Genomic DNA, 137,230 nt, shown 5'->3' with positions numbered 1-137,230 from the left:
TTAATTCGAACCAATTCGAAACGTATCAAATCCCATCACTAATTATATGTGATTTCATTGAACTGTATTAGTATTTGGCGGGAAAACGAAAATATTAGAGGTTATAAACTATTCAAATCTTACATTTTTGTTGTCACTTGATAAATGGCAAACAATGTCTGCTGAATTCTAATATCTACGTCAGATTCTTTCGACATCATGTTTACACAAACGAATCGAATTTAGAAACCGATGTTTACAGCAACAGGTGCATTACGTATATCTGTATTTACATGATTCGAAAGCATAAAAAATTACAGAGTACTTTCTGCAGAAAACACCATGGCGGCAGTGATGGGCATACGCGGGAATTTGGTCATGCGCAGAAAGGAATCCCATGAGGGAAAATTCCAGTGCGCATGACCAAAATTCCCACGATGTCCGTGGTGCAATGTTACTAGAAGTACATTCATATATAGCGTCCATCGGAAGATGATTTGAATGCTTATATTTTGTATAAAATTTTATATCAAATCATGCTGCACAGATATTTATTTGAAATGTATCCCATTTCATCGAAATAAATAGTGATTTTTAACCTATTTACGATCCAACGATTCTTAATAAAGAAGGCGTACAAAATCATTAACCGCTATTTATTACAGTGATCGAAAAATTACAATCATGTTTGCGAATAAAATTGAACCAAGATCATACAAGTTGAGGATACATTTGCATTTAAACTGACAATTCTAACGACGCTTGGAAAAAGCAGTTATGCTTTTTTCACTAAACAAAAGCGATCATGAAAAATCACTAATCGCCGAGAAAAGTTACCGCGATTGAGAACGAATGTGATCGATTCACAAGTAACAGTTCTATTTCTAGTACGACTACGAATGGAGGTAGTTTTTAACGGTTAAATTCGTACGCTATTCATCGATACAATTTCTAACGCGCAAAGCTGCACGATTGAATAATATAAATACGATAAAATATCATCGTAATATGCAGATATAAATGATTATAAGATAGCCAGAAATCGGGACATTATTTGTTCTGGCCAGTTATTGGTACATTTGCTTTATTGGTTGCTAGAAATAATAACGTTCTACCAATCACGAGATGTGGAAACTGTTGACTGTCGTTTCGCCAATGCATGCAGCTGACGTCACCTAAAATCGTGCCGCATGAAATAGAACCTTGAAACTGTAAATTATCGTTAAAAAAGTCATGACATCGAAAACATCGTGCATTACACGGAGAGACCAGACAAAACGTGATGTGATGATAATGAACAGAAGCCCATAAACTGTCGGCCGTGGACGCTTGAGGTTAAATAATTCTCTGTATCACGCTCCAAATGCTAGCGCAGTTTCATTGCAATTTCTCTCGAGTGCCTGACTTTTTTATCAGCTGATGAATTCAGTGTTGTTCCGTAGTGCCGCGTGACTAAACAATTGTTCGAGGGATATCTAGTCGGTTTGACACGTGTATTGTCATGGCAGAATTCGCATTAAACGAACTTAACGGCGAGCAGACATTGAAGATCCTGCAGTTCCAGGTGATCCGTTGTTTTTTCACGTGCCATATCGTTTTTTTTTTGTTCCCTTCTGTTCCGTGCTTGGTCTCCGAGCCCGTTATAAAGTACTATTAATGTTGTTACTTTTAGGAATTAACAGGCATTGAAGACCTGTCAATCTGCAGGGATGTTTTACAGAGGCATAATTGGAATTTAGAAGTTGCTGTACAGGTAAAGCTTTCCTCCGGCGTATTCGAAGATTTCCAACTATTTACATTCCGTTTATAAATGATACTTGTACATTCCTAGAATCGTTAAAAACATTCGATGCACTGGCGTAATTATTTTACGAGGATATTGAATAACTACGAGTTTGTAACGCATACTTGTAATACTTTATTTGATTTTACAACAATGAAAAAATAGTCTGAAAATTCAATTTATATTTGGGGATGTTTCTTGTGTTTGTCGCATTTCTATTAACCAATTCGTCGTTTCCTTTGTGTTCAGGAACAGTTAAATTTATACGAAGGACGGCCATCAATGTTTGCACAAGACTCGCGGTTAAGGCCGCCACAAGTTGTTGACGATAGTAATTCTAGAATATATTTTCATTATTCTGGAAGTTCTGGCGGCAGCGGTAGTTATTTATGGTATATATTCTCCCTGTGTTACGAAAGAGTGATCAGTATCATACAGCTAGTTCTTTCAATATTTAGAGGAAATGCTAGACCCGGTAAGTCTAAATTCCATTCAAGTTAGGTTAGGATATCCTCGTAAGAAGTTTAGAAAAGTAACTTACGTACTATTAATTGTATTTAAAGTGTCCTCCGATCCTGTCGAAGATGTAATGAACTTCATTCGATCGTACGAAGAACGTTATGGTAATAGTCATCCTGTTTTTTACCAAGGCTCTTACAGCCAGGCTCTTTCCGACGCAAAACAAGAATTAAGATTTTTGTTGGTGTATTTGCATAAAGACGAAACCCAAGATATCGATCAGTGGTGCAGGTAACGTTCAACACGTTTGTATAAGGTTTTAATAAATTTTTATGTAAATAAGTAACTCGAGCTGATGTTTATGTATATATAGGAAAACGTTAGGCGATTCCGAAGTTGTCAGATTCATAAATACGCGCACTCTATTTTGGGCATGTAATGTACAATCCGGCGAAGGCTATAAGGTAGCAGAAGCTCTCAGACCTGGATCTTATCCTATCCTGGCTACGTTCGTTTTAAGAGATAACAAAATGTCCATAGTCGACAGGTACGTAACATTATTTTTACGCTTACCAATTGCCTACTAATTTCGTTGCTTCTTTCTTAAACCGACGGGGGCGATATAAGTTAAACGATTTATTTATCTGCACTATAGGATCGAAGGAAGACCATCTCCTTCCGATCTAATATCACGTTTGCAAACAATTATAGACTACAACGAAATTAATTTAATACAAGCACGCCAAGAGAGGTAAATTATTTTCAGTTTAAAAATTAATTCTCGTTTATAAAAAGAAATAAACTAATATTTTGTAATACAGAGCGGAACGTAGCGCTGCGCAATCTTTGCGCCAGCAACAGGATCAAGCGTACGAGGAGTCGTTACGCGCCGATCAAGAAAAAGATCGCAGAAGAGAGGAGGAACGAAAAGCGCTGGAGGAGCAAGAGGCTAGAGAGAAAGAGAAATTGAATGCACAAGAGCTAGAGATCCAACGTATTCGTCGCGAGAAAGAGCTTACCATTCGTAAAGTACCTTACGAACCAGAGCCTAGTAACCCTAACGCCTGTCATTTACAAATTAAACTCGGGGAGAGGACAATGATACGACGTTTTCTGATGTCGGACACAGTAGAGGTAATTGACATAAAAATTTATGCTTTTTTATTCTGGTCTAGTATCGTTTCGATAAATCGATTGTTTTCCCTTCGTAGGATGTGTATAATTGGATATTTAGTCAACCGGATTCCCCAGCATGTTTCGAAATAACAACAAGTTATCCGAAGAGAATTTTGTATCCGTGCAGAGAAATCTCGACGTTATCGAAAGCTGGATTAACTCACAGAGAGGTTCTTCATATTAACGACTTAGACGATTAACCTCTATTGATCTTTCAATACTGCATTCTTTGTGTTTAAGTATCATTCCACAGAAAAAAATGATACTGTCGCAAGAGACATTTATCAAAAAATAATATGTATATGTATATACATAAACAAAATATATATATATATATATATATATATACATATATTTGATACATTCGAATATTTAATGCGAAGCGTAGTTCAACGATGGGAGTGCAGTTATAAAATAGGTCCACGAAGTACACCAGAGAAAAAAAAGAAAAAGGAATCAAAAACTGTCTGTTACATTGCATCTTCTGTATAGAACTATCGTATCAGCTACTATTAGTACATTTATCATGTACTGTGAATAATACGCTCATTAAAGTACATATTGAATAGAAAAAGAGCAGATTTCGTTTTAGAAACTAAAAAGGAAACTTATTATATATGGATGTATGTATATATATACATATATAATACAAACTACACAAAAGCTGTACACCAAACATTTATTATACTCGTCTTAATACGTTTTAGCTTAAAAGGATCGTGTAATAAACTGACTAAGAAGCGTAGGTAATTTATAAGATTAAGCAAACGAGATGCAGCGGTTATGATCGAGGCATAGATTTTAATATGCACACTTGGCAGTTTTCGAAAAAATTTGAAACTACGCTGCGTCGATTTGAATCTGTACTTTGGATGTAAACCCGAGGAAATGTTTCTGGCAAATGTGGTTCCTTGTGCATTTTACCGTATATGCAGTTCTGGTCAGTCTTATTGGGAATACTGTTAGATATAATGAAAAAAAAAAACGAAGTCGCAATAGATCCATCTGGACACGTTTGAAAATTATACCGGGTGCAAATTTCTGTATCAGAAAGCAGAACGAAATTATGCGATAACGGTTTATCCTAGAAGATAATCTGATTATTTTTGCGTATCACACGAACGTTTCGCCGTGCGTGGTATTTCGATTTTTCGTTGGTAAACGCTTGAATTTAAATATATTTTTAAAGTTTATCGTCTTGGACGAATAAAGAGCGACGAACCCATTGTTCGAGTAATATTTGTTGCTTTGTTTGTGGTATACAAGGAAATCATCGTCGTTTGGTATGTACGTTAATTAAGAGTTTAATTGGTTTTTTAAAGTTGGGATTTTAACGATCGTTTATATTATTTTCTGAATATTTGCTTGAAACGTTCGCGAATCGATGTTTCTTTCGATGCTATATTTTTTCCCTGTTCAAAAACGAAAAAGAAACGCAAAAAAAAGAAAAGATAAGAAAACCGAACAACAAAGTAAGCGACGCTTACGAATTCGTATTGCTCCATCTAAATGTTCTATAGAATAATAAAAAAAAAATATTCAAGAGCAATCCGTAGCATTTATATATACATATATACATATGCATATATAAATCGTTTGATAAAACACGGTCTGTGCGATGCATCAGATTTGTTAACCATTAAATGTAAACTTTTGTACACACATTTTGTGATCTAGTTTTGATACATCTTTATTTTTCCTTTGGATACTCTCTTCTGTACATACGTAAATGCTCAGATATTTAATGCCAGCTGGTGTCTGATGCTGGATATTGCTAATCTTTTGTTATCATTTAATGCTTAAATAAACATATTTCAGAATATATATATATATTGTATGTATGTCTTATTGTGCATTTAACGTGTGTATCGTTGACAAAATTTTCTAATTTCTACATTGCTAATGCCAAGCATCAGATGCAAGCACGTCTTCCGGGTAAATTGCAACCAAGAAATTATCTAAAGAAATTATCTCAACAATCGATGAACACGTTTACGATCGGTTCTGCACGCATGCAGTGGCGGATTTAAACTCATATTTTTTTATAAGTTTATATTCTAAAAATTACTGTTATCGATTACGAGGTAATCATTATCCCTAAATTGGTCAGTGCAGTAACCTACAATTGGTCGCACATCGTTAAAAATTTACAGATACTCTTTTTCAATTCGCTAAATCGTTTTTGTTTCGCGTTTACGCGAACGATCGTAGCAGGCTGAACCCGATGGTCGTTTGTCAACGAGCTTTAGTCAATTGACGAAATGATTCACTGATGGGCCATACATGCTCATAAACATATTAAAAATGTTTATTTATTTGGTAGCTGTGGTGGCTACGTTATTTATTATTTTTGGACTCGTACACGCTAGGTGTTTGTAAGTAAATAATTCTTTAAACGGTTTTTGTAAATCGAGCGTACGCGATCCAGTAAATTTCATTCCGTGATTCTAGAAAAAGTTGGATAGGATCGTCGGTCCCCTCCTCTTTCTGCGATCAGCTGACTCGTAGACCCCAAACCGAGGCGTCGTTGGATAACGAAGATCTCGAATCTACGTTCGCTACCGGAAGATCTCTAGCGATGACCGACGAGATAAGAGAGTTTGAGGATCTCGCGCCTCAAGGATTTGTGTTCGGCACCAAAGAAAGATCATCGGACGTGTTTATAGCAGAGACTGGAAGCAAATCGAGAAATTTGAATCCCCCGCGGTATTCCTTCGAGAATTTACTTTCAGGCGAGAGGGATATAGATCTTGGATTGCCTGGTAAAAACACATGTTGCTGTTTTTGACGATTATGTATTTAAGAGCAAAAAAGCAACGTAAATTTCTATATAAAATTAACTATTTCTTTTTATTTGATCTCAAGAAATTGATTTTCCCGCCATTTTTTTATTGTCAAACGTGGGCGTATGCCCAATTTGACGAGCGAATGTAGATAATTTTAATACGTAGAAAAAGAAAAAAGAATTGGTTTCGCGTTTTGTAGCCACGAGGAATTTGCAACTTGGAACGACGAAGGACGACGAGGCTATCAAAACCACGAAGCAGGAGGGGAAGGAAAACTTATTTGAATCGTTGAAGAACTCGTTAGAAAAGGGTGCTTTTCCGCCCTCTCGATTGAACACCAGCCAGATATACAATCTAATCGTAAAGGAAACGCTCAAGGACAACGCGGCGAAACGGAAGCTCTTAGAGATCGAGAGGATCAAATTTAACGAATCGTTGCCGATCAAATTGTACGACGAATGCACCAACGTGTAATAGTTACAAATTAATATGGTATGATTCCTTTAAATTTATCTTACCCTTGATTACAGAGTGGAACAGCTTCCTTCTTCGTCCGAGAACGAACCCGAACAGGATACTGACATCAATGGTGCAGAAAAATCTGACGATTAAATGTAATGAACATAACTAATAAAACTGTGTACTAATACCTAAAATTATAAGACGCTGGTTCGTTTGAATTCGCTCCGAATTTTAATGGAGTTACATGATCGCGCACTCGATGATTATTAATCGAGTTTCCATAAATTCCCGTCGCGGCGCTGTATGTACTAAACCTATATTCACGCGGTAGCGTAACAAGATATTTTTGAAACATCGATACATCGTTACAATCCGGTAGTCCAGTGACTGACATCGTGGGAATTTTGGTCATGCGCACTGGAATTTTCCCTCGTGGGATTCCTTTCTGCGCATGCGTAAGCTGACGTCACAGCTACATGGCGACATGGCGTTCGCTACCGTAGATGTATCTTTAGCGCGAAAAGAGGTGCATGTTAAAATTAACTTATCGAAGATCCCCTACGTATTTCTCTAGCTATACTCATGCAGATTAAGAGGAAATTTGTTGTTTTTGTCTCGTTCCCTGTAACTTCCTTAAATTTTCTTCCTTACTGGGATCCACGGTACCCTAAATTTTAGTTAAGTGTAATACGCTTCAGTGCGCATGACCAAAATTCCCACGAATGTCCATCACTGCCGTAGTCCTGCGGTTCTTTAATTTCCATTTAGTTTGTTGCTTGAAATTACTAGATACATTTACTTCGAAGTCTTTGAACCGCATTATAAACAAAAGTACATTCAAAATTGATGTACAATTAAAGAGAAACGGAAATGCATAAAAATCGTATCGACGGTCGCCGACTGGCGCAAAATATTGGAGAGCAAGTGATTCTACTTGGAACCGTTGGAAAAGTAAGTTACATCGTCTTGCGGCGGTTCTTAACCTTTTATTTACCAACGACTCCCATTAATCAACCCTTTCAAGTTCACATATTTTAGTTTTACTCGCCAAAAATGATCGATTTTCTTTATTGGATTTGCATAATAACCTGTTTTTTATTAACTACAATATTGTATCTTGCATTTCTAACGTACTAAAGTGAACACCGAAATGTAGAATTGCGAAGGAAAACAATTACTTTCGTTCCTTGAATTGTCAATTTAAATAGAGATCAAGACTCAAACGTAAGCGTCAAGGGGTTAAATCATTTTTTTATCGTCGCAGACCTTCAAAATTCGATTAAAGATTTAAATCTGTAAGGAATTTTTAGACACCCAAGTCATTGGTTGGATCATAGATTAAGAACCGCTATAATATTACATTGATGCAATTAGAAAAAAGAAACATCTGAAATACATTTATAACTTTCATTGACTATGTATTAGAAAAGTTCTAACGGTAAGAATATAGAATTGAAAACAACAGATGGCGTACAAGTTAACGTAACTTTACCAGAACCTATCGACGGCAATGCCGACGGTTACATAGAAGTTCACGGGACTGTGCATTCAAAGTCCACGATGGCTTGTAGTAACTATATATTGTTCCCGGCCAGCATGACAGAAAATTTCGGTAAACATAAATATATTTCGATAAACATATTCACGTTTTTCTCCTTGTCGCGAGGCGTATAAAAACACAGAGGACGTTACAGATCCCGAACAGTATAACGAAATGATGGTTATATTGAACGTATTAGGACCAAAAAAATGGAGAATGTACGAAGGCGACGAAGGAGTATAAATCACAGCGAAGATAACTTGCAAAATCTTTTTACAAGAGCACTGTTATTATTATGTACACGTCTAATAGTAAATTATTTTTGTCATAATAAACTTCTGTAACACCGCGTAAATGCACAGTTAATTATCCTTTTTTTTCGGGAAGTACAAAAAAAATGATATCCTAAAACTATAAAAAGAAAAGAAACACCGTCGGTGCTGTATAAATTTCTTGGGATGCCATGGTTTCTGTTTACGCGATACCCACTCCGATTTTGCACGACGCGTCCAAGGAGAAGCATCTACAAGTGCACGATGTTACCGGACACTCGGAATGTTGCCTATTTAAAAATGATGATAAATTACAAGGACAAGTTAAAACGAGTACTGTATATACATTATTGAAACATATTACCGAAACCAATGCGTAATGTGATCAGCATGACCACCGTGTCTGCACGTTTGACACCACGTGAACCAGTTACTGAATTCTGTCAGCTTGTTGTCGCACTCTTCGTTCCTACTAACGCCAGACGTAGTCATTTGCAATCCGCTCACGGTACCCATGTGCATCAAACAGATGGCGCATCGCGGTAACGGTTTTCGACAATTTGGACACGAAGACATCTAAACAAGACCAATCAATTTCATATTAATTCGTTCCACGAGTCATTTGAAATTCCCCAAAAAATGTACCTTTAATTTATTCGGCGTACTTCCCAATCTACCGAAGGGTCCCCTAGCTCTGCTTAAACCTTGCATAAGCGCCGATATACTTTTACCACAAAAGTTGCAAGAAACGTATATTTGTTGCGGAGGTTTCTCGTTTGTCGCAGATCGCATTGCAATGTCAAAATGTGCTCTTTGAGTCCACATTTTCCATGCGTTCAAAAGGTTCCTGTAACTACATATAAATGGGACTCCTTAATCTATTCCGTATCGATAACTCTTTCAACTATCATTACCAATCTCAATACCTAGTAATCCATACTTGTACTTGGTTTTCTTGCAGCAATTTCGGAGTGAACGCCCTAATAGCTATGAGGCTGCAACTTTGAACGTCGCCGGTGATCTCTAAATATCGATTTAATAATTGTATACCTTCGAAGCTTGCACCTAAAATATACCAACGCGTAGCGAGAAAAATTATTATAAATACTGCTTATCGATTAACTAAATACGAGAAAATTGAACCTGTTAAAAGAAACCCAGACAAATTTCCCTCGTCGGTTAGATTTTGAGTTAACCTTTTTAAGTATTCGTTCAATTTATTGTCCGATAAAAACATAAGCGCGAACGCAACTCTATCCTCGACCGCCATACCATTTTCGTTCTACAAAAACCCAGGTGATAAGTCGCGATAAATTCGTTGATAGAACGACGGTGAAATGATTTGCTCGACTTTAACATAGAAAATTAATATTTTACTTACTAAAACATTTTCGTACGAATCGTCCGACGTGAGAAAAGCAAAAGTCGCTCTCAAATATGGATCTGAAAGTTGGGATCTACATTTCAAACAGGATTCTCTCCACATGCTATTTCTATCTTCGGAGAATCCCGACAAAGCCATGGCGACAATATTCAAGTTTGCGGACATTGACATTTTACTCGCTCCCCGGTTTAATATTTCTATGGCTTGTCGTAAACATAAATTAAATACTGCTATCGCCGCCGCTCTCGGGTACGCCCCCTCTCTTTCTAACCTCTCTAAAAATAAATTATCATAAAGAGTGTTTGTATCCTTGTCAAATCTCCAACCGCATAAAAGCAGTCCTTTATCTCTATCTGGAGATCTACAATACAAAATATAATGCTTTACACGAACTTCGACTTACATCGAACAAATAATATAAATCATAAAAATTTATCCTCTTTGTTCTTAGCCTTGCTAAAGGTTTTGAACTGATCTTCGTTTCCCATTCGTACCTGTAAATTTTCGCGGTATGATTCGATCCTATATCCGACCAGGGACGATGCATCAGTTCCGATTTCAAGAAACCATTGGATCCTTGTTGACCGTCCAACTTCAAAACTGTTCTATGTAATGTCCACGAACATTAACTCGCGTATACTTTAAAGGGGAATTAATCAAGAAAATCTTTCATTTACCTGACGCCTGGATGTTTATTATCCGGACTGGATATAGTGCCATCTTCTACCAAATAACGACTTAAATATAACCATTGCCACAGGTTCTTGAGTGTATCGTTTTCAGCCAGTTCGCCATTCTGAGTCAGTTCTGGCTATAAACGTACATGCGTGAGCCTTTGAACAAGGTAAATTATAGACTTCCTCAACTTACAAGTAATCCATATTCCGAAGCTGCGCGTGTTTTAGTCAAAATAGAAATGTCGTCCAGAGCCTTGTATATGTTATCATTGCTGCATATGTATTTAAAAGATTTGGAAGCATGATTCCATGCAAGGTGAGATCGCGTAGACCAATTTACCGTAATCCTTTCGCAGACCGTATAATCCGTGAGTTCTTTAAAAATAATAAACAGGAATAAAACAAATCTGATTGTTTTTATATCTTGGTAGCATAATATAAACAAACCTTGTTGCGATATTGCCAATAGCCTGTTCACGTGTGTCGGATGCCATGAAAAGCTTACGGGGCTATGCCAAGGTGGTGCAACCGTTCTTTCCAAGGCTCCAGGTTCAGTATCTTCTCCTCCGCCAGTTCCACAGTGTTGAATATCATACAAATGTAATGTCACTGGAAAAAAATAATACCAAGGTTAGTTTATTATGTTGTTATTATTATTACAGTAGCTCGCAGTTACACGGTTAAATTAAAACTGTATTTTACCCGAGTCTTTTTGTAAAGCACCCAAGAGGTTGTGTCTGGTAGGGCACCAGAGAACTTTAGTAATTTGTCTACCTTGCGACAGGGTCAAAACAGGCTTTTCGAAACAGCGCGTATCCCAAATTGTTATCTGATTATCGACACTGGAGACTAAATGATGATTATTGTGCGGGTTGACCGACACGTTATAAACTGCTTTAGTCGCAGCTGTGTTCACTACCTTTGCGGAATCTATTAAAAGACAAATCGATGTATCGTATATCGATATACGTTTTAGTTCATTTTATTACCTCTAAAATCAATAATTTTCAGCTGCTTGTTATTTGCACCAACCACCATACATTTCTGTTCGTTCTTGAACCAAGCGATAGAATGTATAATTTCAGAAACACCGACCTCAGCGATAGGTCTTACAGAATCCGTTTGAACAGCAGTGTGGTGATGCACTCTTTCCGAACCTTGCAAGCCTTTATTTATATCCCACAATAAAATGGAATGATCTTTACTATGCTTATCTAAACCAGATACAATTAAATTTGTATCTATGGGATTCCAAGCGACGGTGTTACATTGCCTTGCATATTTTGGAACTGCAATAACAATCGAAGCAAGGAGTTTATCTATAACGTCTTTGATGCTAATTTGTCTCGCGCGATTGGTACAAAGTCTGAGTACTGAAATAATTTACCTAATTCTTTTCCACTGAGACCTTGAGAATCGAACACCGTCGGACCGAAAGTGGTCAAAACGACTTTTCCATTTGCTTGTCCGACCGCTAACAAAATATCTGGTTCCAATTGCGGATATATATCTATACACTTAACGTAATGATGATTTGTATTTGTAGCAAGTAAATGAGCTACCGTAGAGTCGGAAATCTTTATATCTGTGCGAAAGAAACATAGAACGATACTTTTCTACCTTTAACGAATGAATCACGCGTAAAACACGTTGTACGAGCAACGTATACTCACATAATTGCCTAATACTGTCTTTTACTTGTGTCACTTCGTACAGACAGATTTCCGTACCCCATGTAATAAATTTATTTGCATGGATAGGTGACCACAGTACATCGAGTTTAACACTACTCATTTTGTCGCGTTTTTCATAGAATCTCGCCAATAAAAATAATATCCATTACTTTATATTTTTTATCTAAAATATGAGAAATATTACGTTTCGTGTTACAAAAACATCGCCGGTCAGCATTTCTTTACGAAAATGACAGTTAACCTCAAACATAATTGCCCATTCGTTGAACGTTTCCATTGAAATGTAATACATTCAATGTTTAATTCCTTTTCCCACTGCTTCGGAAACGTTTGATAACATATTTTTATATTAGCAAGCTATATAACAACAAAGATTTTCTTTATACATGAGTTTGATTGGTCGTTTGAAAAACTTGCCCGACACATTGTGTATTATACACAGCAATATACAGGGTGGTCTACGCGACTTGAATTCTTTAAATAACTTTCAAAGCAGGGTTGGGTAAATTTTGAACGAATGAAAATTTTCGATTCATTTCTAAACTAACTCGAGTTTGCGTTTCATTCGTAAATCACAATATTTTTTAATTAACATCCAGACGAATGAAACCGTTAACGAAGACTAATTTACTTTGTATTAATTATTGAATAAAATTTGCATAATTCTGTTCCAAGGTATACAATGCACAAAGAAACATTTTATACGAAAGTAGCATAATTCGAATGTCATATTATATGTATATTGCATATGTTTTTTTCATAGGGGAAAGCGTTTTAGAGATTTCAAGGTCACCTTTGTTTTCATAACGAATGAATATATTTTTTGTATCAAAATATGGAAGAATTTTTAGTAAAAAAGTAATGATGCTCATTAGCCTTAAACCTAATAATTTTTGTATATATACAGTGTGTTTAAAAATTATGGACCAATGTAAATTCTTCTTACATAGAAATTGTTTTTAATTGATAAGTGATATTCGTTTAATTTTGGCATCCAAAATCCATATGCAATTTGCACAAAATATTATTCCTATTGTAATCGAAAAAGGAAAAATTAAAAATTATGATCCTCCATTTAGTTGCAAGCACTAGTATTTTCTACGTTTATTAAATTTTGTGCAGTGGGTGAAATAATAGAATATAACATTGTATTAACATGATTGACAAATATTTTCGTACAGTATTTTCGTTCATTTATAAACTAGTAATACATTTTTAATACTTTCAAACGCATAATATAAAATTCATATACAACATATATTTTTTCTTTTGTCTAATTTGTATAAAATACGTTTTATTAAAAAGTAACTATAGACATGTGGTTGAATAACAGATGATAGCGCGCAAAGATTATATAAATATGATTTAATTTATGTCTGAATGATAACTCGAATATACATAATTGCAAATATAATGTGATGAGTAATGGGCATGCAAATGTTTATAGGATGAGATACGGTTTCAACCATACGCGGTGGTAAAACGCTTTTAAAGAATTCTATCATAATATTAATCTCAATTCGTTAACAGTGAACACTTAAAAGGCACAATTAATCGCAATAGTACAAAAATATGAAAACTCAAATGCACAAAATGATATTACTTATTCTATAAAAAGCTATTACTAACAAATATGCTTCCAAACCATAATCATCCCGTAAAATTTGAATGCTTCGATAATACATAAACATATACATATACATATACATACATAGTCGTAAAACTGCAGATACAATATTAAGATTTTCTTATTATATTTTTTTGCATAAATAAATGCACCTCGTGGAGGTTCAAGTCTTTTCAAACACGTTGATTTACCATGCATTCAGTCTATCGAAGTTTATTAATTCACAAACGCAATATTTTGTGTAGAATTGTATCATCGATCCATTTTAGCAACGTTATAACGTTTGCGCTATCAGTTGAGCTTTCAAATGTATATGCAGGATATACAGGGTGTTCGGCTACCTCTAGCAAAAATTTTAATGAGCGATAGTAGAGGCCAAAATAAGACGAAAATCAAGAATACTAATTTGTTGATGGAAGCTTCGTTAAAAAGTTATTAACAATTAAATTCAAAAATTTCAAATCGTTCTGGAAAAATTATTTTCGGTTGCGGGGGTCAACTACAATCATTTTTGCTGAGTACACATACCTCCGAAATCCTATCTACTTTCGAGAAAAAAAATCGAGTAGGTGCTGAAATTTTTCGGCGAAAAAAAATTTTTCAAATCATTCTAAAAAAATTATTTTCGGTTGCGGGGATCAATTACAATCATTTTTTATCATTACACATACCTCCGAAATTGTACGCACTTTCGAGAAAAAAATTCCTTACTGAAAATCCAATTAGGTGCCTAAATTTTTCAACGGAGAAAAAAAATTGCAAATCGTTGTGGAAAAATTATTTTCGGTTGCGGGGGTCAATTACAATCAGTTTTTGTCATTAGACATACCCACGAAATCCTGCCCACCTTCGAGAAAAAAAATAGAGAAGGTGTGAAATTATTCGAGAAAATTAAAAAATTGCAAATCGTTGTGGAAAAATTATTTTCGGTTGTAGGGTTCAATTACAGTCATTTTTGGTGAATAGACATACCCCCGAAATCTTGCGCATTTTCGATAAAAAAATTCAGTAAGGGCGGCACTTTAAACGTTAATAACTTTTTAACGAAGCTTCCATCAACAAATTGGTATTCTTGATTTTCGTCTTATTTTGGCCTCTACTATCGCTCATTAAAATTTTTGCTAGAGGTGGCCGAACACCCTGTATAAAGAAAAAAAAAAAAGACAAATTTTTCTTCATTTTCGGGTTAGTTTTCACATATTTTAGCCATAATTGCGTAGACATAGATTGAATTTTCAAACTCAATTATTTCGACAACTAATCCGAAAATGATAAAATTTTCTTTTTATAATCATCTCTCGTTTGCTTCTGAACAAGCTGTTTAAATCGAAGATCAAGTAGGAATTTAGTAAAACAGTTAATGCAAAATATGCAAGATTCTAAAATACTTAAATTTCTATTATCATTATTGTTACACGTTATGTGATTGTAAAGTCTGTATTTTTTATACGTTTACCGCTGATGCAACAGAAAAGTTAAAAAACTTTCATCTTTGTTTTTTTTCGAATCACGTTTTAAAATCACAGATGATAAACGTCTAAGCAATTACTAATCGCACGCCCGCAACATAAAGCCATCTTAATGTAAAATTATCAAAGTCTCTTACACTTGTACAATAATTGCATTTAACGAACTAGAATTGCATAATACCACAAAGAATAAGCAAAATTGTGAATTACCACACGTCTTCATTACTTTACAGTGTCGTGACTGTCACGTTAAGAAATAAATAATCCGAAAGGAAAAATCGTTAGAACCTTTATTAGCGAATGCGGAATTGAAGCGAGAGTGCTGAAATCATTCGAGGATACAAATAAATGTACAAGATATGTCAATGAAGATACAATAATTTTATTTGCAAATAGAGTCAGTTACATAGTAAAGATTTGTAAGCATCTAATCGATCGTCTTCAGTGACCATGGAACATTGTGCATAATGTATATATATATATTGTATATTTTTTTTTTTTATCCTTCGACAAATCAAATCTTCACTTTTATCAAACGTTAGCTTAAATGTATATATTTCAGCACTCTGAGAATAAGTGGAAAATTAAAAAATAATTTCATTAATGTATAAGGTACTTTTGTGCTCTATTACAATTTTTATAGATTCTATATTACAGTAAAAAGTATGACGCGAATCATTGGTAATAGACGTGAGTTATGATTGTATGTACTTGGTGCAGTTCGACCGAATCAATTAGCAATTGTATGAAAAAGGGGGGGGGGGGGGGGGGGGGGGTTAGAAATTTTGGAATTCTTAACGGAATAATTATTGAACGATTTGTAAACTGTATGTTTTCTCAACGTAAATATTTATAATTTACTTAGTGTCATTTCACTGTAAAGTGTTAGAAAACTTTTTATGTATATATAACATATATGTATATACGTATATAAATACACTTTTCTCTTACTCAGGTTTTTGCAATTAGGAGCCGAACGTTCCGTTATAGAAGCTATACGCATTGTTTTGTTTGTTAGAGCAAAATGCAGCAATTTCTTTTCTTCTTACGTTCGTTCCCGTCCCCTTGATTTTCCTGTGCTTTGCGCGCAGCTATTGCGCACATTAAGTCAAAGAATACCTGGAAATGGAATACACAGAAATCGTCGATTTTCAATACATGCTTTTATCCACCTATTAAATAAGGGATAACCAAACATTATTTTAATCGCTGAATATAGAATTAAAATATTCTCCTGTATCTTTAGCTACCAATATTTAGATTTGAAATTTGAAATTTCTGCCTCCGTCCGTAGTCTTTGTCTGTGCCCCGTATTGACACACCCAATGCACGATGGAAATTACGTGTTCGATCAAATAAAGAGATAACAAAAGTAACGTGTAGATATTTGTATTACCAAAATAAACATGCGGAACAGCAAGCTATATTTACTATTTTATGTTACAGTTCGCTGAATCATTCCCAATGTTTCAATTACCAAAGTAAATGCTTTGAAAACAATAACGGAAAGTCACTCTTTACCTTTGTAACTTGGAACATTAAACCAAAGTAATACATGCATATGCAGTATTTCAGGCATAAGCGAGTGTCAACATGACAAGCAAAATATATGTATATATAAGAATTCCTCTTTTGTAGTTGCCCGTGTGACCGAGTCGGTCATTGATCAACTGACTTTAATCAACGATTGCGCGATTCGATTGGAAATTTAGTCGCCAAAATTAATTGCAATCAACATTATTCAAATTAATTTGATTAAACAAAAATTAGATCGATCTGATGAGTCATCGAACGATTAACGATTATCCATTTCAATTGTAATCGTTAATTACTTTAAATAAATTTTGTCTGGCGCTGTTTCGTGACACTTTTAGAAAAGAATTGATACTTCCGGTGAATCTGTTACCTGTCGATAGCTGTACGTGTTCGTAATTATTTTAAATTTTTGAAAAAAAAAAAAAAAAAGTGGAAAAAGTGCTACAATTTATGATTCGTTTATGATACCAAAATATCGTCGATTTCCCCGAAATAAAAAATTAAATCAGTGCTAAAGAACAGCAAACCTATAGAATAATGCACTTCTTTTTCTTCCTCTTGCCACGGTCCTTTCCACGACCATTACTCGCGGATTTGTCCTCGATCTTGCGTGACCTTATTTCACGCATCAAGTCGAAAAAAACCTGGAAATGTGCAATTTGATGCTGTCTGAAAGCTTCGAGGCTTGAAAAAAGGTGCTTTACGAATTAAAAGATATATGCAATATATAAATATATATATATATATTTATCGTGTGCTTGTACAAATATGTTTTCGTTACAAAGAAATATATGTGCGTAAGCTACGAGACGTATGTATAGCAAAGAAAACAGAAGAATATATGATAAATTGCAAATTAAGCTAAACATATATTTCATGCGATTCCTTCATGTTCTAAAGTCTACGGTACAATTTAAATAGTATATTAACAGAAATATCAAGGATGCATGTGCATAATACAATTTTTTTACATACAACTATAAATAAATAAATATTGCTACCGTGAATAAAATACTGTTAAAAACATGAATTACTGTACCAAATAAGATTGTCTTCTATGGAATGCTTTCACGTTGTTATTTCAATACCTTATTAAGTAGAAAACGGAAGAGTAAAGCTTAATTTTATCATTAATTACCTTGTCAACATTTTCCTTTGTCTTTGCACTTGTTTCTACGTAAGGTACGCCCCATTGTTGTGACCTGGCTTGAGCTTCGGCTAAACTGACTTTTCTCTTTTCTTGTAAATCACTTTTATTTCCCACTAATAGGAATGGAATGTTCTCATCGTTTTTTACCCTGAGAATCTGTTCTCTGTAAATAGAAGAACAACTAGCAGGATTGTTTTCTTGTAAATTAATACAATTACCAAATAATAGGAGATATAAGAAAAACATAAGATGATATATTCTTCGTCATTTTCTTATGTGCAATCCGATAGCAGAAAAGAAAAGATCGATTTATATATAAATTGCTCACCTAAATTCCTGAGTAGCTTGAAAACTATCATCCTCCGTTATAGAAAAAACACAAAGAAATCCTTCTCCGCTTCGAAAATAATTATCACGAATCGCTGCATAATCTTCCTGACCTGCAGTATCTAAAATATCTATTTGTACTTCTTCTCCGTCTAATACAACTTTTTTTCTATAGGAATCTGCTTTTGTAGGTTCATAGTCCTCTACAAACTGATATAAATATAAAAATATATATATGCAGGGTGTTCGGCCACCCCTGGGAAAAATTTTAATGGGGGACTCTAGACGCCATAATAAGACGAAAATCTAGAATACCAATTTGTCAATGGAGGCTTCGTTAAAAAGTTATTAACAATTAAATTCAAAAATTTAAAATCATTCTGGAAAAAATATATTTAGTCACAGGGGTCAATTACAAGCATTTTTCGTGAACAGACATACCCTCGAAATCCGACCCACTTTCGATAAAAAAATTCTAGAAGATATGAAATTTTTCGACAAAATTAAAAAATTTCAAATCGATCTGGAAAAATTATTTTCGGTTGCGGGAGTCAATTATAATCAGTTTTGGTCATTAGACATATCCTCGAAATCCTGCTCACTTTCGAGAAAAAAATTCGAGGAGGTATGAAATTTTTTGGCGAAAAAAAAAAATTTCAAATCGTTTTGGAAAAATTATTTTCGATTGCAGGGGTCAATTATAATAATTTTTGGTCATTAGACATATCCCCGAAATCCTACGCATTTTCGAGAAAAAAATTCCTTACCGAAAAAAGGTGCCTAAATTTTTGGACGAAAAAGAAAAATTTCAAATCGTTTTGGAAAAATTATTTTCGATTGCAGGGGTCAATTACAATAATTTTTGGTCATTAGACATATCCCCGAAATCCTACGCATTTTCGAGAAAAAAATTCCTTACCGAAAAAAGGTGCCTAAATTTTTGGACGAAGAAGAAAAATTTCAAATCGTTTTGGAAAAATTGTTTTCGATTGCAGGGGTCAATTACAATAATTTTTGGTCATTAGACATATCCCCGAAATCCGACGCATTTTCGAGAAAAAAATTCCTTACCGAAAAAAGGTGCCTAAATTTTTGGACGAAGAAGAAAAATTTCAAATCGTTTTGGAAAAAATTGTTTTCGATTGCAGGGGTCAATTACAATAATTTTTGGTCATTAGACATACCCCCGAAATTCTGCGCATTTTCGAGAAAAAAATTCAGTACGAGCGGAGCTTTAAGCTTCGATTTTCGTCTTATTTTGGCCCCTAGAATCTCCCATTAAAATTTTTTCCAGGGGTGACCGAACACCCTGTATAATAATCTTATACGAAATTTAATTTAAAGTATACTTTTTTTAATGCATTTGACATACCTCATCATACATAAATTGTAACGTGAGGGCAGACTTTCCAACACCTCCACTCCCAACCATTATAACTTTATGCATTGCTGGGGTAGTGCCTGGCTTTTTCGACATGTTGCTGTAACTACCTGGAACCGAATAGAAAAATTTGGAGACTCAAAACCTATTCAAAGTAAAACATTTAAATATTATAATCAAGAAATATTAAATGATATATGAAATGATACATTTGTATAAATATTGCACTACATTTTGTAAACTGATGTTAGAATTGAAACAGGCAGGATGTGAAACTACTATTGTCAGCATGAGAAATCTAAGAACAGGGTCAGCAGTACATATTTACCTATGTTGCATTGTTATTTATCTCATACTCTGGTGAAATTGTACATATTAATATAGTACATTAATTTGTCATAATAAGTTATTCTCTTCAAGGTAACTATCGACATGTATACTTATACATATACGTACGTCATATGCGCGTGTGCGTATATATATATATATATGCATGCTGAATAAACTTATCATTTAATCTTTAGATAGTATAAGGCCAAAATTATAATTATCGATAAAAAAAATCGCGATTGAACAATACAAATATCGGAAACCAATCGATCGGTCGTTTCCGATTAGAAGTGTATCGTAATGCAATATAATCACTCTTCATTTTGCAAAGAACCTCGTCGAGAAGAGGTGGAAGTGACATGTAAGCAAAGTAGAAAAGGGTTAACGATCACAAAGTTAAATATTGTGATTGGTTAAAACTGAGAAAAGGACACGAGTGAAAAGAAACTGAACAGTTCTGGTATACACAAGTGACACATTTTGACTCTGTCTCGTGTTTATACGTTGCACATTTGGAGATACGAGAATAGGAGACGTTGTAACGAAATGTACAGGACCCGTACGCCGTCGCAACGAAAATCAAACTGACGTTTCCTATTATATTACACTTATCTGTACGGAGAAATAAAACCATTAAAAAACACCTAAATGTATACTAGCGACGATTAATGAAAAAGGCGGTGCCACACGACCAATTTCAGGAAACGTCCCTTTCGATATCGAAGCTCACTTTTTCCGTAATATATCGGATCATGTATGCATTAACACAGTTTCTGTCCTCAACGATGGCAAACATGGATCGAGTAAATACCTTCGAGCATCGCCTCGACCGAAAAATCTTCGATGTTTTTCCTGCGAGCTCAGTCGTCGCGCTTTACTTCGCTATACCGCGACTGATAGTACTAATAATTAACTACAGAGGTGTCTACCGCCACAGATGACATACAGAATAGTTCCGTCACCTTAAAAAAGTTTGTGTTGCATGAACTGGGGGGCTGGTCAGTCGAGCTAGAAAATTGTTCCAGCGTGCCGCCATGTTGATAAGTCCCTAACCATAGAAGACACTAGTCCTTACTTAAAGAGATGCGATTTCAGGCGGCATCTTTGAAATCCTTATTTGACTTCGTCAATTAAACTATTTGAATCAACTGAATCTAATACCTCCTTTCATTTCTATTTATGATAACTTTAAACATATTGTCTTCTTACATATCTAATCTTTTTAGTACAAAAGGACCTTTCGGTTAATAAATTGTTAAATATATAAATAAAATTACTTGAATACGTGTTCAAATTGTGCCGCGTTTCAGACAGATGGCGCCATTAGGAGACCATAGTAAGATGGCTGAAAGATATATTAGAGGTTATTTCCTCCTGCATTTTAGGCTTTATATCTCTTGTCTATGATCCTACTCTCTGCACCGTCCATCAGGTCTGTGGTCTGCTGATCAATTTTAACGTTTTGTGCTGAATTTTTGACAGAAATCTACTGAACCAAATTCACAATGGTAATTAAGTGTGTTTAAATGATAATTACTTGTAGCTCTATAGGATAACCAATTAAAGTATCGTAACACGTGTGTTGTTTGTTTTTATACGATTTTTACCTGAAAAAAAAAAAAAAACATTTACTTTATGCGGTTGTAATTGTTAAAACAATTTATGATGTCGATAAAAGAAATCTTTTTTCCGATCGAATACATGTTCTCTTTTTTTTTCTCATTTTTTCCTTTAGGGTAATGAAAGCTCGCTGCCCGTGGAACTATGTTCGACCTGTAAGTCAATATCGGACATTATTTTTGGTGCATTAAAATAACCTATTCCCTTTCATCAAGTTTTTTTTTTTTGATTTGAAAAATATAATTGTACTCGCTTTGTAAACGCACTACAACATTATTTTGAATAACATTCGATACGAACGATATTTTTGGATTTCCATTGAAAGTGACCGTCTTTGTTATTTAGTTCTTGTATTGCTTCTGATTTATTTTTATCACTAACTAAACATAGCACCTATAACGTATTAGGCACCATGACTGTTTTTTATTGTATCATAGATACTACGTTTTATTTATGTACCTTGTCACGATGTATCAATAAAATTTAAAGATATTATCAATGTTATTGCTGTTTCTGTCACATAAAATTTATTTTTTAACGTTGAAATATCAATATCCCAGTTGATGTTGATGAAATTAGAAGACTGGGAAAACGGTTTCGAAAGTTAGATCTGGATAACAGCGGTGCTTTAAGCATCGATGAGTTTATGTCATTGCCGGAGCTACAACAAAATCCTTTGGTTCAACGTGTAATAGATATATTTGACGCCGATGGTAACGGAGAAGTGGATTTTAAAGAGTTTATTCACGGTGTTTCGCAATTCAGCGTTAAGGTATACAAACATGATCGTAACCGACTAAAAAGAATATTGAATAATGCATTTTGAAAATTTCTCTTTGTATCGTAGGGTGATAAAGAGAGCAAATTAAGATTTGCTTTTAGAATTTACGATATGGATAACGACGGCTTTATAAGCAACGGAGAGTTGTTTCAAGTATTGAAAATGATGGTAGGCAATAATTTGAAAGACACGCAACTTCAACAGATCGTTGATAAAACAATATTGTTCGCGGATAAAGACGAAGATGGCAAAATTAGTTTCGTGGAATTCTGTTCCGTAAGTACTAACTTTGGGAGAATTATTATTGCAATTATTTAATATGTTTCGAAATGTATGGTTTCAGGTTGTTGGTAATACAGATATTCATAAGAAGATGGTGGTTGATGTTTAAATAATTGAAGTCTGTAAAAACTATTCAATACCAATATATGGTAATATTAATTTGAATTTATAAATTCCTTACTAACAAAGAGATTTATTGGATAATTATAAATAACTAAACTTTCTGTGTAGGGTGATATCATGATTGTTAATATGCCTTCGATCAAGCCAATTTACACATAAGCTTGTCAGTTAAAATTTTTTTATAGTATAACATATATTAGAGTTTATTGACCACCAACTTTATAAAATTGTGCACGTCCGCTAACTGCTGTACAATTTTAATGTTACATACGTGCATCTTCCGTTATACTAAATATTTATTTTTAGCCGATGTTATAATTAATGTTATAATTTTATTATTATTTTTTAATTTATAATTTTGTTTAATTAATGTAAAAAAACAATTTGTAAAGTTGTTTCAAATTAACTCTGGGAATACAGTTTGACGCATGTAAGTTATACGAAAGGATATATTTTCTAATTGCGTTCGATTCAATTAGAATTCAATGTACATCTCTCGATCAATACCGTATAACGTGTTCCAATAATTTGCAATATGTATAGTAAAAAAAAAAAGTTACATTTTTCTCAAACTGTGTTTCTTTAGTTTTGCAATGAAATACCATTAGAATTAGAATCGCAGGAACATTCTATTTATATTGTATCATGAAATTTATTGTGTTAGATGCTAAATAATGAATCTCTATGAAACTTCTAATCAGTTCCAAGATGAATTTTGTATCATATACTTTATTTTTTTCTTTGATTACTGTTAGTTGTGCATTCGTAAGAGACACAACTTTTGGACGTTATTCAGTTGATGAACATTAACATTGGAGAAGTTTTTCACATTAAAACGATAAATTTTGTCGTAGAGGTCTGTTTTTACTACAATTGCGAATAAGACTGAAACACAAACGGAACTTCTGTAACTTCCGGGTGCACAATTATCTCGTATATTTATGCCTTGTATCATTATGAAAGAGATAGCATATTATAAAACACAAAAATTAATACAACATATATATATATATCGATTTATTATATCATTATAATTATTTCTACGTGTAAATGTTATAAAATCTTAATGTCCAAAGTTCAAAATCGTAAGTTATGTTTTAATAAAAATCTATGTAACATCTATAAGATCTGATGTTTAAAGATATATGTATGTATTTATTTCCTAACCTCTGTTCAATACTCGACTTAACACGATATTAATTACCACCTAATATTATCATTTAATATTATATAAATTTATTTCTTTTACCTTGCTATTAAATTTAACGGGATTTGAAAGCATTTTGAGTTGCAAGGGCAATTCATCGATCAGTTTAAAAATAATTGTCGCAACTTCAAATTATTAATATCATTATATAAATAAATATGCTAAAAAACCTTGTCCCTTTAAACTAACACCGACAAACATAAATTACGATTATTCTCTTTATTTACCGCAATATATAGTTTGAACGTTATCGAATAGTTTCTCCGAATAGACACAAAATATTTCTAGAAGAAACCCGCGACATCATTTTTTATCGATGCAAATTTTGCACGGTTAGATGCATTCCATGTCTTGATATCATATTGTTTTGAAAATCGTTCACGAACCGAAATGCATTATGAAAATTTAACGTTCGATCCATATAAATTAAAAATCATTTTCAACTATCGCGTAACCGAATAAATATCACGAGAGCTAACCAAACGCTGTCATGATGACATATTTTTCGAGTGATTGGTACCCCTGCTTCGTCCCCCATCCTCTTCATTGTTGCTGTTTAGTACCCGGTGTGTTTGCGTTTTTCGTTGTTTCTCGCGTATAAAGTTTCGCCGCAGCAAGTCCCGGCAGTTTCACGGAAAAGTGTCGACAGATACTCTTTCTGTGAACGAAGGAGGCAGAGGGGGTAGCAGGCGGAGAAGATGGAAAATTTGGAGGAGGTATTGCAGGCGCTGGACGAGTTTCAGAAAATGCGTCCGAGTGAGATACCCCGTGAACTCGAAGACTATTTGTGTTGGGTCGCGAAAACCGGTGATCCCGTTTATCATTGGTCATTGATAAAAACGCTCTTCAGGGAGAAACTGACACGCGTGATGACCGACTTCTACGAAAATTGCCCGACTTTGGAACTCGCGCCTTGTCCGAACGTCGAGCATTTCAATTACGACACTATGAAAAGCAATCTTCTGGACCGTTTGGAGTCATTCGCGAACGCACCGTTCACCGTTCAGCGGATTTGCGAATTATTGACAGCGCCACGTAAAGAATACAATAGGGTCGACAAATTTATGCGTGCTATAGAAAAGAACATCTTGGTTGTTTCCACCAGAGAGCCAGGACCGATAGCTAGGAGGAACGAAAATGGAGACAGCATGGTCAATGGATCCGTAGACGAAGATACTTCTGTAACCCAACCTCCCCAAGACGTAGAAATGGAGTATTGGGAAAAGGACTGCCCTTCTACCGTTACGATTAGCGTTCACACCGTTGAAAACGAAACACCTTTATTGCACACTGTTATACCCACTACCACTGTAGTAAAAAATGTGTTTGGTGCCGAGGAAACTTCTCACGAGAAGGTCGAGTCAACCTCTTCCAAATCCGATATCGTGGGATCTAATTTTATACCGACTACCTCAGAGTTTTCCGGCGTTTCGAATTTAACTTCGCCGGCGCAAACTCAGGACACGCAGATAGGTTCTACGATACAAAATTTGTCGACCATTGTTCCCGAACCTTCCGGAATTGTCGGCGATGTTCCAGAAGCTATAATGAACGAAGACACCAGTTCTCAACCTAGTTTAGATTTGGAGAACGAAGAAGGAGATACGGACTCCACGCGAAAATTGCAAACTACCTTCCAGACAAAAGATTTTGGCTCGAGCGAAAATAAGTCTTCAAAATTCTATGTAGATAATTCTAAGGTTAACGAAAAAGCAGAAGGAGGAGCAATACAGATGCATATACAGGAAGGACCAACTAAAACTAATAACGTATCGGAGAAATCGGTTATTGAATCTAAAATGCCGTTAGAGAACAAAGAATTTGCTAATCCGGTGGTCGAAAATCTTATAAATACTTCTAATAAAAACTTGGAGGATAGAACAAAATTAGATACAGAGGTGAAAGACACGCAAATAATCAACGATACGCCCGGTACCAATACAGAGGAAAAAGAAACACTGCCTCTAGATAATGCTAGTATAGAAAATACATCTTCGACGTGTAATTCAAATAAATCTGGAGATACTCTGCTCTTATCTGCCGGTGATGTAAGTTCAGAAGACGATGCGTCCGTAAATGTATCCGAAGACATGGCTTTGGATGTGGAGGATTTAAAAGATCAAAGTAGAAAAACGGAGTTAACGGAAGATCCAAAACCTATAGTGGAAGAACCGTGTTCTAAAAATAACACGATAGAAAATTTCAGTCATAGCAAAGATGAGGACAATTTGACGATAACGGAAGCAATAGAAGACGAGGCCAGAGTAATAAAGTCTATAGTACCTGATCCAATTCCTATTGTGGAAGAACCAAAAGATGCGGAAGCTGTTAACATAGAGGCTGAAAATACTACCCCGATCGTTGAAATATCAGAAGATTCTGAAAATCAAAATCCTATGGTTATTTGTCATACAGATTGCGATGATAAAATGTCTATCGACAGTAGTGATATAACGGAATTGCAAGGTAACGATGTAACTGCCAGCACACCTAAAGTGGAAGATAATGACACTGTAGTGGAAAACGTCGCAAACAAAAAGGAGGAAAATACAGTAGAATTAATGGACGTAGACGACGAAGAAACATTGTCTGTGTTTCAGCAAGACGACGAACCAATGGAACAAGAAACAGCACATATGTCTCAAAGTTAATAATGTGTAAGAAAGTCCTATTACTTTTAATGCTTGAATTTTTATTTTAACAGGAAACAAAAGAATACGCAGGAATGAACAAAACTTGTCTATATAAGAAAATCCTCATTATAATTAAAGTACGATTTGTACGATTTTTCCTAAATGATTTGACATGTAAGACGGAAGAGAATACTGTAAGATTTCGAGAAAATTCTACAATCATGTATCATTTAACGCTTCATTGACTTTACAATTGCAATTAAATCAGGAAAATTTTGGTATTTACTTGTACAAAGACTTGTTTATATGAATTTCTAAGCTCCCCGTAGAACACAAAACACTGTTTATTCCCCGAACGTTATACTACTAATGACCAGTTTTGACCATGATTTGAGTTTTAACTCGGATCAGTTTGTAAAAAGTTACGCCATGGATTTATACAAATAAAGTTTCTATTTAGGGTACAGTCGGGCTTGTAACCGGAGCGTACGAAATTCTAATGCGGCTCCTTACAAATGTGACGTGTGATAGCTATGTAAACAAAGAAGCACTTGAAACATGCATCCTGTTGTTTTAAATTACTTATTATTGGCAAATAGGAACTAATTGTGAGTACAACTTCAGACTTTGATCGTGTTCTATAATTCCATTTTTCAATGTTGAACTGGCTACAGAAATAATTGGTGAATTAATTCGATGATCTTGAAATTATCAAATTTGTTGATGTATCAGCTTTGGAAGCTTAACGAATATTAGACACAGATTTCCACAGTGATGATTGAAAACTACAAATGTTCCAATTATATAGGATCAGAGCATAGATTTCGTTTTCTGATTTGGGATTCGGTCAATACACGAATGTTTTTGTTAACGCGTATTCTCTACATAAAGAAGTAAAACATAGCAAGGGAGAGTATGTCCTAGTTCATTTTTCCGATTAGAGAAACAAATACTACTATTTCATTTGTACCTTGCTACGTTTTCTAATAGAAAAATGATAATTGAATACTTATCGAATAACGAAGACAATGCCCTTTCTTTCTCACAAAAGGAAACGTATTAAACGGACTCGTGTAACGGTACGAAAATTCGGCTATTTAATTAAAACAATTTTGCTTCTTATCATGTGATCAGATATTTTTATGCAGGCACGAGTCTAGTGGTAGATTACCCAGATGTAATTGTAGTAATGGGATATTAATTTAAAGATGATATAGATCGACGATATAAGATACATTGATAACTTAAAAAAAAAAGCAGTGTACATTATTTTATAGGAAAATACATTAAAATTATTACCAAAGTGGAATTATTTATAATACCTGCCTTACACCTTAGATCAGAGAAAAAAACAAATATATATATAGCTTTGTGATTTTTATATCGAATCACAACTTGTATAAGTGCTTTGTGTGTTACACAAATTATTTTAGTACATTAAATGAAAACGCATTGAACATATTTCATTCCACGCTCCGAATTTATCTCTTAACAGCGAGTTTATATATTTCCTGGTGGTGAAAAATGGATGACAGAATAATGAAGTCAGTGATTGTAAAAGTTATTTAAATATACACCTTTATATCGCTACTTAAAGGTTTCGTAAGAGCCGATATGTGGTGTAAAGGAATTATTAATAACTAAAACATTATAGATTACAGAATAACACATTGTATTTCTGAGATTAGATTAATAAATTTACTAATTATTTATTACAATTTTTATGTGATTTTTAATGACCTTTATACATAACTTTTATCTAGTTACTGCTACGAATTTCTTTTTTACATTTGTTTATTTTAACATTATTAAAATGATTAAAGTATTTCCGATTGAAATTATAATATACACACGTATCTATGGATAACTTTACAACTACCAAACCTTGATTGCTTTTAAAACGTATTAAAATTCAAAATCTAGCCGAAAGTTTGATGTTGAACCAATTTATTGAAGCAACCATTGTTTATATTCATAAGTTCTTTGTATGTTCCAGATTCTACTACGCGTCCTTCGTTTAAAACTATGATCTTATCAGCATTTTTTATTGTACTCAGCCTATGGGCAATAGTTAACACTGTTCGACCTTCAACAGCCTTTTCCATTGCTTTCTGTACAAAGTGTTCACTTTCCGCGTCTAACGCGCTCGTCGCTTCGTCCAGAATTAAGATTTTTGGTTCCTGAATTAAAATAATTTTAAAACATTATTTTTCTATATATTTTATGTGTACATATATAATAATTATTTCCTGAGTATTCGTACCTTTATTAACGCCCTGGCAATAGCAACTCTTTGTCTTTGTCCACCACTGAGAGTAACACCTCTTTCTCCAATGATAGTGTCCAAACCATCGGGCATATCTTTTGTAAATTCCAAAACATGCGCCCGTTTTGCAGCATCCTCTACGTCGTATTTTGTTGGATCATCAATTCCGTACAATATATTTTCTTTTATCGTACCACCAAAGAGTACTGGCTCCTGAGATACAATACTGATCTGTGACTTGACCCACAGAGGATCGAGAGATCTGAGATCATGATTGTCCAAAAGTATGCATCCTGAATCGGGATCATAAAATCTCAATAATAGCGAGGCTATCGTAGATTTTCCAGAACCTGATGATCCAACAATAGCAATTACCATACATTTAGAGATTTTTAAACTGAAATTTTCCAAAACCTGTACGCTCTCTCTTGTAGGGTAAGCGAAACTGACATTTTGAAATTCGATATCACCAGATAGCTCCTTTTCCAGAATTCTACCACCCTGAATGGGTATCGCTGGTTGTCTTTCGATCAACTCAACTAAACGTACATTTGCACCCATCGCTTTATTGAATTCACTATAAAACGAAGACAGTCCGCTTAAAGAAATTCCTACGTACGCAGCGTATATTAAGAAAGCACTTAAACTCCCAATCGTAATAGCGGAATTAGAAACCATGACTCCGCCGTAATACAATACAGAGAGAATAATCACATTTCCCGATAGTCCGGTTAATCCAAAAAATATGCCTCTGTATAAACTTTCCTTGTTACAAATTTTTAGCACATCTTCTAATTGAGAATTATAATAAGCGATCTCAGACATTTCCTTCGCAAATGCTTTTACCGTTCGTATATTACAGATCTTTTCTTCTGCTGTTGTATTCAGCACTGCTAAGCTACTTTGTATTTCTTTGGAGACTTTCTTAAGATAACGGCCATAAATTATGGCCAAACCAGCAATCGGTGGAACAATACTCAGACCAAGTACAGCTAATTTTGGCGAAGCGTAAAACATCATCGATACTCCGCTGATGCTCATAATGGCAGAACGTAATCCATCCGACACGTTGCTAGTTAACGCAGAACTTATAAGTTGCGTATCTCCTAAAATTAACAAGGCAATAATATATTAAAGGAAACGTTACATACACGTTATAATAAAGTATTTGAAATAAAAATATGTACCAGATAATCTACCAACAAGTTCTCCCGTACTACATCTGTCGAACATTGCTACTTCTTGACGAAGGATAGCAGAGTATAATTGTTTTCTCAAAGACTGAGTGATTCGATGTCCGATGTTGGTCATCAAATACACTCTGAAATAATTACATATACCTCCGATGACAAATATTCCAAGTAAAACAAGACACAACTGATCAAGATTTTCTTTCATGTTCTCTTTGTCTTTTTTGTAGATAACATCGATCAGGTGTCCTAAACAGAAAGGTACTGCCATCGTGACACCAGATGAAACCATTAGAAAAGCAATGGCACCGAGTAATCTCCATTTTTCAGGTGCCGCTAGTACAATCAGATTCTTAAATTCTGATGCTTTTTTCGTTTTCTTTACGGACTGAACGGTAGAATTGAAAGCATTTTTCGTTAATGTATGTGTTCCACGATACCTTAACGCGGTAAATGCACATGGTTTTCCGTAGATTCTAATCGACGGCGTTAGACATGTGTGAAATAACTGCGCGTATCTAATTGCCGGACCATGATATTCGGATATTTTTAAAAGGATACTTTTCGTCAGTAACGTTCGAAATAGTGTCATTTTCTAATGCTAGCATGAACAAAGTAATTCACAAAATGAAAAGTCATCGGAGCCGATAGTATTTCATTAACTCAAGAAGGTTGGAATCTTAAAACTAAAATAAACATATCGATATTTTTTATATTAAAAACTGTATTTAAATTATGTCTATATATATTAATAAAATCAATCAATAATTATTTCTTTATAATTCATTCCAATTTCGTAGCTGAATCATTTTTAATCGGTTGAATGTGTACAAATTCTCGTTCGATCACGTGACTAAATATGAATGGTGAATACACAAGGTGTATTGAAATTTTAGACAAATTTGATATAAATCCGAATTGGATTTAGTTCAAAGAGCTACGTGTAAATAAAATAACGTAACTCTAACGGGGCTGAAACGGCAAAGGGTTAGATCCCAAAGAAATGAAGTAACAATAGAAATTATGCAAGTTATTATTTGTAGATATCTAATAATTACAGTTTTATGTTACTACAAAATTTACTATTATATTGTATTAATACTAATCAGGTTTTTAGAACTCAAAGCATTAAATCGTTGTTTCTATATTGACCATACGATTAGTAAGGGGTGTTATTTACTTTCTTAAATATATTGACTTAAGGTTTACAAATATTATTCATTTTTATAATACTATTATGGTAAAAGCTATTTTAATATTTAGGTTATCTCATTATATTAAGTATCATACATAAATAGTTCATATAGGTTCACGATTCGTGTATATAGTACGAAGGATGAAGCACCTATAGGGCCGCGTGCGCATGCGTACCTTGTACGTAGAAGATATCAAATGATATTTCTGTAGTATTTATGTTGCATTTCTGCGGCTAAAAGTTAATGACTTGGAAGTATGTGATATAGACAAATTTAGAACGAACCGATGAAGTGTATGACATTAGCTTTACATAAATTTCTTTTTCAGTATTTGAGACAAATATAATTTCGACAGTGCAATTTTCCTAACCTATTGTATAGAAAGGTATTCGAATAAAATTAATACCATTTCTGCTGTTTCAGACGGATTATAGTCGTTCACCAATTTATTACATAAAAGTTAATATTCTTTAACACGAAGAATTTGTCAAAATGACCAGCCTCGCTACACGGACATTTTCATCTAAACGTAAATATAGAAATTGTTTCTCCATCAATATTAATTTAATACTTTCGGACATTGAGCGTCTTATTTTTGTATTTCGTTCTAGTGTGGAGAGACAAAAGCATTTTACGACCATACTTCGCGTATCTCCCGTGGTGTAAACTGTCGACAGGAATTAAACCTCAGGAAGAAATTACCAACGGTAAAGATATTTTTCCTTCTCTGTTTGGTTCCGTTGGTTACCGATCAAGTCTGAGTTTTTAATATTTTTAGTTCCCGAAGATCAAGAAAGTTTCATAGACCCGTTGACTCATCCGGACTTTTTTAAAGTTCACAATTTATTCACGGTGAAAAACTTATTCGATGCGAAAGTACATTACGGACACATGGAAGGATCTCTGGACGATCACATGCGACGGTTTGTATTCGGAGCCAGAATGGGACATTTAATAATCGACTTAGACCAAACCGCCGCACTTTTGCGGCAAGCATTAAATTTTACGGCTCATATAGCGCTCAGAGATGGAATCATTCTATTTATTTGCAAATCTCCTAAGTTCGCTCACTTGGTAGAAACCACTGCTAAAGAGTGCGGGGAATTTGCTCATACCAGGCGATGGAAGCTTGGAACATTTACGAATTCCGTGCGCGAGTTTGGGTTACTCACAAGATTGCCAGATTTATGTATATTTCTCAATACTATGGAAACTGTTACTAAACAGCACACGGCGGTGATACACGCAGCCAAAATGGCTATTCCAACGATTGGCATTGTTGACACAAATTGTAATCCAAATCGTATAACGTATCCAGTTCCCGGGAACGACGATACACCTTGTGCCATAGAACTCTATTGTAGGTTATTTAAGGAAGCAATTATGAGAGGAAAGAAGTGTAAAGATCTATTATCTTGAACGATAAAATAATTTCCATACGATAATCGCATCTTATAGAATTTTTAAATTAAAAAAAAAAAAAAAAAACAAATATCATTTTTGTTAAATTTATTTTATCGCTGTACTCTGACAGATTTATCAAAAATAAGCAATCAAGCGAGTTTTTTAAAATTAAAATCGAAAGAAGATATAATAGAGTACAAAAAATTGTACGCTACAAAATAAATGTTAAGTATTCATTGTTCTTGCTTGAGCGTTTTTTTATCGTCTCTCAAACGTTGTAAAAATCTTGGTCCCAATATCGTTAATATCCTGGAATAGAAAATAATGTTGAAACGTAGATGGAACAGATTTGCAGACAGAGTTTAGTAATCGTGAGACAATGTACCATCTTCCTACGTTTGGATAATACTTTATTAGGTACAACACTTGAAGCACCATTGGTTTGGAAATCCATACTTCGATAAGTTTGTTTGCTATTGCAATCCCCATTAACGTTGCGCAACGTTCGGCGCTGACTTTATTATCAGAATTTTCTTTCACCTTTTCGCCGTACGTCTACGAAAGAAATTGTGTTGAAAAGCTCATACGTGTTTTTATTATACAGCGCAATTCACATGCTAGGAGATTCGGAAGAAATGCCGCTTTCCAAACATCTATCTTGCTCTTTCAACTGTACCATTATATCATTCCATATAAAAAAATATGTTCGATCATTTATATCATATGAGTGTTACGTTTAACGCATTTCTTTCGAGTGCATTGGCCAAGTGAATTACCCTATAGTAAAACTCACTTCTCCAGATTTCTCTGTATATGATTCTGACAAGAAATTAGTTTGTATCGGTCCTGGACATGCGACTGTGACCGCTATATTCTGATTGATCTTTTCGATTACGAAAGAACCAAAATATCCCTACGAAAACAAATACGTGTGCATTAAAAGTAATCGCGCGAGAAGTAGTTGTCAATACTAATGCGACTAACGTGTAACGCATGTTTAGTTCCGCAATAAGTAGCAGAAAATGGTGTTGCTGCAAGGCCCGCGAAACTCGAAGTGAGCACGAAGTGACCAGCGCCCACTTGGAAGAAGTATTTTGCCACCAATCTGCTTAAGGCCACTTGCGAGAACACGTTTAAGTCGAACATTTCCTTATCGACGGACAACTCAATTTCCTCCCATCGTGCTCGTTGAGAACGACCCGCGTTATTTACAAGTATGTCTAACTGGAATTGAAATTAAAATCAAAATTTAATCGTAAACTATTATCACAAAGTATATTATACCTTGCCAAATTTGCTGATAACATGTTTAAATGCTGTTTCGTGATTATCAATGTCACAAACATCTAAAACAAGTACTTCGATATCCGAACCGGTTAAACTTGTGTTTTCTGAAAGTAATTAAACAGAACAGTGTGAAATTTATGAAAGGATTACAGACGGTGACGAACAAACACGTTTACGTGAAAGACTATTCACTTTGAAGGCATTTGGCTTTTACTTCCTCTAATTTTTCTCTTCTTCGCGCAGACAGAATCAATTTGCATCCTGCATCCGCTAAAACATATGCAAGATGTTCTCCGATTCCACTCGATGCTCCCGTTATCCACACTACCTTTCCTTTTAAGGAGCCTGGAACAAGAAATATTAACGACAAGTGGAAAACCGATTGTGGAGCAGCCCTCTCAAGGATTGCTATACTCACTTATTGGTTTTCCAAATTTCTCATGAAGAGCAAGATTTAAATCGCAATCCAGAAACCAGGGGCATATGAAATAGATGAGGTAATAAATCACGCATACTAAGCCAACGATAGCCAAAAGATGCATGTTGTTTTGAACGTAATACCGCGCAAATTAACCTGAAAGCAACTGAGAACAATAATGCACAAAACATATTTTTCGTTCTGATAAAATATCAACAGGCATGTGGCTGCTCTCGTATCTATAAGTATTATTTTACTTTCAATTAATTTATTGCGTAACGTAACTTACATACACGTTTATATCGTCCACTCGTGCGTAGTATGGTGATATGTTTGTATGCTTATGAGGCGTTTCTGAAAATATTCTCTTAAAGAAAAATACGGTACGAATAAAAGTCCGGTGTTAATTTTTGTCATATCTTTATTAACGTTATGTAAGAGCCGTGTATATAAATGTACATATAAATTTACGAGCGATTAGATAAGAGACACAGAAAAAACATCGCAGAGTGATGTATCTTTCCCCTAGATTGTATTCGAAAGATCGGTAATACATCGATTTAGATTTCTATGAGCCAGAAAAAATCTAGTAATCGTTTTTGTGCAATTATCCATGTTTCATCATATTTTCGTTCAGAGCTTGTCTCGAATATGAACGAAGCAGATGTTTTTAACGCAAGTCATGTTTTTTTTCATTCAAATCCGCGACGTTCTTCTGATTCATTTGAAGTACATGTGTTCCTAAAATGTGCAAAAATGATACTCTGGACCAAACAGAGCGTTTAAATTTTTAAAGCGAGAACGACAGCGTCAAGTATTTACCACCAGAAACGCCGCAGCGAGTAGCAAGCTTTTCAGTTTTATGTCCGTATCCGCTGGGAACGTAATTAAAAAGGTATAATCGCGAAGTGCATTGTCCCATTGATGTATCAACGATGCAATTTGATGAGTACCATCGACAGAGATCACCTGCGGCAATTTTAAATCTAATTTCTTAAATCCGTTTTGCATTTGTTATTAAGACACTGTAGATATACGTTACTTGGAATTGTGCTTCTTCGTACATGCAACAGCCGCAAACATTCGGACCGAATATGTTGCAAAGTTCGTTTCGCGTCGCGTCGTAGACTGTAAAGCTTGGTCCAATTATACTGAAATTTTGTTCCACGGTTCCTATCACGTTCGAGCTTCCCACCGTGATTTTCTATGTAATAAAAATAACAAACTTAACAAAAAATCTGATTGACATAAAAATTTCTGAGGGCCCCTTCGGATTTTGGGGCTTGATTTATGATATATTCGCCCCTGAACGCGATCGAGACCCGAACTTACGCGCAGTTTGTTCAACGTGAAAGTCCATCTGGAGTTTATTTTCATAATGAACGCTGGTTCGCCGCACTGATCGATAACATTCAACGTAAAGTCACCACGTATCAGTTTGGACCAATTGAATCCGTCCACTCGATTCTCGTGTTTCATCTCCATTGCCAGGAACAACGTTTCCGCTCTTGGCACCTTGACCCTGTACTGGACACCCCTTTCCGATCTAGCCAACACTGACAACAACAAAAAATAGTAACGCAAACGTTACAAATTGTTGACTTTAGAAAAAAATATATTTTTAACTTAACTTCAAGTTAAATGCAACTAAAAAATTTTCAATCGTAGTACGAGACATTTCGGATAGAATAGATACAAATTGATGGACACTGACGCGAACGTGTTCATATCGTGACGAAAAAGGTACACACGTGTACTTAAATCGACGACCTGCTGTATTTCTAATTGTTCCACATTGCCCAAAAAATGGCTCCCCGAGAGCGCGCTCAGCTGAGACCTCGAGGTCGATGTCCAGTTTTGAGTGTTCACCGGAATTGGCCTCCTTGGTTGCTGGATTTCTCCTAAAAAAAATTGTTCCGCGTTATTGGAAAAAGGGCAAAAATATTGCATTTAAATTGCATTTTACCCAACTCTGGTTCCGAGTACAAAGTCTTAAAACGAAATTTACTTTATTGCGTTTGTTTACCTTGCGGCTGTGCCGTAATGACGTTCGGTCTAGAAAGGACAGGCAGTGAATTAAACGCATCATCCCGTTGAATTTCCATCATTTGTATACTCGCGTTGTTGGTCTCTAGTTAAAAAACAGAAGTTTGAGCGGTCTTACAAAGTTCTATAATTCGTAATAAACAAAATCGATGGAATCGCAAGCGTTACCTAGCGATGGGATCGAGAAACGTACTAGAAACAATCAATATCATGTAGACCAGTTTGTAACTGAGTGTTGTGTATAGAGGTTACCAAAACATATATATTAGATTATAAACAGAACACAACGGTAGGAATTGGGCTTGATCCCATTGCTATCCGCGTAAAAAATACGCACAAGGAAGAGGAGAAAGAAATTACCGGAGGTAACAAAATTAAGGGCACTTGGTTTCATTTCCTGTTGCACCATGGCGTCGTATTATGAGATGGCACGGATGACCTGTCCGCGGCATTACTTTCTCTACCCCCGTGTCGTACGCTTTACGGCGATGTGGAGCTCGTCGGATTAATTAATTCTAATGAACTCGTCAAGTGGCGAGGGAATATACGGATCGATCAACCGCGTAAGCGTGAATATTATTACGGGCGAAACAGGTCAGCTTGGCCTTGCCTCGTTCTCCTTTTTATTTTGTTCTCGCGTGTCGTAGGAGTCGACGGGATCCGTGTTTCAGGAAATCCAGATTTTCCCAGGCGCCGCGTTTCGTTGTTGTCATCCTTGGCAGGCTTCTCGGATCACTGAAAAGTCTTTTGTCTGGAATCGAGTTCGACGGTTGCCGGCGATCCTCTTCGATTTTCGTTATCGCTGATAAACGGCCGGTTATCGCGATATCGGATAAGTCGTATCGCCAGCGGCTATCGGACGAGACTGTACTTTGTTGGAGGCAAAACAACGGGACTAGCACAATACTTGTTTATTAAAAATAATAGTAATCTGGTAATGAATAAAATTGTTTTGTTATTGTATGTTAATTAACACCTTGTCCACCACGACGCTCAAATGGCAGCACCTATTGCTCGCTCAAACAAAGATGCGCCCCGTACCGAAATTGGGTATCTGCTCATAAGTGACGTGCGCGCGCATCGATCGTGGGCCTGCCAATCGATGCCTCGTGGTGGCCAAAATCACGGTCGTTGTCCTTGTCGTGTTCGAACCGCTATCGAATACAGTGCTCTCTAGTTGTGCTCAGTAGTGATTCTTATTGTACATTAACGTTCTTTCTCATCGGTGTATCTCACATTTTATGTAATTGCCTCACAAATTATTCAAGGCTCACGCTCATTAATATCATTGCAAAGGTATTATGTGTTTGTTTTTCAATGCATGATAGACGGTTCGCGTGTCATTGCTGTTTGCTTGGAAACTCAACCACGCTCATAAATTCAAGATAAACGCTCATTCATTTTCATGTAAAAACAAATGTATATGCGCTGTGAATAAATTGTGACCACCTTGACTGAATATTTGCAACATTTTTATTTTCTACCGTCTGTTAATTATATGTTCTCGTGACTTTCAAACATTGTGGTATATTTTTAAAATTGACCAACGCGCGATGGCGCCTCGAATGTAATGCTCATCAATAGAGACAGGAGCGGCGGTTCAACGACGCACGGGAACAATGGCGCGCGATAAGCGCCGTGCAACGGGACGCGTTGAAAGTCAAAGCAGACAATAGAAGCGATTAAAATTTAGCGATTCCGTGCCGCGACAAAGGAAAACTTGGCGCGCTAGAAGTTTGATGTTCCCGAGAAACGTTGGAACGAATATCCGTCTTACGCGAATATATGTACATATACGCTGGCGTTAACTTGTTGCATACGAAACGTTCGATTTTCTAGGGCATCTGTAGCTTCCTGTTTACACAATACAACCGACGTAGGCGTCATAAAGACTGTATTTCAGAGGGCATAGTTTTTCACTTAATTTCTTATGTCTTACCTTATGATTACGTAATAATTCTTTATTTTAGAAATAACCTAAAATCGACGACTACAAATGAGAATACCAAGCGACCACTGTCACGAAGGTTTCGTTTCTATTTCGCGTGAGAAATGAAAAAACACACCTCGTATTCGTGTGTCTGGTGTCCACGAACGTTGGTTCACGAGGGACCTATTTATCCATCTTTGCAAGGTTTAGTTTGATGTCAATTAATTCGATTAAATTCTGTAGCCCTTCCGCTTCTACGATATCTAACAAAAATATTGACAGTTACATCACGAAGTATGACGATACGTAAAGCTTGAAATGGGTTGTCAAATTCAGGACTCGACCCTTCGTAATACGAATTATTTTTGATTTATTGATAAGTTATACAATAAGTTATACAATGATAGCCTTTCAAATGGAACAAGGACGCGATCCAAAAAATGTGGAGACCTTTGGTACGAGTACAATCCTCAACCCTCAGACCATCAGATGTTTCAGCGTCTAAGGGTTCACTCAAACTATCGACTTTCTCTTGTACGAGAGTTTGGTCGAGGACCGTCCCTTTTACCGAAAAGGCATGGACCTATACATGGTTTTGCCCCTCGACTGTGGAACAATGCCTTTCACCACTTCTACTAGCCTTCTGCTAACTCTTGTGCGACAGAAAAGTCAATAGCATGAGTGAGCCTTAAGGCAGGGTTTGCTAAGTACCTTTACCGATGAGTTCTTTGGACAGTGTTTCTCAACCTGTTTTTTACTTATCGACCACTTTTAAGTATCATGTATCTTTCAGTGCTGGGTCGATAACGAGAAGTCGATCAATCGACTATTGGTAGATGAAGCGTTGAGAACACAGAATTCACTTGCAATTAACATTAAATTGCAAGCGTGTTTAATAAGTTTTATTGTCAATATGTTTAAGCCAATAATAGTATTCCCATTCGACCGCCAAACCAACCTAACTATACTCTCGTAGTATGGACACGTATTTATGAATCGTCCTGTACATATTTCTAATGAACGAATTCTTTCGAGCTACTCGAATCGGTCACGTGCATACGGGTGGTCGCATTCCTTTAAACGGGGCAGACGCGTCGTTCGATAACCGTGAAACGTGTGGAAACCATAGAAACGAAACGCAGATCCGACGAGAATTTTCTTTGACCCTAGGAAAACCGACTGTGAATTGCAGCAAGAGAGAGGGGAGTCAAGTATTTTGAATGTATCGTAATATATTGGTACCACACAACAGATTGGTAATAATACAGGGTGTTCGGCCACCCCTGGGAAAAATTTTAACGGGGGATTCTAGAGGCGAAAATAAGACGAAAATCAAGAATACCAATTTGTTGATAGAGGCTTCGTTAAAAAGTTATTAACAATTAAATTCAAAAATTTCAAATCGTTCTAAAAAAATTATATTTAGTTACAAGGGTCAATTACAAGCATTTTTGGTGAATAGACATACCTTCGAAATCCTACTCACTTTCGGGAAAAAAATTCGAGAAGGTATGAAATTTTTTGGTGAAAAAAAATTTTTTCAAATCGTTCTAAAAAAATTATATTTAGTTACAAGGGTCAATTACAAGCATTTTTGGTGAATAGACATATCCTCGAATTCCTACCCACTTTCGAGAAAAAAATTCGAGAAGGTATGAAATTTTTCGACAAAATTCAAAAATTTCAAATCGTTCTGGAAAAATTATTTTCGGTTGTGGGAGTCAATTATAATCAGTTTTGGTAATTAGACATAACCTCGAAATCCTACTCACTTTCGAGAAAAAAATTCGAGAAGGTATAAAATTTGTTGGCGAAAAAAAACATTTCAAATCGTTCTAAAAAAATTATATTTAGTTAGAAGGGTCAATTACAAGCATTTTTGGTGAATAGATATATCCTCGAATTCCTACCCAGTTTCGAGAAAAAAATTCGAGGAGGTATGAAATTTTTCGACAAAATTCAAAAATTTCAAATCGTTCTGGAAAAATTATTTTCGGTTGCGTGGGTCAATTACAATCATTTTTGGTCATTAGACATACTCCCAAAATCCTGTGCATTTTCGAGAAAAAAATTCAGTACGGGCGGAACTTTAAACGTTAATAACTTTTTAACGAAACCTCCATCAACAAATTGACGTTCTTAATTTTCGTCTTATTTTGGCCTCTAGAATCCCCCATTAAAATTTTTCCCAGGGGTGGCCGAACACCATGTATATTTAATATAACGCGTTACAATGTTGACGAACGTACAGTGTCCCACTCATCGTTAGAAGAACAGAATCACCCGGTTGAAGCTCACAAGATGTCGGTCTAGTCGACAGTAGCGGCGTAGTAAACACTCCGAGACACTCTCGATGGATATAAGACTGAATATACCCATTTTCCGTTCACTGAGCATCGGTTGACGCCGGATCGCAATAAAGGAACAAAAGGGTGCCCTTTATCTATTGACTTATCCTTCAAACATTATCGTAGCATATACAGGGTGTCCGGCAACAGGTGTTCGAGACTTCAAGAGGTAGTTCTACTTTGCATTACCAATTCCTTGGTTATTGATTCCTATATTAGAAGTAGAATAGGGCGATTATGGCATCCGGAAGTCCGTCTTATTGGAATCCTCTATTTAAGGAACATACATTACGAAGCTAAAATAAACAAGTTTAAAAAATTTTTAAAAATATTCATCGCAATTTAATTAAAATTTATAAACTTTTATTTCGTTTCTTATAAATTTTTATCGCGAGAAATTGTACTCGTATTCATTAAAACTTTCAATATAAAAGTTCAAACTGTTTCCACGGAACTCGTTGAAAAGATTCTGCAACTCTTTCAACCTCTGCAATAGAAACTCTACTCGTTGACGCTACGCGTATCAATATTTTGTTTTTAAATACGACAGGCTTGTACATTACTCTTGTCACCGTTTTAAATTCTAGTGGTCGTAGCTACTATACACATGTACAATACATATACAGAGTGTCTGTATCATTACTAGCATTTCTTTTGTAAATGGTAAGCAATGAAGAAAAAGGGTTTGTGTTTCCGTTATAAATTCCAAATTGGAACCGACAGGTTGCAGCATTTACTAACAAAGAATGACCAGTGAACGAAATTAGGGCACTTTACACATGTACAGTCAGTCCCTGTATAAGACGATAGTTAATTTAACCTACTTATGTTATTTTAATTGTCTACTCTTCCTACGTTACGCTTTGTATATCAATATATTGTATATTAAAATTAAAAAATTTTTTTTAAATATAAGATGCGCTATTGTTTTGTCCCGGAAGCGGGTTGCACGTGTCGGGGTAATACTCCGTTGGCACGCGATGCCCAGGCGAAAGAGGACCTCGAAATGCACGGGAAGGGTTTGGATACCACCGTTTCTGTTCGAATCAAAATGGTCGATCGCCTCCTCGGCGGCTTAATAATCGGCTCTTCCGCCGCGGAAACCCGATTCGCGCGTTCATAATTTTCCGGTCGGTGTGTTTGCTTAGGCACACCCCGCGCCTTTACTTGTTGCTGCCGCCCGATCCGACGCCATTTCCATGCGCGTTTCTATCGATCCCATCGGCCGCTATATAAAAGCCCGCGTCGTCGATACCCGCGGAAGAACAGACCGGAATTCCATGTACACCCTCTCATCAGTCGTCGCGAGGACCTGTAACAAACCAACGGAAAATAACGCACATCGCCGCAGAACGACCGTGTCACGCGAATGTGTAATTAAAACCAAGTAAGTCCAACACCCCTCTTCTTCTCCCCGCCGTTTCCGGTTCTTTAATATTTCTTTCGGTCGTTCCGTCCAAACACCCTCATCACTCCTCTGTGATTCGTCGCGATTGTCTTTCGAAAAATTTATCGGGTTGCTGGGCGTTTTCAATCCCCTTTCCAACGATCGAAAACAAATTGCAAACTCGTTCGAAAGTGTCCCGTTTGGTGGTTGAGGATTCCGGGTCAGAAATCGGTCGCGTTTCGTGTCACCATCTGTTAGGCGTCGTTGACCATCGACTGGGTAGTCCGTGACCGTGGCAAGTTCGCGTTAAAGGTGAATGATCCGAACGTTATTTGAATAGAGATAAACAGTGGCCTTTCGCGTGTCGAGAGACAGGCGTGACGTCGATAGTCCCGGAGTCTGGACGAAAGTTATCGATTCACGGCCCTCGTTGGACCCGGGATCCTGGCGGCCATCGCGATGATAACACTGACGCGTAGCTATTCCGTGGGTTCGATTACGTAGCAATTTCGATTGGGGAGTTCGGGCACAGGTCTTAACAGCGATTGAAAATATTCTTCTTTTGGGGGTTCCTGAAAACTGTGAGAATCCTGTTAAGTAGAGATTGAAAAGGCAACGAGAGCACGTAGTAGGAGTTTCGTGGGTTCATCAGTAAAGGCATCCTGGGAGCCCCTGCTTTAGACGCCGGGATATTTAGTAGTCGGTCGTGGAGAGTATATATAGAAACGAAAGGTCGGTCGAGCGCTTGCGAGAGAACGATCCACCTGGCGGCAAGTACGGGAGGTAACGACCCCACAAAACTCTTACGAGAACCGAAAACATAATTGTTTATGGACTTATCTGTTCTAGATTATTTAGACTTCGGTTACCGGTTGTTTTATTATTATTTTTCAATTCTCCGTAGTAAGTACGCTGTAATGACAATTAATTTGAAAATGAATTAGCATTGGGAGACCGGAATGTATCCTCTTGAACCTCCTCATTGAACCAGTGCTTCGTAGATGTTACGAGATCCCTTTTGGTACAATTTTTATCCGCGAATATCCTTAAAGTGCCTTTCCGCGAGTGTTTACCGCTTCATTGGATAACGAGATTCTCACAGGTAAACCAAGCTCGTTTAAATAGGATCTAACAAGGGGAGGTCATGACCTGCCAAACCTGGGATTTGAACCAAATTTGGCAGAGTTGTAGGGGCCGATGTCCAAAAGTAATCTGTAAAATACTGGACGTTTATGGGCAGCCATTTTTGAAAAAAATGACTTTAAAGTTTTAAATTTCGAAGTTGTCGGATCGAATTCGTTTTTTTTTTTTTAAATTTCAAGTCACGACGATGGGAACACAAAAGTCCAATACATTTTTGCCGTACAATCAATAGTTTAGCCAAAGATTTGAGTTTTTTGTAACGGGGTAGATGCGTATACATATATAGTGTAGTTTGAGTGGTAGCCGTGGAGTTAAAGTCAAAGAATTCGGCGTAGAAGACTGGGGTTTGTATCCCCACGAACGTGTGAATTAGTTCATTTTGTTTTTTTTGCTTTTTTCCCCTTATTTTTTAATTTTTATTTATTTTTAATATTATGAAAATAGTTGGCTGTTACAAATGATGATTTGTCGTTAAATATAATATCTCTCGCGCTGATCGTAGTTTTGTTACCAAGCAATACTGTTTTCTTCCAAGCAACGTTTTAATGTTTTATTAATTTATTAATTTTTTTTTTGTCAAAAGAATTTGCCTTTTACACGAGAAAAGTGTTGGATTTAAAAAACTCAGCCTATCTTCCTTCATCGCAGTACCCACTTATAAACAAATTAAAGAAGATCGCTTCGAACCTTGTTTTTCAAAATCCAACACAAGCATAACAATGCCTATAGATTGCATCACTCGTCGCGTTTCACTACTACGTCTTCATACGCGAGGGACTTCTCCGCTCTTTTAACAGAATCGATACCCGACTTAGAGGAGATTACACGAAACTACTAACACACATTTCCACCCTTCGTCAAAGACGTAGGGTGTTCCCCGAAGAAACTCGAACGATTCGAGCACGGAATCCTGTTTCGAATAATAATTTCCGGTCCTTCCTCTTATTTTCGACCATTTATCACTAATTCGATGATAAATTTAATTCTGTGGCCCTGGAAATTTTCAAACAATCGATTAGATCGAGAATGAGGAAGAAAACAGTCGTCATTGTTAATAGCAAAATAATCCATTTACCAATTTTCTTGCGTTGTCAATATCGAGCAATAACAAATAATTATAACGAAGGGGGCGGTGTGCAGATCGGATGGTAAAAGGAAAAAGAATTATACAATAATTATTAAAAACAATCCACTATGCACACAGCAAATAATATTATACATATAAATTGAAAAGAACACTGGAGAATCTATTCACGCACAACTCGCCGGGCATAACCTTCTCTCCACTCGTTTTTTAATCTTCTACTCGCTCCTCCAGATGTCGCTCTATCTGTTCTCTCTCTCACTCATTCACACACCCGCATACTTCGTCACTCCTCCCACGCAATAACAACAATCTCGTTCACAGGCGGTTCTTTTACGTCTGAAAAAACTAAAATCTGGATTAGACGATCGAAACGGCTGGCCAGCAGTCTTAATTAGATTACCCCTGTTGGTTTTTCTCTTCTAAAAGAGAAAGTTTTCTTTGTGTGACAAAAACCATCGACGCGTATATTGCGTTTCGAGTTTCGAGATACAAGCCAAGAGGGTGCAGCTGTGTCGCTTCCTTGCTTGTTTGGACGAAGTATAGGACCGATTGCGTTTCTTTCGAACCGTGCAGACGTACCTTCCAAGTGTTTCTAATAAAGCTTGGTCAAAAGTTATCTCTAATTGTTTTTTTCATTCCACCACCTATTTCCAATAACCCCCATAGTGAATAAGGCTCTCTTGTTAATAATAGGTGTTCGTTGTTTTCGAAGGTGAAAATGCTGCGGCAAGAATGGCTCTTGATTTTGTTAATCGTGGGAACGACCACGGCGGTGACGCCCGCGGCCTACCAAGCGAAGGTGGAGAGGTTGAAGAACGTTCTGGACGCCATCGCGAGGAAGCTACGGTACCTGGACACTAACTCGCAAGAATATTACAATGATCTGCGATCCTTCAAGCTCCACGATGGCGAGGGGGATAGAAAGTTCGACAGAGAGCGGCCGAGCGACAGGGAAATTGACGTGGAAGACGAGGAGATCGAATTCTTGCCAAACGGTAAATTAAACCTCTCCCTACGACCACTTTAGGGGCAATAGAATGACTATGGTTAACAAAGGTGTATACTCTATTTGATCGATGGTATTTCTTATGACTCAATATTCCAATAATAATAATTTTAAACGGTAAATTAAATTAAATTAAACCTCTCCCTACGACCATTTTAGGGTCAATGGAATGACTATAGTTAACAAAGGTGTATACTCTATTTGATCGATGGTATTTTTTGTACTCAATATTTTAATAATAATTTTAATAATAACATATCCTTGATAACATATTTATCTGTGAAAGTATCGAAAGAAATGTTCGTTTCAGAAGTTGGACAGCGCGAAACGGTGGGAAACGGTTTCCAGGACTTACATAACAAACTGCTAGAGAGAGCGATGCAAGATTACATGGAAAGCGTCCCGCAACAGGTAATAGGATTAGTTCGATTCCATCGCCTCTGTTCGACGAAAGAAAACGCTATTAGTTGAGAGTCAATGAAAGAATCGATTTCAAGTACCTACCACACAATAGACCTGTTGGGAGCAATTCAATTCTTCCCCTCCTTTACGGAATCAGGCTACTCTGAAAGGCACAGACACGTGTCTATAGTGTAAAGCAGCTTTCGTTCTCGAGAAACCTTCTACATGTATAAGCGGGGGTTTAACCGACACGTTCCATTCTCCGACTGACTATCTGGCACCTGGTTATCCGAATAACTATAATAGAACAAATTTTAGAAAAATTTTTCGACGAAATTAAAAAATTTCGAATCACTCTAGAAAAATTATTTCTAGTTACAGGGGTCAATTACAATCATTTTTGGTGAATAGATGTACCCCCGAATTCCAACGCAGTTTCGAGAAAAAAATTCGAGGAGGTGTGAAATTTTTCGGCGAAATTAAAAAATTTCAAATCGTTCTAAAAAAATTATATTTAGTTACAAGGGTCAATGACAAGCATTTTTGGTGAATAGGCATATCCTCGAAATCCTACCCAGTTTCGAGAAAAAAAATTCGAGGAAGTATGAAATTTTTCGACAAAATTAAAAAATTTCAAATCGTTCTAAAAAAATTATATTTAGTTACAAGGGTCAATGACAAGCATTTTTGGTGAATAGGCATATCCTCGAAATCCTACCCAGTTTCGAGAAAAAAATTCGAGAAGGTATGAGATTTTTCGACAAAATTAAAAAATTTCAAATCGGTCTGAAAAAATTATTTTTGTTTGCGGGGGTCAATTACAATCATTTTTTATCATTACACATACCTCCGAAATCCTACGTATTTTCGGAAAAAAAATTTCTTACCGAAAATCTAATTAGGAGGGGTCAGTCAAGAAACAAGAGCGTAGCCCTCTGGCGGCGAGTACGGAAGGCGACGCTACAAAGCCCTTTGTCTCAGTAATTCCGAGGGCGTCTTATACAATTTTATCCAGCATGATACTCACGACCGGCGGTGTAAATCTAATATTCGAATATGCTTCAGGAGGAACCAGTCACTTCGCTGTTCAGAGAACGCGAGAGGAGCTCCAACCGTCGCAAGAGGGGTGGCGGTAACGAACGACTGAACATCGACAGCAAGGAGTTGGGGAAACTGTTTTTGGAGGAGCTGCAGGGCCGTTCGCCGTACGGTCTCGGGGACATGGACGACGAAGTGTACACGGATGCTCGTCAGATGCTTTACGATCGATACAGGGGCGATCGGGGCAACAACAAACTTTACGAGTCAGTGTACAACATAATTCCTCCAGAAACGTCAGGCACATCCTCTTAATGCTCACACTGATCTACCTGAACCGTCGAAATTGATCAGCTTTCTTTATTGGATTTGTACAGAACACTGTATTCTTTGTTAATTGCAATGTTGTATTTTCTAAACGTAGAATGCAAAGAAAAATAATTATTTTAAAATTTAAGTCGAATCATACTAACGATACCCATCCTTTTATGGCAGAAACGTGGGCCCCATGTCCTGGGGCGAATTGCTGAACAAGCAGTCTTTGATTCGAGGGCAAGGTCGAGAGCCAGACGAGAACGAATTCGCTGACCGAGAACAGGATCCCAATTTGCTGTACCTCTCTCTGGCCGAACGGAGAAACGTGAACGGGAGATATCCGATTGGACGGGATTTCAAGACCTACCAGAACATGGCCAAACGATACCCTGTCGCTAAGAGGAGCGCAAAACCATTATCGACCAAGAAACAAGTCACGGACCCCAAGGTAGTCTCGTGAAGCTTCTCAGGCGATCGCCAGTCGTAGGTGCCAGCATGAAATGTCGTTTTCTAAAGCGTCAAATTTTTCCAATGCTTAATAATTTATATGTGCCGTACATGTATTTCAGACGTAACACAGCTGAAAAGAAACGTGATTTTTAATTTCGGTACACGCTTGTCTATCGATCACCAAACGTGCGCAAACTTAACCTGAAAATTATTCACCTTTGCGTCATTTAACCAGAGATAAAAAACAACTGTGTGTCTATTCTTATTCTTAATATTTTTGGTTGAGAAACTTACTTTTTCTGGAGTTGTGTCGCTTTTGAAGTACATACAAGGTAATTCATGAATACGTGTCAAAAAAGTTGCTTCTTAGGTGCTTTCGTTCTTCCATATCGAGGGAGTTTACTGTATTTACGGATCACCCTGTGTATATGTGTGATATAGTCGAAGTACAGTTTTCGTACAGAATTGTAGCTCCCGTGTGTGATTTTGTTTGATCCCGAACATCGACGTTGGAGTATTCTATGCCCGTTTCCCTCTTAATTGATCGAACAATGTAACTGCGCTTAAATCCTGCCCTCGAGGGGACATTCGCTTTTGTGGGTAAAATATTTATTAAACGAAATTACAAAAACTATCAATCGAAAACTTTGTTCATTAATTTCCGTTGTCAATACCATTTGATATATCAATTACCGACTGATTTCAATTGTTTATGTCGCGGTACAGAGTCCTGTAGTTAGTTTGTTAATTGACCCGTGCTCTTACGACAAATTTACAAGGTTTTAGGTTTAATTTACGATATTCTCAATAATTTGTGAAATATTAATGATTAAAGTTTCATTATTATCTATAAATATAATTTTAATTAATTAATTTCAGTTAATTAGCCATTGTTAGGTTGAATTTATCTATATTAAGAGAAAAAAACCGTATGTAGTCAACCGGGAATCGAACTTGGATCAACCCGGGTGGAAGTGTCTTACTCTACCTCACGCCCCACGATAGTAATTCAAATTTTATATATTAAAATTTGTATATAATAATGAAACTTTAATCATTAATATTTCAAAAATTATTGAGTATCTGCCCTATAATGTTATTACGTAATAATGGGGTCTGAAAAAAATATAAAAAATAAAAATGTGCGAGCTATAAGCCAAAGCATTTGGTCAAGTAAATTTTGAGACATCGAACAACCGAATTGACGAGAAAACCGTATCGTCTAATTCTTGTTGCAAAACTGAAGTTGCAGAAAAGACGACGTTTCATGTATCGTCGACTGCATAACAGCCGTATAGTAATTGACGATAACGGCACGTGTTGCGGACTTTTGTTCGAAGGTCGCGCAAGATCTAGGCGCGTTGTTTGGCACGCAATCCACCGACGGCCATAACCGTACTCACGGCCACGATCACGAGCACGAGCACGAGCACGACCATGACCATGACCATGTCCATGATCGTGACCATGACCATGATCATGATCACGATCACGAACACGATCACGAACACGAACACGAACACGGGGAGCAACATATGCAGGAGAGCACTTCCGAGGCGCCGAATGTGACCCCGTCGCCTAAAGGACAGAAGACCGACAAATTAAAACCCATCGAGATAAAAAAGAAGAGCATCGATTGGTCGCAATATTTCGGCATAGACCGGAGGAGAAAGAAGGTGGCAGCCATGTTGGAACGATACTTCGTGGTAACATTTTTTAGTTATCTTTCGTGTTTCTAATTTTTTTTTTACTCTGACAATCTTTAATATAAAGATATATTTTTGTAGTTGAAAAATTACAAAACTTCAATAATTTTTATATCGATCCGTTCGATCGATGAATTGTTCGGATAAGTTTTACTGGTAACCTTTTTCAGAACCAGGGATATAATCTAAGGGGGAACGATCGAGAGAACGAAGAGCTGAACTACGAGACAGACGATAACTTAGAACCGATGCGCTCCAGGCTGAAGAACGTTGGCGACAGAATCGTTCAGATCGCACTGAAAAACCCCGACTTGGACGATGATGTTTTGCAGAAGGTATGATTCGTGCATTGTCTGATCTGTATCGTGCTTGGTCTCATGTTTCCTCAATTAATGAGAAATAGAAAGGGAGTACGAACGTGCATCGGATGTCTGCATACGTACATTTACGTTGTAACATGTTTACGTAGGACCGCGGCGACACGAATTGAAGAGAGACGCAAGACGTGGGACGCGGAGTGATAGGAGTGGGCGTGGCTGACCTGCTTATAAGTGGGGGAACCAACTGACTAGCGGTAAGAGTGGTAAAACACGATCGAGGAAGATGTTCGACAGCCCTAATCTAGACTGAAGAAACAACGGTGGAACCTTTCGTCATTAGCAACAGATAAATAAAGAAACTTGGAGAAATATTTCGCAAAAGGCAGCAAATTTTTCCAACACAAACAAAATGTTATAAATTAATAAATTTCCCTTCATTGATCATTTTCTGTTTATCTCATCGTTGTTTCACTATTTGCGCAAATCGCTCGACGGATATGAATTGTTCGTAATCAAGGTCACGCGATTCGTCTTGAAATCAGTTATTATGCAATAATGATAAAAAACCTAAACCTCGATGACCTTGAAAAAAAATTGTTTGCTGTCACGATATTTGATTGGTTCCCTTTCGAACCAATCGGATGCTTTTGTTCGAAACCGAACCGTATCGTAAACATTCCTTGATAGAGAATAAATAATGTGAATATTAATATAAATCAACCTTTATTTTCGAAACCGTTCCAACCACTGGACACAACAAACTAATGAAATTATTTTATAATTCACGTTACGTACAAATTAATTTTCTAAATAAATGTATTTTGTTTTATTCATCAAAGATTCCGGTTCATTTTCACGAGAGAAATTATCAATAAACTGACCGTTAGTTCGATGATTTTTCGTTTGATTCGGTATTCTTATCCGCCCATTGTTTCAATTCTTCGAAAATTTCGAGGCATTCGGAAGTATACAGTTTCAGAAATTCCAGTTGCAATTCGGCACATTCGACTAAAAATTGAACGCAACGTCAAGTCTCTCGCGCTTTCACCATCCACTGTGAAATGAAATAAATTTTTAGAAGCATACCCCTCCATTTTGAAACCACTTCTAATTTCTTTCTCAATTCCGTGTTCAGCTTGTCCATTTGAAAAATAATATCCATATTAGAGTCTGACATTGTTTTATGGAAAATTAATGCTCCGAATAATTTGTACGATTAAATTTCAAACTGCACCGTTATCTCGACCGTGAATACAATAACTGCATAGCGACGCCATCTATGAACTAAAATGGGCCCACATATTTATCAGTTCCCGCGTTTACAAATGTATCCGGAATATATTCGATTACTGAACGGATAAATTAAAATAAATTTATGTAAATAATTAGTTATATGTCGATATGTATTTTATAACAAACGAAATAATGGAAATAATTTTTCATCATAATTCATATGGAATCTTTGGTGTTTAATATTATCATAGACTAGATACCGTATAGACCTATCATTCAATGCATTTTCGTACATTTATAGCTTCTCCGATTTCAGTCGTTCAGTGGACTATAGCTCTTATTCTAGAATACTTTTCTATATCTACTAATATAGTATATATTTTTATACTTGTAAAAATATATTAAATGATAGATCTATTCTATACCTCGTTTAACGAATACCTTGGTTTACCATTAGAGGGCCCCGAATATTAACTGATTCCCAGAAATTCCAAATGAGTAGTGAATTCTATTAAATACCAAAATCCTTCGATATCTTGATGCGTCACGTTTCCAAATCAAGCGACACATCGCGTTCTCGCGAGTACTGCTTGCATTCGCAAGACGGCTCGCGATTGGTCGACCTTAGAAACGTACTCTGTCACCTCTACCGCTCTATGCCGAAACAGAGCGGATCTAGAATTACATAATCTATGATTACCCAAAAGTGGCGATGGCGTTTTATGGTCTGTGTTCCTTCGTGAATAAAAAGTGGCGTTTTCGTGGTATTTTCTATGGGAGACCGGTTCATTAATACGAGTGTCGTGAGCGGTACTGAGAAAATACGTTCGAGCAAAACGAATACGGTATACGAAGCGAGAAGGGAGAAGTGTAAAAGTAGCTAGCACGAGAAAATACATGAGCTCCCGCTTTCGACGGCCGGCGAACATATTTGTCTCCGGCGGCAAATATAATATTTCGACAAAGTGGTACAAATAATCCCGTCGTAAAGGCACGTCTGGCTGTATGTGATCAATTGTGGTATGTTTCATTCCCGGTGACGCGGGATTTTTGATATATTATCGCGATCACATGACGTTCCCGCCGTAACCTTCCATACTCGTAAACACCGTATCATTATATAGGGTGTCCTTGAATTTTGGTACGAATATTTCGAATACTGTGGTAAAGTGGCTAATCGTGTTCAATTGATTACATTTGATCGACCATGCTCTGATATCGATTAAACATCGCGCGGCAAATTTTCATATGTATTTTATATTTCAGCGTACCGTCGAAAGGGTCGTAACAATGTCTGAAACAGAAAAAATAGAGAACTGTGAGATGGAGAGCGGAAATACATCGTCTGCAAGTTTACAACACAATCCCTTGGAACATAGCGGACTTAGTAACTATAACGAAAGTCAAGATTTTCATCTGGTGGATTTCGATGACGAAAAATCGTTGGATAAATCCACACAGAGTATGGAACAATCAAAGTCCGAAGAGACCAAGTTGTCTTCTCAGGTAGCTGATAATATGGAATCGGTTTCAAATATGATAGAAACTGCAGCAATGGGGGACGAAGCAAACTGTCCTGACGCGGGAAATGATAAATGTACGAATTTGGAAAACACCCAGAATATAGAATCGCACGAAGCAACGAAAGAGAAAGAATCTTGTAACGATATTTGTAGCTCGGAAAACAATAGCAAACGTTCGGAAGAAGAGGAGGAAATAATACAGTGTACACCGCCTGATGCTTATTCGCCATCAAAGAAGCAAGTACCAAGTAATACACCAACATTGAGCCTGAAACGTAAAGCAGATTCATTCGACGAACCACCAAAGAAGATCTTGAGAACGATGTCCAGGGAAAATGTATCGATTTTTGAAAACAAAAATCTCGAGGAAGAAGAAAGGTGTCAGTCGGTCAAATCTGACGATTCTCATCATGAGTTTAACACAAATTGCGCTGATAAAAATGTCATAATTGCGGAAACACAAGATGTCATGGAAGATGAAGACTTAGAAATTGTACTTGAAAAGTCTGCGATAGACGATGAGAAGACTATGGATTCTAAAAACCAGTCCGAATCACAGATGACGAATTATGAAACAAATAAGAATGAAAATTTAAAAGATACGTTAAAAGTGAACGATGGTAGTATAAGCAAAGAACACAACGAGGATATTTCTGACGCGAAAAGTGTCACGCAATCCAGTGACAATATATCTCCATCTGTTCAAACAAAAGAAACAGACAGTGTGTCTTCTAAAATAGCAACAGTTGAAAAAATGGAATCAGATACAAATAATGCGAGCGCGAGTGGTGTACAATTGATCGAAGATTCTCCTGACTGTGCAAAGGATACCAACACGATGCAAGTTGAAAAGGCGGTTGATAAAGAGAATGGTATTGAATCCACAACATATATCGATTTAGAAGAGAAATGTAACGACACTCAAGAATCATCGATTCCTAAGAAAACGACGAACGAAACTCATTCGAACGCGAACCATGCTAATATCTGTAACTTGAGGAACAGCATAGAACTTATATACGATAAAACCACCGTTCACGAAGCTAAAACAAAAGCCAAAGAATTGATAGAGATCGATGAAGACGGGGAAAAGATCGTGATAGATTCCTCTCTAGACGATTCCGACTTGAAGCCAGAGAATAAAAATGTCTTAGATAAGATGAAAGCGGAAACAACGTATAAAAGCTGCTACGATAGTAAAAGCAGTAGCGAATTTAGTTATAAATCGTTGGAAACCACCAAAGAGTCGTCGCTCGAGTCTGCTAAATCTAGTAATAAACTTGTAAATGGAAGCAACGAATCCAAAAGGTTCGATCTCGATAGTACGGTTAGTGCACAGTCCGATACGTTTAACGATTTGCCAATCGTACTCGACAAGGTAGATAATACTTCGATGGCTGTACATAATCTGAACAGACAGAACAAAACTGTTGCGCCTGTCCCCAAAGACAACGATCATGCCGAATTGTTAAGCGTAAGCGACCTCATAGCGGATGATAGAAATAAATCAAACTTAACTCATAGCAGTTCCATAACGAAACCCTTGTCGGTAGAAAAGGAAATTGGTATATACGTTAAAATGAAATGCTTGTTGAGTATCGATGAAAGTACAAAGGAATTTCTCGGTAAAGAAATCACCGGTGTACAGTGCGAAGCTGTTCCAGAGACCACTCTGATACGACAGAAGAATAACGACACGTCGTCATCGCTGGCGGACATCTCTGGAAATGACAATAAAGATACATCCCCCGGGTCGGTGAACAGCAATCAGCACATGTACCAGCTGAACCCTTCGAGGCTTTCGTTTGCATCGACGATAAGTTCAGCGAGTTCCGCGTCTAGCGCTGCATCGCTGGCGGTCAAATTCGCGATGAAAGACAGTATGCATTTCTCTTTGCCACGTGTACCTGTGAAACATGCGAAAAGGCACGTTCAAGATATACACTCGTTGAATGACAAGCAAGCAATAGAAGAGGCGCACGATCGCCTCAGTAAAGAGTGGCAAAACAGCCATCTACTTACAACGACTGTACTAAATTTCGTGAACATGGAGCTCAGCGGAACCGATACGTACAACGTTAGCAACGAAAGGATAGACGAGCAATTGCAAAAGATCCGTTCCTCTACGCCGGAGGTTCAGCAAGAAATTGTTCAGTTGCAAACTCCTAAAAGCTCGAAAAAGAGCAGAACCGTAAAAAGGCCGAGGAGCAAAACAATAAAATCTGACGACCAATCGAACGGTTTGAACAAAGTCTCATCGAAGATTCTCGTCCCCGCGGAGAGCAATAATACACCGAGCAAGAAGAAAACTAAAACGGAGCCTCTGGACAATATTTCGAGCACCGTGGACGATTTATCGAAATCGTCGCCGCAAGTAATAACTGACGACCTGATTGGCAGAGAAGTGTTTGCCAAATGGTCCGACAATAATTATTACCCTGGCACGGTTATCGATAAGGTCAAGATGAAGTATAAGGTGAACTTCTACGACGGTAAAAGTAAAGTACTTATAGAGGACTTTATTATAACAATACCGAAAGTTATGAAGCAAGGTTTTTCCGTGTACGCGACGACCAAGAACGATGATTACGGTTCGTGCGGTATAATTGTCGATTCGCAAATTGTAAATAACGAAGTATATTATACGGTGGAAACGGACGAGGGTGAGAAGATACGAGTCCAAGTCAAAGACATATTTTTGTCGTCCGATCAGGCCCAAATATTGAAAGAAGAGCTGAATTCGGAAAACAGAAGTCTTCCATCCACGCCGAAGCTTCTTGGCCAAGTTACCTTGGACAACGTGGTCGACGGTAAGAGACGTTCTCGACGAATTGCTACCCCCGGTTTTCCAACACCGAAATCTAGATCGTTGCTAACGCCTACGGGTAAAAGCGCGTCAGAACCGTCTGTCTCCGGTATAGCTTCCACGATTAGTAAAGAAAAGAAAGGATCGTTCGAGAGCGACGGTATATCCACCGACTCGAACGTCTCCATGAAAGAGGAAATGTCGTCCATAGGCGTGCAGCCTGAGATAATTGGTACGCCGCACGAGCAGATCGTGAAAGGGCCACAAAGTCGTATTAAAAGTAAATCAAGAAGCAAGAAGAAAGTAGAGGACGAGGAAACTATTGCTACCTTTGGCCCGATACCGAGCCCGGATTCGAACTTGTTTAAAGGCATGTCCTTTATTCTAACCTGTACGTCGGTGGAAACTATCGACCGATACCAAGCCGACAGCAAAGATTGCAATTCGGATCCGGAAACCGAGAACGAGGAGGAATGGTCGAAGAAACCGTTCGTCAGGGACAGATTGAACATGCAAATAGTGGTGGGCGGTGGGAAAGTTTATACAGATTTCAATGATATTCCGCAAGATGAGTACAAAAATACAAAATTGATTACGAACGTGCCAAACACAACCGCGAAGTCGTTGTTGTGCCTCTCGGTCGGTATAACTGCGTACAATCATAATTGGATCATAAGGTGCTGTCAAGAGGCGAGTATTGCAATTGAACATGTTTTGCAAAACGCTTGGAGGTACGAAAAATTGTTTGATTCGTAGAGAGATGTTGCACGATGCGAATGATTCGTTGGCAGGGGCGTAGAAGAGATTTATTAACGCTAGAACTACCAAGAATTATGGTGCGTTTATTTGGGCCAAAGAAATTAAAACTATAGAAACTTGAAGAAAGTATAATCCGTTCTCGTTATAGAAAATTGTGATAAATTGTGATCATTTTAACCACTCGGTAGTTCTAGTGTTAATAAGATAATAGTAGGGAATATGAAGAGAACGGTATCAATTTGCTAAAAGTAAATCAGCAATATTTATATTTAGTCTGTTTATGCGAGTTACATTTACTAGTCCTCCATCGAAGCAAACAATCTTTTTCGTATCTTCAACTGTTTATGAAGTGTTTCTCGAACTGGAATAAACTGTGTTTTTATAATACAGATAACCCTCCTATAACACGGTAGATAGGTTCCTAGAAAATGCTGTGTTGTGTGAAACCGTGTTATATGAGACCCAAAGCCAGTACAAAACAAGAACGATGACGTTTGAGAAACGCTGCTGTATGATATGCATATATAAAAAGGTGTAATCTTGTGCATGTTCTTTACAGGGAAAAATTGTAAATCCTGCAGAGGATAAACTACCCGCAGGATGGAGTTTGGACAAAAAATCATACGTTGAAATGTTTCAAAGACCCGACAAGAAACCGTTGAATCAAGTTGTTGTAATTATTCCAGTTATACAGTCTGAGAAGCAGTTCACTACACTTTGGCGCCAAATTTGTGAAAATGCAGGTGCTGTTGTCTTATTAGCAGATAAGCCAGGTACGAATGTTCTTTGTGGTAAACATTTTCCGACTATAAAATTGTAATTGATTGCTGAATAAGTGCATTGATTTTCAGATGCAATGGAAAGTTTTGTAGAGGGGACGGTAGTTATTACGAACAGATCGTGTCCGTCTTGGGCAATAGCGAAAGCTGACGAACTAGAGATTCCGTTGCTTTCCACGACATGGGTTGTTCAGTGTTTGATAGAAGGGAAATTATGTCGATATGATTCACAATTACGTTATAAATATAATTATATATAAAATTAGGTACATTTAACTATCCAGAGACGTCTAAGTTTAAGGGGTTACACTGGTGTAAAAGTTACAAAAAATAGAAAATTCTATTTTCCTTTAAAAAATTAATTCAAACTTTAAAAATTGATTTCTGGGTAGGTAGATGAGTAAACTGGGTGGCTGAGGCAGTGTTTTATACAACTTTTCTTTACAGGATTTTCTAATTTGATTATTTTCGTCTCACCCTGGTATAATATGATATCTACTGAATTGGTGTAGCAGTAGTAGTAGTTGTTCTATCAGAATTAATTCGCACTGGTGTAATCCTTTAAGAGCAGGGGTGGATTCTGCTTTCGATTATAACGTTTTTATTAGTATTGTATCGCTCCGGAGAAGCTGGAATATTATTTCTATTATCGAACAGTTTAAGAATTTGATTATAATTATTTGTTTAAACTTTTTACCAATTGCAAAGCGCTAGTACTTCAGATACTTTGATACTCGCCCACATTTTTTTTTTAGAATTCTGTTTTCGTCGGTGTCAGCTGAGAATTAAGCGCAGAATGTTTCTTTTTGTCGAAATGGATGTAAAATTGATCAATGATCGAAAGAATATCGAAACATATTTTATATAGCGACATTGTGTACTGTATGGATATATGGTGTAAAGGTTTCTCTTTCTGTGACTACTCGTTTTACAGAACTTAAATATGCTTATTATATACCGTATACCGTATTGCTTATCATAAAGTCGTAGGCGTTAGGATTTTGTAACATTTTGTATAAATCGAATTCTAAATCGGAAATCACTTTTATAAAGGATGAATTGTAATTTTAAACACTACTTCACGATTCTCAGTCATAAGTTACGCAATTGAATATCATTACTTCCACTCGTGTCGCAACGGATAAGTTTAGTGAAAACCAAATAGGAACACGCGTACAACATCAAGTTATTTTGAATACTTTTCTTGCGAAAAACTTGAACAACATTAACAGATATATTACGATTAGGAAAGATTCATCATATTTACATTAATGATGTAAATAACTCGGTACATTATTCTTTGTTATAGTAGCACATTCATGATAATCAAATAACGCATTTAATTGTACAAGAATTATTACATTTTAAGGGCAACCTTCCGAGAGAAATATGCTTAAAAGTATAATAATGTAACTATTGTTAGCTTCTAAAAAAAAAAAAAAGATTGTGTCTTCTGTTCTACGTTATCGTAATAATACTTGACGGTCGTCAAGGGAGATCTTTTTTTTTTTTTTCTAATTTAGACGTTATCTTAACAGGGGCTTGTTGGCTTTAAATTGAAAGTTTTGTATAACTTAATCAAATCATTAGATAATCGTAGTCAGACGTACATAGAAGATATCGAGGAAATTCTGTAAATCAAAGCTGATAGTGGGTGGTATATCCTGTAAATATTTTTTTACTTGAAATTGTACTAACAGGTCATTGAATCTACTCACATTAAATTTTTTACATACTGGATATATATCCCGTTTCTAAAGAATTTATAAAATCTTTCCTTACCTATAATACAGCGGATATATGTTCAGTAAAATGAAAAAAAGGAAAACAGAGACGAAAGCAAGTTGCCTATAAATACTTCAAATTAAGATAGGATTAACGAATTTTAATTATGAAGATACCGGAGGGTGTATCTTACGGAACGTTTTCGACATTTTACGTAATTAATTTACAGAATGACTTTCTGTTAAACCAAATATTGACGAGACGATTAAAAATGTACGCGGCAAGTGCACATGTGCGAATGCGTGTATATAAGTAAATATATACATATACTACAAATTTTACTATGTAAGATGTAGCTATTATGTAAAATGTTTTGGGGATAAAATACAGTGACATATTTTGGCAAAGTTTTTCTTCATTATCATTTAAAAACTAACAATATATTAGTATTCACAATAATGTACAACATCCTTCGAGTGCATGTACAAGTAATTTAATAAAATTACTAAAATACTTCTTTCTTTTAAGGATTATACCAATCTAGAAACAACAGTGAAAACGACATAACTAAAAGGAAGAATAGTATCGATACTCTAAGCCCTGCATTCCGTTGAATAGCTTGTCTGATTTGTTCGTTAGCTTCGGTCACGTTCTCCGTCGATCCAACGACCGTCGTCATCAAACGATCTAAATCTTTATCTTGGTCTAAAACCTTTTCCGTAAATATCTCCTGTAGCTCAGCTATATGTACTACTTTGCTCTCTATTTGCTTCACTTCTTCCGTGATCGTGTTAAGTTCGTTGTACAGCTGTTCATTTTCCGCTTCGAACAGCTGTATATCTTCAGGTGACAATTCCTCTTCGTACATCAACGAATTAACGTCTCCGTTTATTTCTTGTATTTTCATAGGACTAGAGTCGTTAGAATCGGTTTTACTTTCTTTCTCTTCTAGTTTTTCATCCGCATTCAAACTCGATTTTTTTGCTTCAAGTTCTAGCCGTTTTACAGGTTTAGGTTCTAACTCTAACTTTGCTATTTTTCTCACTTCCATCGCTCTCTTCACGCGCATTGCTTTTTGTTCTGAATAAATCTTACATACATTTTTCAGATACTCTTCTATCAACAGCAACATGATTTCCCTATGCTCCAAATTTTGCGGTGAGACCTTTGCGTCTGCGATCTCTCTTCGTAAATCCTTGATTAACTGAGAACAGGTGGTCATTATCTTTTGCGCCCCGATATCTATTTCATCGCGATCAGTATCGCTCATACTAGGTACATAGGACAAATGGTTGGAAAAGTTCAAATATGCTTTGCGGTTTTCTAACAAGAATTCGTGTAATTTAGAAATTTGTACTACAACTGCCTGTGCTTTTATAAAGAAAGGACTTTTGTTTCTAGTCTTCTTAAGAGGTTGCGTATTGGTTGGAAACCCTAGATCCTTATTGCGAAGACTTACGGTCTTCACACTGGCTCGAAACAATAAACTTACATCCATTGTTGATCGTTGCCCGAATGAACTTTCTTCTACATTAATTAGCAAATAAGGCACCTTAATATATGTACATTAGTAACTCTTTATAGTTATTCTATTGCAAAAGAAATTTTTAAATGCAGTTAGTTTCGACCTTCATTGTAAACCAAACAGTATCGAGTTTCTTGAAACCGATATTCCTCAAGCTTATTCTATAACATCTGTCATACGGTCTCGCAAATTGTCACGAAATGTATTTAACCTGAAAATAGAGAACCATTTAAAACTACACGAACGAAATTGCGTTAATTTAATAATGGGGGAAAGATCCTACCGTAGCTGGAATCGAGACAGTTAACGTATACATATGTTTAAAACCACAACAAATCGCTCGTAACGTTCCAATTGTTGCAACTGTGACGTGTCGAGTCAACTGTTCATTTATGACGAAAGATGTAAACCGAGGTGCTGTTCAATACCGTCATTTAGTTTCATACACGAATTAATAATCATCGAGGTGTCTTTATCAATATCTTATGCAGCCTCATAATTCACGAAGGATTCTTAAAATTAAGTATTCAACGAATTTTGTGTAAACATATAATAAACGTAGAATGTGCAACATTGGAAGGAACTGTAGCAATATGAAATTACATATAGATGGAAAAAAGAATATCTATCATAAAGAAAAGAAATTAAAGAATAATCGAGCTTCGAAAACGTAAGGTGTTCGGTTAGTTTTATGAAACTGAAAAATTAGGGGCATCATCCATTTAAATCGCAACGCTATTTATGGATAAATAGAAATGACCGTAGATAGTTCCACGAGCTTAAGACCCGTTTTCACGCGACAGTAAAATTCATATCTTTTGCTGTCGTAACGGCGACGCAGCGTTCATGTGTATCTAGCGTAAATGGATTTCATTATGGCGGGAATAGTCAATCTGTATCAATTAAAGTAAAACGTAGGATAGGTGCGTCATTAACGATAATGATAACGAAATAAAGAATTAATTTTCTTAGTTATATTTTAGAGAGAAATTTTCTCTCAAATTAACTCGTTGGTCTGATGTAAGAAAACAGTTTGGTTATAAAGGGGTGCATGGCAACATGTATCTGTCTTTGTTGGTCGCCCCGAATTGATTATCTACCTTTTCGATCAGTTTCACTCTCAATTTTGTCTCATTTTCATTAAATAATTGCTTGGCAGAATTAAATCGATGGAACTTGGATTCTATTTACTTTTCTTTGGGTCTCCACTCGTAGCAACCACCTCGCGGTGAGATCTGGTAATCGGGGTTATCCGCGACTTAAATAAATGTTTCGACATTTATGTAATCATAAATGCTTTAGTTAAAGTACTTCCTCCTTCCAAAATGGAAAAAAAAAATTCTATAAAACACGAGCTCGGTTCGATTAACGGTAAACCGTGCATCACAAGTTTATACATAAGTTTCAAGGTCTTTTGGGGCATGCTTTCTCGTTATCCAATCAAGCTGGTATTTTATAGAAACTATTTCTTTACGTGTTGTAACCATCGTTCGAGATGCACCCAGAAAACTTCGAAAGACAAATTGTAAAAAGAGAAATAATTACGTATCGATAAGGTAGAACGTTTATTTCTGTTAGATTCCTATTGTCAGAACTATCGTCGAGCGTCGCTCCAGTCAAACTTATACTTATGCTAGGAAAAATTGGTATTGCAGATGATTTTATTCCACGATAAGAAAATGCTTCAAACTTGGAGAAACCATACGGTTTTTTAATGGCTCCGGAATAGAAGTGTTAGATCCCATCGCTGGTTGCAACGAGCGGTAAAATATTACAAGACAAAGCAGAAAAAAAGAAACGAAAAAGAATAGTGAAACGAACGATTTGTAATGGCACGGTTCGAGACGCGAATGAGAACAAAGGGGATGGTAGAGGATGGCTATCACGGACACGATTATGCACGCAAGGCCGTCTTGTAGATTCTTTTACTTCGTTATTGGCCGCGTTGTCGGTAAGCTCGTGGATCAGTGGAGTCGCGTTACATAAGTTGACGCGAAGCAGAGAAAGAACGAACGGCGGCGCGGGACGGAGAACGATAGGTGGGAGAACAGGCAATCCGAGAATGTTATGTACTTGGTTTTGCGGCTAAGTCGCACCTAAGCTCTGCCTGGTCGTCATGTACCGTGCAGAACGCATCGGATCGGATCTTTTCGATACGCGTCCTTTTTCGAGCATCCCTCGGAGGTTACGTAGCGCTGTGAGCGTGCACGGAGTGTAGCGGTCGCGGCGCGTCGGAAGGTCACCCGTCAAAACACCGAAAAGCGCGTCGCCGGGCGGCACACGCGTTGTTTACTCCGCGAGAGACGGACAGGTTGCATAGAAAATCCTCTCGTTCCTTGTCACGTTATTGGAAGACGATACGTCGCTTTCAGTTAAAAACGAAATATGTCTCCGCGATATCGTTGACTCGTTTCTATCGTCGCGTCGACGAATCAACGCTACATGATTCGGTGGAGTGATTCGAGGGAATATCGTGCACGCCGGTGATCTAGGATCGGATCGAACTACGAGAAAAGATGACTGCCACGGAAGAAACCGAACCATTGATATCCACGAGAGCGTTGTCCGCAAATCGAAAATCGCATGCAGTCTCGTACGATACGATCTCGTTGGTAAGAAACGTCGAACGATCTTTTAAACATTTCCATATTGTCCATCGCGATATTTGCACGTCGGTTCGCGTCGTGGTGTAACCCGATAGAGGCGCGCGCGATACTATTCGACAACGGACATGGGGGTGAACGTTTGGCTTCGTTAAATTCACGGACGAGGGTTACCGATCATGCGTGTGGCTTCCAACGTATTTTTCCTCTTCCTTTTGTACGCTAAAGGTTTTATCGACGATTCGAGTCACCGGTTTCCTGGAAACCGGTCGAATTACGTAAACGCACGATCGCGACGAATGGGGAAAATAAAAATTGTCGCGAGGGAGTACGAACGTTTTGTTCACCTCGTACGATTTCGGGGCTCTGTTCTAAATGTTCCAACAGCGGGCGAAATATTTCCGCGGCGCCTGTCGCTGTGCTTCACTTATACCTTCCGTTGATCGCAGGAAGCCGTCGGAAGGGACGGGTCGTCGCGTGGAACGAGTTCCGAAACGTCGTTCGGACCGAAACCGATCTCACGTTCGTCGAACGCTGCTGAAAAATCGTCCACGTGTCCTGTTGGGAACTCTGCGAACGAGTCGATCACGTACACCTGGAGCGATTTGAACGTATACGTTTCCAGAAGGGACGACAAACTGTTTAACCGATGGTTCGTTAACAGGAAGAAATTAATCGAACGAAGACATCTATTGAAAGATGGTATGAGAACATTGACAAATGTTGGGGAAATGATGCGAAAGAAATGTAATAGACCGGATGAAACGAACAAGGCGAAGCTTTTACTAGCTACTGCGATGCTTTCGTAGTGCATTCGATATCGGTATCGGTATTTACATCTGCATTAGTATTCGTATCGGTGTTAGTATTTATATCTGGCTGGTAATAGTATCGGTATCGTTAACGATCTTGACATTGTTGTTGGTATCGATATCAGTATCGGTAGCGATGTTGGTAATGATAGTTACAATTTATATCGGTATCGGTATTAGTCTATTTAGTCTATTAGAATCCGCAGTAGTATTGGTATCGGTAGTAATATGTTATTAATATCGGTATCGGTATCGGTATTAATATGTTATTAATATCGGTATCAGTATTGGTATTAATATGTTATTAATATCGGTATTAGTATCGGTATTAATATGTTATTAATATCGGTATTCAAATCGGTATCGGTATCGGTATCGGTATTTATTTTTGTATTAGTATAAATACCAATAGCAGTATTGGTATCTACATCGGCAACGATACAAGTATTTTTATCGGTATTCAAATCGGTATCGGTATCGGTATCGGTATTTATTTTTGTATTAGTATAAATACCAATAGCAGTATTGGTATCTACATCGGCAACGATACAAGTATTTTTATCGGTATTCAAATCGGTATCGGTATCGGTATCGGTATTTATTTTTGTATTAGTATCGATACCAATATCGGTATTGATATTGGTATTTACATCAGTAGCAGTATTAGCGTCAGTATTTGTATCGGCATCGGTATTGTATTTGCATCAATCAAGTATTTTTATCGGTATCGGTATCGATATTAAAAACTATATTTATAGCAGTATTGGTATCTACATCGGTATCGATACAAGTATTTTTATCGGTATTCAAATCGGTATCGGTATCGGTATTTATTTTTGTATTAGTATCGGTACCAATATCGGTATTGACATTGGTATTTACATCAGTAGCAGTATTAGCGTCAGTATTTGTATCGATATCGGTATTGTATTTGCATCAATACAAGTATTTTTATCGGTATTCAAATCGGTATCGGTATTTATTTTTGTATTAGTATCGATACCAATATCGGTATTGATATTGGTATTTACACCAGTAGCAGTATTAGCGTCAGTATTTGTATCGATATCGGTATTGCATTTGCATCAATACAAGTATTTTTATCAGTATCAATGTCGGTATTGAGTACATATGTATGGTGATGAATCGATCAGATGAAAAATTCTATTGCAGTCTGTGGCGTGGCCTATCCAGGCGAATTGTTGGTAATCATGGGATCTTCCGGCGCCGGGAAAACAACATTATTGAATGCGTTGACGTTTCGCTCGAGCAGCGGTGTGACCGTGTCCGGTGTAATGGCAGCCAACGGTCGAAGAGTCTCCTCCACGATACTAACATCGAGAACCGCCTATGTGCAACAGGACGACCTATTTCTCGGCACTCTGACCGTTAAGGAACATCTTCTCTTTCAGGCTATGGTGCGCATGGATCGACGAATACCTATGGCGCAAAGGATCCATCGAGTAAACGAAGTGATCAATGAGGTAGATACCAACATCGTCGTGGTACATTTACGTTCTCGTTTCTATTATTTTATCGCTGTTACTTCTTCCAGCTTGCTCTGATAAAATGTAGAAATACCGTGATTGGTCAACCAGGGAGAATAAAAGGTCTCTCTGGAGGTGAGATGAAGAGACTGTCGTTTGCGTCCGAAGTTCTCACGGATCCGCCATTGATGTTCTGCGACGAACCGACATCGGGTCTGGATTCCTTCATGGCGCATCAAGTAGTCTCTGTATTGAAAGCTTTGGCTGGTGAGTCGTCTTGTATCCATACGGTGGGATATACCTCGCCCAATGGACTACAAAAGAAAACATCCACGCAGCAACACCAGAGACACTAGTGACAGACACCGAATTTAATAAAATTATTAATAGGTGGTAGACGACTGAGAAATATTGTAGTACCTGATACGAATAATAGCTAACATTTCTAGAACATCTTTTTCACAAAGAAAACCCTTTTCTCCTAAAGGCGTATGGTCATCTAAATTATCATATTAGTCGTTACAAACTTGCCAAGCAATTTTATTGAAATCGTAGCCTGTTACTATTGATCCTCTTTTTGCAAACAACGCTGATAGAACAACATTGATGTGTTAGCACGTGGCAAGACAATCGTCGTCACGTTACATCAGCCATCTTCGGAATTGTTCGCCCTCTTCGACAGAATTCTACTGATGGCTGAGGGAAGGGTAGCCTTCATGGGCACGGGCCTCCAAGCATGCACTTTCTTTGAAACGTGAGTAAGAGCAAAATCTACCATGACCGTTTTCAGCTATCTTTACAATGTTTCTACAGATGTGTATGTAATTGTATCGCTGATCCAAGACGACTGAACGATACTTTCAGATTAGGTGCCGCTTGTCCAAGCAACTACAATCCAGCCGACTACTTCGTGCAGATGTTGGCTGTCGTGCCAGGACGCGAGGCATCATGTCGTCACGCGATAAACACGGTTTGCGACGCGTTTCAAAAGAGCGATCAGGGCATTAAAATCGCGCTGGAAGCGGAGGCGACGAACGGCGAATTCGAAGACTCGCTACGAGACTCGAAGAATCACGAGAACCGATCGCCGTACAAAGCAAGCTGGTGCGAACAATTCCGTGCGGTTCTCTGGCGTTCTTGGTTGTCGGTGATCAAGGAACCGATCCTTATTAAAATTCGTCTGCTACAGACTGTCGTAGGTCTACTTCATTTTAGATAAGCGATTTAAAAACAACTGTAAAGCAAAGTGGACAATATTTTCTGAGACACCTCGATGCGTACAGTAGCCTTCATATAGCGTAAATACAATATTACAAAATGTTAAATTTATTTCCTAGATGGTGTCGCTGTTGATCGGAATCGTTTACTTCAATCAGCGGCTCGATCAGGACGGAGTTATGAACATTAATGGTGCTTTGTTTATATTCCTTACGAACATGACCTTCCAAAACGTATTCGCCGTTATAAACGTAAGGATTCCCCCCGTATAAATCAAACGTGAATTAAAAAACGAATGAAAGCGATTCGTATGTTCTGCGTTGTAGGTATTTTGTGCGGAATTGCCGATATTTTTGCGCGAGCATAGAAACGGGATGTACCGTACCGATGTCTACTTTCTGTGTAAAACATTGGCCGAAGCGCCCGTCTTCGTAGCCGTGCCACTAATGTTCACCATCATTGCTTATCCAATGATCGGACTACAACCAGGGATCGATCACTTTTTCATCACCGCTGGCGTTGTTGCATTAGTCGCGAACGTCTCCACGTCTTTCGGTAAGATCGATGTAACTCGCTGGAAGAAACTTTAACCGTGTCTCCGTTTAATATTTTTAGGCTACTTGATATCCTGCATTAGCAACAGCTTGTCTATGGCGTTATCTATAGGGCCCCCGGTGATAATACCGTTTCTATTATTCGGTGGATACTTTCTGAACACAGCGTAAGCACTACAATTCGAAATATTTAACTATAATGAAACTTACAAATACACATAAATTGTAGTAGAGCTAGTGGATGTAATGTAAAGTTCTAAAAATGCCACGATTTAAATTTTGTACTTTAAACGTCACAGATCCATTCCATCCTATTTCGAATGGTTTTCGTACTTGTCTTGGTTTCGTTATGGTAACGAAGCGCTTCTCATTAATCAATGGTCGGGAGTGGAGACTATAGAGTGTACAAGAAGCAACGCAACATGCCCGAAATCTGGACGAATGGTTCTACAAATATACAATTTCAAAGAGGTACACAGGCATTTCTTTCCAAATTAACCCTTTTGCGAGTCACACTCATTTCCGTGCACATCCAGTTTTTCTACAAACTTGTTTTGTTAAAATCTATTCCACAGTCAGAAATTACTTTACTTTTGAGTCGCCCACAAGGTGAATTTAATCTTCGAAAGGGTTAATTTGAAGCGAAGAGCCTATATCTAACTCTGCTTTTGGTTTTAGGAACACTTCTGGACGGACATTATATGCCTTTTCTCCTTAATCGCCGTGTTCCGTTTTCTAGCATTTCTTGCTCTGCTTTCGAAAACTCGACGTACCAAACGGAGCTAGAAAACAGGAGAGAAAAAAGGAACACAAGCACGTACAGATGGGAGCTTGAAAAATCTGTCTAGGCAGGCAGAGCTTTCCTCTGAATTCTACATGACGGAACATTCGACGCCATCTTGGCGGCGTTTTGGATCACCTATCCGCCGGTTGATAAATGATTTTAAAATTGCGGAATGAATTTATGGGACGACCTGATATATTTTTTATATACCTAGAGATAAATATCTGTTCTGATATTTGAGAATAATGGAAGACATATTTTACTAATGTAATGTATTTTACTAATGTATGCAAGTATATTTTTTATATACTTGGAGATGAAATATTCTGATATTTCGATCGTTAACAAATTAAACGAGCTCTGCCTTGTGTCACGGTACCCGTGGGGACGGAACATTTACGCTCCTATCTATATTAACGCCACTGCAACTGCCGCCATACTGGTGGCCGCGCACAACCAGCAGGGTAATAAGAAATTACGAACGTCTGATTCGGATCCTGTGCAAAGAAACGTCGTTTCTCTTTCTCTGTACCTGCACACTGAATCTAGTACATCGACGATCAATGCTGACCTCCTCGTAATTTGTATCATCTGTTTTCGAGTGATTATTAATATAAAATTCAAAACCTTCGTGTTTGTGACTTCCTTACAACTATGCAATTCACGAATAACGAATAAAAATTAATTTGCAAATTATAATTTAACAACGGATTCCTGAAGATTTCACGAGAAGAAGCTTTACGAATGAATCCAACATTTTTATTCGTTATTCGTAATTAAGATTTGCCCAACGTTGTTAGTTCATAAAACAAACGCATTGGCGCTGTTGTTACGCGGACGGAACCTCAACCGATTCCATAAGCGATCGATGTCGAGGAATTATATACTCTCAGTGACACTCCTTTACCACAAAGGGGGGGAAGAAAGGGAGTGAAAACGATGATCGAAAGAAAAAGACTAGGAAAAGTTAACGGGACAGCCGAGGCTGGACGCAATTCGAACTCTCGGTATTTCCTGTTAACCTCTTTGCGGGTTACGAGTCTCTCTTGCGGATGGCGGGCAACGGACACCGTCGTTCGCCACCCCCTTCCAAGCATATGCTCCAATATCTTTAACAAACCGGTTGTAATTCATACCGTGCGAGCGCATATCGGAGGAAGAAAAGAAATGGCAGTTGTACAACGTGATACGTGCATTTGTTCGACAACACCGTCCAACGCGAATTTTGTTCCACGTAGTGGTAGGTTTTGACTCGAGCGGTAGGTGTAGACAATAAATCGGCTGCGTTATCACGAACGTTCGAAGGAAAACTTTCTCCTGGTCCCTTGAATTGTTTTTGAGCTGATTTCGCGTGGAATGACCCCGCCGTGTAAGAAGAGCATAAATGCATAGAACGAAGCAAAGAATTCCTACGACGCATAATCCTTGCGCGAGACCCGTGTAGGGTTTCCTTCTTCGATTACTATAATACGTCTAATCTGGCCCCGTTTCTCGTCTCCCCCTCGTCTATTTTTTAGACAGCTGCGAAACAAATTTATGTATTACACAATAAATGTTCAAAATGGCGTCCATTAAGCGTTTTGTTATACACATTTTAGTTCTTAACGAGGACCCAAAACAAAGAAGTCGAAACGTTGATTTTGTTCATTCGATTAAAATCAAATAATTTAGTCGTTTAAATACTGTTAAATGACTGTGATGAATATTGCTATAAATTTAAAAACATATAACATTCTTGAAATATTTCGATTGGATTTAAGGATCAAGGGGCAAAAGAAATGATCAGCATACATAAAGGAAATAGGCTGCATTTTTACTATGTAAAATTGTTTTCATAAATCGACTGTTTGTCATATGATACGTACAAGCGAAAATGCAGTCCCAGTACATGTAATCCCAGTCCTAGAAGGTACAAGGGGAAGGATAGTGGCAGGGCGAGAGCTGTTGCGAACTGAATTCAGTAACAATCTCGTTTGCGGAGCGACTCGGTTCTATCGGTCGGTTGGTCGTATTCCATCGTTCGACTTTCGAAGATCGAATCGAAATACAAGTGAAAATAAAATAGAGTCTCGACTGGCTGGTAATATTTTAGCAATGATTAAAAAGTTTCCATATTTTTATAAAACGAAACACTAACAGTACATTCATTCAGTAATAAAAATCCTCGTAGATAAATATTAAATTGTATTCTTCGATTGCTTTTATTACATATACGTTTAGTTTATAAAATATATGCATACAGAGTGTTGGGCCACCATGGGAAAAATTTTAATGGGGGATTCCAGAGGCCAAAATAAGACGAAAATCAAGAATTGTAATTTGTTGATGGAGGCTTTGTTAAAAAGTTATTAACGTTTAAAGTTTCGAACATACTGAATTTTTTTCTCGAAAATGCGCAGGATTTCGGGGGTATGTCTATCCACCAAAAATTATTGCAATTGACCCCCGCGACCGAAAATAATTTTTACAGAATGATTTGAGATTTTTTAATTTTGTCGAAAAATTTCACACCTTATCGAATTTTTTTCTCCAAAATGGGTAGGATTTCGAGGATATGTCTAATAACCAAAAATTATTGTAATTGACCCCCGCAACCAAAAATAATTTTTCCAGAACGATTTGAGATTTTTTAATTTTGTCGAAAAACTTCATACCTTCTCGAATTTTTTTCTAGAAAATGGGTAGGAATTCGGGGATATGTCTATTCACCAAAAATGCTTGTAATTGACCCCTGTAACTAAATATAATTTTTTTAATAGGATTTGAAATTTTTTAATTTCGTCTTAAAATTTCACACCTTCTCGAATTTTTTTCTCCAAAATGGGTAGGATTTTGGGGACATGTCTAATGACCAAAAATTATTGTAATTGACCCCCGCAACAAAAAATAATTTTTCCAGAACGATTTGAAATTTTTTAATTTTGTCGAAAAACTTCATACCTTCTCGAATTTTTTTCTAGAAAATGGATAGGAATTCGGGGATATGTCTATTCACCAAAAATGCTTGTAATTGACCCCTGTAACTAAATATAATTTTTTTAATAGGATTTGAAATTTTTTAATTTCGTCTTAAAATTTCACACCTTCTCGAATTTTTTTCTAGAAAACGAGCAGGATTTCGGGGGTATGTCTATTCACCAAAAATGCTTGTAATTGACCCCCGTAACCAAAAATATTTTTTCCAGAACGATTTGAAATTTTTGAATTTAATTGTTAATAACTTTTTAACGAAGCCTCCATCAACAAATTGGTATTCTCGATTTTCGTCTTATTTTGGTCTCTAGAATCCCCCATTAAAAATTTTCCCACGGTTGACCGAACACCCCTGTACAGTATTTGAAGTCAGAGTCGATTGATAAATATCCAATTAATATAGTTATAAATCATATGATACTTTGAACTGTATGTAAAAATATCATAGTTTAACATTGTGTAAATATTGTTAAGATTACGTATAAAATTCTGTTTGTCTCTAAGGTTGATAATTATCGAAAAGAATGAACGCTTTCGGGGAAAGTCGGTGGTCCCGCCGGAATTACGAGAACTTGAGGGAACCGGAAACGATCCAGTTCGAAGGGGTGACGCTTTCCTGGCGCGGACTGTCGGTGTACGCGATGGATCGTGGACGGAGAAACGTGAGCAAGCAACTGATCGACAACGGTGTGTGATTTGATTTTTACGGAAACCTCGGTCGTAGATAGAAGAAATATTTATTGGATCGAACAGATGGTCGATAACATTGCGGTCGATGATCGATTTCAGTGCGGGGTGCGGCGAAACCCGGCGATCTAACAGCGATCATCGGTGCGAGGCAAGTTGTTCACAGCATCTTTATACGTCATAAATTATTACATTTTTAATAGACGAACGCTCGCAGCTCGAGACCATTTCCATTTTTAAATTTCCAACCATGTTGACTGTAATTAACGTTTATATTACACACGTTATACAGATCTGATTTTTCCTAATCTAGCGGAGCTGGTAAAAGTTCACTGATGACGGCACTAGCATTTCGTACTGGACGTAAGTGTTCCTATCATTGATATATATTATAGCCTCAAAACCTCGTTGCAAATACGTAAAGTTCACGTGGGTTCCTTCTAGCCGAACTGCTGGTCCATGGCGACATACGAGCAAATGGTGTGCCTGTTGATTCGTCGTACATGATGGTGAACAGTGGTTACATGCATCAAGATGACATATTCGTCGAGACTATGACGGTCATCGAACACCTTTGGTTTATGGTGAGCCATTCATTTTACGAACCCAGACCTAACCCAGACCTAACCCTCGATTTGTTGTAACGTTACAGGCACGAATGAAACTTGACGAAAGCACGCGAGTGTCGGACATTCGAGAGAAAATTGACCGCTTGTTGCAAGACGTCAGCCTGGCGAGCAGACGCGACACGAGAATCGGCAATGGCGTCGACGACAAAGTACTATCTGGTGGCGAAAAGAAGAGGCTGGCATTTGCTACAGAAGTACGATATGCTACAGAAGTACATTTCGTTTTTCACTTTTCTACTGTTATCTACCAACAATGCGTATAACTGCATAAGAATGTGTATAAATCAAAATAATTCTGGTTTCTTTCTCATCGAAGCAGCGATCACGTTATATCAATCTAACTGTATTATGTTACGACATATAAAGTGACCTGTCGAACATTCTGCGTTCTTGGAACACATTTTTTCGAGGAACGTATCGTCTGTCCGCAATATAAATTACATACAATCGAAGATCGTGTTGTGTTGTGTATTTTATTTATAGAGATGTTGGGAATTTGTTACAGCATCGTCTTGCACGCTTGATATACAAGACGTTTGTCTTTCAGAGTTCAAACTCGGTCATGCTGTGGTCGCGCGTAATTTCCACTTTCAAGGTTCAATTTTTATATTTTTTCTAGTTGCTGATCGATCCGAAAATACTATTTTTGGACGAGCCAACCACCGGTCAGGATTCCCATTCGGCGAATTCCTTGGTCACCCAGTTGAAAACATTCGCTGCTCAGGGACGAACAGTACTATGTACTATACACCAACCGAGTTCTGCTATATTCGATTCGTTCGATCGAATAATCCTAATAGCGGAAGGTCGTGTGGCTTTTGCCGGTCGTACCGAATGGGCAGCACAATTTTTCGCAAGGTAGGTATTAATGATACTGTTGTACAATGAAAGTTTGCACGTTTAACCTCTTCAGGCCCTTGGCCACATATGTGGACGTTTAGTTTTTTATAATTATAGTTACTGTCGATAATAAATAGACCAAAATTTTCACTACAGATTATAAAAAAATAAAAATCGTCTCTGAAGAGGTTAAAGTAGATACTAGTAGTGTGGGGTCCATGATCTCCCGTACTCGCCGCCAGAGGGACCGTTCCTCTCGCAAGCGATCGACCTACCTTACGTTTGTATATATGAGCTTCAGTTTTTTAATTAATTCGTTTGTTTTTCAGTCAGGGATACGAGTGTCCACGGAATTACAATCCGGCTGACTTTCTAATAGCGATCGTGGCTACTGGACCGAGGGCTGAAAATGGCGGGGAGGAAACAGCACGCAAAGTATGCGACGTCTTTCTGACCAGCGAAGCATCCGATGAAATCGATTACATCTTGATGAAAGAAATTCAATTGGGAAATTCCTCGAACGTAAGAAGCTCATCTATTATATCAAAGTGTTCTCTAAAACAGAGATCACAGAAGGCTTTGAAATGGTGTGCGTTAAAGTATTTGTAATTTATTTGTCATTATTTTAACACTTTACCGACCGGTAGCGGTTGATTAATCGGCTATCGGTCGGTAAACGTCGACCGATAAAACAGTTGATTAATAGGCTATCGGTCGGTAAGCGTTGGCCGGTAAAACAGTCGATTAATAGGCTATCGGTCGGTAAAGTGTTAAGACAGTCCCTAACACGTTTTTCTTTCGATGTTTCAGTCAACGCCGAAATTATTCCTCGACTCTAAATCCATCGCGTGAGTAATCGATGAAGATTCCATTTCCCTTTGCACGAGGTCTACATTCTTATCAATGGTTTGTTGCAGACAGAGAGGATCACGATATTGTTCGAGGCTCCACTGGTTGGTTTATCGAAACTTCTTGCAAGTTTTGAGAGATCCTTCGATTCAGATCATCAGAATACTTCAGAAAGTGGTAGGTCTCTATGGGTTCGAAGTTGGGAAGAACAGATAAAAATCTAAGATTCAATGTAAACTTTACAGAGCGTAGCTTTGATCGCTGGACTGTGTTTCGTGGGTTCGGTGAACACCGATCAGTTGGGTATCCAAGCTACGCAGGGCGTGATTTTCATTTTGGTATCCGAAAACGCATTTTTCCCGATGTACGCCACGCTCGCTTTGATACCGCACGAGTTACCGCTTCTTAGGAGAGAGTATCGAGCTGGAATGTATCCGATTCATCTTTACTACGTCGCACGGATACTCTCTTTGGCAAGTAATATTAGCAAACTTTTCAATGTTTAAAGTGTAAGGAATCCCAAAGTTTCCCTGAAGGTCAATGTCTTAAAATTTCTCTTGCAATGTGGGACTCGAGGGATTCAAAGAACAAACATTTTAAATTTCAGATACCCGGATTGATAGTGGAGCCATTGTTATTCGCGTCGATAATATACTGGTTAGCCGGATTGAGGAGCAACGCAGAAGCATTTATATTAACATTACTCGTACTTCTGCTCACGATAAACGTATCAACAGCTTGTGGTGAATTTCTATACTAATCGCTAGACTGCGGATGTTTATGCATTTATGGGAAATTTTAATTTTCAAAAAACTACAGAATTCAGTTAATATGCAAGAATATAAGAAATACTTAAAATAAGGTACGAATTATTATATCTAGGGATTAAGACAACCCTTTACAAAGCTCCAATTTCATTAATTTTATTAATAAAAATATGAATTTGCATGAAGATCCGCAGTCTACTAATCGCTAATAACCATTGCTAATAAGAAATTATGCCATGAAACTCGCGTTTCAGGATGCTTTTTCTCGACGGCGTTCGAGAGCGTGCCGTTGGCAATGGCGTACTTGGTGCCCTTCGATTATATTCTGATGATCACTATGGGCCCCTTTCTAAAACTCGGGTATATTCTTTATCACAATTCTTTTGACTTACGAGACAATTAAAGAATACTAAATACTCATGAAAGTTAACTTAACACGCATCATATAATGACTGATATGATTCAAGATCGTTACCGCTGTATATTCGATGGGTGAAGTACATTTCTTGGCTGCTGCACTCTAGCGAAGCGCTCAGCATTCTTCAGTGGAACGGGGTACATAATATATGTAAGTGAAAATATTCTGAAGATGTTTATTTATTTATTCTTTAGTGAGGTCAAGAGTTTGTGCATGTTGCATATGCCATGAATACAAAAGAATTACAGTGTAACAATTGATCGTCTCTTTGAATGGTAGCTTGTGAAGCGATTGATCCTGAGTTGCCCTGCATCACCGATGGACTCGGAGTATTAAGGCGCTACGACTTCGACGAGGCGAACATTTGGATGGACTTAGTACTCATGGTCGTTATATATCTCGTTTTCCATATTCTTGGCTATCTTTGCCTGTGGAACCGTTGCAGATTAAAGTAAAATTTTCACTTTTCGTCTGATATTTTCATCGTATTCTATCGCAAACTACAATAATGCCTCTCATCTTGCTATCAAATCAAAGTAATTAAATGTATTGTTGGGTGTGTGTACTGATTCAGCTCTGGTTGCAAGTATCCCTAACGCAAATTGATGCAAGAAGCGAGGCATGCACTGATTCAACCAGTTTCTTTATAATGTAATAACTAAAATATAACGATTGAGTTCAGTATAATTTTCTTTGATGTCTTAAGAAGAAACAATTGTAAATTCGCAGCCAATTAGCTCAGTGTTACCCACGAAGAACTTCTTCGTCACAAAGTCGACGATTAAAGCCTTTTTACAAGGTAAAGAATCAAACGATTGTATGACATAACAAGAAATGAAAGCAGTATTTTATCATACATCGTCTTTCAACATTAGTTCTTGTTAGAGACAGACATGAATTCCAGAACCAGCCGAAAGATAGAAACAGTAAATGACCACATATACTTAAGATACCACTAGGATTGTCGAAATTAATAATGGAAGAACAGAAATGACCAATTTAAGAGAATACCGATAAGGGGAAACATCAATAGAAACGAAACAGAAACTAGTAAATCAAATATAATCAATATTTCCATTAAATGGTACTCAGAAACATAGAAGTAAGTTTGGCATCAATAAAATAAGAGAGGGGGAAATTTCGTACACCACTGGTCAGCAAGTAGTCACCATTGGTCATCACAAGCTCACCAATGGTCAAGTGGTCAGTAGTGGTCCCCCTGGTCGCCTCTGGTCAGCCTAGGATGATCCCGGGGTGCAACCAATGAAAGATGCATAACCAACAGAGAGAGTTAAAAGAATTTTCAAAAGAATTTGTCTTAAAATAAAAATAACCTGCCTAACGTAATGGTTAACCAAACACCTGGCTAACTATAAATCTAAATTCGTTTATTATATCAAGAAACAATTCTAAATTCGCAGCCATTAGCTCGGTGTCACCCATGAAGAATAACTTTTCTATCGTGGGTGACACCGATTACCAGGTCTCACCACGAGGAGGTTGCTGCGAATGGAGACCCGAAGGGAGATGGATGGAATCAAAGTTCCATCGATCTCCCTTTTAGCTAAGCTTAGCTGGATTACTAAACTAGAGAGATAGAAGGAAGCAATGTTCCTTCGATCATCTAGTTTAGTTGTACCAAGTAATTATTTCGTTTGAAAAGGGGTGAAGCTATATTGTGGGATACGCGACGCGACGCGATGCTGAACCGTGCGGCAGATCTTCGGATCGAATCAACACTGCCCTTGGTAGATTGATTTCTATTTCTAGAAATCGATCCATCATGGGTAGGCGACTAGATCTTTCGGACAAACTGGACGGCCGATCACATGTTTCGATCGATGAAACAGCGGTGATCGAAGCTAGGAACCAGAGAACGAGTCGAGAGAAGCTACTTGTTAAATAATTACTTGGCAATATTGGGAGACGCATACAATAGGGACTTAAAATTAACGTCGAAGCTCGAGTCTGGTCAAGTTAAAACTAAAATTCGGACGATAGAAGGAAACAAAGTTCCTTGGATGTTCTGGTTTAGTTGTACCAAGCAATTATTTGGTTAAAAAGAGGGACGAAGCTAATTTGAGGGACACGCGACGAGACGCGACGCGACGCTGAACCGTGCAGCGGATCCGAGGATCGAACCTACTGCCCTTGCTAACTAGATCTCTATGGGATAATGGACGGCTGCGACTCCGAATCTAAGGTCTCCATTGCTCCAACGCAACCCGCCGGGAGCCCGAAGGACCCGACTCAAGTTGTCTGACAAAGAGAGAGTACCCCTGAAACAGTGTCGACTTTCGCTGGAAGGTATGCGTTTCCGCAGGATACGGAAACTCCACACCTTCCAGCAAAGTACCATTTTCCCTGGATCTAGCTACCAAGGGAAGACGACTAGATCTTTCGGATCAGCTACACGGCCGATCACATGTTTCAATCGATGAAACAGCGGTGACCGAAGCTAGGAACGAGGGAACGAGCGAGAGACAAGCTACTTATTGAATAATTGCTTGGTAGGACGCGAAGATACGTATAATAAAGAAGGCTTCGACGTTAATTTTAATACTCGCGACGAAGCTTAAGACTAACCACCTCGGAATTAAAAGTCCCTCGGCGGGCGCGGCGTTCTCCCTCGGTGTCCTTGCGATTAATCCTTTAAACTGAAATCAAAACTCATATGTATATTAGTGAGATACGGTAGGAAATTTAATAAACACTTTAAAATGATCTATCACCTAGCTAAAGGGGCTAAACGTAAAAATAGAAATCTTATATTGATCAGTGCCATCGAAACAAATATGGCATATCCATCGACACCATGTTTTATGTATCAAAACGAACATTCTTCTAATGATCAGTATCATCGAAACGAATACAGTATATACGTCGACACAATGTGATACAACTCGAAACGACCATTCGTAACAACGATAGGAACTTGGATCGAGACACCAAATTGAATCAACACCAAACGATCAAACGAAATGGAAGAATCAAAGAAAGTACCCCCGCAGAATATTACGAGAATTCGAGCAAGAAGGTAAAAATAAAAATTCATGGAATCGTGTAGAAACGAATATAGCATATGATTGAAAACAATACTACATTATTATATCCTGCAATACTATACATATCAAAGCAATCACATAAATTCGACAAACAATGTAAAAGTAGAAACATAGAAAAGGAACATTCGTAATAACCAAATAAAATCAGATAGATAAATACAGTTGAATTCACATCGAACAAACAAATGAAAATAATAAAATATAAATAAGTGGAGTGGACTTACTACTTGTTGTCAGTACATAGGGTAGTTACCATAAGGGCCAGCTGTAAAGTAAGAAAATATTCATATTATAGCAACATCGGTTAGATGAACAAGGCAAAATCAGTTCATTGAAGCAAAATTGCCATCAAATGATAGAATAGAAGAGGGGAGAGAATTTTTAAACAGTTCTTACCGTTGGTCATCACCGTCCGGCACTGGTCAGTAGTGGTCAGTAGTGGTCAGTAGTGGCAGGAACGCGAATCAGCACTGGTCAGTAGTGGTCAGTATTGGTCACCCATGGTCAGCTGTGGTCAGCGTTGGCCAGTAGTGGTCAGCAGCGGCCAGCAGAGGTCAGCAGCGGTCCCCGGTTCTCCTCTGGCCATTTGTACACTCCCGAATTCGCGACGCGACTGAAGAAATCTTCGCAGTGACCCTGCTTATATGGCTAAGGCGATGAAAGGGTGGGGAGACCAGTCAGAGCCAAAGCTGAAGATAACAGGTAATACTGTGTCGTCTACAAAGAAACTATTTCGATCGGTCCCACCTCTTGACCATTTCTGGATCTTCACTGGACCGCTGACCTTGATGTCCACCTCACTGTTGACCACCAGTGACCATAAGCTAGTCATTGTTGATCATCGACCCATTAAAACCATTACGAAGATTAAAGCCTTCTTACGAGGATTCCCTTACAATTTGATGCATGATCTATTTAACATTTTGTTCCACTTTGGAAGAGTGTATCTCGTTAATTTTTGTCTTTTTGTACGTCAGTTCGAACAATTGTCATACCGAGCGAAAAATTCGGAGGTGATTTCAGCGTCCACTTCTCATGGATGGCGGTCAGTTGAGAAATTATTCACTGAATTAGTATTGATTGGCAAACAGCTGTAGTTTTGCGTAAATCCATGTGAGTTGACTATGAAAGGGATTAAAATTCATTTCTGAATCTGTTGGTAACGTTGCGAGTGACACGAAAATGGTAATGGGGTCCCGGGACCCCAGAAACTCGGGCCGTAAAATTACATTAGGTGAAAGGTCTATTCATATACCTCGTCTGTGATTTCGTTGAGCGTGCATACTTACCGACCACCGATGCAACATTCCATCGACTATCGGTACGGCAGATGCAGATGTCGCGCGTGCATAGTTTGGTAGATATGGAGGGGATAGTCGCAGGAAGGAAAGAGAGGAACCGAGAATCGGTGGCTAAAGAGAAACGAAACGATTGGTGGGGCGGAAACGGCGGTCTGGAGAGGTTTGAAGTACAGGGAAGTGGCGGTTTGGCGAGGAAAGGAGAGGCGGAAAGAAAAGGAAGACGGTCTGGAATAATGGCGGGCGCGAAAGTAGCGTTTCTTGACATCTCTTTCCCAACGGTTCGGATCTGAAATATTAAAAGCCGTGCAAGCGTGTCGTCACGGGCATCGAGAGTTACTGTTCGTCGACATCCGCTGGCTTTCCCCGTGGAGTCGGTTGCCGTCGGTATGCTCGACTACAGTTGGGCCGCCATGTTACTGTGCCGTACCGTGTCGTATCGTATTGTATCGTGAACGTTAAGTGCCACTCTCGCGGCGTATCGCATCGATGCCGTGGAAAATGTTTGTAACGTTCGGTCGCGCGTTTCTGATTTCGCGTGGCTAGCGGTTCGGGGGCGACGAATAATGGTCGCCGCGAGTTTCGCGAGTTAACCTTATCGTGCAGGTGAATCGAAGCGTCGATCTAATTGACGTGTGTGTCGCGCTCGTGGAGGACGGTCGGCTGCTGTTTCGTCTCGTGCGCCAAGTCGAGAGGAAAACGGTGCTCGGTAGCGGTGTGTCAAAGTGAAACGAAATACGGTGCCAGTGTACGGTTTACGAGTCCGTGTCTGTGTCCTCGACGGCGGATGGCCCGTTCGCGAGTCATGTGCCCGTGAAGAGAAAAAGTATCGGGGTATACACGACGGTGGCTTCGATAATCGGTCGTCGAAGGGGACTATGCCATCGAAAAGGAGGCTCGTCGGCCGGCGAAAGACTATCGTTCACGGCGAGCGCCGTACCAGGAACGCGTTGAGGACCGCCTCTGTCCTCGGTTGTTCATCCGCGTACAGCTGGCGCGGATGAACTTTCTAGCCAGGCGAAGGAAAAACAAAGAGACGAGCGCGATTCCATAGGACAAGTCAATTTATCGCTGTATCACGGAAAACGAAGGAGTAATTACGGAGGCGCTGCGAGCACTCGATGCGCGACACTTCCTACTAGAGGTGTGTATATTGTACCTGATCTAGGTGCAGTCCTGTTTTTATACACACACACACACACGCTCGTTCTTCCGCCATGCACACACGTATGTAGATACGTTTGCTTCAGAGACGGGCGAAATTCTAATCTGGATAGAAATTCTCAAACGATGAATAAAAGATGAATCCGTTTATCCGTTGCTTATTGAAACAAACGTTTTACCGTTTGGTCAAATATACATTCCGAATCAAACGTAGCACATTTTTGCTCGTTCGCAATTATACGCTATCGCGTAGTTCTAACATTTGTTGCGCTAATTTATCAATTGTAATTGGTTTTTATTTTGTCGAACAAAAATATGCTGGAAACGTTTCTCCGTAAAAGTGTCGAGAAAACAAGGCGATACATTGACGCCGTGTTATCGCGGATAATGGTAAAAATTGCAGACGCCGATGCCGGGCGACGATATACAGCTCCTTGCCGTCGATAACGCGAATCAGTCGAGGCGTTTCTTTTTTAGAACGGGTAAATCGATCCGCCGTCGGGATCGATTCCGTTCGGGAATACAAGAAAAGTGACGTGGGACGGCGAAATCGAGACGCGAACGAGCGCGTGTCGAGGAATCAGTACGGTCCCGTGTCGGCGAACAACGGAGAAAACGGAAACGGGCAGAGTCCAGGTATTTCGGTAGCCGCGATACGAATAGAAGACCGACGCTTATATTTAGAAAATTCGAGTCTCCGTTTGCGCGCGGAACGCGATCTCTCTCCCTCGATAAATCGCGGTAACCGTGAAACGTACTTACGCGTTCCCCGAGGTTTACAAGCGCGCGCGCGGCGTAGCAGGTGAAGCAAGGTGAAGCGAGAGATAAAAGAAGCGGGGAAACGAAGACGAGCAGAGGCGTGCGATACATCGATATAGCGTTCGATTATCGGTGTAACTGGAGTATTCGCGGAACGGATTCACGTCGACGCGGATCCTCGTGTTCTATTTGCATGCGAGTCGGGGAATCTATTTAAGATGTCAGACGTTCGAGGGCGGACGTGAACGCGGACGAGAAACACTCGTAATTTTCCACGTACGACGCGCGTTGTACGTTCGGCTTGTCAGGGTTATCGTATCGGCTGTCGATCGTTCCGAATGTAACTGAAATGTTCCTAATGGGCTTCGGTAACGGGAGGCAATCCGCCGGCTGAAACAGCCCCGGAAAAATAAGGAAACCGGTTGGAGAATGCCAAGTCGATGTAACGTTTAACCCTTTTAACCGAGACGTGAAATTGCGCAATTCTTTACGAAAATCGACGGTTATCACGTCGAAAATTAAAGCTACTTTTTATACGATAATTTCACAAATTGGTTCCAACAAATTGCAGTCAAATTCGAATTGGTCCTCTTTCACTAATAACGTAATGTAATAATTGCGGTTTGGAAGACAGAATAGATATGTGTGAGATCACTTATCAAGCAAATTTCACATAGAATAATTACCTTTTACAATGTACACACGTATGTAAAATATTTTGTTCGACTCGTAGAGACCGAGTAACGTTTTATCTTCGACGAGATTATTTTTTAATTTTCATGTGGATTTAACTTCTCGTGGACGTTATCAAGATACGATTACGAAATTTTTCGAGGAAACGAGAAATTGAGAATATGTATAAACAAGTATACATATTATATTTTACTCTTGCAATCATCAGGAAATGATTATAAAAAAATAATAATTTCGTTTACATAAGGAAAATAACAAATTTGTAAGATTAGAAGTTTCTATTGTTTGGATTTTTAAGAAACGACGATTATTCATTTTATTTTATATAATAAGCTATTTTATTTGAAGTATGATTGATTTCTAAGAATTATTAAAAGGAAGACAGAATTGCAAGGTTATCGATATCTTTCTGAATGGGACTATGCATTTTTTTTTTATCAGTTTTGAATTACATGTGTATTATGGCATACTTATAAATAACGCAATTCGATTATCGATTGAATCGTTGTACCTTTTAATTTTTTGGTTAAATACCGTCTTATCAGATCAGTTTGGATTTGATTAACCAACGGATGCTTGCTTTGATTAGCAGGAGGCATACGGCACGTTGAAAACCGATCATTTATTATTTTAATTTGCAAAATTGTTTTTCAAAGACTTATTTTTATACTGTGTATTATAATCACGGTCAGCCCTGAGGAAAATTTTAATAGAAGATTCTAGAGGCCAAATTAAGACGAAAATCAAGAACACCAATTTGATAATAGAAGCTTCGTTAAAAAGTTATTAACGTTTAAAGTTCCGCCAATACTGAATTTTTTTCTAGAAAATGGGGAGGATTTCGGGGGTATGTCTATTCACCAAAATTTATTGTAATTGACCCCCGCAACTGAAAATATTTTTTTCAAAATGATTTGAAATTGTTTATTTTCCCGAAAAATTTCTGCACCTACTCGATTTTTTTTCTCAAAAGTGGGTAGGATTTCGGGGGTAAGTCTATTCGCCAAAAATTCCTGTAATCGACCCCCGGAACTAAAAATATTTTTTCCGAAATGATTTGAAATTGTTTATTTTCCCGAAAAATTTCTGCACCTACTCGATTTTTTTTCTCAAAAGTGGGTAGGATTTCGGGGGTAAGTCTATTCGCCAAAAATTCCTGTAATCGACCCCCGGAACTAAAAATATTTTTTCCGAAATGATTTGAAATTGTTTATTTTCCCGAAAAATTTCTGCACCTACTCGATTTTTTTTCTCGAAAGTGGGTAGGATTTCGGGGGTATGTCTATTGACCAAAAATGATTGTTATTCATCCCCGCAACTAAAAATATTTTTTCCAGAATGATTCGAAACCTTTTATTTTCCCAAAAAATTTCTCCACCTTCTGAATTTTTTTCTCGAAAGTGCATAGGATTTCGGGGGTACGTCCATTCACCAAAAATGATTGTAATAGACCCCAGCAACTAAAAATATTTTTTCCAGAATGATTTGAAACGTTTTATTTTCCCGAAAAATTTCTCCACTTTCTGAATTTTTTTTCTCGAAAGTGCGTAGGATTTCGGGGGTATGCCTATTGACCAAAAATGATTATAATTGACCCCCGCAATTAAAAATATTTTTTCCAGAATGATTTGAAATTTTTTAATTTTTAATTTTTTAATAACTTTTACTACGCTTCAGTCAAGAAATTGATATTCTTGATTGTCATCTTATTTTGGCGTCTAGAATCTCCCATACAATTTTTCCCAGAGAATAAATACTTTACTTTCTGCTATCCAACGCTTCGAGAATATAAATTTCTATATTTAGCGACTCAATTGGTCATTTTTTTCTAATTTTACACTTTTTTTAGGATTCTTGAAAAAAAATTTATGTACGCCTTTCATGCATGTTAATGGACATGCGAGAGCCTGAGTATACGCCTTTTGCAGTCAAAGGGTTAATTACACAGCTGCCAGGGCCACTTGAGTCGACGGTCGCCCGAGCCGAAGAAACATAAACAGTGATTGGCGTGATTTTGTTGCACGAATCCCTAACACGCATCGATGCAAAAAGCGTAGCAGCACTGTATCCGTTTTCGTACCACATATAGAGTGGAATTATTGGACACTTTATTATTGGACCAGTCATTCCTCCATCTACATTCGGTAATAGAAATTGTAAAGTTAGTAATTAATTTTGAAATCACGTCAGGCGCGATACTGTACAGCCCTAGTAGCGTAGCTTGTTTTAATAGTTTCTTTTTTTATTGTTTATGCTTTCGTAACCGTCTGTTTATTTTGTCCTACAGGTGTTCATTGAGAGTCACATCCGGTGATTGTTGCGGTGTTTGAAGCCCTCTTGGCATATTGTATAGCAACCATTCCTTAAGCTTTCGCGCAGCATGCTTTGAATCATTATTTTCCTGCAAGGTAGACACCTCTCCAAGATCCAATTTTATTACACTGCTGTGCACATTATCTTTTAATACGTTGCTTACACCAGCAGCAATCCTGCAACCCCATACTGAGGTTGGGCGTAAACCATTTGCAATTATAATTAATTACGATTAAAATTTGTAAGAAACGTAGAATATAATTAGATAATTATTAGGTTGTAAATTGAAGGGCATGGTCAATTAAGGGGGTCCAAGGTACTTTTAAACTAAATTCAGTTTACAATGAACAGCTTGATAGGTTAGAAAATGAAACTATTCAGTTCCAAAACTTTTACATTTGTGCACGTATTTGGTTTGCTTTTCCTTTTTAAGAGTGTCATAAATTAAGGGACCCCAAAGATTCAGCTAAACTCAAGGCCGTGGGAAATTCTGCGATGCCCATCCGGCCCAACAAAGTCGGAAAACCTTGAGCGTATGATGTACAGGGTGTTCGGTCAACCGTGGGAAAAATTTTAATGGGAGATTCTAGAGGCCAAAATAAGACAAAAATGAAGAATTCTAATTTGTTGATGGAGGCTTCGTTAAAAAGTTATTAACAATTAAATTCAAAAATTTCAAATCGTTTTGGAAAAATTATTTTCGGTTGCGAGAGTCAATTATAATCAGTTTTGGTCATTAGACATATCCTCGAAATCCTACTCACATTCGAGAAAAAAATTCGAGAAGGTGTGAAATTTTTCGACAAAATTAAAAAATTTCAAATCGTTCTGGAAAAATTATTTTCGATTGCAGGGGTTAATTACAACAATTTTTGGTAAATAGGCATACCCCCGAAATCGTACCCATTTTCGAGAAAAAAATTCCCAGAGGTGGCCGAACAGTCTGATTTTCTCTATATTTTTTAATAGATGACAAATTAAATGAAATCTCATTCGTTGCATACTTTCGATTTTCTGCCCCAGTAGTGATATTTTATAAACTTCATTTGGACTTCTTCACTTGGTTAACCGATCGGTTTGCGTCGTATTCGAGAAGACAGTAGCGACCGAGTGTGAAAAAAAAATTAGTTCACGCTACCGCAAACGCGTCGGCGTGCCTCGACTTTCGATTGGTAGAGCACGGTTGACCGCGCGAGCTGATTGGCGGCGATTCCAGTGCATTTGTCGGTGGAACGGGCAAGCTTTTTCTCGCGCCGTTCGTACGAAAGAAATAGCACGAGAAGAGGAGTCGAAGAGGAAAATTGCTCTAAAGAAAGAAAGAAAAAAAAACACGGTCCCTTTCTTTTCGCGGGTCGATATAAACGGCTGCCGTTGGTGCATAAAAAGAAATTTGAAAAATATGATCTTGTACCATGAATAATATCAAGAAAGTGTGTCGACTCGCAGAGAAAGTAGAATGGTACGCTCAACCTTCCGACGTATGTTCGTACATACGCGTGTTAACACTTTGACGGTCGCAAATTTCACGCGAAGACTTTTGCCCGTGATTTACCTTCTTCAACACAGAATGGATATGATTTTTCCATCTCCATTTTGATTATCTACTATTTCTTTCCAAAGACGATTCTAACCTACAAATTTAGAATTTATCAATTACTGCAATCCTGCTATATCATGCGAAACGTGGATTTAACGCCAGAGCACGCTGAATGTTGCGACTAGCTGTCGAGAAAACGTAAGTCTGTGTGAGAGTGTGTTGTAAAACGATAGGCGGCCACGGATGGCCAAGCTAATCCGTGTCTCCGGTTTCACCGATTGTGAGACGCTTTGATAATGTGATTTTACAATTACGTTAAATTATTTGTCGGTTTTCAGGGGACGGCACGATGGCTGAGGACCGAAATAATTCCCAAGGGTTCGTTGGGCAGGCGCACACGGTACGTAAAACCAAACGATCGTGCCAAACTTTGATTCGGTTTATTTTGGTGAGCAAAACTGGGAAACTCGCTTCCGAGACGGAACGCGACGGGACGGGACGAAGGAAACCGAAACGGATCGACGGAACCTTCGCGTCTCCCATCGTTCTTCTTTCCCAGACATTGAAATTTCCGTGTTTCGAACTGCTTAACACTTTAACACTAGATTTACGGAAGCCGTCAATTTGACTGATGTCTGATTCCATATTTAAAATTGCAGAACCCGTAAATATTATTTTTTAACAACTTATGTTGAATTTGACTGGCATGAATACATATTGTAATTAAAAGAAAAATCGTATTGTAAGGTAATCGTCAACATGAAAGGTAAATCTAGTGTTAATGGTCGTACATTTCCAAACCCTTTTTTAATTACATAGTGTTATCATTAACTAAACATACAAATATTAATTTCATTGATTTACATAATTTATCTACTATCGCTGTATTTGTCTGTACTTCTTTGTTAACCTCAAAAATGTTAATTACAAACTACATCCCATTAATGACTTTATGCGAATTGAAAATTGCGATTAGGTTACGTGAATATTATAATACCATAACGAACGTGTGATACGTATTCATTATTTAGTAGTATTCTCGATATCAGATACAAGAACGAATTTACTTTATCGTAAGCGTTTCAAAGACGCATTATAAGTTCGAAGCGTCACCAGTGGCCGCCATGACAGATACACCGTCGTAATCATCGTAACCGACTAATTCAGCCTATTAAATATTTTCGCGTCGCGCACGATCGACTTTTGAGACTAGTCGAGGCGAATTAATCGATCAGTGACCAACTCTGGTCCTGGTGACAGGTTGGTATTTATTGTGAAGTCAAGCGTCGACGAGCCTCGTGTCGTGCATTGTATTCTTTATCGCCGGGAACCGTCATTGTTGTCACTGTTAAATTAACTGTGTTTTGTTACGGGCTCAACGCTGTACACGGTGCCTTTACAACTCTGTTACCTTTAACGTGTCATCTGTTTTCTATGTTTAGGAATTCCTCGACAGTTAGTTAATACTATTTAGCGTTATGAATACTTTTGTTTTTCCCCCCACTTCTAAAAATAACAGTCTCGTTCGATTCAGCGTTGGTAATTAGAATTTCTTTCAGGCAGAACACGGTGGTTCGGCTTCAGTCCCGGCACCGTCAGTATCAGCAACAGCGACCGGGACTGGAGCGGGGTCGAGAACGGTCGGTGGTGGAATAGTGGCGAGAATCGGAGGTGGACAACGCGACGACTCCCCGCCACGTGGTCCTCGAACTTTGCTCTTACGCCGCAGCGAGAATGGTTTCGGTTTCACCCTTCGTCACTTCATCGTTTATCCACCCGAGTCCTGTTGCGTAAGTGTTCCCGTTCTTTTGTTAAAATCTGCAACGGTTAAAACAACTTTCCAACGACTCATCCCTTCACGATCCGTTCCCACTCAGCGTTACGAGCTCGACGAAACCTGGCACGGAAGAAAAGGAAAGAGAATCGACGAAACGAGGCATACGCGAGTACAATGTTACATGGAAGTCTACTGCAATATTAATTATACATATACCGATTTCTAGTCTTTTAAAAGGAATCGGTAGGGCTCCCTAGCAGGTCCTGCTTTAGACTAGATACTAGGTTGAACAGAGTGTTCAATCAACCGAGGGAAAAATTTTAATGGGAGATTCTGGAGGCCAAAATAAGATGAAAATCAAGAATATCAATTTTTCGTTTGAGGCTTCCTTAAAAAGATATTAACAATTAAATTAAAGTTTTCAAATCGTTCTGGAAAAAATATATTTAGTTACAGGGGTCAATTAAAAGTATTTTTGGTAAATAGACATACCCCCGAAATCCTATCCAATCTTTAGAAAAAAATTCGAGAAGGTGTGAAATTTTTCGACGGAAAAAAAAAGTTTCAAATCGTTCTGGAAAAATTATTTTCGGTTACGGGGGTTAATTACAATCACTTTTGGTCATTAGACATACCCCCGAAATCCTACGCACTTTCGAGAAAAAAATTCTTTACCTACATTTTACGACGAAAAAAAATAATTTCAAATCGTTCTGGAAAAATTATTTTCGGTTGCAGGGTTCAATTATAATCATTTTTGGTGAATAGACATACCCCCGAATTCCTACCCATTTTCTAGAAAAAAATTCAGTACGGCTGAAACTTTAAATGTTAATAACTTTTTAACGAAGCCTCCATCAACAAATTGGTATTCTTGATTTTCGTCTTATTTTGGTTTCTAGAATAGCCCATTAAAATTTTTCCCATGGCTAATAATGATCATAATACACAGAATAAAAATAAGTCTTTGAAAAACAATTTTGCAAATTGATGATAAATGATCGGTTTTCATCGTGCAGTATGCCTCCTGCTAATAAAAGAAATTTTGTAATTTAATTGTTAATAACTTTTTAATGAAGCCTGTATATAGAAACGGAGGGGTCGGTCGAGCGCTTGCGAGAAAGAGAGCCTGGCCCTCTGGTAGCGATAACAGGAAGTGACGCCACAATTGAATTCGTCTTGACTCGAGCTAGGATAATACAAAGCATAAAATACACAATGTTTAAAAAAACGAAGATGGCCTTTATTTTGTGTAATAAAAATGTCTTCAGAATTTTGTTAAAATCAGACTAACCAGAAGCTAACATTTGTTCGTGACGAGTTTAGCCTTTTTATTGTGAATCTTGATACGAAGAACTTATGAGGAGTCAGACCAGGCCCATTTAAACAAATGCTTTTAAGGTTATGTGACACTAAGGTGTACGCTGTAACTTGCGTCTGCTCTCGTTCCAAAAACAATTGCAACGTCCTCCTTGCCAGACATCCATCCAGAAGCCACGAATACCAACATTAATTCCGGTCTTGAGCCAAAAATGAACCTAACCTACAATGTATTCATCGAGCGCCATCTATTTGCAATTCTGTTAATAATCGTACGAATTTTCTTGTCAGATGTTACCGGGGCACGAGCAGCCGATGGACACGATATTCGTGAAGCAAGTGCGGGGAAATTCGCCGGCAGCGAAAGCCGGGCTGCGTACAGGGGACCGTGTCGTTTCCGTGGATAACAAGCTAACGCGTGGCGAGCAGTACGCGAAGGTGGTACAACGTATCCAGCAGGCTGGACCCTGGCTACGGCTACTCGTGGTCTCCAAAGAGGACGACATCCTGCAGAGATACTTCGGCGAGACGGCTCACAATCCCGAGACGAATCAACGACCGCGATTGCGTTCCCCGGAGAGGAGCAGTCAGAAGCAACGTAGATCCGCCAGCATGATACCCGGTCTGTCGCCAAGAACGAGGCAATCGTGGGTCTGCTCAGCACCGAGTTCCATGCAGCAGCCGGAAACCGACCGGCCGATCGACGACACGGTCTCCCATCGGGATCAAGACGTTCGATCCAGCGAGTTCGCCAATGAAAATCAGCAGTCGCGCTCGAACGGCAACAACACTCAGTCGCAATCGACGAGAGGCGCCACGTACCGGTGCAAACCGTTTCAAGAGTCTGGTGGTCGTTACGAGTCGATAGACGAGAAAGTGAGATTGCGAAACCAACAGCAACCGGGCGAAGATGCCGCGAACCTGACCAGCGAACGATCGATCCAGTCGGACGCCAGATACGACAAGTACGACCTCTACGACAGAACGCGGCCGGAGTCCATCTATTCCAGAACGAACAGCGAGCAGATTTACGACAGGATCAAGGATCCGATATACGAGCGGGTCAGGCTCGGGGAGTCGAATCGAGCGAACACGGAGGATCACCATCGTCATCACTATCAACAGCAACAGTATTATCAACCGCACCAACAGCAGCAGATCTCGAGCTTGACGCGGTATCCTTTGTCTCGAGCTGAACCGCAGGTCAGAGTCGAACTAATCTTTATCTAGAGTTCTAGCTCTATTTTGAATAGTTCTAGCTCTATTTTGAATAGTTCTATAGCTCTAGCTAGCTTCACACTGTGTCTCGGTTAGCTTTGCTCGAGTTGTCTTACCGTTTTGTGTCACAGCTTTTCCTAATTAGCTCTGTATTGTCAATTACTATCAAACGTATGGAGTTTTTGAAATACTCCCCAAAGTCAGGCAACTTACGTTCCATTCAGTGATAGCCTATCAACAGTAACATATGACCTAACCCACTAATGATAATTTTGAGCAAACGTCCGGTGACTTATGGTCAGGCAAGAGTGTAGCCTCATCCAAAACGTGTTAATAATGGCCTATCGCTTTACAGGTGCCTATCTACCGTCCCACAACAAGAAGAGTAACCTCTCGCCGGGCCAGCGAGGGCAGCACCGGGAGTTGGACGATCAACAATTTCGAGGCGGCGAGTTACGCGAGCACAGACGCGCTCAGATCCTGCGATCTCGGGTCTAGGTTCAGCATCGACTCCAGGAGGGATTCGTCCCCGATACGCAACGACGGTTCGCTGTCGTACGACTCCGGCTCCGTCCACGTCGGGAATGGAACGAACGGGAACAGAAACGGGAACTCGAACGGCAACAGGAACGGCAACTCGGGCATCGACGACTCCGTGATCATGACGAGGTTGCGGAAAAGTTTCGAACAGAAGGAGGAATTCCTGCGACGACCCAGCCATCCGATCGGCTGGTTTCTGTCGGAGGAGAGGGCCGAGTCGCCGGTTCGTGGCAACGACGCGGCGGTGATACCGCGGGAGTTCTACGCGAGGCCGCAGAAGCTTCAAAAGCAGATCTGGCCTCCGAACGAAGCGAAGCAGGATCAACAGTGCCCGAGGCAACTTCAAGATAGAAGCTTCTCCGGGAAGATGGACAAGTTCCCGTCCAATCGTAGCGAGCAGAGGCTGAAGAACGACGCGGCCGACGAAACTGAGAACGAATATTCGAATTCACGATACAATTTATCCGACGAAGCCTCCAACAGCCATTCTCTGGACGACGCCCACTCGCAGACTGTGGCGGATCAACTCTGTTGTTCGCCGTCCGCTTACGACGACCGGCGCGATAAGGTAACTTCGTATTTAACGCTAGAAAGACTGAAACTTAGTATATACCTATATTGCCCAAAAGCAGTCAAAATGACTTGTTAAAATTAATTTTTAATATTATGAATTTAGGGCGCGAAAGAAATAAAATAAACAACTTGTTAGGACAAGTATCACTGCATAAAGATTCGACCAACAAGTACTACTTTAGCTTATTGAGAAACTGCAACTTATCAAGTGTACGCCCAAATCGACAATTTATCATGTACTTGTATGTTATCGTGTGTCGGTATTCAATTCAATAATAAGAATCATTTGGTTATTTAAAATTTCCCAAGCAGTCAAAATGACTGCTTTTGGGCAATCTAGTGTTAAATAAAGATAAAACCGTACATACTTAATACTGAATTTGATTCGTAGGAAACGGACAGACACCAGCAGCAGCCGCATCGAGGCGCTGGCGGGAAGTCTAGCTTCGTTGGCACTTTGTCCAGAATACACGAGAACATCACTAGCGCCGCGGCGCTGCTGTCCAGCGAACGACAGTCCCAAGACTCGAGAAACGGCGCTTCGTCTCTGCCCTCGTCCCCAGGACCCGACAAGAAAGCAAACGACAAGTTCCCGGCGCTGCCGCAGGGTCTTCAGATCGTGTCGAAGCGCGCCAAACAGTTCGAATCGGGTCGTCTGCTCAGCGACGACGACGAACCCACCGGCGATCGAACCAGCCTGTACAAGAGCGAGCTTTCGAGACTGTCCAACAAACGGAGCGTGCCTAACGTCGCCGTGCGGAAGAGAGAATTCGAGTCGAAGGCGGAAGCGCAAGAACCGAGAAGGGTACCGATACCTGCCAGGGAAACCAAGTCTCTGGACACTGGTGAGCCCCCGTGTTTGCCGCGTTTTTTTCAAACAGGGGTGGTAACCATCACCTAGGGTTACTAGGCTGAGATTAACGTAACCGAGTGATCCCCCAAGTCCTTCTCTAGAAAACCGTCTGTCACTACGTTTGTAACAATTTTGCTTAACACATTTTGGTCACGTGACGCTATGGCGTCAAATATGACGACGCGTTGGAACGCTCGTTCCTACCGAGTTAGCTCGATTTTGTATTATATAGATTGAGTTACTCAACCCTAACGATTCTTGCTTTCCGTTAACCTCATAACATACTTTTTATTACATATTCTCGAAGCTAACATCGAGAAGCATTCAAAGCCCTATCTACACGTGTATCTTGCATAAGGCGTAGCTGATTTTCAACAGGCATTAAATATTGATTTATATGTTTGATAGACCGAAGATGTGTACCGTGCTGCAGGAGTATCGCGTTGTAAGGGGGATGTCTGTACACTATTTTGGAGCACACGTGCAAGATCTGTTCTCTTTAGAGCCACTATGATGTACAAAGTCCGACCGAGCAACCTCCTCGCGGTGTACATTGGGTAACGCTAATGCCGGCGGCACCTAAACTTTCAAAGTCAACAACTCGGCTACAGCTTACGCAAGATGCACGTGTAGTGTTCTGATAGCATCTCGATGGTAGCTACAAGAATATTAAAGGACGTTACTTGCAATTAATAATGAAACCACAGTTTACTGTAATTTTATGAGTAATCAGGACTGTTAGGATACTGTACACTGTCGTGCGCCAAGTATGGATTAGATGATGGTTACTATCCCTGTTTGGTACAACTAAGATCCTATTCAAGTGTAATGGTAAAGCAGCACGAGTTTAGATGACTGTAAGCTTTATCCTTGATACGTTACTGTGAATATTTAGGTAACGGATTAAAAGGAAACAGGGTAATACCTGTAGGCAGCAGACGCATCCACTGTGAACCGCCGACCGACTGTAAACCGCTCGAAGGTAGAAAGAAACGAAAGTCGAGTTAGTTAAATGTTGTGTTCGCCGATGCGTTTTCACCCCCAAAACCCTATTTGTGCCCTTTCTAATCAGTTCACTGCACCCTTCGATGTTGCAGCTTTGCTCTGGCAAAGCACGTTATACTGTTTCGTAGACGTATGCGTGTTTGTGTTCGACAACGCACCGTTCAATACTGTACTAACACCGTAAACTGTGATTGGTAATTGTGTACCATTACCGACGCCATCGTTCATTTCAATCACCTTGAAACGAAACGAATGTAGATCTCTGACAACAAGACGAACTTCAAGGACGTTAAAAAATATAGGCGTTGGCGTCGGTGAATGTAATTTATTTTTCCGTTTCGAAAGTGTTGAATCGTTCATCTGTTTACTGTGCACTCTATTTAGAAACGCCCAATTCGAGAATCATGGACAACGAAGCTGTGCGTCTGAGGATCCGCAGCAACAGCGCTGAATCTTGGGACTCGGTGAGCAATAACTCGCAGATCAGCAGACATCGATGGCCACAGCGGCAGCCAGACAACGACCGGGAGCCGAATGAGACCGACAACGAGAACGAAAGCTCTTACGTTAACGCGCCAAGCTCTGCTGGCGATGACAAAAATGCTGAAAGGGGGATCAGAAGACAAGATGGCTATTCGCATTCTCTAGACGCGGAGCGTGGTTAGTAAACTTTAAATTATCATTTGATTAAACTGTCCCTTAAGATGATCTAGCGATTAATACGATTTGATGATTTATAGGTACGATCACGGATAATGGCGTGCACAGTAACGGAGTTGTATTCAGACGGCAGAAGAACGCACAGATCGGTAAGTCTTACACAGAGCATTCGGCCACCCCTGGGAAAATAAACCTGGGAATAGGAGATTCTAGAGGCCGAAATAAGACGAAAATCAAGAATATCAATTTCTCGACTGAGGCTTCGTTAAAAAGTTATTAACAATTAAATTCAAAAATTTAAAATCATTCTGGAAAAAATATATTTAGTTACAGGGGTCAATTACAAGCATTTTTGGTGAATAGACATATCCTCGAAATTCTACTCACTTTAGAGAAAAAAATTCGAGTAGGTACTGAAACTTTAAGACGAAATTAAAAAATTTCAAATCATATTAAAAAAATTATACTTAGTTACAGGGGTCAATTATAATCAGATTTGGTCATTAGACATACCCTCGAAATCTTACGCACTTTCGTGAAAAAAATTCCTTACCGAAAATCTAATTAGGTGCCTAAATTTTTCAACGAGAAAAAAGAAATTTCAAATCGTTCTGGAAAAATTATTTTCGGTTGCGGGGGTCAATTACAATCATTTTTGGTCATTACACATACCCCCGAAATCTTGCTCGTTTTCGAGAAAAAAATTCAGTACAGACGGAACTTTGAACGTTAATAACTTTTTAACGAAGCCTCGATCAAAAAATTGGTATTCTTGATTTTCGTGTTATTTTGGCCTCTAGAATCACCCATTAAAATTTTTCCCAAAGGTGGCCGAACACCCTGTATAATTGGTATTTGTCAGAGTTTCATTAAATGTAATTACTCATCAACAATTACGACAGAAATTTTGCAAGTGTGACCCTCGGCTTTTGATAAATTTTTAAACAGAAATTCCGAGGCTAATGATAATTAAGATAAGGCTAATAATAAATCAAATAAATATAACACATAAGGAAAAATAGTTTCTAAACTTGCCTGTTATTTATAATAATACTGATTCATCTCTCAGTAATGATTGATTGATTAACTTTTATACTACAGTTTTTATTTTTTTCCAGCGGACGAAGATCGTGCCACTAGAAGGGTCTCGTATTTGAAGGCGACATGGGGGGAGCGGATGCACCTGGACAGCGATTTAGAATTAAGTGATTCCGAGCCCATTCACACACCCAGGAGGTGAGTCGAAGGTTCCCCGCGATTGAAACGAACTTTCCCTCCAGGTTCGCGCGTAGTTCGCTTAGTACGGTTTTGGTTGTACGGACGCGGTATGGTGGTTAGGGGTGGAGGTCTCGTCTGTCACGTAGTTTATTCCGAGTAATACATCAAGCTCTGCCTCCGTCCATATTTTCAGCGTTCATAAGAGATGGCGGCTACCGCTGTTTCCAAACGATATAGCATCGCTACGACGCATCTTCGAGGACATGACTCAGTCTGCATCCTTAAACAGAAATATCGATCGGTGAGGACAGTACATGTTGAACAAACCACAAAGATGCTGCATTCCGTTTCCACAAACGTCTTCTCTTACATCCCCGTTGTTGTTCACTGTCTTTCTCGTTGTACCCTCTCGTTCTTATCAATGTCGTCGTCGTAACATCAATATAACGATCTTAACCCTTTTCTCTCTTTCTCACCCTTAAACCAGTCGCCAGGTATTAACCGCTTCGCCTATATTTACTAACTCGCGAATAATACGTTTCTTCGTAATTCTGCTGTATGTGTGTTTGGCTAATATTAGGTCGAGTTATAAGTAATTGTAAAATTATTAAATTGCTTACGAACTCAACCCAATAGTAGATATATCGTGGCTTCGATATAGAATTCAACGGTCAGAGATGACAACGAAAGGAAAAAAATTGATCTCGTTTTTTTGATCGTACACTTTCGATTTGAAAATCAGGAAAGCTTTCTCGATCGATCGAGTATCTATGCAGTCGATAAATGTTTAAGCGATGCAAACTGTCGTATTTGAAGAACGTGTTGGTCTTTTTCAGCAGCAACACGTGTACTGGTATGGAAGCAACCGGTATTGTGAAAGACGTTGTCGAGCAAGTCGAGCGAGAGGGTCCTCTGCATGTAAAATTCACGGTGCTGGATGGCAAGGTAAAGAAATTTGCTCACCTTCTATAAAACGTAACCTGCAAATTCTATTTTGCTCTATTTTTATTCCAGCGATCTTCCGACCGATCGTGGAAGCAAGTATGGGGCGTTCTTCGTGGACCGATTCTCTTCTTTTACAAGGATCGTCAAAATCAGGTATGTTTAGAGATGTGCAAGAACCAGAAAATTTCCGATCGAAAGTTTGAGGGCTGTCTATAATAACTAGACTGCGGATCTTAATGGAAATTCACATTTTTATTAATAGAATTAATGAAACGGAAGCTTCGCAGAGGGCTGTCAATCCCTAAATATAATAAGTCGTATTTTAAATGCATTCTGTAGTTTTTTGAGGATTAAAGTTTCCCATAAATGCATAAACATACGCAGTCTAATAATAACAATTATTGCCCGATTGTTTAGTGTCCTTCGATGGCCAACGATGGCGATAGCGTAGCCCAAAGCGTGGATGTGAGGTGTTCCGTGGTGGACATCGCGGAGGATTATACGAAACGCAAACACGTACTGCGTTTGGCGAACCCGAGTGCCGAGGTTCTTCTGCAAACCGAAGATGCGGCGTCTATGGCTCTTTGGTTGCGATCCTTGCACGAGCATGCCGCTGCTGAAAAGCCGTCTGTAAGTTCGCAACATCGTAATTGCGTTTGTAAGAATCGTCTACAATAGCAGTTGATGGTCCATATGGTGGTTAGATTAGGTTAGAGTTAAAACTTTCCGGTCGAAAAACAGTTAGGGAGTTTGGTTAGGTTAGGTTAGAATTAAAGACAGTTAGGGAGTTTTTACAGGTCGAAGCTTTTACGAAGATCGTCGACTTGGGCAAGTTCACGTCTGTTCCGTGTCGTGTTGCAGGAAATCGCCTACAACAGCACCTTGAAACAGCAGGCTGTCCCGCAAACTCCGGGCCCTACCAGCAGCAGTTCCGCCGCGTATCAGATAATCGCCAATCCGAGCGGCACGATCACGGTACCCAGCGCCGCCACCGGGCAAAGATTGAGTCCACTACCGGGCCACAAAGGCATCAAGAAACTGACTTCGTTCAGGAACAGATCGCCGACGGGCCAGTCGCCGATAAACAAGACGCGAAAGCCGTTGCAAGCGACCGAGAGTTTGGTTTCCCCGAAGACGAAGACGTGGAAAGGCAGGGTAGCGAAACAGCTCCGAAGGATGCACGGTCAAACGGGATCCCCATCATCGCCAACCACGCAATTACCACCGGAGGGTTCTACCTTCAAAGTGCCGCTCGAACTCTGTCCACCGGTAATTACGTTCGCCCGCAGTGGCGGCCATTTTCCTCCACGAGTCGTATTTTAACCTCTAGATTGTGTACATTGTCTTGGAAAGCTTACAAAAATATCTAAACTATGTTCTCGTAGAGCTTGAACCTTCCGTTATGAAGTGTTAAAATTTGTGTTTCTTGGGATAGTCATCCTTCTCGGAGTATGTGCCATTGATCGTCGAAATGTGTACGAGCATCGTCGAGGCGAGAGGGCTCGAAGTAGTGGGTATTTACAGAGTACCTGGCAACACCGCCGCCATTTCCCATTTAACTGATAGTGTCAACAAAGGATTCGAAAACATCAATCTTCAGGTAATTTTGTCAATTTTTTTATTATCTCATTTGCCTTATACAAACGTACCTAGCTCATCAAATGATTTGTAACACTCAAATTAAATACCACTGTTCATACTGCCATATATAACATCTTTTTATAATTGAAAATAGTAGCTAAGGTTCAGCTGTCGATTATACACGGTTTCTTTTTTTTTTCGATTTTCTTAGGATCCGAGATGGAGCGACGTGAATGTAATATCATCCCTGCTTAAGTCCTTCTTCCGGCAACTTCCGGATTCATTGCTCACAGCTGAATTATATCCCATGTTCATCGACGCGGATAAAGTCGAAGATCCGCAAAGGAGAATGACAACGATACGGAAGCTGCTCAGGGACCTTCCAGAGCATCATTTTGAAACTCTGAAATATCTGATGTTTCATTTGAAGAGGATAGTCGAGCATAGCGAAATTAACAAAATGGAAGCAAAGAATCTGGCCATCGTGTTCGGACCTACGTTGGTGCGAGCTAGCGGATCCAGGGACAATATGGTCACCATGGTCACCGACATGTCGCACCAATGTCGAATCGTCGAAAGCTTGCTGAATAATGTGCGTACTTGTCCTGTAATGGTATCAGGAAAATATTAAAATGATTTCCATCAAGGGGGTATTCTGGTCTAGGTCAATTTTTAATTTCATGTCTGACCAGAATATCCAGATCAGAATATCCCCCTAATTGGAATCTTTATCACGCCTCCAGGTGGATTGGTTCTTTTCGGACGATGATTTGGACGATTTAAGCAGACTGAGCGTCAATCTTAGCCTTCCGGCTGACAATACCGAGATCGACACATCCTCGAGCAATAATCACAATCTGTTGTTGAACAACATTCAGAAAGTCGAAGGTAGGATTCAAGATTCTTTGAAAAGATTTTATCTTTTATCATTGTTGTGCAGATAATATTTATTAAATTGTTCATTCCAATAAAACAGGAGTTCGCGAAATGGCTTCTGCCAAGGACATAGTATCGTCCATCATATCCGCTGCCAATCGTAAAATACAAAGAAGACGGAAGGGTCAAGACGAAACTGACAACGAGAGTCACGAGATGGATAAGGTTTGTTTCGTACAAGACACGTGCTATTAACGAAGTTTCAAGGTCCACCAACTGCTAGCTAATTCTGTATCAAGTATTCGACCTAATCGACGGCGTATCTTACAGTTGAAGGTGAAACAAGAGGCGGAGATCTTGCCGAATCGACGAAGTATGGCGTTGAACGAGCGACAGTGTTCGGTCAGCGAGATCGTTCTGATGCACGAGAACAAGAATCAGTCGGGTCGTTCCACCGATCGATCGCCGACGATCGACGAGACCATGATCGGCGGCGTCGCGCCCGGTGGCGGTGGAATCGCCGATTGCGTGGACATCACGGCCGACGCGGTAAGCAGCAACGAGGACGGTATGCCGTACGACAGGTCAAGGAAATATCTGAACGCGCCGGTCGAGTCGGTGCAGTCGGCTCGTCGCTCGGCCGTCTCGTCTGCTTCGGAGTCGTCGCGACTCTCTAGCGAGACTGGCCTGAGCTGCTTCGACGCCAGCTCGACGCTATCGAGCGCCTCGAACGACACCAAACAGAGCAACGACGAGGTCACGATCAGAACGTACGCCGGACTGAGCGCGACCACCCAGGAACGTATACGTAGGTTCGAGCAGGAGACCAAGGCGATGCTGCAGAGGGATCAGAACCGACAGAGGCGCGAGGCGGAGAAGAGGGAAGAGGAACGGCGCAGAATCGAGATTGAATGGCAGCTGGCGAAACGCGACGTGGAGAACGACGATCTGGACACCGCTGTGACGACAAATTATTTGCCGTCCACCGGTCGACTGTCCGCGTTTAACGACAGGCCGCCCGATCAGTCTTACCTGGACATCGGTCCTCGATCGACAGCCCGGATCCCTCCGCTATCCATAGCTGTGCAACAACAACCCACCGCTGTTAGGCGAGTCGCCCAAATCACCGACGAGTCTCCCCCTGCGATTCTAGCTCCGACGAACATTGCAAGCACCGTTATAAAGAAACTGAAGACTGACAAAGAGGTGAGCAAAATTAATGGAGTTTCATTTAAAAAAAGATAGCAATTGGCTTAGAGTCGAAATTGAGACGGTCAGTTTTCTTTATTTGAGATACGAAAAAAATATTACTTAACTGTAAATACCCCCAACACTTAAGAAAAGAACCAATTTTCGTTGCCCTAATACTCTCTTGCTTATTCTTGCACGAAATCGAAAGCAGATACTGGGACCTACGTCGCTACCACCCGTCCGTTACGGCAGTTTGGACTCACTGCACGAAATGCACGATGTTTCACAGTCGGTGTCGCCGCCGCCAACCCACCAGCAACGGAAACCACTCTCCAGCGACGTCTCGGACGATGGTTAGTATCGACTAGTGTCATTGGCCGCTTTTCGTCATGTTCTAAGCGTCAATATCTTCTTTTCACTCTTCAACAAACCTTACATTCTCCGCCCTTTGACTCCTCTCTATACTTTATACCTTCGATGAACCAAGCCCAATCGATCCTATTACACAAAAGCTACCGGATACCCGCCATCTTGTTCGTTTCACGTTCTCACTATTCAATGTTTCGAAGCTTTCGAAATTATCCTAACCGTGCAGAATGTTTCCTCTAACTCGAGCACCCAAAATGTCTTCGTTTTTATTTTTATCGATACGAAACGGAAAGTCGAGATTTTGCTTTATTTTCGTATCGTTGAAAGGAACGGATACATAGTGGATGAACATGTTAAAGGAATCTCTGTATATTGTGTACCGTTATCCTATTTATGTATCTATTTATTCTCTTTATATTGTTCTCTATGTAACGTCGCTTCTGACGATCGGTGAGTGTAGCCGGATCTTGTTTTCTGCAATGGACTCAGAAGATTCTGACTATTAACAAAAAGCTTTCTAGGTACATTTCTTTGATCTGTTCTTCGCCACTCTTTAAACGATTCTTACCAGTACATTACCGGATATGCGATAGATGCGATTGTTTTTAACATTTACTTTTACTTTTGTCAGTCTGAGATCGTTATTCCCTCTTTTTTTTTGTACATCTTTTTTTTCTACTGTTTAGCGACACGATTACGAGATATTGGCAACGAAGCGCTAGAACGATGGAACATCAAGCACCGCATTGAACGTAGTTTAAGCACGTTGGTTACGAGCTCGTTCGTCGTATCTCGCCTCATTTTCCGTTTTTCGCTCTGTGCATGAGTGCAAGTCTTCGTTCGTAGCGGCGACGGCTCGTCCATACGATGACGATTTTTTTACCGAATCTGTAAAAGCAACATGGCGTTCACACGTTCAGTTCTCAAATAACAGATTGTCCCATTGCTATTTGTAATAAGTAAATACACGTAGGCGGAAATATAAAACTATGTGAACGTTGCTTTTAAGTAGAACGACTGAATTGGTGAAAAAACCGTATCGGTTGGAATGGTCTGCAAATATCGAGCTCTAATTTGATCGAGCTTGGTCCTTCAGTCGTGGCGGCGTGAAAATAATTCTTTGTTTGGTACTTATTATCGGATATCGAGGCCCTAGTTTTGACCCAAGCTCGGTCTTATCGAAACGTACAATTTGACACACGAGAGCTTCCTGCCACGCACTTGCATGCGTGCTAGCCGATGTCACGGAAACAATTCTTAAGTTGGTACGCTTTAACGCATGAGTGCTTGGTTGCACACTCTTTGCCTCGTTGGCGAGACTGCCTCCTGCTCGTTCTTCAAACGAGTCTCACCTAAAATCTCGGTGTACATACCAAATACATCTGACCGTAGGATACCTTTAAACTTTCTCGTACGTTCTTCTTTTTTTCCAATTCTTTTGCCCCCCCTCCAAGGAATCGATATCAGATTAATAAGTTGTTCGTTGGATGCAAGAACATATTTAACTGATGGCTACGATGGGTCACTTTTGGCTCACTCAGAATGGACTTTAACAGATTTCTATCTTTGTATCGAACCATACGTGTTTACAAAGTATAACCTTACAAACACAATTACAAGGTACATGTTCCATAATTATAGTAACTATGGTATTTTAAAAGCAGAGGCTTGGCTCATGCCTTAGCATCTCGTTCCTATTCAAACACCAGTATCTTTTTCTTTTGCAGCAACGATAGGACAGAAACTTCTAATCTATTTAACAAGAGCTTAACACCACTGCTCTTGGACCCATACGATACCTGTGCTTCATTTTCTTTGTGCCTTTCCATGTATCGGCCAAAAGAAGAAACCCCTCTGATTCTGGACAACTAAGGCTACTTGCATGTTCCCGATCAGTTTGCTTTGAATCTAGTTCAATGCAAGCTTTTGATAGCTCGTGGACCTGGTCCTGTCGAAATTCAAAAACTCGTATCACCTAAACCAAAACTTTTGTAAACTAGTCTTGCACTCCTCGCACACGTCTTGGTACTACGCTTCAGTAATACCCTAACAGGCTCGTAACAGTTACAGTCACACCTTCGTTCAGAAAACAATATGTTTGGCGAACACTGGTACACTGAACCAATGTAGCGGTATTAAGTTCGTGGGCAGAAAGTACGAAGTGATGGACATTCGTGGGAATTTTGGTCATGCACACTGGAGCGCATGATCACTGCTGTATACGCTTAACCAGAATTTAGGCCTGGGTTAGGTCTGCATTAGGTATACACTTAACTAGAATTTAGGGTACCGTTGGACCCCAGTAAGGAACAAAATTTAAGGAAGTTACAGGGAAAGAGACAAAAACAATAAATAAACGATAAGTTCATTTTTGTGTGATTGGCGAGCATTTGAAGTGGAAAGTTCAATTTGGTACAAAACATGGGAATCCCGCGAGAGAAAATTCCAGTGCGCATGACCAAAATTCCCACGATGTCCATCACTGCTGAGGACACGAGTAGTTGAACTGCGGTCGGGTCTAGCGAGAAACGTTGTAGGATAACCGAGTGAAGGTGCAGAGATCGAAGGAGGAGGGCAGGAGACACGGTTCGTTGTTTGTTTCGATGGTTGTTCGTTTGTTCACACGCTCGTTCGCCACTAACAGCAAACAAAAAAAACAAAAACAAAAAACTGTTAGCACCCGCGATTCACGGGTGGCAGGATTATGACGAATTGCGAATGCGTTGTGAAACACTTAGGCAAACGGCAAGTCCCGGTTTCTGGTGGTACATATCGTCCCACCTACATGGTACCGGAGACCCCGCTGGTACCGCCTCGAAGACACCGGGCCCATCGTCCATGCCGATGCCAATACCAATGCCAATACCGATGTCGATGCGAATGCCAATGCCAATGTCGATGCCAGGGCGAATGCAAGTGCCAGGGTCAGTGTCAGACGCGGCCGACGCCGATGTCGCGCAACGATCATCGGCACCCTACTCGAGAGTACCGGCCTCGCAGCCCTCCGAACTCTCTGAGTCTATCGAGCCCGTCGAGCAATCACCGCGAGGGGTGTCAAGCTCAGGGGCCGGATTGTCTTCCAAGACTATAAACAGATTCCTTCGAGGTAAATTGCTTCGTCTGCAGACCGGAATACCAAGTCACAAAGCTGTTGCTCGAGCGCTATTAAACCGTTCGATTACACCTGGCTCACACGAATGGCTTTACACTCTCTGTTTCAGTTGTTTTCTATTTTTTTTTTTTTTTTCTGTTTTTTTTTCACACTAAGCGCACAACCTAGCGGTCTCCTTGTTCCTGGGTCACCGTTCCCCGCCTGTTGTCCGTCCATAAGATAAAGGCTAACGAGCGTTCACGGTCCCGTTGGAAGCCCGCTCGATTGCGAAGAACGAAGGACAGGCCCCCCGGGGATTCGTAGATATTTTTAAAAGGGAAAGCATTGACTCGAAATCGAAAAGTTTGTAGAAAGCAACGTAAGCGTAAAAATTGAACAGTTTTGTGAGAAATCGCCGCCATTCTTGAAAATAGGTACGTGATTTTTTTTTTGCCGATACCTTGTAAATTATTAATTTTATGTTTATTGTTGGGATTAAAGAGTGTACAATTCTCTGTTTAGTTTTGATAATAACTATTTTTTGCATAAAATCGATGGTTTACTAGTTATTGCAAAATGAAATCATTCCAATATGGCGGCGATTCCTCTTCTATACGTTCGCTAAACATCTTTGTCAAATTTCGAAATTTTTCCACCTATTTTTCTTTGAAATCAGACCTTGGTTGATTAGGCTACCACCTTCGATCCATAGAGAAAAGGATCACGTTCCTAACGATCTCTTTGCTCAGCATTATCTCTGTATTTGTGTTTTTCGTAATTATTTTTTTTCTCGTTCCAGCCTTCCCTCTGCCCTCCCGTCTTTCCTTCGCTTGATACCGACTCTAGCCACTGTTTGAAAATTGCAACGCGTCCTACGAACGGGAATACCGAAAGAAGGATACAAAAACGAAGAAGAAAACCGTAGATCGTCGAGCGTACGTGCTACGGTTCTGTCAACGTCGACGTCTAGAGTACTGTTACCGTGGCAGGAATGCGTTTATGCGAACGTTAATCATAGCTCTGTTTAGCCGCTGTCTCACCCACCGAAGCCTTTCTAACAAACGTTTAAACCTCGTTTGTCACGCAGACAGTTTGCGTTTGCTGTTTACGCCACATCGACTCTAATTTGATTGTTTGTTCGAGAACGTTTTGACCACCAGCGATATACTGGTTGTTCCGAGTCTTTCTCGTCAAACTGCGGGAGCATATTCGAATAGCTAAAATAAAAGAAAAGTGTTGCACGAAGCTCAGTTATAAACGCTTTGTTACAAAGTTACAAGTAAATACTCCTCCGTCAAGTATGATGGAGGGCTAATATTGTTTTGGAATAACGTACTGTTTGTCACTATTCTTTATTTAGAAGATAATGTTAAAGAAACTTCTCAAATATATACTATAGGATAATTTATATTAAATAAAGAAATAAAGAAAGGGATGATTTGGTTAGAAGTGTAACAAGCTAGATAATGCTGTATTTGCTTATAACTTTGTAACGAAGTTGTTATAGCCGATCTTCGTACAACATTCTCTTCTTATTTCCACTCGTGGAATATGCTTACGCAGTTCGACGGAAGCACCTGAAACACCCTGTATATATACAATGCTTTGTGTGCCTTTCGTTGGATCGTTCGCTTCCGATCTAATACGAACGATTCGCGCGATTAGCACGGATCGATCGACGCTAATCGATTATAAACGAGACCGTTTGTATTGCAGGTAGCGATCTGTTGACCAGCTTGACGACCACCTTCGATCGTAAATGGAGATCATTGGTAAACTCGTCGAATCAAACAGCTCGCGGATCGGCCGCGGAGAACGCGTCTCTCAGCGACGAGGAACTCGCCGTGACGCGAGACTCGCAAAGCTCACGGCACGCACGAGGCTCTTCGCGCGACGAAAAGGACGAACGGAAAATCACGGCTGCTGTTCAATCTGTGGATTCTGGCTTGGTAGAAAGCTATCGGGACCCGAGTCTTCATAAATCGAGCCTCGAGAAACATCAGCATGTTCGTCAAAAAAATGTAAGTGTCGCGTTCAGAGCACACGGAAGGACAATTACGTTGTAATATTTTCCGACGCGACTCTAACTTCTCGACTGTCACGCCGAAATCGCATGTTTTGCTCAGGACGCCACGGATGTGCACCACCAGATGCAAGATTTCATAGAAATTAGTCTTTTATTTTCGATGTTCTAACGAAAATTTTTAATTGCTGAACACTTGTTCTTTCAATGGATCTTCTAATGCACTGAGTGTCAATATTCATTAAACTCTTACAATTGTAAGTAGTTCAAGTGCTCCGGTCATTGATGACCACCGTGGCTGGTCATATACAGCGAGGAGCAAAATTTTTTATCCAATATTTGCATGTAGAATACAAAAGAAACAAAATAGTTAATATTATCTACAATCTTTTGGCTTCTCAAAACAAATTTAACATTTGTGATATCATCTTCATTTTGCTTGGTACAATTCTTTTTCGTGTAGTCGGTTTAGCACCGCAACTAATTTTTAGTAAACATTTCAGACTTTGGTACGGTTAATAATTCGTCCATAAACCTCCAACTTCGATAATTGCTTCAATATGTTTAGGTATACTTAATACTAGAGTTTCGCAATACTCTGGTGTGATAGAATCGTATCGATACAACATTATGAAATCATTATCTAAAGATGTAAAGAATACTATCGTTTTCCAATTAAAATTGAGTTTATAAACGGAAATAATTGCTAGAAAATTTGCTGCTAGTCAGGGAGTTGTGCATACAATACAGAGAAAATGTAATGAAGTCCCTGCATCTTCTGGAGGCCATCCAAAATTATTATCTTGTCAGAATACGAGAAGATCGATAAGATAAAACTGTTGGAAAGGAAATTAGTAAGTGGACATCTTGGAGAGCGTTAAAAGAAGCCAATTTTACACCAATTAAGATGAAAAAAAAAATTTGTCCTATCAAAAAGGAATGTCAAGGCCCATCTGAATTTTTGCAATGGAAAAAAGTAATTATTTCCAATGAATCAGAAATCAATCGAATTTCATCGGATGTATGTTGTCGGTGTTGGAAAAATCAAGACGAACCTCTTATACCACGTCATGTGAAGCAAACGATGAAATTTGGTGGTGTTATTTATAGTGTGGGGGTGTATAACTGTGTATGAAGTAGGATCACTACATTGAATAGATGGTATGGTGCACCAGTATACGTATAAGGATATTTAAGAAAAAAATTTACTAGAAACAATTGAAAATATGCCAGTGTCAGAGTTGATGTTATATTCCAACATGACAACGCTCCTAGGCATTGTGCAAACAGTGTGAAGAAAAACTGTGGATTGGTCTGCTCAAGTGCTAGGCATAAACCCGATTGAAAATGTTTGGGCCTACTTAAAAATGAAGTTAATGCTCCCCCAATAACGATAACTGATTTGTGGCATAGAGTGCAAGAACAATGGTATTCTATTACACCAGAGTATTACGAAAATGTAGTATGAAGTACGTCTAAACGTGTTTAAGCAATTATCAAGGTTAAAGATTTATGAACAAAATTAGTTGCTGTGCAAAACTGACTACATGAACAAAAATTGTACGAAACGAAATAATAATGATATCAGAAATGTTACATTTGTTTTGAAGAGCCAGAAGATTGTAGATAATACTAAGTATTTTATCTTCTTTGTATTCTATATGCAAATATTGAATAAAAAATTATTTTTGTTAAAATGTCGTTTGTGTGTTCAGTTTTGCTCTTTATTGTATGACCAATGTGGCAGTGAAAGTGTTAACGCGTTCGTGTCGCGTAATGTCGTTGATTAGAACGTTTCCCCGCAGGATGCTCCGGAAAAGGACACGGATTCATCGGTAACGGATAACAGTAGCGGCGATCGACTGGATGCCAATATACCGGACAACGATCGTAGCGCGATCGTACGGAGAAAACTGGAATCGGGCAAGGAGACGGTCGAGGGAACCCCGGAGTCGAACGAGATACAAGAATCCGTGGCGGCGACGCAAAACGGGAAATCGGAAACGGACGACGCGAAGGACCTCGACACAAATTACTCGAACAAGCTGGAGAAGTTCGAGAGCCTGACGACGAACTTCGAGGTCAGATCGCGGCTGAAGAGATCGGAGTCGTTGAACAAGAGATCCGAGAACACGTGCTCGAAACTGAAGAGATCCGAGAGCCTGAACAAGCATTCCGCCGAGCGACTGTCGTCGCCGACTAGCGGCAAACTGAAGCGATCCGAAAGTTTGAACAAACACTCGGAAAGGTCCGATTCGCCCAACAGCAAGCTGAAGAGGTCGGAGTCGCTGACGAAAACCGAGAAGACAGAGTGCAACATTAGCAAGAGGCGGCAGTCGGTGAGAAAGGACAGCGCGACGAAATTGAAACGGAAAAACGGTATGCCCGAGCGATCGATCAAGCGCAGACATACCGTCGGTGGTACCAAGGACTTTGATAAGGTGCACTGGTTGGACAACAAGTTGCAAGTGGAGGCCGAAAGGGTCGTGAGGAACGAGTACAGGCCGAAAAAGAGTCAGCTAAGAACAAGTTCGCCGGATCTCAGCACCGGTCGCATCGGCGGTCTCACCGATGCCAGTTTCCTCATCGAGGTCAGCTTTCGTGGACCGAGCAACGTTGTCTTCAACGTGACCAACGCGCGTCCGCAATCATTACCGGACACCAGCTTGGCCTCCAAAGTCTTTAAAGTACCCCTCGAGAGTCACGTTTAATCGCTCTAGCGCTAAAGCAGTCGAAGGAACCCGCGAACCTCGGGAATTCTGCGCAGTAGTCGTTTACTAATCTTATCTTTTCTCTTTTTCACGAAGCATTTATGTCCCAGCGCGTCAATTACTTACGCATCGTACTCGTTACTAGCTCATGAATTGTGATCGTGTGCAATTTTTTTTTTTCTTCATGTATATAACGTCCGTATAATTGTGTAACAGGCAAACGATCCGGTGATCGACGGAATTTGTATTTTTTAATAATCGAGTAGAAGAGATTTACGGCTGACAGCTGTGCCGTGTGGACTATTTTGCCTCCGCGTATTTTCTCTTCTCAGGAACGATGATCGTTCCTGCGATCACGATTATTTAGATTCTGATTCGTTCGTGCGTCTAACATGAATAGGTTTCTCTTTATCCAAATGATCGCAGTCCCGTCATTCGGCTACGTTTCGTAACGTACGATTTCTGCGCGTCGATCGTGCTCGCCGATCGAGAAAAAAACTTTAATCGTGTGAGGCGTATCGCAGGCCTGACAATCGATTTTTCTTATGCTTGTAAATGCCGCGTGCGTGCGTGCGTGCGTGTGTGTTACTCGAATGCAAGTAAGGGCCGATGATTAAGCTATATTTATTTTAAATTCTTAACAAGCATGATAACGTTATTTATTGAATGTGCCGAGAGTCCGATAATTAAGAAGTTCTGCATTACCTATTACGGGCACGAATACCGAATTTGTAAATAAATCTTATATATTGCTAATTTAAACAAACGTTTCGTGCTAAAAATTTACAATTCCCGCCTTTCTGTACCAATTCGATACCACAAAGTACTAGAAATTTGTATTTAATACTGATAGGTGTAAATATTTATGGAACGTACGAATTCTGATGCAATTAAATTTGGGATTTCAGCGGATATTATTTTGCTGCATTTATTGAAACGTACAATCACGAAAGATACATTTGGCTGGTGAATTGTGCACGCGGTAATTCGTTCTCTCTTCCGGCGGATTGCTACACGTGTGGCGTTGGGGAGTTGGGAGTTGGGAGTTACACGTTTTTGGGGAGGACGCGCTTTTGCCCTGCTACGCTGCGCGCGCAGCCTTACGGCAGATTTGCGCGGCATCAGAAGAACGCTCCCACGAACTCGTGTGGACGTGACTGCATACTGCACGTCTCGACCCCACAACTTAGATTTGCGTGCCGCTTGGTGGGTGGTGATGGTACTATTGTTTGTTCGGAAACCCGCGCTGCATACCGTTATTGTAAAAATGTACCAATCCAACTTGGCGATACAGATGGCACTGCTAAACGTTCGTTCGAACGTGTCGCAGCAAAACTTTGAAATCGAGTGTCGTTAAACTGATAGTATGAATGTAATACGAACCGAAAAGGTTTTCCAACCACCGGGAGGACGAAATGAACCTACTACCCGAGACCAGTTTGCTGTACCTTCTCTGGCAAAGTATCGTACGTAGTCATTCTGCAAAATTTCACCTGTTCCTCTTTCCCCCTTCCAGTCTCTATTTATCATTTCCTTCGACCGTATTTCGCGTAGAAGACACACGGCTTCGGATAAACTGGAAATCGACGACCAGTTCGAATATCACAAGAACCCCGCAAAATTGTGGTACAAGTAGAAGTCGAGCATTAGTATCATCCTCTTGCGTACCCAGTTCTTCGCGCAAATTCGCGTCACGGTAAGTCTGCTTTCGCCCGCCATTTTCTACAACAAAATTCACCAACACGAAATCGTTCGAAATATCGATGGTAACTGGCGCTTAATTTCTTTAATCGATCAAATTATACATTCAATGGGGTATTCCATTTAACGTCAATATCTACAGGGTGTTGCACAACTATAGCATCATCGAAACAAAATTTAGATTTGGGTAAAAATTGACCCTGTGTTCGCTGTTCCTGGGGTAGAAAAAATATTGGGGAACTTTGAATTTTAACTTTGTTTTAAAGCATTTTTATCGCTATTATCAACATTTGAATGTTTCTAAAGGAGATCTGGTACGAAGAGCACCACGGATGGCAACTTGAGCACGACCGAATCTGGCGGTATTATTCTCGGTGAGTACCACGTTTTCAGACGATTTCCTATAATTGATCGATCATCAGGATCACGATAGATTGAAATTAATTGCTCCTATTTAATCGAACAGCAATAACGACCGGTCGAGGCGAAGCGAGGGCCGAAGTGGGATTGGCAGCATTGGACATCCGCTGCCCGTATCTGATTCTTTGCCAAATCAGCGATTCCCAAATATACACGAACGCATTGAGCAAATTATACTTGTTCGATCCCATCGAAGTAAATTCTAGCAGAATTTCTTTTCTTCGCATATCCTGTCAGGCAGAGGTTCCCGAATTGCGCACCATGGCGCTGTAGATGCGACGCCACGAAATATTTTAAATTTCGTACACGCGATGGAATTTTCTTATTAACATTAGAACTACCAAACCAGTCACAATGACCCATTCGTAATTTCTAATGAAACTTGTAAAAAATTTACTCGACTGAATTTTTGAAAATTTATCGTAATTTTCTATAAGAGAATATATAAACACTTATTTCCATTGCATTATATATTTCTATCGTTTTCTATCGTATCTATCGTTTCAATTTCTTTGGTACAAATAAGCACACTATAATTGTCGGTATTTCTAGTGTTAAGAAGTATTCTCTGTTTAGGCACTAAGGATCCCATAACCTTAAAATTTGGAAGCCTCTGCTGTCAGATATCAATATACATATGTATTCCAGCCCAAGCCAATTAGTCTCTATACAGGGTGTCCCGATAAAGTATCTATTTAGGATTTAAAACGTTGTAGGTTCTGATGCCAGACACGATGTGTGAACGTACAACGAGCAGGAGCGTCCTCTATCCCTCGATCAAAGATAAGTTTCCCGAGCTGCAAGTAACTCCGATATCTCGAGTTCATTTCAACGACACTGTCGGTTTGGAACGAGTGAGAACTCTTTGCGCAGCCGAGTACTCGTCGGTGGAATTATTCGTTAAGCAAAAGTAATACTTTCCGCGTGCAAAAACAGAAAATGCATCTATTTTAAACATATCTTTTATTGTCACATAAATTGTGAAATGTTATTTTTTAATTTTGAGGTATGATTTCTAGGTATTACGCGTTAGCCGCAGCTGCAGCTTTACTGAAATACGTTGAATACGCGCAGCGTATAGTTTACACTCCGAAATCGATGAAAATCGAATTTCAGGGATCCCCGAACGCCACTACTGTAGGTAAGCCAAAAACCAAGGAGGATTTGCAGCATCGATTGACCAATCGCCGTTACATATTCTCTGTTTTTTGTTCTTGCATCGCTATTATATAAAATGTGTTACTATTATGTATTTTTGTGCATTTATGCAATTGTGAAATGTAACTAAATATTTGTGGGGGCATCACTTCCCGTACTTGCCACCAGAGGGATCGTTCTCTCGCAAGTACTCGACCGACCTTCCCTTCCTATACAGGGTGTTCGGTCACCTATGGGAAAAATTTTAATGGGGCATTCTGGAGACTAAAATAAGACGAAAATCAAGAATACCAATTTTTCGTTTGAGGCTTCGTTAAAAAGTTATCAACGTTTAAAGTTTCGCCCGTAGAACGGCGCGTGATTTCTCACAGGCGAAACTTTAAACGTTGATAACTTTTTAACGAAGCCTCCATCAACAAATTAGTATTCTTGATTTTCGTCTTATTTTGGTCTCTAGAATCCCTCATTAAAATTTTCCCCATGGTTGTATATGCATACGTTCTTCAACCGACTACACAATATCCTGGCGCCTAAAGCAGGGTCTGCTAAGGTGCTGATCAGTTCACTTAGCAGGTCCAACCTCTTCCACAGACCCCACATATTCATTGAAAATTGTGTACTAATAAATATCATAAATATTTTAGATTTGGAGAGTGCGCGGAGCTTGGAGTTGGTCCAGTCACAGAGCGGTCAACGAAACGTCAGTTTGTTAGGTATCTTGGATAATTGCTCGACTCCGATGGGCAGAAAACTCTTACGCGCCAACATCCTCCAACCTCCGTGCGAAGAACGTCTTATTCTCGAGCGACAATCTTGCATCGCCGAGCTGGTGTCCAACCGTTCGATGCAGGCTCTGCTTCAGGTTCAAACTTTGCGATGCGTTAACCCTTTCAACAGACTTTCTATAAAGCGTTTAATATCTTTTTTTTTTATTTTTAGCCAATAATACGGCGACTCTACGGCGCTGATAGGCTACTAGCACTATCGACGACGCCCATTCTGCAGGAAAACAATGTGCAATGCGCGGAGCAGAATTTAAATTATCTGTTGCTCTTGAAAAATTTGTTGAACGTTGTTCCGGAACTCGAGAGCACCCTGGCGCCTGCAAAGAGCGATCTGCTTCAAAGAATTCGAAAGGTTTGCTCGAACTTATCGCCACCTCTTCCAAATATTCAGACCTGCGAATATGTAGCTAGGAATTTTTCTAGAAATTAGACGATCCTCGTTACCAGCTGATGAAGGAAAGAATTCTCGAGACGATACACTCTGACGCTAGGTCCGTGTCAGGATACACGTCAGCGAACATGCAGCGTTGCTTCGCCATCAAGGCGGGAATCAACGATCTGCTGGACATAGCTCGTCAAACGTACTGCGAGCTGATCGACGACATGAAAAGTTGGTAAATTAGCGTAGCGTGTAAGAACCGAGCTAGCTTGTCAAAATAATTCCTCCTCTTTGTACCATCTCTGATAGCCATGGTGGAGAATCTAACGTCCAAGTACCACTTACCTCTATCCTTGGGGTGTAACGCGTCGCTGGGTTATCACGTTCAAGCGATACTGCCGCGAAACTTGGACACGGAACGTTTTATCCCGCCGGACGAATTTATAGAGGTTATAATCGTTTTCAAATGCAATCCTCGAGAAATGTGATTCTCATCGCGATCGATGTAATTTTTGTTGCACTCTGACATAGGTGCGGAGGAACAGACGAGTCTACACGATGACCACGACCTCGCTCGCAACGTTGGGCCAACAGTGCAAGATCGCGTCCGAAGAATTGCACTTAATGAGCAACGTGTAGGTATCGGTTCCCATTGTAGGGTCCATCGCCTCCCGCAGTTGCCGCCAGAGGGACCGTTTCTCTCGCAAACGATCGATCGACCTTCCATTGATATAATGCATACTGGGTATTCGGCCACCCATTGTTCGCCATTGTTCTGGGGCTCTGGAGCCCATTAATACGCATTCTTTGAATTTTGAATCATTACAATCCTTCAATCTGTCCAGAAGTTATGATTTTTTAAACATTTCTTTTCTGGCGTCACATTAGATTTTCGATAAGGAATTTTTTTCTCGAAAATGCGTAGGATTTTGGGTGTATGTTTATTCATAAAAAATGATTGTAATTGACCCCCGCAACCGAAAATAATTTTTCCAGAATGATTTGAAAGTTTTTAATTTTGTCGAAAAATTTCAGCACCTACTCGAATTTTTTTCTCGAAAGTGCGTAGGAATTCGAGGGTATGTCTATTCACCAAAAATGATTGTAATTGACCCCCGCAACCGAAAATAATTTTTCCAGAATGATTTGAAATTTTTTAATTTAATTTATTAATAACTTTTTAACGAAACCTCAATCAAGAAATTATATTAATATTTTTGATTTTCCCAGGGGTGGCCGAACACCCTGTAAGTATACGCTCCTCGATCGATTCTCAATATCTCAGCGTCTAAAACAGGGTCTGCTAAGAAACACCTTCCCCTCTCCTTTCAAATTTTAAACAAAGTAACGATAAATTATAACTTAAAATTTACCCTACCGTTCAATTAATCATAATTGACGAAACTACCAACAGGCTCCTTTGCGATTTGCTACAAAATCTTCGACAACACGTCGGTTGTTTGTTCCAATTGTGCACCGACGTGGCTGAACTGGATTTAATAACTTCTCTCGCTCGAGTAAGTTCCATTCAGACATATACCAGGCCAACGTTTGGACCAAAGTTGGAATTACTCGACTCGAGGCATCCGGTGCTGGAGATTTTCGGTCTCGATGGACCTATACCGAATAACGTTGTGAGTCTTCATAGAAGACATATTAATCTGTTTTAAATAATAATTGTAATATTACACAAAGAGACTGGTGATTACATACAGGGTGTTCGGCCAATTCTGCGAAAAATATTAATGGGGGATTCTAGAAGCCAAAATAAGACGAAAATCAAAAATACCAATTTGTTGATGGAGGCTTCGTTAAAAAGTTATTAACAATTAAAATAAAAAATTTCAAATCGTTCTGGAAAAATTATTTTTGGTTGCGGGGGTCAATTACAATAATTTTTGGTCATTAGTCATACCTTCGAAATCCTACCCACTTCCTAGAAAAAAATTCGAGAAGGTATGAAATTTTTCGACGCAAAAAAAAATTTCAAATTGTTTTGGAAAAATTATTTTCGGTTGCAGGGGCCAATTACAAGTATTTTTTGTGATCAGACATACCCCCGAAATCCTGCGCATTTTCGAGAAAAAAATTCAGAACCGTTGGAACTTTAAACGTTAATAACTTTTTAACAAAGCCTCCATTAACAAATTGGTATTCTTGATTTTCGTCTTACTTTGGCCTCTAGAATCTCCCATTAAAATTATTCCCAGCGATGGCCGAACTATGATAATGTCTCTCAAGTTGTCACTCGAACACCTTTCTGTTGCAGCATGCATCAGTGCCATTGAACGTTCACGTCATCTCTGGGCCCAACATGAGCGGCAAATCAACCTATCTCAAACAGATTGTATTGTTGCATATAATGTCACAAATTGGCTGTTTTGTGCCAGCCAGAAAGGCAGTGTTTCGTATAACGGATCTCATATTCTGTAAAATAGCTCTACGCGACGACATCGAGTGCAATGCATCCACGTTTGCCATCGAAGTCAGTCGTGTACCGTTTAATTGTTTAAATACTTGTGAAATGTTTCGAGGAGGTACATTGTAAAATAATGTTTCTCGACTCTTCAGATGAAAGAAGCACAATATATTCTGCGGTCCATCACACCCACGTCGTTGGTCGTTCTGGACGAATTGTGCAAAGGCACTGCGATCGAGGAAGGTGCCTCGATCGCTTGGGCCATATGCGAACGACTTTTGAACACGAACGCGTTTATATTCGCGGCAACCCATTTTGTATTTCTGACGAAACTGGCGGATTTGTACTACAATGTGACGAAGTACGCGCGCATATAATTCGACACAAATAATTATTTTAATCCTTTGTTTACTTCTACTTATTGCAATCGAACATTCGTTTTTCTTTGTATTGTGTTTTAGTCATTACTTTGAAACGATAAACGCGCTAGGAACAACGGAAACGGACAATTGTTGCCGATTAACGTACACTCATCGGTTGAAACTCGGAGTCGCGCCTACCGATGATTACGGTATCGTTCTAGCAGAATCGTCCGGTTTGCCAAAGTCTGTCACGGAGAAGGCTCGGAAATATGCTTCAGAGCAACTGGTACACGCAACGATATTGATTTTCATACTCGAAACGATTTTTAATAATTGTGTCAGCGATTATAAAATTCCTGGGAAAAATTTTAATGGCGGATTCTAGAGGCCAAAATAAGACGAACATCAAGAATACCAATTTTTTGATGGAGACTTTGTTAAAAAGTTATTAACGTTTAAAGTTCCGCCTGTAATGAATTTTTTTCTAGAAAACGACAAGGATTTCGGGGGTATGTCTACTCACCAAAACTGATTGTAAGTGTCCCCAGTAACAGAAAATAATTATTCCAGGACGATTTGAAATTTTTGAATTTTGTCGAAAAATCTCATACCTTCTCGAATTTTTTTCTCGAAACTGGGTAGGATTTCGAGGATATGTCTATTCACCAAAAATGACTGTAATTGTCCCCTGTAACCGAAAATAATTTTTCCAGAACGATTTGAAATTTTTGAATTTTGTCGAAAAATTTCATACCTTCTCGAATTTTTTTCTCGAAAGTAGATACGATTTCGAGGATATGTCTAATGACCAAAACTAATTATAATTGACTCCCGCAATCGAAAATAATTTTTCCAGAACGATTTGAAATATTTGAATTTAATTGTTAATAACTTTTTAACGAAGCCTCCATCAACAAATTGGTATTCTTAATTTTCGTCTTATTTTGGCCTCTAGAATCCTCCATTAAATTTTTCCCAGGGGTGGTCGATCATCCTGCATATCGAATTATATCATAGATCTTATTTAATAAAAATAATCGATCCTTCGCAGACCGTCGATCGAGTCAGGATCGAGACGTCCACCTGGGAGCATGCTTGTTACAAGATTGTGAGCGAAATGTACGAACTCTTAGAAATCGAGAAACTTGATCAAACGCAAGTAACGAGGTTCGTCGAGCGCATTGCAAAAGTTCAGATGCAAGATGGAGGTAAGGACACCGTAAAAGATAACGGAACAACAAATAGCAAAGAAATTGTCGCGAAGAAAAGGAACGAAAACGAAGTTCCCAGCGTTCCTACGCCTGTGGAACTAAATCCTAGAAGAAGTTTCGAAGGAACTAAACAACGCACACCTGACGCACCCGAAATCTGCACGGATAACAATGTTACGGGCGCTTGGACGATTGCAACGCAGACCAACGTTGCAATCGCCACCCACGTAACACGAAGTAGCTCCTTTGAGTATCAAAATAATATCCTATCCATGTCCCAGCAAACGCAAAACAAAACTATCGATTTTGAAAATGTCGCGTCCGTGCCCCGCCAAACGCAAAACAAAACTATCGATTTTGAAAATGTCGCGTCCGTGTCCCACCAAACGCAAAACAAAACCGTCGATTTGCAAAATATCTCGATTAGACCCCAACCAGCGCAAAATAGAATTTTCGATTTCCAAAATGTACCAGAGCCCCGCCAAACGCAAAGCAAAAATGTTGCAACCGCGTCTCAGCCGAAGGAAATCAGAACCGTCGATTTTCAAAATGTGCCTCTCAATTTGGGTGGTAGCAAACGAAACGCGTCGTGTTATTCGTTCAGTTCGATCCCGTCTTTGCTCTTCCCTTCGACAGCCACCGAAAATGCGTCTAACAAACTCGAGAAACATCCGTCTACGTCGAGCAACAGATCTTCATACGCTGAAGAACTCTGCGATGACCCCGACTCGATCTGCTCTAAAACCAATGACACTATGCAGTGCACTCAGTTTACGGACAAAACAACGTCTATGCGAGTGTTGATGTCCGGCGAGGTATCGTCGCTAAAACTGCACGAGTATTATCTCTCGGACGACGATTTAGAACCGCCCGATATGTCTCAGGTTTCTATTTTTAGTCGCGTGGCAGTGAGTAACAACACGTTGCATAGCGAAAAGAGCGAGTAAATGTAAACAAACCATTCAGTATTGTGATTATTTCATACACGCGAGCATCGGGTTGCATTTAGCTAGGGGCGCTTTAATACGAACAACGAACAGATAACTATTGATTATAATTTATTTCAATCTTAGAAACGTTTATTTTTTGTTATTGTTTTTGTTCTCTAAGAACTACGAATCGGCGCACAAAACGAGCCTATTTTTATTTTAATGTAATTTATCGTAAGTCAGTAATAAATAGATTCAAGAGTTTTAAGGTTGGAGTGTTCATAACCTTAGAAACTTCGAACCATTTCAAAGCTATAATTCAAACAGCTCATAATTAATCACGGGTTGCTCTAAATGTTATAGAGATTTTCGAGTTATCTGAGTAATTTTGTGTTCCGACTTTGGAAATCTTGCCCTGTTTCCTAACTTAACTTCCTTAAATTTTGTTCCTCGCTGGGATCCAACGGTACCCTAAATTCTAGTTAAGTGTATACGGCGGTGATCGTGCGCTCCAGTGCGCATGACCAAAAATTCCCACGAAAGTCCATCACTGGTCAAGAGTCTTGAGTCTTGACTCGAGACTGAATAACGACGCCTTTTACCGTGATTAACCTCTTGCGCTTCGGAGTATAGGTTAAGTTCATCCGTGGCAAAGAACGAAATTATGCATTTCTTACGACAGTTCCAAATACCCGAAATGTTCAGAAAGTTTCTTAGGAATTTAGAACGATGGAAGGTATTCGTGAATATACGTAGTGTTTAGAGATACCATCGTCGTCGTCGTTGTCGTCTCCGTACAAGCGTACGGGAGGAAATTTTTTTTCACCGTCGATCGAATACTTGGAAGTAAAGATGTTGACACGGCACGGTATAATCACAGAGTCTTCTCACGTCGAGGCAGTGCCGATAAATTTGGTTGCTACCGAAGATGGCCGAACGCTTTTAGCAGTGACAGGTAAGGAGCTGCGTTGACGGACTTGGAGCCATTCGCGAGTAAATTTCTGTTTTTTTTTTCTAGAACACAAAGACGGTATGTTGGAAATCGTTGCAACTCCGGTCACGCTCATCGGTCAAAGTGGCATGGCCACTTCGTTGATGGATGTGAAAAATTTGAGTGGAAATTTGATACTGCAATCTGTACGCATCTGTTGCTTCGCTGTACTTTACCTATCTCGCAAGGAAGCTTCTCTAACGATACGTGTACAACTTTTCAGCCTGGATTTCACATCAGCTTGGAAGACATAGATGGATCAGTGTTCCAACAGTCGCAGCAGAATTTCGAAATCGATCCTGATATTCCTGAACCGGATAAATCGCGATCGCATTTTGATGCAAAACACGAAACTTCCTTCGCCTGTCATTCTATCGATAACGATTTGTTATTCAACGAAAAGGATAGCGAAATTCAAAACGAAGCACAGTCGACTATTGTGACAAAAAAAAATAGCCCTGGAAGACCCAGAAAAAGCACCTCGATTTCTTCCAAAGTAACTAGATCTTTGAATTATTTATTAAGTATCATTTATATAATCGCTCTTTTAAACAAGGTTTTTAATTGTCAGGGCAAAGAGAGTTTAAGATGCGATATATGCCAGCAAGAATTCACCAAACAAACATTGTACAAAAGACACATGGAAAATCATGCGGAGGAGAAACCACATCGATGTCCAAAATGTTCAGCCTCGTTCAATGTACCGGTAACTAAATTATCTTCTCCTTCGATGCTAATTTTACAGACTTTTCGTCAACTGATTTCCACCGAATTCAAGATCAAATCTGAACGACTAAGTGTAATCGTTATTACTTGACATTTGTCATGTTTACAGACCAATTTCACGCTCCATATGGCAACGCACAACACTGGCGAACCAAAATGTCCCGAATGTGGTCGAAAGTTCGCAAGAATGGCAAGCCTGAAGTCTCACATGTTATTGCACGAGAAAGAAGAGAATTTGTTCTGCACAGAATGCGAAGATGCTTTCTCGACCAAAGTAAGTTACAATATCGTTAACTGTCTTATGTGCTTTATTGATACACTGCAATTGTAATATCTACAACTACGTAAACATCTGGCCTGAGCGACACGTATACAATTTTTGCACGTATTGTAGGCTCAATTGGATGCTCATTTGAAACTTCACGGAGAGAAATGGATAACCGAAGAAGCACGAAAGTGCAAACTGTGTAATAAACAGTTTGGTCAACCGGCTCTGTACAGGCTTCATATTCGTGAACATTACAGGGTAAGGGACATTGTTCGAATGAAATATATTTTGGTCATGGATCTCAGTTTTCTTGGTAACAACAGGCTGATTTATATTTCGATTTATAGTTACAGACAAAAATAGTGAAACAGACGAAGAGGGGAGCGAAACACAAGACAATGTACAAATGTACGATATGCTTAAAGTCCTTCCAGAAGCCAAGCCAATTGATGCGTCATATTAGGGTTCATACGGGTGAAAAACCTTTCAAGGTAAATCCATCTTATCCTTCTGTAATCACGATTCGTGAGTGCCATTTTAATTGGTCCGCGTTTATTCTTGCAGTGCACAGTATGCGGTCGCGCGTTTACACAGAAGAGCTCTCTGCAAATTCACACGTGGCAGCACAATGGTATCCGACCGCACGCGTGCGAGCTTTGTAACGCAAAATTCAGTCAGAAAGGTAATTTCGTAACTTGTTTACGGTACATGTTAATTTCTACTAACGCATCGTACTGATTTTCAACGACGTATGCATGCACGTTTGAGTCGCCTTGGAGGGGAGCGCAAATACGTAAACACACGTTACACAGATAACATTGTAACGCGGAAAACCCGGATCGAACGAAACTTATTTCGTTGCATTATTATAATTAGATTTTGCTTTTGCAAACAGTAAAAGAAAACTCAACGTTTTTGATTTTCGGTTCAGACGACAAAGATCGACTCTAAGTAACGTTACTAATAATTTCATAAGTATGGGTCCTTCTATAAACAATATTACGCGTTGTAAATTTCAAGTACCGTCCACCAGTGACCACCATGGCAGTCGACGCGTTAATAAATACACAACAGAGCAAAAAGAAGTCGACATTCTTCCTAAAAAAAAAAAAACCAAAAAAACTTGTTTTGTTGCGTTAACTGCATGTTGTTTCGATCTACTCGTAGGTAATTTGAATGCTCATATAATGAGAGTCCACAACGTGCCAGAGGGAGAACCTATATATGGATGCAATTATTGTTCGTGCGTATTTAAAAAGCTTGGCAGTTTAAACGGTCACATGAAACGCATGCACATGGATGTGAACGAGGTAAATTGCGAATAAAGCTTCGTATTACGAATTCATTTTCATCGCGATACCACGATACGGCTGAGCGATCGGATCGATGACGGGGTACGCGATTTTCAGGAGATCGTCACCGTCGACGACGCGGAATCGGCCGACGCGATGGAGTCCGACATCCGCGCCACCGTGGACAACGTTATGACCCAACTGGCATCGTTGGAGTCGAGCGTGAACGAGATAAGAAAACCGACGAACGTGGACGCGAGCATGTTGTCGGGAATGGCGACGAAAAAGGATATCTTGCAGCAGGCGTTGAAAAACAGCGGTCTTCCCAGTAAAAACAAAACCGTCTGCGAAGGTACGGTAAATTTACTTTCACTTAGTACTCTTTCGTTTATGAAGCTTATCTGTCGAAGGTACATTGGAAACGAAGAAGCTCGGGACTCGTACTAATTTCGTCACCTTGTTGGACCGTGGACCGGATGGCGGCACCAGGTAAACAACTCGACGAGTTCAAAGAAAATCTAATCTCATTCGAGATCAACAAAATTTTAAGCAAATCCACGAGGGGCAAAATGGGGTGTCGATTTTAAATAAAGTCCCCCGTTTGTATCGTACACCGTCGTTAGATTATGCGTTTGTTTATCGTAGAAAATATTTGACGATAAAGCAACGTTGCGTGGGAAACGCGAGGTGGTACGCGTGCAACTTCTGTCACAAGGAATTCAAGAAACCGTCGGACTTGATACGCCATTTGCGCGTGCACACGCAAGAAAAACCTTTCAAGGTAAAGACATAAATTTAACCCTCAACGCTCCGACTTTTAATCGTGAACATCGACCGGCAACTCCAACTTATTTTCATCATATTTCGACCTGCAAGTTTTTAACCAGTTACGATGACGGGTATAGTCGTCAAACACAGAGTATGTGTAATATAAAATTAGGTTCCAATAAAATGACTTTTATTTTTTTTATTTATTTACTTAAATTAACATAAATATTTTGCATATGAACGAAAAAAAAAAACATGAAAAATCAATTTCTTACTTTAAGTTGCTGTTAGAGAATGGTGTTGAGCAAAGCATGGTGCAATGTATAATGAATATATGAATCCATAATTGCTTCTGTGATGACTAATAAAAGACAACGATACATTTACGAAAACTAATTCGTAGTAAATTCAGTTTTTTTTATATTAATTATTTATCATTTTTATTTGTTTGTTTCATTTCGTCTCGACCTCTAAAAATTTTAAACATATTAAAATTTACGAATATAATTTAGTTTTCGCCAAAATTACAATTTAACCAGATAAGTGTGTTCGACGACTATATCCGTCATGGAGATGTAACAGAATTTTGTGTCATGACGACTATATTCGTCATACGTACAATTTTGTTACAATTTCATATTTAACCAGTTAAGTGTGTTTGACGAGTATATTCGTCATGGAGATGTGGTAGAATTTTGTGTCATGACGACTACATCCGTCTTTGAATGACCTTAAAATTATTATTTACACGTCATGCCACAATGACGTGTAAACAATAATTTTAAAGTCATTCAAAACAGTCTTTATTCTTCTCAGAAATAATATAATTTCGATCACAATATTTATATTAATCATTATTGAGTAATGTGTGGAATTTTTTAAAACATTCATTGGAATGCAAACTGGATTTGTCATTCAGAGGTTTCACTTTAAAAAACTGTTTCTTTTTTTACCACATTACTTCCTTCTGCTGAACAAACAAGATATTTATTTTTTATTTGCAAACAATTACCGATAACGACCCAAAAATACATTTGGAGCAGAGTGCTGCGTATCTGTGGTGCCAGAGAGGCACACTCGGAGCGTTAAGGGTTAAAATAAAAAGAAGGAAAACAAAAATGAAATACAACCTCGATTAAAATATTGTCGTTCGTGAAGTAAGATGCTTATATGTTTCTTTTAGTGTGCACACTGTTATCGTTCGTTTGCTTTGAAGTCTACAATGATAGCGCACGAACGCACCCACACCAGTACCAAAAGATATGCTTGCAGCTCTTGCGATAAAACATTTGCGTGCCATGGTAGTTTAGTTGCCCATACCAGGTGGATATTCGTTACGTTATTACTTTGAAATTGTATAGGTGTCACATGGATACATATGTATACGTGCTGGTTGTAGATTGCACGCGAAATCTAAGGATTATTTCGGGAAAGCTGTTGGCAACGATGAGAACGTCAGTGTATTAGACGTTTCCTCTAACAACAAGCCTAAAACCCAGTCGAAGAGCAAGTCAAAGATATCGCCGGAGGCGGAGAGTCTGGTGCGCCAAGTGGTGTTGGAGGAACCATTGGTGATCAGCGACACTGGTAACAAAATCTGCGTCGCTCGGGTACCTTCCAAGGAGAAAAGAGCCTTCGACGCGGCGACCGATCCAGCCAGACCGCACAAATGTTGGGTGTGCCAAGCTGCGTTCAGAAAAATCAGTCACCTGAAGCAACACCATCGTCGACACACTGGAGAACGTCCGTACACATGCACCAAGTGCGACAGGTACATCTGCATCCTATCAAAGCCCTAATTACCAGTATATTTTGAGGTACCATAGAGCACCAAGTTGTTTATCAATCGTTTCAGGAGATTCACGTCGAACAGCGTCCTGAAGTCTCATCTCCACACGCACGAGGATTCGAGGCCGTACGGTTGTTCCATCTGCAACGCGAAGTTCTCAACGCAAAGTAGCATGAAGAGACATCTAGTTACCCACAGCAACAAAAGGCCGTACATGTGCCCGTATTGTCACAAGACGTTCAAGACTTACGTAAATTGCCGGAAGCATATGAAAATACACAAGCACGAGTTGGCGCAACGGGTACGGTATCTGCTGTAGAAAAGTTGTACCGTTATCGACGTTCAACCATCGTTTTCTTTACTCCTGACCCTATAGCAATTGGAGGAACAAAAGAGCGGAATGCGTGAACGTGACACGGACAAGATGAACGCCAGAGAATGTTCGAAACAGGGAACAGCTACGGGGACGTCTGGTTCCCCGTCCGATTTCACAGCTACCAACACCACTGCCGTCGCTATGGCCACGTCTACCGCGACAATCGTCACGTCTCCGTCGTCCACGTTCTCTGATAATCTTGCACTGTCTCGTCTGGGGCCAGTGGAGATATCTTTTCAACCACATATGGGAACAGACTTCTCCCAAGCTTTCCCCGATCAATTTCAACAGGTAACCGGGGACAAGGACAGAATGAGGTCGCTTTTACCAACAAGCTGCGACACTTCGACAATCATCAACCGTACGTACCCAAATTTCTACAGCCTGGGACATTTGGGATAGATCATCTGAATAACTGATTTATTCTATTTTAAAAAATGACGAGATAAATAAAGTAAAGGATATCCTGGAATTGTCCTTCGTAACCTAGAATTTGCATTCTCTGATTGCAATAATCTTTTCTGTTGCTGAAGATAAGCAAGTTATCGAGGTGATCAAATGTCCCATCCTTTAGACTTACTGTTTTGACGTCGAAGGACTTTTTCTCAAGATGTATTGGAATTGTAATACTTTTCAGAGAACATGTCGGAAGTGGCGGTAACGAATCTTGAAAATTCGCAGATGTTACACGCTGACGAGGCTGGTTCGGTTACGTTACCCGTTTATTCTACAGAGCAAGCTCTCACACCGGTATATATATGCACATATGTGTGGAAAGTATTCTGTTTGTCCTGACGACTCTGAATATTTTCCTCCATGATACGAAAGAGTATCTTGGAATGATTGTTTCGAACGGTGAAGTATTGTGACTGGCAAAAATATTGAGGTTAAGTGATATTTTTGTAACACTGAGTCGTTGGTCCCGAATGTGTTAGAAAAAGTAAATGAGCAATGAGAATTTTGAGAACGATCAACTGGCAAAAAGAACTCATAATATTTGTTCGTTCGAAGTGTACAAAATATTCCTGAAACGCTTCTTCGTTCCCCCAAAAGCAGGAGAAATATTTAGAATCGTCATGATAAGACAACGTGTTAAGCTACGAAATCTGAATCTTAGTCAAAAACCTGCACATTCTACTTGCAGGAGAGCATACGAGAAATAGAAGAAACATTGAATCAGCAGCTGTTTAACATGGGGATGAATCTCAGTCTAGGCAGTAATCATTCGAAGCATTTAAGCGGTGCTAACAACGATCTTGATAATTCGAAAGAACAAGAACAACCTGTGTTGAATGTTATCTACGAGAATAACAACAACAACAGCAGCAACAATATGGAGTCGTCCGGGGATCATGTGTTCGCGTCGCAGTTAGACTCGTTTGAGATGGATCACATCACGTTGCAAGTAAGATGATAAATTGAAGCAAGGTCGTCGACTAGCGATGGTTTTAATTAATATAAGATTACTCAACTGTACACGTCGTTGTGGTTTTACAAATTCATGGTTTTAATTCAAAGTACTTGAATATTTAAAAAAAAATGTCTACCAGGCGGACACTGAAATTGGCCTGGACAGTATCGGATTGAATGCGAGTAATTCGACGAGTATGGCGAGTATCCTGCCTAGAACCGCGAAGGAGGAACACCGTCTCTCCGTTTCCGTTACGTCGCACGAGAATATGAACAGTGACCAATCTGGTAGGTGTATGCAGACGGTAGTGCTCATTTCGGAGCAAACTCTTTCAGGCAAGGAAGGTACGGCGAACGAACTGGAAATGGAAGAGACAGATAGAGATACTGGCCAGGAACGATGCACGATCGATCGTATACTCTTAACGTAAGTCTTCGCTGTTCCGTCACGCTCCTCTCTACTGTTGTTTTGTCACATTATTATGTAGGTAGAAAGCGGTTCCCTACGGTCCGATATAGGCAGACGATGAGCGAATGAATAGCAATTGTACGGATATGATTTGCGTAGAGAAGAGTATCGAGGAACGACGCACGATTCGAAGGTTCCGTTAAAGGTGCACCCGATGCCGTCCGAGATCCCAGGAACCATCGATACCAATCAGAGCCAGGTATCGCCGGGAGAGTCTCTGTTGCAGTGTCATATGTGTAGTCAGCAAGGATTTACGGCAACCGGGCTAAAGGTATAACAGACAATCCTCAGCGTCACGATTCATGTAAATTTCTCGACCACGAAACGCAGCAAGTGTATTTGTTGATCTCAGGAACACTTGAAGATTCATCGTGGGACGAAGGAGTACCAGTGTACGGAATGTTCGTTAAGGTTCTGCACAAACGGTGGACTGAACAGGCATTCGAAGACACATGTGAACAAACAGTAAGCATTCGATTCAGAGTTCGAGAATTAAAAGGAAGGGCTGGTTCAGCCATTAGCAATTGCAATCGACGCTGTAATTTATCTTCGTTTCACAGACCGTGGAAGTGTCAGTCCTGTGATAAGTACTTCAATAATAGAACACAGCTTCGATCGCACAGCAGGATACACGAGACCTCGACATGGAACGCTATTTCGTCGGAAATGAACACCGCCGCTTCGGAAAATTCGGTTTCGTCGGAGATGAGGACGGTCGTAGCTGCTGATTCGTTGCTGAACGATATTGTGATAGAGCCGGATTCCACCGTGTCCGAGAGAGTCCTGCTGGACACGGTAGCGGAGAAGGAAGTGATGGATAGACTAAAAGTGAGTATAAAATCAGACTTAATTGGTCATTCTTTGCTAATTTTACACTCTTCTGAGGATGATTCTGATAGTTGAACAACCCTGGGAAAAATTTTAATGGGAGATTCTAGGAGTTAAAATAAGACTAAAATCAAGAATACCAATTTGTTGATGGAGGCTTTGTTAAAAAGTTATTAACAATTAAATTCGAAACTTTCAAATCGTTCTGGAAAAATTATTTTCGGTTGCGGGGGTTAATTATAAACATTTTTAGTGAATAGACATACCCTTGAAATGATACCCACTTTCGAGAAAAAAATTCGAGTAGGTACTGAAACTTTAAGACGAAATTAAAAAATTTCAAATCATATTAAAAAAATTATATTTAGTTACAAGGGTCAATTACAAGCATTTTTGGTGAATAGACATATCCTCGAAATCCTGCCCACTTTCGAGAAAAAAATTCGAGAAGGTATGAAATTTTTCGACAAAATTCAAAAATTTCAAATCGTTTTGAAAAAATTATTTTCGGTTGCGGAGTACAATTTCAATCATTTTTGGTAAATAGACATATCCTCGAAATCCTACTCACTTTCGAGAAAAAAATTCGAGAAGGTGTGAAATTTTTCGACGGAAAAAAAAATTTCAAATCGTTCTGGAAAAATTATTTTCGGTTGCGGAGTTCAATTTCAATCATTTTTGGTGAATAGACATATCCCCGTAATCTTGCGCATTTTCGAGAAAAAAATTCAGTACTTGCGGAACTTTAAATGTCAATAACTTTTTAACGAAGCCTCAGTTAAGAAATGGATATTCTTGATTTTCGTCTTATTTTAACCTCTAGAATGCCCCATTAAAATTTTTCCCATGGGTGAACACCCTGTATAAGTAGGGAAAAGTTATAAACTCATTAATGATATTTCACTAATGATAATAATATTTCAGAACGTTTTGATGGAGAAGAAGGTTCGAAAGGAGTATACGAACAAGTGCAAATACTGTCCAAAAACGTTTCGTAAACCCAGCGATCTGATAAGGCACGTACGAACGCACACTGGCGAACGGCCGTACAAATGCGATTATTGCAGCAAAAGTTTCGCCGTGAAGTGCACCTTGGACTCGCACACGAAAGTTCACACGGGGAAGAAAACGTTTTGTTGTCACGTTTGCAACAGTCTGTTCGCGACGAAGGGCAGCCTGAAAGTTCACATGCGATTGCACACAGGTGAGCATAAAATAATAATACATGGAACGTAACGCTTTACTACACTATTCTTATGTTCCTCAAGGTTCGAAACCATTCAAATGCCCTGTCTGCGATTCGAGATTTCGAACCTCGGGTCACAGGAAGGTGCATTTACTGAAGCACGCGCGAGAGCACAAGGGCAGTCCCAAAAGGAAACAGAGGCACATGAAAGTCGCCGCCATAGCGGAGGTCGTGGCTGACATCACAAAGTGCAACGACACGGGCGAGGAGAAGATGAACAGCTTTGCGCAGGAGCAGCAACTGCAACACGAGCAACTGGCGCAGACAGCCACGACAGACTACCCCCACTTGGAGACGATCAGCGTGGACACAGCCACTGCCTGCTTGGCCGACCAAATCACCTTCGACGCCGACGGTACCGCCATACAGAATGGTAATCCGGTGCTATCGGTAACGGAGGGCAATCAGTTGGTAGCGAACTTGAATTTCCTTCTGGCGAACGGTCTCGTCACCATTCAAACCGAGGAATCGTTATTGCCCCAATCCCCACCCACTATGTCTCACAATCGTTCCACGATGGTCACCGAGCCCGCGTGCGTGTCCACTCTGAACATCGCGTCTGGGAACGGGAACGACGAGGCCAAGGAAACCATTCACATAGGGCAAATGCTGAAAGCACAATTATCGCCGTATCAGCTCCAATCGAATAATTGTCTGTTAACCGTGGCAGCCTCCGCGCAGTTGGAACCGTTCGCGAAAGTCGCGACTCTCGAGAAGCCCTTGTCGACGCCGGGCAAACCAACCGCGAAAGGTAACTCGTCCAAGAAGGAGTGCGACGTTTGCGGGAAAACGTTCATCAAGCCGTATCAGGTCGAACGACACAAACGAATCCACACGGGCGAACGACCGTACAAGTGCGAGTTGTGCGCGAAATCGTTCGCTCAGAAATCAACCTTGCAGATGCACGAGAAACACCACACGGGTGATCGACCATATCCGTGCCCCCATTGCGAATATTCCTTCACGCAGAAAGGCAACCTTCGAACCCACGTGAAGCGGGTTCATCAGCTGGACACCGTGGACGCGAAGAAATTGAAACGCACGCGTCAAACCTTTCTCCCCAAGACGCTTCAGGATAGCTTCACCGAGTCGAAGAGTCTCAATTTGGATGATATATCGTTCGTTGAATTCCTCAAGTAACGGGTTTTCCAACTAGAGCAACGGAAGTTGGAATTACGAAATAAAATTGAAACCACGAAAGATCATTTTAATAATTTCAACGCGTTAACTGTGTATCTCTCTACAGTAAATTGAAAAGCACTGTCGAATACAAATTGCACATGACTCGATAACAAATATGTCGGCTATGATAATTCTTAAAATTCTATTGCTCTTATTAGGAAACCCTGTAGTAATATCCGGTCGAAGTACATCATTTTCCCTTTATTTTTGGTCGTCGACGGACAAACGAGAAGGGTACAATGTCGATCGAACGACAGAGACAATAAACTTTGACGTTCTTCCCTATATACGCTAACGAATGACGAGTCATTAGGTAGTTTGTGGTTTTCGCGAGCTAAAGTATTCGCCGTGTTCGATGTACAGAATACATTCGATTGCCAGTGTTTGTATAAAAATAAAAAGAAATTTGTATCATATAATACGCGTTTGAGGTTAGTTTCGTTCATCGAGCCGTTGATACTAGATCTACCGAGGGGGTCAAAATAACTTGTTTCTCGGATAAGAATTATCAAATCTAATCAATTACGTTTACTCGATCATTAAATATCTTATTCTTACTACGCTTTGCATAAAAAAAAAAAAAAAAAAAACTAGTCATTTTGACCCATCTAGGTACACGTAAACTATCGACAGTTTTAGCGTTAATGTTTAAAGTTACATTTTGTTTCAGTTGCTGGACAACCGTGCGGATGATTTGCATAGAACCAACAGGGTTTAAATTTCGTTTCCGGTGAGGTTCCCTGTTTTCTCGACCTCTCAGCGAGAACTCCCCCGCCACCTGGTATACGAAACTCGACCTTCCCTTGCGCGACCCGGAATATGTGTCTGTGATTCTTTAACAGAGTTTGTAGACCGCCGCATTCTTTTCGTAAACGTATCATGATGTCTCTTGGGATCGATTCGGCGATCTGTCGTAGATCGAGGCATCGACCAGCGTTCCACATTCTCTTCGGTGCATCCTCGACCGATATTGTACGACCCTCGTGTAGCAATTGATTCGCCACCATATTGACGATATCCGCGATCAACGTTTTGTCCAGTTGCGTGCAATTACGTACCTTCTCCACCGCGTCCCTCGGTTTGAAGTTACAGGTCCAGCTACCGGTATTTAGCGTCTCGTTCGTTTCGTGTTTCTGTCGCGTGAACGTGGTCTTGGCACTGATCATTTCCTGAATACGATTCTCCCTGGTCTCCGCGTCCTCGCGCCTCCTCTCCCAACCGATCAAGCAGATTCGTTTCGTCGAAGGAATTCTTAATTTATCGATATGCGTCTCGAAGCCGCATTCGTCGCATATACTTCTAACGTAATCGATATACTCCGCGTACTGGCTCTTCGAGGCGCAGTATCTTTGGTATTTAGTGCCGTCGAGCTCGTACGAGCAACAAGGCAACAGAAAGAAACGACAGTCGACGGAACTGCGGGCGGCGATCACTGGAATCCACGGCGTCAATTCGTCCGAATGGTTCCCTATGATCCAATCGACGCCTGGATAGACGGTCGCGGACGATGGAATGACCGTGTCGACCTACATAAAATGGTTCAATATACAGTGATGTACGGTCAACTTCCGCTAAAATTGCTGTAATTTCGTTGGGCGCATTTAGGTGTCGCGAACCCGTAGCAACAAAGGGTTTAAGCGAATAAGGGGGTCAATGCAGTGATGGACATTCGTGGGAATTTTGGACATGCGCATTAGAATGTTCCCTCGTGGGATTCCTTTTTGCGCGTGCGTTAGCTTTCTGCCATAGATGTATCTTCAGCGCAAAAAGAGGTGCATGTTGGAAATTCCCATGTTTTGTACAAAATTGAACTTATCGAAGATCCCCTCCGTATTTCTCTAGCTATACTCGTGTAGATTAAGAGGAAATTTTTTGTTTTTGCTTCCTTAAATTTTGTTCCTTACTGGGATCCAACGGTACCCTGAATACTAGTTAAGTGTATATACGGCAGTGATCATGCGCTCCAGTGCGCATGACCAAAATTCCCGCGAATATTCATCACTAGTCAAATGTGCCCTTGAACCAAATTTGACAAACGATGCATCCATCGATGGAGCATCAGAAAAAAACATTTTGCGCCAAATTTCAACCTTCTATCTTGTTCGGAAGGGTAGTTATTGGGAAAATTCGGATTAGCAAATTTGTGCCTACTTCCTCTATTCAATCGAGTATGAAAATTATGAAAAAAATCTGGTGCATTGTGGTTATTGAGATACGTGTTTGAGAATTTTTTCCGATTTTTCGACTCCAAATTCTAGGCGTGAAAAATTAAAAACGCAGAAAAATACCGTTTTCGTATTGAAGCTTTCGAGACACTAGATTCATATAATTACTGTAAATGTATATTGTCGTCGGTTATGTCCCTGAATTTTTTCAGATTTTTTGGCGGGACGTGTCGTAGTAGCAAAAATCAAAAACCGTTATTTTCTGCGTTTTTAATTTTTCACGCCTAGGATTCGGAATCGAAAAATCGGAGAAAATTCTCAAACATGTATCTCAATAACCACCATGCACCAGATTTTTTTGATAATTTTCATACTCGATTAAATAGGGGGAATAGGCGCTAATTCGCTAATCCGGATTTTCCCTCTCGAACAAGATAGAGGGTTGAGATTTGATCCATCGTTTGTCAAATTTGGTTCAAGGGCACATTTTGACCCCCTCATTCTTCTACGCCCTTTTCTCCAAAACGAACAATTTACGTACTTGCAGTGGGATTTCGGGCGGATAGAAGTCCCATATTTTTCTGCGCCGCAAGTCGATCCCTAAACCGCGGTGACCTTCGCTGAACAAAATGTACACGAGCAAACCGTTGCCGCATCCCAAATCTAGAAACGACTGTTTATCCTCGGTCCCCTTCTCCAGTCTCTCCTTCTCCCACAACAACAGCAGATAAGCGGCGATCGCGATGTCTTCGTAAACAAACTTCATCGGGTCCGTGTTCTCGGGCCAGTTTTTAATCAGTTCCGAGCTGTACCTCTCTTTCAATTCGCAGTACAACGTCGCGTATTTCTCGGTCGACACCAGACTCAACGAAGAGAGACGCACCGAATTCGGCTTGGGTTCGCTTTTCATCCATTTCAACATACACGGGAAGAGCTTCTTCTCCAACCATTCCATGCTAGGATCGTCCTCGGCATTTTTCCGCTGGTACACGCTCACGGTCGTGTAACCGTTCTTTTCCAGCTGCGTCATGTACGCCTTTCCGGGCCCAAGAGACCGTTTCTCCGCGCAAAAGGTTTTGTGAATATTTATCACGCGATTCTCTTGCCTCTCCAACAATGTGAACTCAATGCCGGGCGAAAATAAGTGCGGTATGCGCGGCAATTGCTTCGTCACGTACAAGCAAACTCTTTTGCCCGACGCAACGAACGGTTCGTCTGAAATGCGTAACACGTCTAACAACAGTTTTTTATCGATATCGTCTACATTGTGTGTTTTATTTAGTAACGTATAATCCAAGTTATTTATACGGTGGAAAATATCAAAAATATCGTAGCCAAGTTCTATATTTAATATTTCCACGCACGCTAACAGTCGGCGATTGACAACCTGAGGGTTACGGCACCAGATGTCGATGGCCTTCCAGAACTCTGTCGCGTTAGCACCAGTTTCGCGACGTATTAACGTCTTAAACTCCATTTTTAAAAGAAACGCAGCTCAAGCTTCTCTACGAGGGTAAAAAACTGAAAGATGCTCTATGGTAAAATCAACTTCTCTGTCTCTTATTTCTCCTTATTGATTTTCACCCCCTCGGCTTTGGTATACTAAAAAGTAAGTGACAAAGTAAATTATCGTAATCGTATGATACGTTGAAAGCCTATATTACTTAAGTTAGAAATTTGAGACACCTTTTTGATTATCCAATCTGCATCCTGTACTGCTTTTTCCATGATTTGCTGAATGCGTTCCTTGTCTGGTTCAATTATGTGTTGTTTGTAGCTCTGCGAACAATGAGAGTTTCTTATAGTACACCAAAAAAAATACTTGAATGCTTTTGAATTTTCAAAATATTTTCATGACAATGATAATAATTTCAAGTTAAAATTTTTAAATGTATCTTTCGAAATGAACGAACAGTAAAATTTTTCCCCGAGAAATCATTATTCGTAGAAACGCACATATCAAATCGATGACATTTTAAAGAATCAAAACGGTCGAATGCCTTCGCGAACTACGATAAACATATTGTATCGAAGAGGTTATGTTATGCACGATATTTTGTTACTAGACGCGACCACGTGTTTAAATCATGCCTTAACCATTATTTTTCGGGAAACCTTGTTAAATATACCTGCTTAATCGAATGTTTATAAAACTGTTGCGCGTCTTTCGGTAACCTTCCACATTCCCTCAATAAAAATTTATAAAGCAGTTTCGGTGAATTCAGAGCTGTTTCCCGTAGCTTTGCACTAGCCATCTCGATTAGAAGTTGGAACTAAGAAACAATTTGAAAAGCAATTATATATGACGCAACTCGTTATCAAAAACAATGGACAGTAATTTTTTAATGGAGGATCCAAACGCAAATTGAGCTGGGAATTTGCTCGCGATTCAAGAGCTTTTTTAGCCCTTCCACGTTTCTATTATTTGTTTCTCGTTTTGTCCCGAACGTTAGCAGGAAGGAGGTTGTTCCCAAAACGTGGACGCAATGGATTCCAATCGATGGACGAGAGCAATATCGTCAAAGGGCACGCGCGTTGAGGTTGCATTTATTATGCAAATTTTTGTCACGGTGCGTATTTTATACATAATAACGTAATGGCAACGTAATTCGTTCGATAAAAATATCTTTTCACGCTACCTTGAACATATATCGTAACATATAGGTAGAAATCGTTTGGCTGGGTTTGGGGGCGTTTTGGTTTAGCGGCGCTGCTTGGCATTCTTCAACGACACTATTGGATCATCGTTAATGATAAGGTTAAAGCGTTATGATACATTTATGTCGACACGCGGCGTGTATTTTATCAAAATACAACGGACCAAGTGGCGTGGACGCAATGTTGGTACGACATAAAAACAGTGGGGAACACCCGACCGCCGGTATAATCGGTAACGTTGGCATAAGCACCTGTCAATTTCATATGATTTTATGGCGCCTCGCGAATATGTTCAGCGAGTCACAAAATATTAATGCTTTGTTTCTCGATCTAATCAATTTTATTGTTTACAGTGGTCGGGGACGAAATTGTGAAGGCACAAGTGAAAGATACTAATTCTTCCTATGCGTGCAGCTTGCTGTACAAGTATGGAGTCAAAGTTCAGAAAGTTAGTTCTCACATGCGTTTGAATCGTCGATTATGCAGGGTGATTCGCGTAACTGTAACAAACTCTATCTTTGTTATGATAGGAGTAAAAGATATACAAATATTCGTTTTAAGAAAACATCAATGACTTTTGTACGACCACCATACATTTGTAGACTCTTTTTTTCGTTGCGTGAATCACTCTGTATACATTGCTACTACTATCGTACACTTAGCATTTTGGTAAATTATACTCTTACAGATTTCAGTCATACGAGATGACATCGAAAACATTGCAAAGGAAATCAAAGACTTCTCCCAAAAGTTTAACTACGTTTTCACAACCGGTGGTATAGGACCAACTCACGACGATGTCACGTACGAAGGTAACTTACAGTTTAAGAGTACGTGTATAGGATAGTATAGTCTCCGATACGATTGTAATTTACAGCTGTGGCATTGGCTTTTCACGATACGTTGCACTATCATCCGACATTGATGGATATTGTGAAGAATCGTTTTGGTTGCAAAAATTTTCCCTCGCCTAGTTATAAAATGGCGTATGTAAGTGGCGGCATTGTTGTAATTGTTTAATGGTCGAAACGTATTTATCGTCTTTTTCCAGGTACCGACCAAGTCCGTGCTTAAGTTCGGAATAAACGAGACAACGGGGCAAGCGTTCCCGTATCCGTGCATAGTAATGGAAAACGTTTTCGTATTTCCCGGATCGCCCAGGTTTTTCGAATCCAACTTTCAGGCTTTGTGCAAGGTAAATTTTGCAACACTTTTCAGCCATCTAACGCATTTTGGAGAAACAGTTTTATCTTTTTAGGAGTTTTTCGCTGGATACAGGGGCTTCACGACAACGGAAGTTTACGTGAACGCAAACGAGGAATCGTTTGCAAATATTTTAACCGCAGTCGTGCGGGAATGTCCGAACGTTTCGTTCGGTTCGTATCCGGAACACAGCAGGTAACAAAGTCAAATAAGAAAAGGGTTAAATAATTTGTTATTTAATCTTTGAGAAAAAGTCTTCTATCTAGATATCTAGTAAACGCATCAAAAAAAAATAATGCAAACTTTTCTTTACTTTTAATCAGGAAATGTCAACAAAGCGAAATCGCTTAAATCGTAGTTTCGTATTATGTGTTTAACCGAAAACTTTTTGCCAGTGTTTGCACGTTGTTTTCATCAGTTTCAGAATTACTCGAAACACTCTTTTGTAGATATTACAAAGCTCGCGTCACTATAGAAAGCGAGAACGAGAAAGACGTCGAGGTAGCGAAAAAAATGTTTTGCGAACGTGTCCCGTCCGATGTGTTGGTGAATTACGATCGCGCGCCTCACACCGATTGTCTTGCGAAGTACGAGAAATTGCTTCAGCAGCCTCGAACTCGAGCTATTTACAAGAGTTCCTTCGAGAAATTTGTGTAATGCCTCTTCAACTGGAAAAAAGTATCAATTGCTCGGATAGCTACAGTTGCTCACGAAAGTATTTTTAACGCTTGCGTCTAAAATTGTTAATGATTGAAACAGATACTTTAGATTCAACTTTTGAAACTAACGATATAACTGAAGTAAGGTAAGGGGCCCAAGGATGGGTTGGTAAAATTGTAAACAAACCCTATAACATAGAGAATTGGTAGAGCATTTAACGTAAATGTGCTTTTTATTGAGGCCAGAAAAGCATTTGAAGACTAACCATTTTTATATTATTTTATGTATTTAATTATGCTACTAATTATCTCAGGGGTGACGAAGTGGCGACTCGCGTTCTAGCTGTGACCCCTTCCTCCATTTTTCTGGTCTGCTCATGCGCAGAAAAGCTGCACTCCGCTATGCCTACTCTGCTCTGCGGAGTTGGGACGAAAGTTTAATAAACATATGTATAATAAAATCTTTGAAACAGTGTGACAAACTAGGCTTGTTAGAGAACGTTTATTTTCATCGAAATAACCCGAAGCATGATGCTCGAATTGTAATAAAGTAGATAACTGTGTGGTACACTTTACTAATTAAATACTCCACAGGAACCTGATATTAATTACATGTTACATTTACGGGTTGATGTTGGAAGAAAGTTTAAAATATATCAAATTAAATAATGGAAATATGCACTCTCGTAGCAATAATTATTTCAACGAAATAATATTTCCATAAATATATTAATTAAAATATTTGACTGTGAACTTCTCAGAACTCAAAAACTTATTTTTGTTTATCAGTGAAGACTGAAATCTTATTTTTGAAAAGATTCGAACAAAATTTTCGCGATCACGATCATCTTCTTTATAGGTTAGAAAGAAGAAAATATAAATGCCCCAGTAGATATAATAGAACGTCGGTTCGGGCACGCAATCGATGCCAATGTATTTAATTCGTTAACAAATTTCGAGACGCAAACTTTCGAATATTTTCGTGAGTAACTGTATGTTTGAGACTCCGTCGAGGTTTCCTATCTTCCTTTTTCTGTTTGCACTTTCAGAAATTATTATCAGAATCCCGACGAAGTCTGGATATATCTGGACGGCAGCGAGGAATCTGTTATTATGGTGCACCTTGCACGGGTCGCCCATAATAAACTAAGACAGAGTTCCAAGTCGAAATTGCATGCGTTCTACTTTAAGTTCGATCATTTAGAACCGGTTGTGAACGAATTTTTTCGAGATATTAGCTACAAGTAAGTGTGCGTCGCGGTTGGTTAACTGCATTTACCGAGCATGGCCGAGGTACCAATTTCTTTGAATTGATTTGGTCAGGTACGACGTCGAATTGTGTAGCCTACGATGCGACGAGATCGACGTACGTCGATTGATCGCGTCGCGGTCGGAATTAAAAATGTTGCTGCTTGGAAAACGGTCGAACGTCAACGAAAACGAAATCTACGAGAATCTGACGCGGGTCAGTAACAACGCTCCTGTGCAAATAAATTGTCCCCTCATCGACTGGACGGACGACGATGTCGCAAGTTTCGTTGCGTCTCTCTCTTTACCTTATTACGCGACAGGTGAAACTCAATTGGCTCGGTAAGGAAGAAAAATTATCACTTTATATGCATTCGTGCGCGCATGCGCATTGTTTCTCGTTCCCCGCCATCGGGCGTTTTCACGCACACACGATCACAAACTGTTTTTGTAGGTAGGAAATTGATAACAAACGAGGAAATCTGACGGGGGATTCGCAACGTGAATAATCGCGCATAATTCGAATCGAATTTCGTAATTATTCGTCCATGGTCATCGCATTGCAATAAATAACCGTGCATACAATAAAGAGGAGAATAAAGTTTGAAAATAGCTTCCATATTCGAAGCTCTTTTATACCGTGGATTTTTAACCGTCTTAACGCTTTGTCAACATAAACTCCAATAATTCTTGCAATCTTTCCGAGATCTTCCTGATCGGTTGGCAACGTGTTAAAATTTATAAACTTCTCTTCGTCGAAGATCGTGAAAGATTTTATGAGGAAAAGGTATTTTAGGTTCCCTTATAATAGTGTATTGTATGTATTACTTGTCCTATGTAACAAATGAGTAATGTACAAAATGGTATAAACAAGCTTAATTTAACCTTGTATTTATTCGTGTGAAAATTTCAATCCTACGTTTTGGTCCGTTTTTAGAATTTTAAACTAATAGGTATGAACGTAGATAGAAGATTATGTCATTTCATTGTATAAGTCAAGTTCGATCTTTACATCTTGTTTACGCCTCTGCTGATAAAAAAATTATTGAGATCGGATCGTGGGCCCCTACGAAACTGAGCAACTTTGGTCCGACAGTTTCTTTCTTTTTTCTATTGTAAAGTGCAAGCGAGTTATTCGGGTGACCTGTTTTAAATGCCCCACCCTGGAAACTTGTTCCTACCTAAGAGCAATCATCGATCGAAGAATAGTTCGATAAAGT

At 39.3% G+C, this 137,230-nt stretch overlaps 20 protein-coding genes across 39 annotated transcripts; 13 read left to right on the top strand and 7 right to left on the bottom strand.

Annotated features, from left to right (window-relative positions):
- Positions 1-1,151: 1,151 nt before the first annotated feature.
- LOC122404563 (FAS-associated factor 2) lies at positions 1,152-4,413 on the top strand. Of its 2 annotated transcripts, XR_006259714.1 has the most exons (9): positions 1,152-1,543; positions 1,652-1,732; positions 2,012-2,237; positions 2,326-2,512; positions 2,595-2,768; positions 2,877-2,972; positions 3,043-3,355; positions 3,433-4,020; positions 4,105-4,413. XR_006259714.1 is itself a non-coding variant. In XM_043408624.1 (8 exons), exons 1-8 carry the CDS (start codon positions 1,481-1,483, stop codon positions 3,595-3,597), a joined length of 1,305 nt encoding a protein of 434 aa, XP_043264559.1. In that variant the 5' UTR covers positions 1,152-1,480; the 3' UTR covers positions 3,598-4,413. The 2 variants fall into 2 exon arrangements, 1 of the variants encoding a protein (XP_043264559.1); XM_043408624.1 differs by having other exon boundaries at positions 3,433-4,413.
- Positions 4,414-5,662: 1,249 nt separating this feature from the next.
- LOC122404753 lies at positions 5,663-6,795 on the top strand. The gene is made up of 4 exons (XM_043408976.1): positions 5,663-5,772; positions 5,849-6,159; positions 6,383-6,632; positions 6,714-6,795. Exons 1-4 carry the CDS (start codon positions 5,681-5,683, stop codon positions 6,793-6,795), a joined length of 735 nt encoding a protein of 244 aa, XP_043264911.1. The 5' UTR covers positions 5,663-5,680.
- A 660-nt stretch (positions 6,796-7,455) lies between these two features.
- Positions 7,456-8,534, top strand: LOC122404576 (replication protein A 14 kDa subunit-like). Its single transcript, XM_043408655.1, has 3 exons — positions 7,456-7,596; positions 8,071-8,257; positions 8,340-8,534. Exons 1-3 carry the CDS (start codon positions 7,516-7,518, stop codon positions 8,426-8,428), a joined length of 357 nt encoding a protein of 118 aa, XP_043264590.1. The 5' UTR covers positions 7,456-7,515; the 3' UTR covers positions 8,429-8,534.
- LOC122404575 (GATOR complex protein MIOS-B) lies at positions 8,530-12,798 on the bottom strand. 3 transcript variants are annotated; one of them, XM_043408654.1, is made up of 16 exons: positions 12,454-12,638; positions 12,192-12,375; positions 11,906-12,103; positions 11,508-11,807; positions 11,221-11,448; positions 10,966-11,127; positions 10,712-10,893; positions 10,519-10,652; positions 10,336-10,446; positions 9,839-10,202; positions 9,601-9,739; positions 9,384-9,522; positions 9,103-9,310; positions 8,822-9,033; positions 8,675-8,747; positions 8,560-8,596 (listed from the first exon to the last, which is right to left on the bottom strand). In XM_043408654.1, the coding sequence occupies exons 2-16, from the start codon at positions 12,310-12,312 to the stop codon at positions 8,591-8,593; spliced, it is 2,577 nt and encodes an 858-aa protein (XP_043264589.1). In that variant the 5' UTR covers positions 12,313-12,375; positions 12,454-12,638; the 3' UTR covers positions 8,560-8,590. The 3 variants fall into 3 exon arrangements, with proteins under 3 accessions (XP_043264588.1, XP_043264586.1, XP_043264589.1); XM_043408653.1 differs by adding an exon at positions 12,761-12,798 and having other exon boundaries at positions 8,530-8,747; positions 12,192-12,530; XM_043408651.1 differs by having other exon boundaries at positions 8,530-8,747.
- Positions 12,799-14,983: 2,185 nt separating this feature from the next.
- LOC122404597 (ras-related protein Ral-a) lies at positions 14,984-21,020 on the bottom strand. 6 transcript variants are annotated; one of them, XM_043408693.1, is made up of 6 exons: positions 20,995-21,020; positions 19,694-19,812; positions 18,323-18,531; positions 17,983-18,157; positions 17,372-17,488; positions 16,313-16,427 (listed from the first exon to the last, which is right to left on the bottom strand). In XM_043408693.1, exons 2-5 carry the CDS (start codon positions 19,796-19,798, stop codon positions 17,372-17,374), a joined length of 606 nt encoding a protein of 201 aa, XP_043264628.1. In that variant the 5' UTR covers positions 19,799-19,812; positions 20,995-21,020; the 3' UTR covers positions 16,313-16,427. The 6 variants fall into 6 exon arrangements, with proteins under 6 accessions (XP_043264623.1, XP_043264628.1, XP_043264622.1 ...); XM_043408687.1 differs by lacking the exon at positions 20,995-21,020 and adding an exon at positions 20,844-20,962; XM_043408690.1 differs by lacking the exon at positions 20,995-21,020 and adding an exon at positions 20,763-20,795.
- A 369-nt stretch (positions 21,021-21,389) lies between these two features.
- On the top strand, positions 21,390-23,532 carry LOC122404605 (calcineurin subunit B type 2). Of its 2 annotated transcripts, XM_043408713.1 has the most exons (6): positions 21,390-21,540; positions 21,768-21,807; positions 22,213-22,424; positions 22,500-22,709; positions 22,777-22,864; positions 22,947-23,532. In XM_043408713.1, exons 1-5 carry the CDS (start codon positions 21,538-21,540, stop codon positions 22,822-22,824), a joined length of 513 nt encoding a protein of 170 aa, XP_043264648.1. In that variant the 5' UTR covers positions 21,390-21,537; the 3' UTR covers positions 22,825-22,864; positions 22,947-23,532. The 2 variants fall into 2 exon arrangements, with proteins under 2 accessions (XP_043264648.1, XP_043264647.1); XM_043408712.1 differs by having other exon boundaries at positions 22,777-23,532.
- An 833-nt stretch (positions 23,533-24,365) lies between these two features.
- Positions 24,366-28,096, top strand: LOC122404536 (serine/threonine-protein phosphatase 4 regulatory subunit 2). The gene is made up of 2 exons (XM_043408575.1): positions 24,366-26,702; positions 27,139-28,096. Exon 1 carries the CDS (start codon positions 24,744-24,746, stop codon positions 26,694-26,696), a length of 1,953 nt encoding a protein of 650 aa, XP_043264510.1. The 5' UTR covers positions 24,366-24,743; the 3' UTR covers positions 26,697-26,702; positions 27,139-28,096.
- Positions 28,097-28,421: 325 nt separating this feature from the next.
- Positions 28,422-30,790, bottom strand: LOC122404608 (ATP-binding cassette sub-family B member 10, mitochondrial). Its single transcript, XM_043408718.1, has 3 exons — positions 30,132-30,790; positions 28,942-30,050; positions 28,422-28,858 (listed from the first exon to the last, which is right to left on the bottom strand). The coding sequence occupies exons 1-3, from the start codon at positions 30,724-30,726 to the stop codon at positions 28,598-28,600; spliced, it is 1,965 nt and encodes a 654-aa protein (XP_043264653.1). The 5' UTR covers positions 30,727-30,790; the 3' UTR covers positions 28,422-28,597.
- A 710-nt stretch (positions 30,791-31,500) lies between these two features.
- On the top strand, positions 31,501-32,866 carry LOC122404499 (28S ribosomal protein S2, mitochondrial). Of its 3 annotated transcripts, none has more exons than XM_043408495.1 (4): positions 31,501-31,584; positions 31,754-31,859; positions 31,942-32,037; positions 32,109-32,855. In XM_043408495.1, exons 2-4 carry the CDS (start codon positions 31,823-31,825, stop codon positions 32,747-32,749), a joined length of 774 nt encoding a protein of 257 aa, XP_043264430.1. In that variant the 5' UTR covers positions 31,501-31,584; positions 31,754-31,822; the 3' UTR covers positions 32,750-32,855. The 3 variants fall into 3 exon arrangements, with proteins under 3 accessions (XP_043264430.1, XP_043264431.1, XP_043264429.1); XM_043408496.1 differs by having other exon boundaries at positions 31,505-31,623; positions 32,118-32,866; XM_043408494.1 differs by having other exon boundaries at positions 31,505-31,623.
- On the bottom strand, positions 32,839-34,860 carry LOC122404497 (dehydrogenase/reductase SDR family member 7). 2 transcript variants are annotated; one of them, XM_043408490.1, is made up of 8 exons: positions 34,729-34,860; positions 34,440-34,605; positions 34,214-34,366; positions 34,019-34,125; positions 33,719-33,958; positions 33,528-33,647; positions 33,120-33,289; positions 32,839-33,043 (listed from the first exon to the last, which is right to left on the bottom strand). In XM_043408490.1, the coding sequence occupies exons 2-8, from the start codon at positions 34,561-34,563 to the stop codon at positions 32,968-32,970; spliced, it is 990 nt and encodes a 329-aa protein (XP_043264425.1). In that variant the 5' UTR covers positions 34,564-34,605; positions 34,729-34,860; the 3' UTR covers positions 32,839-32,967. The 2 variants fall into 2 exon arrangements, with proteins under 2 accessions (XP_043264425.1, XP_043264427.1); XM_043408492.1 differs by having other exon boundaries at positions 34,733-34,859.
- Positions 34,861-34,969: 109 nt separating this feature from the next.
- LOC122404498 (phospholipid scramblase 2-like) lies at positions 34,970-37,360 on the bottom strand. The gene is made up of 7 exons (XM_043408493.1): positions 36,846-37,360; positions 36,466-36,570; positions 36,191-36,340; positions 35,772-35,995; positions 35,482-35,643; positions 35,262-35,408; positions 34,970-35,180 (listed from the first exon to the last, which is right to left on the bottom strand). Exons 1-7 carry the CDS (start codon positions 36,892-36,894, stop codon positions 35,160-35,162), a joined length of 858 nt encoding a protein of 285 aa, XP_043264428.1. The 5' UTR covers positions 36,895-37,360; the 3' UTR covers positions 34,970-35,159.
- Positions 37,361-41,994: 4,634 nt separating this feature from the next.
- On the top strand, positions 41,995-50,222 carry LOC122404553. The gene is made up of 8 exons (XM_043408607.1): positions 41,995-42,150; positions 45,093-45,375; positions 45,697-45,797; positions 46,854-47,092; positions 47,322-47,589; positions 48,932-49,297; positions 49,468-49,632; positions 49,767-50,222. The coding sequence occupies exons 2-8, from the start codon at positions 45,099-45,101 to the stop codon at positions 49,785-49,787; spliced, it is 1,437 nt and encodes a 478-aa protein (XP_043264542.1). The 5' UTR covers positions 41,995-42,150; positions 45,093-45,098; the 3' UTR covers positions 49,788-50,222.
- Positions 50,223-51,571: 1,349 nt separating this feature from the next.
- On the top strand, positions 51,572-56,985 carry LOC122404687. Of its 2 annotated transcripts, none has more exons than XM_043408875.1 (4): positions 51,572-51,818; positions 52,117-55,869; positions 56,498-56,711; positions 56,790-56,985. In XM_043408875.1, the coding sequence occupies exons 2-4, from the start codon at positions 52,141-52,143 to the stop codon at positions 56,975-56,977; spliced, it is 4,131 nt and encodes a 1,376-aa protein (XP_043264810.1). In that variant the 5' UTR covers positions 51,572-51,818; positions 52,117-52,140; the 3' UTR covers positions 56,978-56,985. The 2 variants fall into 2 exon arrangements, with proteins under 2 accessions (XP_043264810.1, XP_043264809.1); XM_043408874.1 differs by having other exon boundaries at positions 51,572-51,870.
- Positions 56,986-58,965: 1,980 nt separating this feature from the next.
- Positions 58,966-60,570, bottom strand: LOC122404688 (syntaxin-18). The gene is made up of 2 exons (XM_043408876.1): positions 60,251-60,570; positions 58,966-60,178 (listed from the first exon to the last, which is right to left on the bottom strand). The coding sequence occupies exon 2, from the start codon at positions 59,938-59,940 to the stop codon at positions 58,966-58,968; it is 975 nt and encodes a 324-aa protein (XP_043264811.1). The 5' UTR covers positions 59,941-60,178; positions 60,251-60,570.
- Positions 60,571-62,074: 1,504 nt separating this feature from the next.
- Positions 62,075-75,043, top strand: LOC122404752 (ABC transporter G family member 3-like). The gene is given in 24 exon segments (XM_043408975.1): positions 62,075-62,579; positions 63,020-63,272; positions 64,556-64,866; positions 64,938-65,136; positions 65,485-65,623; positions 65,734-66,064; positions 66,207-66,338; positions 66,414-66,642; positions 66,703-66,808; positions 66,941-67,112; positions 67,320-67,422; positions 70,912-71,085; positions 71,188-71,236; positions 71,399-71,448; positions 71,530-71,669; positions 71,738-71,908; positions 72,334-72,572; positions 72,884-73,102; positions 73,442-73,580; positions 73,649-73,945; positions 73,990-74,146; positions 74,425-74,530; positions 74,638-74,738; positions 74,868-75,043. Coding segments are annotated over 24 exon segments (4,089 nt in total). The 5' UTR covers positions 62,075-62,483.
- A 4,100-nt stretch (positions 75,044-79,143) lies between these two features.
- LOC122404847 lies at positions 79,144-108,186 on the top strand. Of its 6 annotated transcripts, none has more exons than XM_043409128.1 (23): positions 79,144-80,095; positions 85,756-85,817; positions 86,977-87,207; positions 88,806-89,717; positions 90,088-90,840; positions 91,237-91,690; positions 92,594-92,680; positions 93,088-93,363; positions 93,444-93,512; positions 94,482-94,599; positions 94,775-94,882; positions 95,421-95,526; positions 95,596-95,679; positions 95,944-96,156; positions 96,388-96,795; positions 96,962-97,126; positions 97,319-97,699; positions 97,851-97,995; positions 98,084-98,208; positions 98,314-99,189; positions 99,383-99,527; positions 104,351-104,655; positions 106,463-108,186. In XM_043409128.1, the coding sequence occupies exons 2-23, from the start codon at positions 85,767-85,769 to the stop codon at positions 107,366-107,368; spliced, it is 6,918 nt and encodes a 2,305-aa protein (XP_043265063.1). In that variant the 5' UTR covers positions 79,144-80,095; positions 85,756-85,766; the 3' UTR covers positions 107,369-108,186. The 6 variants fall into 6 exon arrangements, with proteins under 6 accessions (XP_043265063.1, XP_043265062.1, XP_043265061.1 ...); XM_043409127.1 differs by having other exon boundaries at positions 95,418-95,526; positions 99,386-99,527; XM_043409126.1 differs by having other exon boundaries at positions 95,418-95,526.
- Positions 108,187-108,734: 548 nt separating this feature from the next.
- On the top strand, positions 108,735-116,750 carry LOC122404751 (mutS protein homolog 4-like). The gene is made up of 15 exons (XM_043408973.1): positions 108,735-108,829; positions 109,376-109,443; positions 109,536-109,684; positions 110,206-110,399; positions 110,509-110,630; positions 111,292-111,509; positions 111,587-111,784; positions 111,856-112,042; positions 112,121-112,260; positions 112,343-112,446; positions 113,226-113,445; positions 114,081-114,296; positions 114,383-114,591; positions 114,692-114,878; positions 115,644-116,750. The coding sequence occupies exons 1-15, from the start codon at positions 108,735-108,737 to the stop codon at positions 116,748-116,750; spliced, it is 3,414 nt and encodes a 1,137-aa protein (XP_043264908.1).
- Positions 116,751-117,194: 444 nt separating this feature from the next.
- Positions 117,195-128,647, top strand: LOC122404848 (zinc finger protein 236-like). The gene is made up of 24 exons (XM_043409133.1): positions 117,195-117,687; positions 117,751-117,869; positions 117,947-118,219; positions 118,295-118,429; positions 118,559-118,723; positions 118,844-118,975; positions 119,065-119,208; positions 119,282-119,399; positions 119,885-120,027; positions 120,127-120,361; positions 120,420-120,498; positions 120,655-120,790; positions 121,961-122,100; positions 122,177-122,548; positions 122,633-122,867; positions 122,943-123,303; positions 123,580-123,692; positions 124,087-124,347; positions 124,493-124,779; positions 124,921-125,092; positions 125,174-125,286; positions 125,382-125,649; positions 126,574-126,853; positions 126,918-128,647. Exons 1-24 carry the CDS (start codon positions 117,585-117,587, stop codon positions 128,033-128,035), a joined length of 5,502 nt encoding a protein of 1,833 aa, XP_043265068.1. The 5' UTR covers positions 117,195-117,584; the 3' UTR covers positions 128,036-128,647.
- Positions 128,648-128,717: 70 nt separating this feature from the next.
- On the bottom strand, positions 128,718-132,242 carry LOC122404849 (probable tRNA (uracil-O(2)-)-methyltransferase). The gene is made up of 4 exons (XM_043409134.1): positions 132,199-132,242; positions 131,929-132,021; positions 130,784-131,844; positions 128,718-129,603 (listed from the first exon to the last, which is right to left on the bottom strand). The coding sequence occupies exons 3-4, from the start codon at positions 131,717-131,719 to the stop codon at positions 128,719-128,721; spliced, it is 1,821 nt and encodes a 606-aa protein (XP_043265069.1). The 5' UTR covers positions 131,720-131,844; positions 131,929-132,021; positions 132,199-132,242; the 3' UTR covers position 128,718.
- Positions 132,243-132,510: 268 nt separating this feature from the next.
- Positions 132,511-136,687, top strand: LOC122404850 (FAD synthase-like). 2 transcript variants are annotated; one of them, XM_043409136.1, is made up of 11 exons: positions 132,511-132,812; positions 132,907-133,132; positions 133,254-133,348; positions 133,589-133,712; positions 133,778-133,890; positions 133,952-134,095; positions 134,159-134,298; positions 134,553-134,690; positions 135,812-136,006; positions 136,086-136,352; positions 136,465-136,687. In XM_043409136.1, the coding sequence occupies exons 2-11, from the start codon at positions 133,012-133,014 to the stop codon at positions 136,466-136,468; spliced, it is 1,341 nt and encodes a 446-aa protein (XP_043265071.1). In that variant the 5' UTR covers positions 132,511-132,812; positions 132,907-133,011; the 3' UTR covers positions 136,469-136,687. The 2 variants fall into 2 exon arrangements, with proteins under 2 accessions (XP_043265071.1, XP_043265070.1); XM_043409135.1 differs by having other exon boundaries at positions 134,553-134,756.
- The last annotated feature ends 543 nt before the right edge of the window (positions 136,688-137,230 follow it).

This window comes from Colletes gigas, unplaced genomic scaffold (genome assembly GCF_013123115.1).
Source record: "Colletes gigas isolate AHSC1104 unplaced genomic scaffold, ASM1312311v1 Colletes_gigas_Sc00003, whole genome shotgun sequence".
In the NCBI taxonomy this organism is placed as follows: Eukaryota; Metazoa; Arthropoda; class Insecta; order Hymenoptera; family Colletidae; genus Colletes; species Colletes gigas.
This window is presented reverse-complemented; position numbering and strand designations above follow the sequence as displayed.

Excerpts from the sequence above, each read along its gene's own strand:
- LOC122404563 (XM_043408624.1), top strand. The coding sequence starts at position 1,481 with ATGGCAGAATTCGCATTAAACGAACTTAACGGCGAGCAGACATTGAAG. Across the intron at positions 2,513-2,594 it reads GATATCGATCAGTGGTGCAG|GAAAACGTTAGGCGATTCCG; the intron begins GTAACGTTCAAC and ends ATGTATATATAG. Across the intron at positions 2,769-2,876 it reads AAAATGTCCATAGTCGACAG|GATCGAAGGAAGACCATCTC; the intron begins GTACGTAACATT and ends TCTGCACTATAG.
- LOC122404753 (XM_043408976.1), top strand. The coding sequence starts at position 5,681 with ATGCTCATAAACATATTAAAAATGTTTATTTATTTGGTAGCTGTGGTG. Across the intron at positions 5,773-5,848 it reads CTCGTACACGCTAGGTGTTT|AAAAAGTTGGATAGGATCGT; the intron begins GTAAGTAAATAA and ends CCGTGATTCTAG. Across the intron at positions 6,633-6,713 it reads GAATCGTTGCCGATCAAATT|AGTGGAACAGCTTCCTTCTT; the intron begins GTACGACGAATG and ends CCTTGATTACAG.
- LOC122404576 (XM_043408655.1), top strand. The coding sequence starts at position 7,516 with ATGCATAAAAATCGTATCGACGGTCGCCGACTGGCGCAAAATATTGGA. Across the intron at positions 7,597-8,070 it reads TACTTGGAACCGTTGGAAAA|AAAAGTTCTAACGGTAAGAA; the intron begins GTAAGTTACATC and ends ACTATGTATTAG. Across the intron at positions 8,258-8,339 it reads CAGCATGACAGAAAATTTCG|ATCCCGAACAGTATAACGAA; the intron begins GTAAACATAAAT and ends AGGACGTTACAG.
- LOC122404575 (XM_043408653.1), bottom strand. The coding sequence starts at position 12,312 with ATGAGTAGTGTTAAACTCGATGTACTGTGGTCACCTATCCATGCAAAT. Across the intron at positions 10,203-10,335 it reads CATACCGCGAAAATTTACAG|ATCTCCAGATAGAGATAAAG; the intron begins GTACGAATGGGA and ends TTTGTATTGTAG. Across the intron at positions 9,311-9,383 it reads GTACAAGTATGGATTACTAG|TTACAGGAACCTTTTGAACG; the intron begins GTATTGAGATTG and ends ATTTATATGTAG.
- LOC122404597 (XM_043408687.1), bottom strand. Across the intron at positions 18,532-19,693 it reads TACAATTTATGTATGATGAG|TTTGTAGAGGACTATGAACC; the intron begins GTATGTCAAATG and ends TATTTATATCAG. Across the intron at positions 18,158-18,322 it reads CAAGCTACTCAGGAATTTAG|AGAACAGATTCTCAGGGTAA; the intron begins GTGAGCAATTTA and ends TTCTATTTACAG.
- LOC122404605 (XM_043408713.1), top strand. Across the intron at positions 21,808-22,212 it reads CGTGGAACTATGTTCGACCT|TTGATGTTGATGAAATTAGA; the intron begins GTAAGTCAATAT and ends TCAATATCCCAG. Across the intron at positions 22,710-22,776 it reads GTTTCGTGGAATTCTGTTCC|GTTGTTGGTAATACAGATAT; the intron begins GTAAGTACTAAC and ends GTATGGTTTCAG.
- LOC122404536 (XM_043408575.1), top strand. The coding sequence starts at position 24,744 with ATGGAAAATTTGGAGGAGGTATTGCAGGCGCTGGACGAGTTTCAGAAA.
- LOC122404608 (XM_043408718.1), bottom strand. The coding sequence starts at position 30,726 with ATGACACTATTTCGAACGTTACTGACGAAAAGTATCCTTTTAAAAATA. Across the intron at positions 30,051-30,131 it reads ACTTGTTGGTAGATTATCTG|GAGATACGCAACTTATAAGT; the intron begins GTACATATTTTT and ends TGTTAATTTTAG. Across the intron at positions 28,859-28,941 it reads TTGCCAGGGCGTTAATAAAG|GAACCAAAAATCTTAATTCT; the intron begins GTACGAATACTC and ends ATTTTAATTCAG.
- LOC122404499 (XM_043408495.1), top strand. The coding sequence starts at position 31,823 with ATGACCAGCCTCGCTACACGGACATTTTCATCTAAAC. Across the intron at positions 31,860-31,941 it reads ACGGACATTTTCATCTAAAC|TGTGGAGAGACAAAAGCATT; the intron begins GTAAATATAGAA and ends ATTTCGTTCTAG. Across the intron at positions 32,038-32,108 it reads TCAGGAAGAAATTACCAACG|TTCCCGAAGATCAAGAAAGT; the intron begins GTAAAGATATTT and ends TAATATTTTTAG.
- LOC122404497 (XM_043408490.1), bottom strand. The coding sequence starts at position 34,563 with ATGCATCTTTTGGCTATCGTTGGCTTAGTATGCGTGATTTATTACCTC. Across the intron at positions 34,126-34,213 it reads AAAAGCCAAATGCCTTCAAA|AAAACACAAGTTTAACCGGT; the intron begins GTGAATAGTCTT and ends AATTACTTTCAG. Across the intron at positions 33,290-33,527 it reads ATACAGAGAAATCTGGAGAA|ACGTACGGCGAAAAGGTGAA; the intron begins GTGAGTTTTACT and ends TTTCTTTCGTAG.
- LOC122404498 (XM_043408493.1), bottom strand. The coding sequence starts at position 36,894 with ATGGTGCAACAGGAAATGAAACCAAGTGCCCTTAATTTTGTTACCTCC. Across the intron at positions 36,571-36,845 it reads CCTTAATTTTGTTACCTCCG|AGACCAACAACGCGAGTATA; the intron begins GTAATTTCTTTC and ends TTTTTTAACTAG. Across the intron at positions 35,644-35,771 it reads TCACGTTGAACAAACTGCGC|AAAATCACGGTGGGAAGCTC; the intron begins GTAAGTTCGGGT and ends TTTATTACATAG.
- LOC122404553 (XM_043408607.1), top strand. The coding sequence starts at position 45,099 with ATGCTGCGGCAAGAATGGCTCTTGATTTTGTTAATCGTGGGAACGACC. Across the intron at positions 47,093-47,321 it reads GGCAACAACAAACTTTACGA|AAACGTGGGCCCCATGTCCT; the intron begins GTCAGTGTACAA and ends CTTTTATGGCAG. Across the intron at positions 49,633-49,766 it reads ACGATGATGTTTTGCAGAAG|GACCGCGGCGACACGAATTG; the intron begins GTATGATTCGTG and ends ATGTTTACGTAG.
- LOC122404687 (XM_043408875.1), top strand. The coding sequence starts at position 52,141 with ATGTCTGAAACAGAAAAAATAGAGAACTGTGAGATGGAGAGCGGAAAT. Across the intron at positions 55,870-56,497 it reads TCATAAGGTGCTGTCAAGAG|GGAAAAATTGTAAATCCTGC; the intron begins GCGAGTATTGCA and ends TGTTCTTTACAG. Across the intron at positions 56,712-56,789 it reads CTTATTAGCAGATAAGCCAG|ATGCAATGGAAAGTTTTGTA; the intron begins GTACGAATGTTC and ends ATTGATTTTCAG.
- LOC122404688 (XM_043408876.1), bottom strand. The coding sequence starts at position 59,940 with ATGGATGTAAGTTTATTGTTTCGAGCCAGTGTGAAGACCGTAAGTCTT.
- LOC122404847 (XM_043409126.1), top strand. The coding sequence starts at position 85,767 with ATGGCTGAGGACCGAAATAATTCCCAAGGGTTCGTTGGGCAGGCGCAC. Across the intron at positions 87,208-88,805 it reads ATCCACCCGAGTCCTGTTGC|ATGTTACCGGGGCACGAGCA; the intron begins GTAAGTGTTCCC and ends TTTTCTTGTCAG. Across the intron at positions 90,841-91,236 it reads ACGACGACCGGCGCGATAAG|GAAACGGACAGACACCAGCA; the intron begins GTAACTTCGTAT and ends TTTGATTCGTAG.
- LOC122404751 (XM_043408973.1), top strand. The coding sequence starts at position 108,735 with ATGAATGTAATACGAACCGAAAAGGTTTTCCAACCACCGGGAGGACGA. Across the intron at positions 109,444-109,535 it reads ATCTGGCGGTATTATTCTCG|CAATAACGACCGGTCGAGGC; the intron begins GTGAGTACCACG and ends TTAATCGAACAG. Across the intron at positions 111,510-111,586 it reads CGATGCAGGCTCTGCTTCAG|CCAATAATACGGCGACTCTA; the intron begins GTTCAAACTTTG and ends TTTTATTTTTAG.
- LOC122404848 (XM_043409133.1), top strand. The coding sequence starts at position 117,585 with ATGTTGACACGGCACGGTATAATCACAGAGTCTTCTCACGTCGAGGCA. Across the intron at positions 118,976-119,064 it reads ATATTCGTGAACATTACAGG|TTACAGACAAAAATAGTGAA; the intron begins GTAAGGGACATT and ends TTCGATTTATAG. Across the intron at positions 120,028-120,126 it reads TGCACATGGATGTGAACGAG|GAGATCGTCACCGTCGACGA; the intron begins GTAAATTGCGAA and ends CGCGATTTTCAG.
- LOC122404849 (XM_043409134.1), bottom strand. The coding sequence starts at position 131,719 with ATGGAGTTTAAGACGTTAATACGTCGCGAAACTGGTGCTAACGCGACA. Across the intron at positions 129,604-130,783 it reads CGCCCGAAATCCCACTGCAA|GTCGACACGGTCATTCCATC; the intron begins GTACGTAAATTG and ends CATTTTATGTAG.
- LOC122404850 (XM_043409135.1), top strand. The coding sequence starts at position 133,012 with ATGATACATTTATGTCGACACGCGGCGTGTATTTTATCAAAATACAAC. Across the intron at positions 134,757-135,811 it reads AGTTCCTTCGAGAAATTTGT|AAATTATTATCAGAATCCCG; the intron begins GTAATGCCTCTT and ends TTGCACTTTCAG. Across the intron at positions 136,007-136,085 it reads TTTCGAGATATTAGCTACAA|GTACGACGTCGAATTGTGTA; the intron begins GTAAGTGTGCGT and ends TGATTTGGTCAG.